The 110933-nt window shown below is 49.5% G+C and overlaps 1 protein-coding gene, 1 long non-coding RNA gene and 1 pseudogene across 10 annotated transcripts; 1 reads left to right on the top strand and 2 right to left on the bottom strand.

Annotated features, from left to right (window-relative positions):
- Positions 1 to 10673: 10673 nt before the first annotated feature.
- On the bottom strand, positions 10674 to 67744 carry PAX8 (paired box 8). 9 transcript variants are annotated; one of them, XM_025994376.2, is made up of 12 exons: positions 67648 to 67744; positions 67204 to 67311; positions 36209 to 36374; positions 34022 to 34219; positions 32555 to 32643; positions 32123 to 32248; positions 31684 to 31859; positions 27067 to 27190; positions 26411 to 26620; positions 19652 to 19753; positions 13343 to 13429; positions 10674 to 11871 (listed from the first exon to the last, which is right to left on the bottom strand). In XM_025994376.2, the coding sequence occupies exons 2-12, from the start codon at positions 67226 to 67228 to the stop codon at positions 11795 to 11797; spliced, it is 1380 nt and encodes a 459-aa protein (XP_025850161.2). In that variant the 5' UTR covers positions 67229 to 67311; positions 67648 to 67744; the 3' UTR covers positions 10674 to 11794. The 9 variants fall into 9 exon arrangements, with proteins under 9 accessions (XP_025850161.2, XP_072623228.1, XP_025850163.1 ...); XM_072767127.1 differs by having other exon boundaries at positions 13343 to 13455; positions 34022 to 34222; positions 67648 to 67733; XM_025994378.2 differs by having other exon boundaries at positions 34022 to 34222; positions 67648 to 67733.
- Positions 26617 to 30762, top strand: LOC140599997 (uncharacterized). Its single transcript, XR_012003136.1, has 2 exons — positions 26617 to 27079; positions 27493 to 30762. It is a non-coding gene; the product is annotated as an uncharacterized lncRNA (long non-coding RNA).
- A 13550-nt stretch (positions 67745 to 81294) lies between the features above and the next one.
- LOC112916911 (small nucleolar RNA SNORA72) lies at positions 81295 to 81400 on the bottom strand (annotated as a pseudogene).
- Between the last annotated feature and the right edge of the window lie 29533 nt (positions 81401 to 110933).

Genomic DNA, 110933 nt, shown 5'->3' with positions numbered 1-110933 from the left:
CATCTTCATCATCCGATAGATGGAAGGAGAAAGGGTATCCAGAACCATATGGGGGCAGCCTAGAGTTCCCCAAAGTATTTTCCCCAAAGTATTATCCCCACAAAAGTGAAAACTGAGTGAGCTCCCCGTCCCAGTCCTGAGGCATAGGGCAGTGCCAACCCTCAGGCCTGTGTCTGACCTGTGTCGACCCTTCCTTCCTTTCCCACCTGGGAGGTGGGTTGGTGATCTCTTTGCTGACAGTGGGGTGGGCACAGGTTCTTGGTAATGGGCTCAGGCTCTGCAAGGCTGGCTGAAGTTTGTCTTTGGCTCCTCCTTTCCCCTCTAGGGAAGCTCAGTCTCCAGGGCCCTGGGCCTGCCGTGGCCCAGGTGACACCCCAGATGTAACCTCTTCCTGGTCCCCCAGAATCTCTGTTTTGTGTGGCTTTCTGCTGATAACGTTCATTTGTGGGTCATTCATCAGGCACCAGAAAAGAATAAAAGGCCACTGAGGCCCAAGGCCTGGGTCTTTTTCTTTGAGGGTCTGAGTCAGATGGCGACAACAGGTGGGCTACGTTAGAAGCTGGGCTGCAGGATTGCTGTGGCAGTGGGCAAGGGAACACGGTGGTATGGCTGTGGTGGGGTCTGGTCACTCAGGCCCTCACCTGCAGCCCAAGAGTGTGCTTTATCAGCAGAAGAGGCACAGGCTCATGGCCTGGGAGTCTTGCTTTAGGAAAATGATGTGACTTGAGTGAATAAGGCCAATAGGTAGGGTCAGAATATGGCCTGCAGACACTACACCACCTGTGCAACTTTTCTGTAAGTCTAAAATAAAAGATGAAAATGGAGGAGAAAAATAAATGGCCTGGAGACTTAGGACAACCTGGCAATCCCCCACCGGACCCTCCTCCCTCCCTTGCCCCCTATGCCCACGTGCATGCCCATGCCGGCACATACTCCAAGGTACTTATGGCTCTCCATAATGGCTCCTCCCACCGCCCCTCTGCTAACTTTTCTGGATGTCTGCGCCCCCTTGCCGTCCAACTGTGGCTCACACCTTTACCCGTCCCTTTCTCTTCCCTTCTCTAGAAGAAGTGCTCACTGTATATCTGGGACTGACCACACACTGTCCCTACTTCTCCTGCCTGCCATGACCTCTCTCCCTCAGGGGTCCCATCCAGGTCTTTGGGCCTACTTTCTACCACCTTCCTTATCCCACCTTGCAAACAAATTCCAGTATACCACCCTTGGGAGGAAAAAGAAAAAGAAAAGCCTGAGTTTTACTCTTTGCTGCCTATAGCTGGGACCCACAGATGTGTGGTCTTTGCCAGCTGTTTCTCTCCCTCGCCCGGCTCCCATTCACACCTGGCTCCCACTCACACCTTGCAAACTGGCTTCTGCTCTACCCTTCCCAGAAACGGGGACACACCAAAAGGGCCACTGATGATGCTTAATCATCAAATCCAATGTCTTCTCAGCCTTCGTGCCCCTCACCTCTCAGGGACCTTTGACTCAGGAACCTGTCTGACCCTGCACAAGGCCCAGCGTGATCTGGGCTCACTAGCCAGGGCCTGGAATTGGACTGTCTAGGATCAAGTCCCAGAATGTTCTCTCTTCTAGCTGTCTGACCACAGGCCAGCTCCCAAGCCCCTTGTACTCTGATTTGCTTCTTTATCAAATGGGAATAATAACACTATTTTCTTCACAAAGTCCTGGTGAGGAATAAGTAAAATGACCCAGAACAATGCCTGGCACTGAAGGAAAGGCTCTCAAGTTAGCTGTTAGTCTGTAGCCTTGTGGGCCTCACCACATGCACCTGCCCGTCCTTGGGGGCTGCTGTTTGGGTTCTGCTTTTCTAAATTCAAGGCCTTGGATTTCCCTCTGCCTGGAATTTGCAAGTTACAAATCTTAACTCAAATGGGCTTTACTAAAAAAAAAAAAAAAAAAAAAGGACATTTGATCACTCCCATAATGGGACAGTCTATATCCAGGTCAGATGAGGCTTGAGCTAGGACTCTCAACTAAGCCTTGCCCCCATTTCCCTCTGTTCCTCTGGGCTCTGTCCCCCCAGGAGGCAGGAGCAGCCCTCATGGTACCAAGAGGGCCCCAGCAGCTACCAAATATCGCTCTTCGTGGTGCTGGTCCAGCACATAGAGACTATCTCTTCTTGGAAAGTTCAAACTCATGTCTAGGAATACAGTCTCTTGGAGCTGACCACTTTGAACCGTGTGCCCATCTCTGAGCTATCACTAGAGTCAGGGGCCTAGGGAAATCAGAGTCCATCTGCTGAGATGAGGGTGGCAGGTGGGGATAGTATCACCCAAAGGATGGGGACTGGGACCAGCTGCTGAGAAACTCTGAGTACCACTGGTACCTAAAAGGAGAGGAAACCAGCTGTCTCCGGATGCCATCTCCTCCAGGAAGCTTTCCTTGAGCCCAGCTCCATGTGAGAAGTCTATGACTTCCCACATCCCTCACTTCCCTGGCTCTCCCCTCGCTCCCCTTCCCTCTTCCTTCTGTCTCTGCTCCCAGTAGAACATCTTCCCATCTCCCAGCTTCCCAAAGGTAGGAGCAGGGCAAATTGGTTTCCATGGCTCAGGGTGCAACACCTGCAGTCCAAAAGTGTAACTCTCGAAACTATGTCCCCCACCCGCACCCCGCACCCCTGGCTTCCAGCTTCCGTGTTCTCCAGGTCCTTCTATGTTCTGTTTCTATCTTTCCTCCGCCTGTGCCTCCAACCCCGGAACTCAGCCTTCCTCTAATGTGCAGCGTTCCGAGGCCTGCAGGAGAGCCGCTGGGAAAGCCTCCCGATGGAGGCTGGAGGCTGTGATCTTCTGCTCTGAGATCTTCAGCTCTGATCTCTGCTCTGGATTTCAGACCCGGAGGTCTAACTGGACAGGACTCGGCCTCCGTGATCTTCCCGGAAAGGGTCAGTTTCCATAGGGAAGTTACTTATTACCCATGAGACTGGATTCAGTAGCGTCCCCTAAGCCTGTCCCCTTCTGACTCCCGTTTTCCATTAATGATTCTGTGACAGTTGATTTGAGAGGCAACACACCAGCATTATGAGGATATTTGAGCCAAATGGGCCTCTCACCTTTGGTGTCAGGTGGAAGCTTCTGGCTTTCTGACATCTTTGTCTTTGTCTGCTGTGATGTGGACAGGGTCTGGAGGAGGTACGTGGCTGGAAACGCAGGGACTCTCATCCAGCGAACGAGGTCAGGTAAGCGCCTGTAAAAGCCCTTCCACTTGGCCACCACCACGAGGCTCGAGGTTTGGGCCGATTTACAGCTCAACTGCGGCTGCTCGGGACCCCTCACTGGATTTTCTGTGGTCCTGATGCTTTATTTCCTATTTATATTTGACTAATTTATCGAATGCGTTTCCTGTGAGCTGTCTCAAATCCTCTCTGGAACAAGGTGGGGAATACATTAATATTTAAAATAAAATAAACAAAATGTCAATGTGTGTGTGCCCGTCTTAGGTTGGAAATTCCTTAAGGGCAGGGACCGTGTCTGTTTATATAGCACCTGGCACAGTGTCAAATTGAAGCTTAACAAATGAATTTTGATGAAGAGGAAGAAAGAAGCTGCCTGCAGGAAGATACGGAGAGATTTAGACTTCACCCTCCAGCTACCCCTCAGCCAAAGCCCCTTCTGCAAGGGGTGCCCTTCCACACGCAGTTCCTGACCATGCGGGTTCCCTTCTGTCATCCCTGCCCTGTCCACACTCCTAGTGACCAACCCTGTCTTCACCCAGACCCTGCTGTCTGGCAGATGTTCGCCTTCTCACACAAGCACAGCCCCAAACACACCTCACTCAGCGCTTCACCCCGAAACACTCAGCTCCACCTCCCCCTTTCACCCACTGCCCCAGCCCCCCAGGCCCAGCCAAGGCTGGGCAGCAGCACGGCCGGGGCCAGGAAACACCACTGGCTGAGTGGTTGGAGTCCCTGTCCCCACTCGTGCTTTGGCCCCGTGGGGGCCTCCAGCCAGGCGGGGACCTGGCAGAGGGAGGGAGAGGATAAGCTGCTTCAAAACTCCAGATGCAGCAGTTAAAAAGAGGACAGAGGCAATGATCCTTCAAATTGCCACATCTGTATAATCTGCCTTTTATTTTCTGCTTCATGAAGTTTTATTTCCTATTATTTATTCACCTCCCCGCCCTCCCCTCCCCCGCCTCCGCTCCTCCTTAGCAGGCGACATGCTCAGATGGGCCTTGAGCCTTGGCCTGGGTCTCAGCCCACCCCCACCCCAGCCCCACCCCCACCCTGGGCTGGCTGCTGAGAAAAGGCACCTGCTCCCCCTTCTAGGACAGCACCCCTCCCATCATGGTGCTGCAGCCCCTCCGGACCCCTCTCTCCACCCTCCTTAAGTGGGGAGTAGAGATCAGGGAGGTGAGGCCCCTGATCCCCCAAGACTGCGATCACTGTCACCACCACTTAGCAGGAGCTTACAGGAAAGAAGAACCCAAAGACCTAGAACCCGCAGCCAGCTGGAGTCTCTGTCCCTGTGTGCCCTCTGCCCACTCTCCTGTGTCTCCTTTCCCAGCGTCAACACCTCTTCCTTCTCCCTTCCCTTCTGTTCCACCAGGCTGTGGTCAGAGATGGGGCGGGGGAGGGGGGGAAGCCTGCTGAGCTGGGGAGGGGTGAGTATTGAGATGGGACAAAGGGGGACCAGCCAAGCCTGCACAGGGAGCCGCAGCTGCCAAGCCAAGCTCCTCTAGGCCCTGAGCCCCCTCTTCCTCTTCCCCTTCCCGAAAGGTCGCTAACATTTTCTGTGTGCCTCACCGAGAGCACCCTACTCCCGCCTGGGAACGAAAGCACAGGAAGCCCTTTTCTGGAAAGACACATCTGGGCCTTTTAGGCTCCAGGGGGGTTTAGGGTTTGCAGTTGGTGTTCCTAGCTCTGCTGCTTGGAGAAGACAGGGATGCCTGCCCAAGAAAGGCCTGGAAGGAGGAAGAAGGATTTTGAGAATAGGATCTGAAACCTGAAAGCACTTTAGATCTCTCTCATGGCCTTCAGCACTTTCCCACCTTGTGCCCTAGTGACTTTCGGGAAAGTCTTATTTCTAAGTCCGAAAGATGTGGGGTGGAGGTGGTGGGTGATGGAATTCAATAGGATTTCTCTTGCTCTTGGCTAAGTGTTTGTCTTCGAGCCTGGCACATAGTAGGTGGTTCTCGAGAGACTCCCAGGTTAACCTATGGAGGAATGCCAGGGCTCAGCAGACTTTTCCGCCCCCACTTTTTTAACTGTGGCTCCTCAGCCTTGCTTTGGTTTCTGGCCCAGTCCTGGAATCATTTAGAAGCCCAGCTTAGCTCCCCTGGCCAAGATGGGGCTCCAGTGCCCTGGGTGAGTGGGGCACCAGAAGCCACCCCACCCCACCCCAACAGAGACCTGATTCCAAATATGGAACTATGGTGTTTTGTACAGTGTTTCATGGAAAATTACCTGGGGAATTTGGGAGAAAGAGGCTTCATACCTGAACCAGTCAGATGAGGCTGGGAATGCCTTTCACTGACCCAGGCAACTACTGAATCACAACGTTAGGGCTGCATCTCATGGCCCAGGAGCATTCTACAAGTGAGGAAGCTGAGGTCCCCTGGGGTCTCCAAAGGGGAGGCTACAGAGCAGGGTCAGAGGCCCGTACCCCAGCTCTCTCTGGGCTCCTTAGCTACATCCCTGGCCCCTCTCTCTGAGGAAGGGGTGGGAGAAACAAAGGTGATGACTGGGGGCCTCCTTGTGATAACAAGAACTAGCAGGTTCTGGTACCCCCCAAATTCGGTCTCTGGAATGGCAAGCAGAGCAGCCCCTTTTCCCTGGCTCCTCCAGCCAGCTTCCCCAGTCTTGAGCCTTTCTTTTCTTTTTTCTTTTCTTTTCTTTCCTTTTCTTTTCTTTTCTTTTCTTTTTTTTCTTTTCTTTCTTTTCTTTTCTTTTCTTTTCTTTTCTTTTCTTTTCTTTCTTTTCTTTTCTTTTCTTTCTTTCTTTTTTCTTTTCTTTTCTTTTTTTCCCCTTCCTTCTTTCTTAAGCATTTCTGTTTCTCTTCCCTTCTTCCTTTGGTGGGGAAATGAGTTTCCATTCAGACCAAGCTCACCCCTTTCTGGACCATGTGTGTCCTGTTGCAGTGAAGTCCCCTGGGGGTGGGGGTGGGGGGACTGTAGCTAAACAGATCCCACCCAAGGAAGCTTCTGGCCACACTCCCTGGGTTGTGGCCCCAGGGTGCTCTCATCTCCCGGGGGGTGGGGACACACACATACCTGGTGGGAGAACCAACGTGGCTGGGGGCCGGGGGCCTTTCAGAATGGCAGGGGCAGCCCTGAAAAGGAGGTGATGGTGGTGGGAAGATGACAGTGGTTTGAATGGCCGGCCACACTCGGGGCAAAGTGGGGGCTGTAAGTTAAGCTTGCAACCAACGCCCCTTCCCCAAAGCAAACAAACAAAAACCAACCAAACAAAAAGATTTATTTGCAAATGAACGGGGCGGGGTGGGGGGTGGGGGTGGGGGCGCGGGTGGCTCCCGGAGCGCGGCAGGCTGCACGCCCCTGTGCTGCGCGTGACGGTCCGTATGCAGTGGGCTCGGCTCCCTGGCGTGGGGGAGGGTGGAGGAGGGAGTGGGGGTCTCGGCGGGAGGGGGTGGGGTGGGGGGGCGGGTGTTGGCTTCATGCTGGTACTGGTTTGATTTATCCCTAATGAGTTCTCAGCACATGGCTGCTCCCGGCTCACTCCAGGGGCCAGCGCGGCCTCCCGCGGGCCCCAGCCCGCCCCGACTCCACAACAGCCGCGCTCGCTCAGAAAAGAGCCAATTTCCACACTGCACAGTCCGCTTCACTCAAGGGGAAATCACATTTCCCTGCGAGAGCCGCAGGCAGCGCTTCACTCCACAGCCTGGCCAGCTGCCACCAGGCGCAGCTGCGGGGGAGCTGGGCCCGGCCTCCCTTCTCCCCTCGCCGGAGCCCCTGCTTCCCTGCTGCCCGGCCCGGTGCCGCCCCACATCCCTGGGCAGCCTCTCCGCGGCCCCTCTGCTGCTGCTTCTCCTCCGAGCAGGAGAAAGGGTGCCTGCCGGCGGCCGAGGATGCTGGCCAGGAGGGGACTCGCCTTGCCTGCGTCCCTGGGTCCCTTAGACGGCCGGGCAGCTGGTTCTGTCCCCAGGGTCCGGGACATGCGGCAGTGGGGCTGCAGGGGGGTGGTGCACAGGTATATGGGCCTTTGGGAGACAGGGCCTCTGTTCCGATGTCCCCCGAGTGCCCCAAAGAGCAAGAGGAACAGAAGAGGAATGGAAGAAGGTCATGAAAAGAACAAGGAGCCAAAAGATGAGGCGATGGAGAGAGGAGGAAAGCATTCTGGCATTGGTGGAGCAGGACGCAGGGCCACCTCTCACATTTCCATAACTTTGCAGACACCAAAGGGGTAGGGGTGGGGGGTGAGCAAAGGAATGATTGCTTTGGACCCCACGGAGGAGGGACAGGACAGAGGCTAAGAGATGGCAAGTGTCAGGACAAAGAGGTGAGAGAGGTGGGGGGACACGGGGTTCTCCACCAGAATCACAGCCACCCTGGGGCACCCTGGTCACCCAGCTTGCTCACTCCCTGTGGAACGTGACAGTAAGCCTGAGCGCCAGCAGAGAACAATCAGATCCCTTACAGGTGGAAATGCTTTGTGACCCTAAAGGTAGGAGGACAGCTGCCAAGGGATGGCCTGAGGAGAAACTCAGGCCCAGGGACAGAGGGGGAGCAGGATCAACCTGGCCCTGCAAGCCTTCTCCACCTGTAGCCTGACTTCCATCTGGGAGTGCGTGGCCATGCCCTAGACCGTCTCGGACCTTCTGTTCCTCCCTACACAGTCAAAGCTGCCTGAGGTCTCTGCGGAGGCCTGGCCACACCCAGGTATCCAGGCCTTAGATTAGGATGCAGAGCTGGCCTTGGATTAGGGGTGGGGCTGTGGTCCCTGCTCCTCTGAATGACCTTGAGAAAGTCAAGTGATCTTTTGTTCTCAGTTTCTCCAAGTGCAAAATGGGGCCGATGTTCAGAATCACCGACAAAAATTGATGTGAATGAGCTTTATAACTAGAAACTAAGTCCATGTGAAGGTTAGTACATCTTCTGAGGATGAGGGAAGAAGGGGGGGCAGTAAAGCAAGGAGTGAAGGAGCCCCAATCCCCACTGGCCTCCCTCTGTACCTGAAGCTCATTCCCACTGACAAGGGGCATGGAAGTCTCTGGGCCTTTCCTTTGCTCCCACCCCAAAGGAAAAGGACATCAGGAATTGCCTAATGAGGACCGAGGTGTGTACACACCTGAAAAGGTGTGTGCATTTGAGGAAGGAAGCAGGCAGATGGGGAGGGCAAGCAGAAGGGCCACCCTAGTAAGCACCTCAACTTCCCTGGTCTCCTATTTCTATCTATAGACTGTGGCTGCTAACTCCTCTTGTCTGTGCTTGTCGCCAGGGTGGAGTGTGTGCCCCCACAGAACATACACTCACTTTAGTAACAGCTCACAGCAAGAATATTGGAGAAGGTAGGGGGTGGGGAGGTTGGAACCAGCCCAGGGTTGACCTTGGAGACAGGACTCCCTGCTTTCCCCATCTCCACCCCTGCAGGCTGTGCAGTAGGGGCCAGGTGGTCACAACAGCTCTGGCCCACCTTAGAAAGATGGATTCTACTCCACCTTGTGGCCCCCGTGGTTTGAGTCACCTACAGGGGCTGCCTGGCCGGCTCAGACTCTGTGAGCTACCGGGACCCTAGGCTGGCCTGGCCCAGCTAGGAGGGGTGGGAGATGGAGGACGGGGGTCACTGAAGGGGATGGGTGAAGATGCTGGAGCAGGAGCAGGGATTGCTGCCTGGAAAGCTGAGGAGGCCTCCCCACACAGGCTGTGATGGGGATTACTCCAGTGGCTCTGCAGGGTGGGTGAGGCTGGGCCCTCTATGCCTTGGGATGCACAGGCCTGTGCATGCCTCGTCCCAAATTCTCCTCCCCACATGCTCTGCTCCCACAAGCCTTCACAGAGACTTTGCCACAAGGTAAACCAACCACCTGTCACGCAGCTCCCCACAGGTGCCTCCCACATTCCAGAACATCTCCCTACTCTCCTCATAGCCCTTTGCTGCGCCCTGCCTATGCCTCCCCAACTGCTCTCAACAGCGCCCCCGATGCTGGGGCACTTCAAATCATTGTTTTTCCCCAACGCATAGAGGACTGTATTTTCCGAACCCCAAAGGTGGACCATGGTTTGACCGTGGATTGAATGTCTGGATAGGCACCGGCCAGGACACACTGCCCTCGGCCCACACCACATACCAACACCTACTTTAAGCAGAGTGCCCTGGGATGCTCACTCCACCTCAGAGAAAGGAAGGGGAGTCTTGAACCATGGTTACCCTGGGCAAAAGCACAGCTCCCGTGGAGAAGGCCTGCCAAGGGCACCAAGTGTTCCCAGGGAGGGTTTTCACTGCAAATGAAAAATCGCTCTGCAGGTTCCCTGGGGCACCATGCCTCTCAAAGTGATCTTGGATGGTTGGGGGGGGTGCAGTTATTGTTGCTCCCAAACCAGTTTGGGGGCTATCTTAGGGCATTGGGGACTGAGAGTTTGGATGACAAGGAGTTTCAGATACGATGGGATTCAGTCCTGCTCCCATGCTTGTAGCTGGAAGGAAGTGCTATTACTGGAAAATGAGGCTCATCTTAGATCCCCTCGGAAGAGAAGAGACAGGTTTTCTCTGTGGGACGGTCTCATGGCTCTACTCTTGTGCCATGGTCAGTGAGCATCCCTGGCCTCTCTTTAGGGAGGACCAGGGGTGGGGTAAAAGCCCTATCTCTCCTCCTCAGCCCTCCCTAGTCACCAGGGAATGCCCGGTGGGTGAGGAGTCCTCTCTTCATCTGACTCCATCTCAGTCATCTGCCCTACTGTTAGCATTCACCTGGGCGCCCTGCTCCAGAGCCCCTCCCCTTGTTCCCACTGCACCCCACGCAGGGCGGGGGGAGGGGGGGTGCCAACAGGCCAAGTGCCCTGATGGGGGCAGAGCCCTTGTGGCCACCATTTTATGTGACCCCTGTTCTCCAGAATTTCTTACACAGGGATCATCTGAAGTCCCTGCAGGTTTCCTCGGCCCTTCCTGGCCTCTTGCTCAGTCTTTCCAAGAGGACTTGATTGAATCCAGCACTTCCCCCACCTTGGGCAAGTTATTTCATTCTGTCTGAGCCTCAGTTTCCTCAAATGTAAAATGGGGCTAATCCCACCTTAATTTCTGTGAGGCCCTTCACACTGAGCCTAGCACACAGTAGAGCCCAGGAAGTGTCTCCTCCCCTCTCCCTCTCACAGCACAGGGGACGTGGGAGCTGGTATGTGGGCTCCAGAGTATAGTGTTCCCAGAACCTTCACCAATCCTCCCCGCTGATTCTCTGGCTTCCTGTGAATAACAAGAGCAACTACTTGTGGGGAGTCTCTGATTGGCCCAGCACCGTGCCATGTGCTCATTTTATCCTCGCATTCATTCACAGTGGAAATCAAAGCTTAGGATAAGTGGCTGCCCGGCTATTAACAGAGGAAGAGAGAGGATGCTAAGTCAGGGCTCCTGGGCAGCTCACGGCCCTTCAACTCTCCACCCCCCAAAGTAAGCTCATTTTGGTTAGCCACTGGGCTCTGAGGTTCTCTGGAGAAAGCCCAGACCCAGGGTGCTTCCTTCCCCAGCTGACTGCAAAGCCTGAGACGAAGAGTAATGGTTTATTGAGTTATGTGGTAATGGTGGGTTGTCTTTAAAAAAAAGGAAGAAGCATCAAGGAGAGAAGCCCAACATGGCAGGGAGACAATTCACTGAGAGGCCAAAGTCTGGGGGTGGAAAGAGGGAAGCTTGACCCAAACAGAGCTTCATTTACAGTATTTACAGTCAGGCTTTGGGGGCAAGGGCTGCGGGGGGCCGGAGAGGGCACCTCCATGCTGGCTTCAGGGGGGTTGCCACAGGGACTCTTCGGTTGCTGTGGGCTGGGGCTGCAGGCCGCATACCTGGCTTGGCAGGGGCTGTCGAGGGAGGGAAGTGGGTCCCCAGCAATACTGCCTTGCTCTGCCCGGGGGCAGGGCTGGAGCTCACTCCCCAGGAGCCGCAGGGGCCCTTGGGAATGTCTGTCAAGCTGTCGTCAGTTGGTCTGGCTGCGAAGGAATGATCCATAGGAGGAGAACCTGGGGTGTGCTCACACATTCTCAGCAGCAGGCAAAAGGAAGGCCCGATGACCACCAGGTGGAGCTTCTGGCTTCCACTCCACCCAGCCCTTAGCCCTGGCCAAGACAGAGGTGCAGAAGAGCCAAGCAAGCTGGGTGGAGAGGTGGACAGCAGGAGTCTCAGCTGTAGGGCAGCCGGATGGGACTCTCCGTGGGGCTGTGAGGGACAGCCCTGGCTCCCGGCTGCGGTGTGTGGGCTGGACAGGCGTGCTCACAGCCCGCGCCTGCAAGAGCGAGTTGATGGTAGAGCCATGGGTGCCTCTGTGTGGCCTGAAGCCCATCAGGCGCCCAAGTGTCATCCCTCGCAAGCTCCTCGGCTGTTCCCTCTTCTCTCCATATTTCTCCTCCAATTTTGTATTTTTTGGAATGGGACAGTTCTCTCTCCCTGGGACTCCTGCCCCTCATTAAGGAGTTTTAGAGGACAGTTTGGCCTTCTCCAAAGTCATCCCGTCTTTCATGGTTCATTAAATCAACCACACAGGGAGTGAGCCGCAATGCTGGACTTGTGGTTATTTTTCATGTAATAAATAAAGATTCCTTTGTGTGACTCTCTGGGGCCTGTCCCAGGCCAAGTCCTCCTGTTGCTCAGTTGCTCCCACTGTCCCCATAGCAACTACAGATGGTCAAAGGCCGTGGCGGTGGTGGGTGGCGCACTTGGCCTTGATGTGGAACTGTAATAATATGGGGAACCTGGACATGTTAAAAAAAAAAAATAACAACAACACTGCTGGTCAGAAGGGGAAATTGCACCATAGCCTCTCCTGCATCTGCTAACCTTGAAGACAACACAAGTTAATCATCTACCCCTCTGGCCTATCTGATCATCAAAGATTAACTCCTCTCTGGCCCTATTTCCTCCTTCTCTGGCCTCACCTTTGGGTTTCTGGCCAGAATGAGAACTGTGGCTTCTTGCCCCTCCTCCCATGACTGCTTTGACCTTCAACACCCTCGTTTCAGGGAGAGGGCAATTGAGAGCAGTTGCATCTGGAACCTTGGAGAACCAAGCACACTGGGGGGTCCCTGTGGCCTTCCCCAACCTTACCCAAATAGTGTGAGGTCAGAAAATTTTCCTTTTAGGGCCAAGGATTAGAATCCTGACTAGTCACGGAGGATGTGTATTTGAGGGCCTCCATGGGGAAGGCTCTGCCCACCTGAAGGATGGGCAGCCCAGGAAGGCTTGGCAGGGAGGTGCCCTGCCACCTGGCCCAGCTCAGCCCCCTTCATTCCTTTCTGGCGCAACTGAACAGAAAAGTGGCTTGGAGTTGAACCCATCTGGCAAACAGAGCCCAGGTTAGCCACTCTCCCAGTCATTTCTGGAATGCCAAGAGGTAATGGCAGGAGAGGGGAGGTGGGTCCTAGGAAATGGATGGTCCTACCTGGCCTGTGATGGCACCCATGGGTGGGCCACACTTGCTCCATTGCTTCTCTTGGGCTCAGATTTGCTCCGAGACCCTCAAGGGAGACTCTAGTGGAATTCCTCAAGTTCCCCATTTATGGGGCTTGGTTTCCTAAAAAAGCGTCTCTTCCCAGCCTATGGCCCCAGGGCAAGAGAGGAGTGAAGAGTAGCCCAGAGCTTACTCTCTGGATCTCCCTCCCAAAGGGTGCCCATTCACATCTCAAGCCAAATATCAGACACATAAACAAAAGATCCCAGTGGAAAGGTTTCCGCGTGGAATAATGAGTGCTGGGGCACCACTTAGATGGTTAATGTGTGCGACAGGCTGGCCCTGTTTGCCAACAGCACGCTCCCAGGCAGGAGGGCAGTTGGTGCTCCTGCAGGGCGCCCCCTCTTCAGTGTCCCTGCTGCTGGACTATGAGCCCCTGAAAGCAAGAAGTCCACTCTGAGACATTTCTTGAGTTCACCCTTGCCCTCCCAAGGCCTGAGCCCCAAATCTTACGAAAAACAGATTTCAGAGACCTGGCCTCAGGCAGTAAGAGGGAGAATGATGCAGAGAAGTCTCCTGCTTATGTGCTCTCCCTCCAAACAGCCGGGTCCTCTGCCTTCCCTCCACCTGCTTGGACTGCCAAGAACACCTGTCTCCCCAGGCCCTCCATTTAACCTGGGCATCCTGGCTGCCTTTGAGGCAGACTTTCGGCCCCGCCTTGTCCCCCAACCTTGCCCCACGCAGCAGAGGGCCTGGGTGACCCCAGGGGGACTTACTCAGCAAGCTGGAGTTGGGGAAACGCCAGGCCTCGCCGTAGGAGGAGTAGGGGGTGTGGCCGTAGGCATTGCCAGAGTATTCGCTTCCTGTTGGAGGCACACAGGTGAGAGGCCTGTGAGGTGGACACACCAATGTAGGCTTTGGGGTCTGGGACGAGGGTCTGCAGGGCTGGGCACTGGGCCCGGGGACAGCATGAGCTCAGAGGCCTCTCAATCCACTCTTCGGGGGCCCTTAAGTCTGCATCAGTTTGGACAGGGCCCTTTATCGCCAGGTATCAGAGTCACTGCCCTGACAAGCTCAGACCTCCCAGCTACCCCAGGAAGGAGGGAATACTATAATGCCCATCTTCCAGGTAAAGAAGCTAAGGCTTGGAGATCTGAAGAAGCTCACACAGCAGAAGGGTTTGGTGGTGTTTGGAAACTGTGCTGTGACTCCTAGCACCCAGGTTCTAGCCACCTTTTCTGCTGCCTGGACTTCCAGCAGAAGGCTGTTCCAGAAGGGGCTGAAGGGAGTGAGAGAGGTCAGAAACAGCAGGAGGAGGAATTAGCATTTATAGACTTTTTAGCCTCCCTAGGTCTGAGTTTGTTAGGGATGGGTGTGTGTGGGGCAGTGGCAGTGAGGGGAGGGGTGCAGGGGATTAGGGGAAGGAGCAGAGGGAAGAGCCCTGCAGGGCCCCGACCTCTGTGTCCTGGGACTTGTTCTGAGGACGCCCCACTCCCATGCCATTTGCACTTGAAGCAAACTCAGTGCATGAATTTAAACAAAGTAAATCAGATCACCAGGAGTCACAGAAGTCACTTGGCTCCCAATAGCAGATGAGATTTTGAAAGGTAGTCCGGACATTGGGTGAGAAATCAGATCACCTCTGTGAGTGAGTTTTTGGCTTTACCAAAGGAATGATTTTCCAAAGCAATCATGTAAGGATTCCCTTAACAGCAACAAAGCCAAGCAGACCAGTCCATTACCATTGGTACTTGGTAGGGAGCTTAAAGTCTGCAAAACGCTTTCCCACACACTAGGCTCCCTTATCCTCGAGCATCATATGAAGCACCCATTAATACCACCAATTTCTAGAAGATGAGTGCGGCAGGATTAAGCAGTTTCCCTCAAATCACAGCCTTGGTGAATGGCAGAGTAGAACTTGACCTTAGGGCTCTTAACTCTGGATTCCAGATAATCCCTTTATGTGTTTCTGAGCCAATTACCTCTCCAAAGCCAGGTTCCTGCCAACCCTGCCATCCCTTGAACGTCGGCATTGCCTTTCAAAACCTCGTTGCTATTGGGAGGTGAGTGCCTTCTGTGGCTCCTGGTCTCTTTCAGACTCTGGAAAGGAAGCTTGAAAACTGCCTGGCTCTCAAGCTGGCCTGCCTGAAGTCAAATCCCTGCTCCCTACTTCCTAGCTGTGTAACCTTGGACAAGTTGCCTTGATTTCCTTATCTGTAAAATGGGGGGAAATTATTGTCCCCATCTCATGGGGTTTATTGAGGATGAAATTAAAGAATATACATTAAATGGCTAGCCCCACACTTGGTATATGAAAAGCACTCCAAAAATGCTAGCTTTTGTTATTTTCCCAATAAGTGGGTGCTAGAATAAAGCTCAACAGAGGATCACAAATGAAGAAACTGCTCCCTAGAGAGGGAAAGACATTTGTCCCAGGTCCATGTTCAATTAGAGCTAGAACCATGGTCCCTAGCTCCTACTCCAGGGCTCTTTCTTGTATCCAACAATGCTAACTGTTCTCCACTTACGACTGGTGTACCTCAGAACTGCCTGGTGTCAGTGCACCCTAGGAAGAAGCCGATTCTATTTGGGCTCCACGGCCAGGGCCCCATGCCTTTCCCTCCACCTGGTGCCAAACACTGCTGGCTCCAAAGGAATAGAGGTAGAAAATACAAAGGGCTTCCTCTCTCATTTTCTCACTTATTCATGCCTTCACTCACTCACACACTTACTCACTTATTGAACACACATTCACCAAGTACCTATGTGCTTCAGGCACCCAGAAGGTGGCATAGGGCTTCGGGCTCAGGAGGCAGCACACACCTGGGTGCAGCATCTTCCCACCGCCAGATCTGTCAACCAGCCTACAGCCATGGTGGATGAAAAGTCCCTGCACCCACAAAAGCCCAACCCATCCTCTTTGCTCTGCATCCCACCCCACCCCACTCACCTCTCCAAGGACTTGGCCCCTACAATCTATCCCTTCCATTTTTCTGCTTCATTGATTTCTCCCTTCCTAATTTACCACTTTCTCTAGCTGGCAAACATGCTCTGCCATCTTCTGTTTTAAAAATTGTCTCCCTGCCCCACATCCAGCTCCCTGAAGCTTTCTGTGCTTCCTGATGTCTGCCCTCACTTCCTCATTCCTGTCTCATCGGGCCAGTGATGATCCTCTGAAATCCCACAAATTCCACCCTGATCATTCCAAGGGTCACTTCTAGGCCTGCACCCCGCCCCCCCCCCCCCCCCCCGCGCCCCAAACCTCCTTGCTGACTGTGATTCAGGTCATTGCTCCCTCTACGCCTTTGGGTTTCATGATGCCACTGCTATCAGATCCACTGTCCTCTCCCACTCACTCTCCTTGGTGGTTTCTTCTCTGCTCAAGCTCTAAATGCTGAAGGCTTGGTTTGTGAGCCCTCTGTGATTTTCCATCCACATTCTCTTTCTAGTGATCTTGTCTAATTCCTTGGCATTAAATAACAGCTCAGTGTAATGGCTGAAATTTATGCCCTGGCCAGAATTCTTTCCTGACTTCAGATATATATCATGTGCCTACTGACTTATTAAACTGGGTATCTGGAGGTGTCTCAATTCTATTATGGCCCAATAGAATTCTTGATTTCCACCTGCCACACATTCTGCATCTTCCTCTCCAGGTCTCCCACATATATACTTGCCACCACCACCAGTCATGCATTTTCCCAAGCCCCAAGCTTAGGAGTCATCCTTGTACCCTCTATTTTGGAACCCCTATGGCCAATTCACCAGTAAGTGTTGTTGGCTGTACCACTAAATAATCCTCCGTGTCTCTTTTCTCTTCCCTCACTGCTACCTCCCCAGCTCAAGCCACCGTCATGTCTTGAATGAACTATTGAAATTGTCCCTCCTCTAATTGGTCTCTATGCTTCTACTTTTGACTATCTACAATGTGTTTTCCCAGCTGCCTGGGTAATCTTAAAATTTGACCAAGCCACTTCCCAGATCCTCTCACTTTATAGTGTTTTCCCCATTCACTTGTTGTTCTTGGATATACTCACCCCCTTTTTATGTGTGACCATGCTAAACTAGTTCCTGCCTTGGGGCCTTTGCACTTGCTGTTCTTTTGGGCTGGGGATGGTTTGCTCCAGTTTATCACTTGGCTGACCACTTTGAACACCTTCTCAGAGAGGTTTCTCCTGTTCATCCAATCTAAAGTAGTTATCTCCTCTCCCTGTGGCTCTTTATGACATCATTCTATTTTATTGTCTTCATGGCACTTATCATTATCTGAAATTATCTTGTTTATTCATTCATTGACTTGTTTACTGTACTTTTTTCCCCCACTGTTAGGTTGTAAGCTCCATGAATAGAGGGACCTGCCTTGTTCACCCCAGCATCCTATACCATAGTACTCAACCAGTTTTTACTAGGTGAAAAAGAGGTGAATGTATGGAAGGATGTAAGAATGGTTGAAAGATTGGGTAAGGATGGAGGATGGGAAGATGGGTAGGTGAAGGAATGGATGTGTGGAAGCATATATGGATAGAGAGATAGATGAATGGATGGATAGATGGTTAGATGGGTGAGTGGATGAGTGGATGGAAGCATGGATGGATCAATGAAAGGATGGATCTAAGGAAGGACGGATAGATGGATGGATAGAAGGAACAATGGATGGGAAGAAAGAAGAATGGAAAGATGGATGATGGAAGGATGGAAAAAATGGGTAAGAAGATTCACAGATAGATGGAAAAATGTGTATAAAGATGCATGGATGGAAAGCTGGGTAGATGGATGGATGGATCCATCTATCTAGAGTTGCCAGTTCAGCCCTAGAGCTGGTGTGAGGGTCATCAACTCTGTTAATGGGGCAGGAGCAACAACCACCACTATGAGAAGGCAAAACAGAAGATGAGTGGATACGAGAAGTCTGTCCTGGTCCTGTTCTTGTGTTGCTTTCTTATAGCTTGTGTTGTTATTTCTAGTATTGCGGGAAGCAGTGTGGTATAGTAGAAAAAGCCCCAGATTTGAATTCAAAAAGACCTGTGTTAATGAACAGCTCAGCCACGTAGTATAGTTCATTAAGACCCTCAACACACTAAGCTTGTTTCCTTATCTTTATTAAACTAGAATAATACCAGCCTCCTAGTCTTATGTGAGGATTAAACAAGAAAGTTATATCTATGAATGACCAGGCACACAGAAGTACATAATAAATGATCTTTGCCTTCCTTCCACTAATGACTGAGGAATGTCATTAGCATGCCTTGTTTTAAGCCTGTATTCTGAACCTGGCACACAGTAGGTGCTCAGTGAAGGTTTATTAATTGTAATGGAAGGAATCGCCCGCCATTCAGTTCACTGGGAGATTGTGGCTACTGGTAAGGGATGGACGAATAATATTTTATGAAAAAAAACAGTTCCTTAAGAATTCATTTGTACCATGGAGTTCCTAGGAACCAGATGATGCATTTAAATAGTATTGCATTTTCTGAAAACTAATTTACACATAACTTAGTGGAGAGCCCATGCCCTGTATAAGGCAAGGTCCACCCCTTTTGCAATTCACTGGTAGTTGATGCTACACTTGTGCTATTTTTTTTTCCACAACACTCACTCAGGATGAGATCTTTCTGGAAACACCTGGGGGCCTTTGATGAGAGGCCCAAACCTTCTAGCTACCTCACAGGTCAAACTTCAGGCCCCAGGACCCCCTTGCCCTGGGCCTGGCCCCAGGGAATGATTCATAATTAAGAGAAAAGCCCAGTGCTTTATGTTTTCTCCTCCTCCTCTAAGCAGGCGGCAGGGGAAGGTGGAGAGGTTGGAAGGGGGATGGGGGGAGCCGACTGGAGCCTGGGATTTTGATTGAGAGGCCCCATTATCCACACTCTTAAAAAAATAACCGAATCTTTTCCTTTTTTATCTTGACCAATCTCATTTCACGCTCCAGAAGAGGAAAGGAGGGAGGGAGGGAGTCCAGGGCCAGGAGGGAGAGAGGAGTCAGTATTCTGTATTTTCAACGCTGCATTAAGCACATCGCCACGGTAACCAGGCAGCAACAAGTGCCAGCTCAGCAGGTTCCCAGGGAGTGCAGAGACCTCCTTCCCTCCCTCTTCTCCCTCCCCTCCCTCTACCCAGGAGAGCCCAGCCCACCTGCAGCACAGGAAACCCAGAGTGGGTGGCTGGCAAAGAATAACCTCTGTCAGGGAGGGAGGGAAGCAGGCCTGGGTGAATGTGCTAAGTCTCTGGGGTCAGAGCCATGGAGGCTGACCCACGGTTGGCATGGGGGTCACAGATGCCCTGATTTAGAGCCTGTTCTAGAAGCTCCAGGTCCTGGGCCTCTAGAGGCAGTAGAAATGACTCGATTCTGCTCTATCCACCCTTGGGTCCTTCCCATGTGGTTCCTAAAAAAGACATTCTCCTTGTCCTCCTCAGTTGCCTAGAGCTTGACACTCTGGGTCACTGTTAGGTGATGATCATGCTGGTAGACAAGGAACCCAAAGGACTGGCAGGCAGGAATCCAAGACAATCCAAATGATGATGGAGAAATCCTCCCAGCTTATCTCCCTGTAGAACCTTTGGAGTATCCAGAACTTGGGTCTCACCCATGCAGGGCTTAGTTCGGGGTGTAATGGAAGGTATATTTCAATCATCTTCAACATCATCATCACCAACACCATTCATACTCAGATTTTACAGAAAGGGCATACAGATTCATCAGAGTGAAATAACTGGGAGACCGTGGGTTGCTCAAGTGCCAGGCTGGTGTTTAGCTCATACTGTTCTGCGGACCCCTAGAGCGCTATCCATCAAGGCTCACTGAGTCAGTGGAAGAAATGGCAGAGCTTAGATCTGAACATTGGTCTGTCTCAGGTCTGCCCATTTCATCATGAGGAATCTGGGAGCATGTGGGAAGAAGGAGGCTGAGTGGGGGAGAGTTAAGAAGCTAGGACCACAGCAAAATCCTGGCTCCAGGCATATACAAGATGTGCTCTTTGGGAAATCGATGCATGGGACACACTCTACCTCTCTGTCCCCTCTTGCTTCACCTTTGGCCAACACTTCCTATTTGTAGCACTCCCCTCCTGCCCAACCCGTCCCCTTACCTGCCACCATGCCTGCGATGGCAGAAGAGGCATAGCTGCCCTGTCCACTGGTGGGGATGTGGGGTGGGTATCCGGGCAGTGTGGGTCCCACCATCTCTCTCCCTGGAAAAACACAGCAAGGAGCCATTAGTTAGGCCATCGTGGGTTCTTGCACTTCTTGTCTTGCTTCCCTGAGGCTCAGCAAATCTTTCCTCATGCCATGGCCACTCTCTCCAAAGCCATTCTCCAGAACCCACTTCCCGCTCCTCCGTCCTCTGAGTTCAAGCTTCTGCCTGTGTCTGGCCTTCCAGAGGACACAGGCTCCACCACACAGGGAGCACTGCCTATTGCAGTCCTGTATTGTGGCCCGTCCTCCAATGATTTTATTTGCATGAATCTTAATTCACCCATAAAAATGTCATGGTATTGGAGGAAGACTGGGGGCTTGGTCTTCTGGGTCTTTGTTATCCCCTGGTGTCCAGCACAGCAGTGGGTGCAGCTGGCCTAAGTAATCCATTAGAGGCTACTGGGCTCAGACCTTATGCTCTTCCAGCCCCAGCTCTGAGGATCAAGAACAAGGCCCTACAAGGGATGGCCCAGGTGTGGCCTTTTGGTCACCATCCTTAACTACTCTTCTTGGACCTGTGGCAGACATTGCTAATCAATCACTGTACTCTTTTCCAGTGGACCAGAGAGGGCATTGGTCTCTTCAACCTGGCCTTCCAGGTGGATACAACCTATCAGAGCTGTAAAGGACACAAAACCTATTGGCTATTCCTGACCTAGAAAGGAGATGTGGGCTGAGAGATATTTAGTGTTTATACATGAACATGAACCACATATCTGCCAAGTCCATTCCTGAAAGGGGAAAAAAACATTTTCAGCCAAACAGGCACCCATCTCTCTCTATCATTTGTGGGTAATGCCCTTGCCTTGGTGGCAGCGAGGCAGCTCTGTAGAGACCTGATTTCCCTGGCTCCACCTCTTCCTTACACCTGGAAGTCGAGCCTTCCCATTTTGGAGGCTCCATCTGACTAGGTGAGTTTCTTCCAGAGCCGAGATATCCTGCAGGCCCAGATCAGACTCTCCCTCACCCAAAGATCTTTGGCAATACATCCTGGTTTGCCCACACCTGTCCAGGTTATGACCACTGTCCCAGCATATTTATTAATAATGTCCATTTCACTCTCAAATGCCCCAGTGTGAATGATGAATTATTTTGTCATCGCAGCTCTTGGTGATACTTAAGGGCTTTCTCAGCTTCAGCACCACTGAATTGGGGCCAGATAACTCTTTGTGTGGGGCCATTCTATGCACTGCAGGATGCTCAGCAGCATCCGTGGTATCTACTCACTAGATGTCAGTAGCAGTTCCCACATCCCAGTGTGACAATCGTAAATATCTTCAAATATTGCCTTATGTTCCCTGGGTGTAAAATCACCCTGAGTTGAGAATCTCTCTGTTCAATTATTATGACCATTTTACCCAAATGCCTCTGCTTCTTCCATGCTGAGGGCTATTTTTCTCCTAGGGCTTACATGGACTCCCTGTAAGCCTCTCAACCAACTTGCCAAGGTCATCCCCTCTACATTACTGCTTGTCCAACTTTTCTCCCTGAGGTCCCCCCAGGGTCCTACATGCTTTGAACTCTTCAGGGGGTAGCCAGGAATATTAAGTGGGAAGGTATATCCCGTGGAACCTTATGAGTTGTCAATACCAGAGTGACAAACTCTTACCTCTTACCCTGAAGACAATTTGTGCATTCAGTAAAGATTTATTAGTAAGTATAATGTCCTAGGCACTTTTTCTGAGTACTGGGGATACAGCAGTGAGTAAGAATGCTAAGTTAGCAAGACCAGCCATTAAATCAAGATGGGGCATGAGCTGGGATGAGCATGTGGAGCCAAGCCTAGGGATTAACAAACAAGACCACGCCTTCTGGTCTTCTGCTCTTTCTCTGGATGGAAGGGTCTAGGAAGCAGAGGACCTCAGTCCTTATCCTGCTTCTATAGCTAATTTTCCAAATGCCCTTCAACCAGCTACCTATGTGCCCAAGCTTGTTTCTTCATGTGCAAAATGTGAGAAAAACAGTAAGAGTAGCCTTGTGCACTTTATTACTACTGCTATGGTGTTATCAGCATAATTCAGAGCCAGGGTTTCATGTTACAGGTGGGCACTGAGTGGTGCAATGGACAAATTCCATAAATTGTGACATGTCATGGGAACCATTATAGAATAAGTCCTATTTGAAATGAGCCATCAGTGATCATTATTTAAAACTATGTGAGTGTTTTCATAAAAATGAATATCACCTCCTAATTTGTTTGACTTCTAGTACGAAGGGCAGCTATGGTTGGTGTTGGACCAAAGAGGGTGAAATCTACTGGAATTTTACAGGTGGGTTCAGTTCAATTGACCCAAAGTCCTGAACAAATGAGGGATTGGAAACCCAGGTGAGGCAAGGAAATTTTAGTATATTTAGAAGTAGGAAAATATGCAGGATCTATACCAAGATAAAATCTGGTCTTTCTTTGAAGAAGACTGCAGTACTATCAGCTATCAGACTCAGCCCCCTCGGCCCTCCGATGAAGCACTTGGCCAGGTACTGGAGCCTATGAGAGCAGGGGGGACAAGAAGCCTGTGAGAGCAGTAGGGATACAGAGGATAGACAGGTACATGCATAGAAGAGTGATGGAAGAAGGTGATGGCTAATTCAAGCTCGATGCCTTCTCTCTTTCCTCTTCCTGCTTCCTCCTCTGAGAGAGAGATAGAGACAGCACTTGCAGGCACAATGTGTTGAGCGGGATTCTGAGGCTGCATCTGTGTCTACCATGACTGGGGCTGGAGTTGAGGAGGTAAGTCTTGACTCTCAGGCCACCTCTTTGCTGGTACTGGCCTAGGTGCTCTCCAGGGCTCCCTTGGCCCTGGAGCCCTGTGGTCTCACACTCTCCTTTCTCTAGCCCTTCTCCAACCCTGTCCATCAACTGACCCTACTGCCTCTTGATCTTTGTGGCTCCATGGGCAGAGCACTAGGGCACATGCTCCCCTGAAGCCACAAATTAATGAAGTCACAGTTGCCCTGTGGGACCCCATCCCATGAAACTAGCCCTTAGACTGCTCTTAGATAAAAATTCATCAACCTCACTTACTTAAATTCTGAGATTTTAATCTTCATCTCTCCTTGGTCACCAAATTTTCTCCCAGTGGGGCAGAGGTTTCTGAATCAAATGCTGGAGGAGACCCCAAAAGTGTCCATGAAACTTGGCCCTCCTGGAAAGCCTAGGAGGACTTTCTATAGGATGGCTCTCACCCAGCATGTGGTACCTTAAACTCTCCTATCAATCCTTCAAAACTTTGTTTCAGTTCCTTAAATACATGGTTTCTTCCAAAAAGCTGAGAACCTCACAACCTTCTCAGAAATGAAGCCACAGAAGCCATGAGGTAGATGCACTCCAAAATGGCCTGTGACTTTTAATTGACTTACTTATTTTTAAGGCTCTTCATCACTAGTTTCTTTGATTTGTAACTCCTGTGTACTCAAATATACTTCCAACATGGCCCTGTTTTTCAGAAGGTGATGTAGACACAGGTCCATGTTGGCTGGCTGTGAAGTGGGGTTCTATAAGAAAACACTAGCACCCCAGAAATATTGGTAAATGTTCTAAATATTGGTGGCATTCCTTGGAAGAATTCAGAGGGTAGAGGTGATTTCAGACAATTTTATTTGCCCACTTTGATGTCTGCCCTCTATGTGACCCTTTTCAATTCCTTATCTTGTTCTGATAGCAAAGAAAATTTATAGCAATCCAGAAATCTCTTTGGCAGGACTAAATATAATTTCTCACAAAAGAATGGAGGCGGGTAATGGACTGTTTGATGATAAAACCAAACTCAGAGCTTTCTGATCAGCTGAGCTGGAATCAGCCCTGAAACATCCAGGGCAGGGACAACCTCGATATCACTCTTACAAGTGTGTGGGGACCCAGGCTGGGGCATTTGAAGGGAAATGGCAGGAATATTAGGGGCAATCCTATTGTTTCCCAAACTCTGATGCTTCTTCTTTTTCTGAGTTGGGAGAAGCTGAGACTCAGAAGGACAGTCACTCTGGAAATTGTGCTAACAAAGCCACTGGGTGAGGAATAGAAGTGACACCAGGAGGAGACCATGAAGCAGCAGGGAGGGTCCTTAGGAAGCCACTCAGAGGAGGAGAGCCAGGAGGGCTCTGGGAGGTGAGGGCCAAGCTGAATCTGGAATGAAAACTCACCTGGCCTGCCTATTCCTCTTGTCTGCAGCCCTCCCTCAGAATAATTTAGTCTTGGTTACCTTCTCTTTAAGTTCACCTTTTCCTCCCTTGGATCGGTTTCTAGCCCCTCAGACTCTTGAGATCCTTCCTCCTAATCCTCCTTCTCTCTGGATGTCCTCCCAGCCTGCTCACCATGGCTCAGCCATGTGGTAGGTATTTAGGTCCCTTCTTGACCATAGGCTGCAGGTGGACAGTCTTCAGGGGGCTCCAGTTCAACACCCTGGGCTCTGCATGGACACCAGCCATCATGTACTTGGTGCCCGAGGCACAGAGCTGGCCTTCCTCTGAACTGCAGTCCTGTCTTGCTTCCTGCTCTTGGCAACCTGCCTGGACCCAGTCTCTCTAAGCCTGGGCACCTCTTGCTTTTCTCAGAGCACCTGCCTTTGGTGCCACATCTTTAGTTCTTGAGCTGGGCCTTGCAGTTCACCATTGGCTTTCACAGGGATCACACCCTGTCCCCCAGCATGTGTTGCCAGCTTCTTTACCCCATGCAGTAGATGACCTTCCAGTCCGGCAGTTGGTCTGAAGAGTAGGCATGCCTACTAAACTAAGAACTGACAGAGGTTGGAAGTAGCATCTTGGTTTGATTGCATATTGATGGGGAGTGCTTGAAGCCCTAACAGGGTGACAGAGAAGAGAGAAAGTATGGGGGCTTTGGAGTAGGGACTTTGCTCTGGGCTGTTCCAAATATCCAAGACCACTTCCTACTGCTATCTGCCCTTCCCTCTCCACTCAAGTGGGCCTGCCAAGTCTCTGGGCAACTCACATAGTAACTGAAGTCCTGCTCCCCATTGTCACATGATTTTCCCACACCTTAGCCCTTGCCTGCCTTATTGCAGCCCTCCTGGTCGGGGCCTGCCATTCACACAAAGCAGGCAGCCTCACCCAGTGATTGGGCCTCTCCACCCCACAGTGGATGTGAGTCTCTTTACTCCCTGGCTCTCCTCTCACCCTCCCTATCCCATTTTCTCTAGCTGACATCATTCCACTCAGCTCACAGATTTTTCTCCTTTAATCACGTTGGTCAAAACAAATGACCCATCTCCACTGACTTCACCCGCTTTTGAAATTTTGAACTCTGAGTCAACATTTGCTTCCTTGTTCCATACCCCAAAACACCGCCTCTCTGCCCACACACTGGACTTCCCTTGTTAACCCTTTAACTCTGTGCCCACTCCTTCCAAGAGGACTTCCCACATTAAATGTGGGGATGCACAGAGAAAATAATCCCAGGTGCCTGCCAGACAGGATATGTAGAGTCAGTTATGAGACAGTCTGTGAACTTAAATTCAAGATGACCTTGTAGTCCCTCTGGGCAGGTAGAGGTCTTATTCTTCTGGTTTGGTGGTTTTCAAGTCCAAGGGCTTTCAGGGGGCATAGTCCCTACTTCAAACAGAGTAGCTCTTCATTTGTCTGGTTTGGATACCTGGCTTCTATAAAAGCTATCATTTCAAGAGAGCGTTCTGAGTGAGGCCCAGTAAGTTGAAAACCACTGGTCCAGAGGGCTGGCTCACGTTTGGCTTCCTCCATGTGTTCTAGTTCAATGCCTTGGGCCCACATCTAAAATAGTCCCATCTCTGTGGAAGCCCATCAGATATCTGAAGACTATCATAGGTCTCTGCTCCCTTTTTTCTCTCCATCTCAGGCCTTCTGCCCAAGCCAGATGTCTACCTGGACTCTTCCGGCTGCTGCCCAGGCCCTGGCTGGATGGGCTCATGTCATTCTGCTAGGGAGGTCTGAGCCCTAGCGGGTGCACACAGGCTGAGCCCTCGACTCTGCCAGATGCCACATGCCTATTCAGGAACCGTGACCAGGCCCTTCTCCTTCTTGGGCCTGTTCCCATCAGTATAAGGAGAGATTTGCTCTAGATACCCTTAAGGTGCTTCCAGCTTTAAACGTTTTGAGGCCAATGAGGTTCCTGATGGGAGGTTCTCCTGTTCTCCCATCTCTCAAGCTGGTGAGTTACTCTGCTTCAGTGTTCTCCAAGGGAGACCCTGTTAAGCTGGGTACAAGGAGAGCTACACTATGGGCATCCAATGGGGACCGACCCTCTGTTTTCTTTACAAATTCCATCCAGAAATTGGCTACAAAAGCCAATGACTTTTTCCCTCCAAAGTTCTTTTTTGTTTCTCATCCAGACCAAGGGTTCACTGCTCTATACTGCCTGGCTCCTGGCCTTAAGGTCTCTCCTCGTCCGTGGGTCTTTGGGGCGAGGTTCTAGAAATCGGCCAGGCACCCCACTTCCTGGCATCCCCAGAGTGCCTGCCCACCCCCATGGCCGACCCCGCTGGGGCAGGGGAGCACCACATCTCGGCTTGTGCAAAAGTTGCAGGAAGATTTAGGGAAGAGAGTGACGGTGGACTGGGCCGAGGGCCGGAGAGGGGGCTGGACCCCAAAGCAGGGGATAGTGGCCGGCCCTGAGGACCCCCCTCCCTCCCCCCGCGAGAGCTGCACGGCCCGGGACCTCCCTGTCGTACCTGAGAGGAGGGCCTGGCCCGTGAACTGCCCGTACACGGAGGCAGCATGGGGAAAGGCATTGAAGGGCGGGACCGAGGCACCGGCTGGGACCCCGGCGCCGCCGACTTGCTGCAGATCCAAAAAGGCGGAGCTAGATAAAGAGGAAGGGGTGGAGCTAGAACTGGACACCTCGGGGGTTTCCTGCTTTATGGCGAAGGGTGAATGAGGATCTGCCGGAGGGAGGGAGACAACAAGGAGAGAGGGGTGTGAGATGATGGGGTGGGCACATGCACGAACCCAGCCATGAGATGTGGGGGGGTGCGGGCGGGGCGCTGGGGCAGGCGGCTCCTCTCTGCGCTGGGGGCGGCGGGAGGGTGCGCGTGTGCCTCGGGAGAGTGAGCGGGAGCGAGCAGCTCCGCCTCCCTGCTGTGCCTCGGCGACCGGCGGGGGCCGGTGCGCCCCCTCCCCCCCGCGGCGGTGGGCGGGGGAGCGAGGAGGCCGGAGCAGGGCCTGGGCTGCAGGCAGGACCTGGGGATCCACCTGGAGGCCCCGGGGCGGCACAGCCCACCTCTCCGCAGGCCCCGGGCCCTAGCCCCCCTCAGGGCCGGCCACACTCCGCCTTCCAGCCTTTCGGTGCAGCCGGGGCGCATGGCCCAGGACATTCCAGGCATCGTACCTGCCACCACGGGGTAGGTCTGGTGAGTCGAGAGGTTGCGCCCCAGGGGTGTATTGGAAGGGGTCAGGGTGGCCTTGCCGTCGTCCAGGGCGGCGCTGTTGAGCAGGGGCAGCGGGTAGAGGCCCTGCGGAACAAAGACATGTCAGCGCACCCAGGCCCCTGGCAGTAGGCCTCGCGTGGCCGCGGAGACCCAGTCTCCCGAAACGCTCGCCCTTCCTCGCTGTGCCCTTCCGTGCGCTCTCTCTCAACTCCACTTAGCCTCTTTAATAGGTTCTTAAGATTCTTATTCTCCGACTCCACTCACAGCCCTACTGTTCCTAATCCCTGGCTCATAGCTCCCCCTCCTGCAGCCCTAGAATTCAGAGTCCCCTGGTGGCCTGTGGGCTTGGCTGGACTGCGCTCTCCTTCCCCCTTGTCTCCTTGTAGGTCTGGACCTACAGAGAATGGGATGCAGGGCTGGAGCAGTCCGCCTGTGGCCTGGTTCAGAGGTCTTCGCTGGATCCGCTAGGTTATTCCTCTTTAGATAGGAAACACAGCCTCAGGGAGACCAAGAAACTTGTCACCTATCCATAGGGGGCAGAGCCAGGACGGAAACCTAGGGGGTCTGGCTCACAAGTCCATACTCCCAAATGGTGCACTAAACTGGATGACATCATGACCGTATCCATTTGCAAAAAGTACACATTAGAGCTTTGCTGATGTTATCCTGTCCACTGACCCCAAGGGCCCTGTGACGCGGGCAAGTAGGCAAGCAATATTGTGTCTGTTTTATATGTAGAGAGCCTGAAGCCCGGAGAGTCAAGTGTCCCAGCTAAGTATGAAACAGATACTAAACTGAGGGCGTTGGATCCTGCCCCAGGTGCTCTTTCCTTCAGTAAAGTGGCAGGCATGACACCCCACCAGAACAGGTGGCTGTCTTCTTTCTCTCCTCTATATCCAGTAAATATAAATTCACAGGTTCACCTGGAAGATGATACTTTGTTTTTGTTTTTGTTTTTGTTTTAAACTTTATCAAGTACCTGTGGGGTTTTCTTTCTCCCTAGTGCAGTGATGGGTAAGTGTGCACTACCCCTCACCTGACTCACGTGACTCCTTCCCTTAGGACAAGACAGCACACACAAGCACACACCTGTCCCCTATACATGGGTCACACACGTCACAGACACACTCCGTGAAGCCATGTGCAATGGTAAAATCAAGGAATGCTCTGGTTACATAACAGCTCCACTAATAGCAGTCTCTTCCAACGATTTCCACGGAGCTGGGTTCTCCAAGGGGCTGGCACTTTCTGGTTGTATACCGGGCACTTTTGGAAGCTGCAGGCAATTCTAGAGGCCACCAGAGCACCATTATTGTTTAGCCGCAATTACTGACTAAATGGTGCTCTGGTTCCACGCTTTCAGAGGGGGCCTGCTTTGAGGCAGGGTGGAGTTGCTTAGAGCCCAGCTTAATGAAATTGAACAAAATACCTAATTTCTGGAGAGTGTAAGAAAAGTTTAAAATGCCTTATGGGTGTGTTGATTTAATAACAAATAACAAATTCCTACTCAAAATCCTACAGCTTTCCCAAATCCAGACAATTCAGTGGGGAAAAAAAAAATCCCCAATTTCCCCCGAAACCCCCAGTCATCCCAGTCATGACTGGATTTATTTCTGGGGTTGAATTTGAACTGGAGTGCAGAGTGGCTTTGGTACTTGGGCCAATTTCAGCCCTCCATCTACAGTGACCAGCCAAGTAGCTGTGGTCGCTGTGGCCTCTTTGAGCTGTGACTTTCTCACCTCTATGGCAGAGAATGGAATTTGTGTCCCTAGGCTGATGTAAGAGTTAAATGAGATTTCGTATATCTACATTAAACGCTTTGCAGGGAATGCCCAATACATTGCTCTAATGGGAGTTAGTATTTCCAAATTCTGGGGATCCCTGGGTGGCTCAGCGGTTTGGCGCCTGCCTTTGGCCCAGGGCGCGATCCTGGAGTCCCGGCATGGAGCCTGCTTCTCCCTCTGCCTGTGTCTCTGCCTCTCTCTCTCTCTCTCTCTCTCTCTGTCTATCATAAATAAATGAATAAATCTTTAAAAAAAAAAAAAAAGTATTTCCAAATTCTGTGAAGAGTCGTAAGCTACAAAATTCTTGGTCTCTGTCATAATATGCACATTCTGCTGATCTGCTTCTTGTTGCACTTGTAGAATACAGGACAAAGAGCTGCTCCTAACTGTCCTGGTAGTGAAATAGCAACCAGAAGTGAGGCCACATGGTGTTTCTGTTGAATACTTTCTCCCTTATTGATCTTACAGGAAAAATAGCTGTGCCTTCCCTGCCTCCTGAGGTCGGGTATGAGGACCTGTGCTTCTCTTTCTCTTTCTCTCTCTCTCTCTCTCTCTCTCTCTCTCTCTCTCTCTCTCGGATCCCCAGGCCTGAGGGCCTTCCTATGTCTAGGTGAGGGCGCACAGAGTATCCTTCGACAGCACAGTCCGAGTCACCAAGGGCAGGGAAGGCAGGAGCTTGGACACAAGGAGCCCTTGGCACAGGCTGCATGCTCTCTGCCCCTCACTACCTGGCCAGGTGAATGGATGAGCGAGTAGAAGATGGGCTGAGGGAGGGAATGAATCATGGATGGATACTGCTGATTGGTTTCCTTATCCATAGGATGAGCTATTCCATGGTTTGGAGCTGTTCCATGGTTTTCAAACTCTTTCTCCAGCTGACAGAAGCAGCGAGTCTAACGGAGTGCGCAAGCAGACCAGTCTGAATGAAACCAGGTCGGCAGACCTGAGCTCCACAACCATTTGCTCCCCCCAGGCTCTGTCTACCCTTCTCGGACTTGGGTTATCGGCGCACAAATGGAAAGACTAGACTCCATGGTCCCTGAGGTCCCTGTGGCTCTAAGACTCCCCAATACCGTGATTCCCCACGTGCATGTGCCAGCTTGGGGCTGGTCTCAGGGTCTTCCTGTAATCAAGCAGGGCCCTTTGGGAGCTCAGCAGTGGAGCTAGGAAATGGCTCTGTGAGCCAGAGGGTGCCAGGGTGTCAGCAGCAGGGTTTCTGTGGGACGGCTGCTCCTGGTGCAAGGGCTGGGCTGTGTAGCTCCTTGCCACAGAGCAGGCTTCCCGTGAGCCCCCCGGCTTCTGCTCCACTTCCCTCAGAAAGCCATGTGCCGACTCCCGGTTGAACACCCAGGCCCTCTCCCCAGGTCTGCTGACGGCCAGCTTTCTCTGCACCCCCTCGTGGTTGCCACAGCCCAGGCTGATAAAATCGCTGACGCAGATTGCCTGCCCAGCTGCGGTGCTGGCATAGGCCCAGCAGCCCAGACGGTCACTGGCAATGGTTCAGCTGGTTATTGGCATCGTCCACATTGTCCTGCTCAGACTTTAAAGGCGTAAGGCTTGCCTCACTCCTGGACCAAATGACAGCATGAGTGAAGTGGGGTGAGCACACCCACCCTAAGGGAATTCCTTAGCTGGTTGATCCAGGGGGTAGGGGTTGGGGGTTGGGGGTTGGGGGTTGGGGTGGAAGCCGTTGCTACTGTGGAGAAATACAAATGGATGGATGGTCCTGGAAGTTCTGTCAGAGTCGTGGAGTCTTTGTTGGGCTCGGGGAGACCAAGGACATCTCTGCTAGCTGTTTCCAGAAGCTGACCTACTGTAAACCATTTCACCTGTCATGATCCCTGGAAATAAAAGTTCCCCTGTAACTTGCAATTTATTGTTCTGGATTTCTAGCTCACTCACCAAGACACCTTTACTGAGTATCTGTTCTAAGAGGGGCACAATGTTAGGTGCCATAGATTAAAAAAAAAAAAGAAAGAAAGAAAGAAAGAAGAAAGAAAGAAAGAAAGAAAGAAAGAAAGAAAGAAAGAAAGAAAAAGAAAGAAAGAAGCTTCGAAATGCTGCCCTTTCTTGTGAAACCCATGGTCTACACCTCTGTCCACTGGACAATTCAGTACATAGGAGAAGTTGCTGGAGTGACCTGTTGGATGGGCAGAAGCACAGACAAGACAGAGATGAAGCATTGGCTGAGGGGCAGGGCATGACTCATGGGTAAGTGATGCTTGAGCTGAGTCATAATGGCCAAGCAGTACTTTTCCAGGCAGAAAGGTAGAAGGAAAGGCACTCTGTAGCGGGCATGCAGTGTGTCAGTGCACAGAGGTGTGAACAAGAATGACATGCCTGGGAGCATGAGTAATGCAGTAATGCACTTGTAGGGTGTACAGGTGTGAGTGGCCAGAGGTAGGCTGGAGGTGCTGGTTGAGGTCATGGTGTGAGGCTTTGAGCTGCTGCTTTAGAGCTGTGGGACCTCCCCTTGTGGTCTGGGAGAGCCACTGAGGACAGAGGGAGGGTACCACCTGGTTGTGTTGCTCTTTCCAAAAGGGTGGAGCTCAGAGGCTAAGGGTGAGGGGAAGGCAGGAGGGCTGTGGGGAGAAGGAGAAGGATGCCAGCATCTGGTAAAGTCAAATCTGTGTTGGGCTTGGAGCTGCAGGAAGCATGTGACCCTAAGCCCATGGGCACTGGCCACTTTGGTGGCAAGACCGCAGGCTGACTAGGAGACCAGGAGTCTTTCAGAGACTGTGCTGTGTTGCAGTCCCTACCTGCTGCTGCTCGGCTGCTCACCTGGCTGCTTACCTGCTCGCCTTTGGTGTGGCTGGGGGAGGCATAGGCCTCTGGGTAGTGCTGCCGCTCGAATGGGCACTCGAGTGGCTCAAGGTGGTGTTGGCTGAAGGCGTCCGTGCGAAGGTGCTTGCGAGGCCCGCTGCTGCTGCTCTGGGAGTCGATGCTGAGCCGGCAGCTGTCCTGGTCACCTGGCATCCCCAGGCAGGGAGAGAGCTTTCAGGGGACCCATCTACCCATGCCCCAGGCCAGAGTGGAGAGGCAGACTCAGGCTGCAGAGGGACGGGGAGGACCTGGCTCCAGGCCGTGGGACTGTGGCCAGTTAGGGACAGGCCATGTGCTGTAGGCGGGAACCCGCCGGCACCTGCAAAGTCTGGGGCCACCAATCCCCTTGGAGCCTGAACCGACTGCCCTCCTGCACCCCCAACCTGCCCTCTTGTTCCCCAACACTCACTGTCATCCATCTTCCTCTTGCTGTCGCTGCCAGGCTGAGCAATCCCCAGGAGCCCGTTGATGGAGTAGGTGGATCCCAGGGAGTCTGACTGGGGTGACTCTGGGGGCGTGACAGCTGAACTGGGGACTGCAGTGGGATGAGAGGGAGAGGGTCAGTGCAGGGTGGGGTGTGATCCCCCCTCAGGGTCCCTGCTGCCACGACGGAGGAGTCAGGAGGCCCGCTGGCGGGAGGGGTGCTTGGAGACATGGCTGCCTAAGTGAGGCCACCCCTAAATACGTCAGGGCACCTTCCTTGGGACCCAGTGAGGCTCTGTCCCTGTGCAAGGGCTCAGTCCACACAGGTGGGTGTATCTCTGTGGGCCTGCATGTGACTATGTTTCTACAGATGGGTATGTGTGTGCAAGATTGAGTGTGCCCACGTGTCGGCACTCACTCAGCGTGTGTCCTGGGCTCAGGGACTTGGTGGCCACACAGCTGTCCATGGGGAGGTTGAACGGTTGCTGTACTTTGGTCCGGATGATTCTGTAAGAAGACAAAGAAGCTATTAGAGAGAAGAGGAGGAAGCTGGACTCACACTGGCCCAATCCTGTGCCTTTTTGGAGAGTGCACTTGGTTATCTTAGAGGCACCTCCAGCACAACTTGTCTATAGTTGGACTCCTGACCGGACCACACCTGGTCCTTCCCAGTGGTCCTGTTTCACAATCAGCTCCACTGGTCACTCAAGGCGGAACTGCAGGAGGGGCTTCACACCTGCCTCCCTCTCTCCTCTGTCAAACCCATCATGAGGTTCTGTGAGTTTGACATTGTAAGCCTCTCCAGCATTGATCCCTCTCGGCATGTCACTGTCAGTCACTTAGGGCAGGCCTCCAGGAGCTCTCTCCCACCAGGATCCCTCACTGGCCCACCCCTATCTGCTCTCAACCCTTTCTAATCTGTGCTCCTGATTATAGCCTGAGTAGACTTTTTGCAATGCCTCCTGCAGCCTCCTGCTTAAAGTCTGCCAACTTTCCTATGGGTCACAGGTAAGAATATGTGACATGGCCATCAGCCTCTATAGGGCAGTCTTTGCTGACATTTCCACTTCAGCTACCTCATGTCCCCCTGCCCCCAACCAACCTTCTATCTGCTGGCTTTCTTTCAGCTTCCTGTCTAGGATCTGTGAGCCACAGGGCCTTTGCATATGGTGTCTCAGAGCCCCTTTTTTTGGCTCCCCTTTTCACCTAGTTAACTTGTATTCATTGTTTCTTACTCCAGGACATCTTTTCATTCCTTCCTAAACCAAGCACCGGATGCTAGTTCACATACCTCAGGTTCCTCTCCTTGGGAGGACTGAGAGCTACATTTTAACAATTGTGTGGGGGGGCACTTGATTAGTACCTGATTAGGGTCTGTCTTCTCACTAAACTATAAGCTCCACAAGGACAAGGATTGTGGGTTCCCAGGGCCTAGCACATAATGAGTGAATTATGTATATATGAATATATGAATGAATGAGTGAGTAAATGATTGATTGAGGCTGTGAGTGAATAATTGAATAACCGAACAATTGAGTGAATGCTTGAATGAGGGCCAGGTTAGGGGTCGTGTGGCCCAGGAAAGGATCATTCCAGGATTCTTTTGTTGAATGAAAGAGGATATAGTGTGCGAGGTAGGAAACTACCAAAGTAGGGCCTGGGGTGGGGTGGGGTGGGGTGGGAATGTCACAGAGCAGTGGGAAGGTGTGGTACCTGCCCCGTGGCACCTGGGGTGCCTCCTGCTTAATTCTTCAGCAAGAGGTCCCTTCCTAGGCTCTGTTTCCACCCAAGCCAGGCCCTTCTTCCGGTCTCAGTCATGGTTCCCCCAAAGCCAGTTACCCTGTTCTCTCCCCTCCTCCTGCCCCAGCTGCTGTGTCCCTCTTACCTGTTGATAGAGCTGACACTGGGCACAGTGTCGTTGTCACAGACACCCTCAGCCAGGAGCCGGTCTCGGATCTCCCAGGCAAACATGGTAGGGTTCTGCCGTTTGTAGTCTCCAATCTTCTCCACCACTTTGGGGGTGGCCACCTTAGGCTTAGAGCCCCCTATCACTCCAGGCCGGATGCTTCCAGTCTCGTAGTACCTACTCCAATAGAGAACCCCAAAGAATTACCCAATAAGCAGGTGGGATCTTTGAGCAGGGACTTAGCCAGAGACTCCTGTTCCTCTCTGAGGCTTCGGGGGGGGGGGTGTAAAATGCACCCCCAGGGCTGGCTTTAAACACTTGATGTTCCTAGCACTGTCTGTTTCCCTTGCATGAGTAGGTTTATGCTGCTGCCAAACCAGAACCCTCTGCTAAAGACCTTACCCTGGACACCTAGCTTCTCTCTTTTTCCCTCCAGCCAGTCTCCTGTATCTGAGCTCCTGCAAGAGCCACCTACGAAGCACAAAAGATTTCCCTTCTTAGAAAGGAGGTTTTGATGCACAGGCTCTGTATATACATACAGGTTCATGGCGGCAGGTTTCTCTACCCAGCTTTCCTGCATTAAAGCTTGACTTACCATTCTTGGCTATCCTGGTTTTACCCCTCCCCAGGAAGCCAGCTTGGATCATTGGGCCCTCTGCCCTGTTTCACTGGTTCACCTTTGCTCCCTTACCTTCCTCCCCTCTGGCTGGCCACTAATTTTCTACCAGATTACATGATTCAGGTTGAAGCTGTTTCTCCTGGACTCTGGAATGGCAGCCTGGCCTGGATCCCTGGCCACATCCAGCCCCTTAGGCCATGCCCACTCTCCCAGGCTGTCCACTTTCCCTTTCCCCTGAGCCCTCAACTACCTCCTTTGGTAGATCCATGACTTATGGTAGGATGGCTTTCCCCTCTTTGTTATGGAAACTCTCTGGTCTCTTCTACCATAGAATGAAATCTGGTTCTTTAAAACTCTGCTTGTTAGTCACAGCCATCCCGGGCTCATCTCTGGGACATTACAGCCCATCTTGGGAACCTTGCTCCTGACCCGAGCCAGGGAGCACGCTTTCCCCTGGCAACCTCAGTCAGAAATCTGGGGTTCTCCACAGTTCAACCACAGTTCAGGTCCTTTTGCCTCTTTAAACCAGAACTCCTGTTGAATCTACCTGTGAGTTGGGTGAGGGAGACAGGTACATTTAAGCCAATGCAAAGCCCAAGTGCCACAGTACAGGGGCATTTGGGGAGTGGCTGTCCAGACTATGCTATGTCAGTCTAGAAGCAGGCTTTACTGCTCCTGGTCCCTCCTGAACCTTTGGGTCAGTGGTCCCCAACTCTGGCTACAGAAAATTAGAATCATTTGATGGAGCCTTAACACTATACAAACACTTAGGCCCATTCTCCTAAAGTTCTGCTTTAATGGATGTGGGCTAAGGCTTAGACACAATTTCTTTTTAAATTTTTATTTCTTTTATTTTTTTCAATTTCTTTTTTTTTTTTTTTAATTAAGTTTCCCTAGGTGACTCTTAATGTGCAGCCAAGGCTATGAACCATTGGTCTGGAGTTAATGTTCATAAATGTTACTTGGTCATCTCATAAGGATCACAGCACCCAGGCCTGGCTCCCTGAGTGGATGCTATGATTTATATGTAGGCCTGAACCAGGCCTTAAGGATCTGCATCTCATCAAGGAACCCTGGTGCTTCTGTTGCAGGTGGTCTGGGAGTTAACAGTTTGAGAAGCATACTCAGATATCCCTCATGCAGGGGGTTAGACCGCAGGAGCCACCTCTGATCATGTGTCCGCTCCCTAGCAGCTTCATTTCCTTTGGTCTCAACCCGGGTTGTTGGGGGTAATTTGGGGAAGATTCTCCTGTTTTAGGAGTAGAGAAGCCCATAAAAATGAGAGATGGGGCAAAAGAGAAAAGTGGGAGGGAGAAATGAAAGGAAGGAGAAATAGATAAAGAAAGAAGCAAGAGCAGGAAAACAAAAGAACAGGGGGCGGGGAGGCCCAAAAACACCTCCACACTCTGTTCAGATCCCAGTCCTTGGGCCAAAGCTTCACAATCAAGAATGGACCAAGTTCCCTGCGGGAAAAGGCATGGCCAAGAGCTGGGCTGCCCAACACAAGGCCTGCAGGGAAGGTGGCATGTGGTGAATTTCGTGCTTACCTGCCAAGGATCTTGCTGACACAGCCATGGCTGACTCGGAGCTGGCGGGAGATGTCACAGGGCCTCACGCCCTGGTGGGCCAGGTCCACGATGCGTTGACGTACCACTTCAGGCAGAGGTCTGCCGTTCACAAAGGCCCCTCCCAACTGGTTCAGCCCTCCATGGCCTGAGAAGACAGGAGGCCCAGGAACAGCTGTCAGGGCCAGGCAGGGCAGGTGGGTGGGAATTAGCCCATGAGTGTGGGTGCTGTGTGCGCGAGTGACCGGGTGCACGTGAGCTTTCCCCATCGTGCCCCCTGGTGCTCCCGATGCACCGTCTCCTATTTCCCATTGCAGAGGGAAGCTAGCTCCCATTGGGGAGGGTGGTGTATGATGCCAGAGGGGCAGATTGCCAGACTGCGGTCTCCTCTCAGACCCTCAGCCCTTCACTCTGAATAACCACTTCCTACCTTCTTTCCTGCTTCTGAAAAGTATATAAAGAATTAGAGATGCAGGGTCTTCCTACTCTGATGCTGAGCTGTGTGATGTTGGAGAAAGTACCCTGTCCTCTCTGGCTCTCCTTTCCTCATCTATAAAATGAGGGCAAAGTCTAAATCAGTGGTTTTTAAGTTGGTCTTTGTCTTTCTTCTTTTTAACACAGAGTCAGATTTTTATAAGCACAAGTGCATTGAGAAACATAAACGAGCAAAAGCAGAGCTTCTCGGGGTGAGCTGGGGCAGAGTGGGGCTAGGCCTTGTTTGTGGCCTAGAGGGATGCTGAGGGATCCTGAGATCCTGAGGGTTCCTGAGATCCTAAGGGATCTCCAAGTTTTCTCCTCTCTCTAACAGGCCAGAGCCCTAAAAGGGATGGCAGAGATATCCCTGGTACACGTTCCCAGGGGTTCCAGGGATATGACATGTTGGGCTGCAGGCAGTTGTGCAGAACATGGATGCACCGTGGATACATGTGCATGTTTCCTCAGCTGCCTTTCTGACTTGCCCTCTGCCCTCTGGCCCCAGCCTGTATTTCGTTCTGAACACATCTACCTAGCCAAACACATACATATTAAGCGCCTACCATGTGCCAGGTACTGTAGCAGGCCCTGCAGATACCCAGATGAATAAGGCAGATGTGATCTCTGTTCTTGCAGTTTTCAATGGCCAGTCACCAGACCACATGGCCACTGTTGGGCCCAGGGCTAAGCAGGGGGTTATGGGAACCACTGGAGGGGACCAAGCCCAGGCTTAGGGGACTCTAGAAGGGTTCCTGAAGAAGTCTAAGCTTTGACTGAAGATAAGTGAAGGAGAGAAGGGGGAAAACTCTTCCAGGCAGTGGGAACAGCACCTACAAAGGCTTAGAAGCAAGAAGGTGGGGATCCCTGGGTGGCGCAGCAGTTTAGCGCCTGCCTTTGGCCCAGGGCACGATCCTGGAGCCCCGGGATCGAATCCCACGTCGGGCTCCCGGTGCATGGAGCCTGCTTCTCCCTCTGCCTGTGTCTCTGCCTCTCTCTCTCTCTGTGACTATCATAAATAAATAAATTTAAAAAAAAATTAAAAAAAAAAAAAAAAGAAGCAAGAAGGTGCTTGTCTGTCAGATTTACCAACATTCTCAACTCTTGAAAATCCTGAGGCCCAGGCTGGGCTCATTCTAGGGCTGAGATCTCCCTTTTGCTGATGAAGAGACTGGGGTGTGGAGAGTGCTTTCTATGACTGCTGTGACTCAGCCTGTATGAGGAGCGGCCAGGCTCTAGCCAAGGGTGAAAGCTTTCAGCAGTGCTTCTTGGCTCAAGCCCTGTTCTCCAGCACCAGCCCTGGAAGCTTGTGCTGCAGATGCCATGATCTGAGCATGAAGGACCTCTCTCCATCCCAGGGCCTGATGTGGTGATCTGGCTGGGATGGTAGAACTCCAGGGGTGGGAGTCAGGGGGAGCACGCATGCGAGGAGGAAGAGCCAGTGCCAAGCCTTCTGTGTGAGCCCGTTAAGGACTATTTATGGCCAAGGGTGGGAAGTGCCTCTGCTGGGCACATAGTGCCCATTACCACCCACTGACTTAGCACATTCAGAACTGCCTTGCAATGTCTCCTCAGGGGCCCAAGCTGGCTTCAGCAGAACAGTCAATTTCTCTTAAAAGAAAAAGAGAGGCTATAAGTCTTTGGCCTGGGCACTAAGTCAGGAGGAACAAGCCTGCTGGCCAAATACCCCAGCAGGAGGGACACAGTGATCCATTTCCCTGATGGAGGCAATTGGGTGAGCTTGCACGCAACTTCCACTGTCCCACACTAGGCAGCTTGTCCCAGCAAGTGCTTTTCCACCAGACCTGGGAAGACATCCCAGATGGCCCACTCCTAAGCCCCTTCTGCTTGCTTCTCATGGCCACAGTCTGTCCTTGGAGAATGGCTTAGCCCTCACTCCATCCTTCTGGTCTTTTGGCTCTTTGGGTCCAAACACTGAACACAAGGGGGCGCCAGAGAGCCACCCGAAAGCAGACAAGACCTTGAGACAGTCCTGGTTTGTCCCCATTTTCCAGAACTTTAGGCTGCCACGTCATCCACCAAGGCTCAGGTGTTTGTGGTAGGACCTCTATATCTGGAAGCAAAGTTTCCTACAGGTGGAGTTCTTCACCTTTAGAAAGGTAGCAGTTTTGAAAAAACCAAGTGCCATTTTTGGGGTGACCTGAGTTGGGTATTGTGCCTTAAAAAAATCAACCTGTCTCTCTATTGAAGGAAGCTGTGTGGGCATTGTCCTAAATCTTCCTGAAGGGCTGATCAGGATCCTTAAAGACCCAAGCCCTCAGGAACCCTCCTGACATCTCATTCATTAGATCATCCAGCATCAGTGTGAAGGGAAAGGTGTACTCATATCTCTGGCCCTTAAACTATAAATTCTCTGGTGCTTTATTTTATTTTACTGGCTTCCGAATAACTTTATGTTGCTGTACAAAGAATATTGGCCAGATTCCTGCATTGACTCTCTGCCTGTTTTAATTTTATCATTTGAGAAAGTGTCCCCCCCTCCCCGACCTTTACTGTTCGCATCCACTGAATGGAACTTCTTATTCTGCTCCTGACCTACAAACTGCTATAAGAAGATGAGTAAATGAGGATGTGGGAGTGTTTGGTTTGCTGAAAGTTTTGATTTAGTGGAAAAAATTCTAATTTTAATATTTACATAGTTGAATTATGACCCCAAGCTTGGCCCGAGGATGGGAGCAGTGGTTCTCAAACTTGAGCATGCATCAGAATCACTTGGGAGGCTTGTTAAAACACAGGCTGATGAGCCCAATGCCCTGAGTTTCTGAATCAGCAGGTCTGGGATGGAACCAAGAATTTGCCTAAGAAGTTCCCAGATGGTGCTGATGCTGCTCGTCTGGGGCCACACATTGCAAACCACTGGTTTAGGCTGGGCGATGGCTGGTAAAGAAAATTAAGAGAGGAACTAAATACTCACACACCTCCCACCTCAGCCCTACCAGCTCCTAAAGAATAATAATTTGTACTGTTTGTATATCACAGTTTCATTTCTTTTTATCTCAATATTTATGTATGAAGTGCCTACCATGAATCAGATGCAAAACACTGAGGAAGCCATCTTGAGGGACAAGAACTGGCCCTCAAGGGAACTTAAAATCTTTGGGGGATGCAATCACAGACACTGGGAATCCCCACGCTAAGGGACAAGTTTCTTGGGAAAGATAAGTTCAGGGGCTGGGGGAGGCCACATAAGTGGTCAGATGGAGCTTGCAGGGAGAGATGACTAGGAGGTAACCAGGTGAAGAAGCTTCCACAGGGAAATAAATCTATGCACAATGTCTTGGTGCTCTCAAGACATTGGAGGACATCTACTGTGATGTAGGACAGGCAGGTAGCAGTGTCTGGCAAGAGCCTGTGGGCTGAACATGGAGATGGCCCCTATGGTTTGAGGTTTTGAGCTAAGTCTGTGTAATGGAAGGACTTTTGTCCCTTCCTGTGTCCGGTGTGGGGGAGTGGACTCCTTTGGGTGAGTCACCACCAAATGCCCAAAGGTGGGTGCAGCCTTCCTTCCTGCCCCGGGAAGGGCTGGGCCGCCCACTGTGCTGACCACCTTTCCTTGCAACTACAGACCGGGTGGGCTTTGAGGCCGGAAGCCAGGAATGAGTGGGAGCCCCTGGTTGGGCTGGGGGGCGGGGAAGGTGTGAACCAGGAAGAGGCTTGAAGCTTCCTAAGCAAAGGCTCTTTGCATGGTCTAGAGCATTGTGGGTGGGGAGGGGTGGGTGTGGAAGAGGAAGGCAAGCCTGCCTGGCTAGACACAAGCAGGTTGTGAGTGTGAAGGCCCTCAGACAAGGGGATGCCAACTTTCCCAGGGCCAGAAAGGACTAGTCTACAGTGAGGGGTCTGGAGCCCTGCAAAGCCCCAGCTGAAGCCTGCTGTCCAGAAATGTATACTATGGAGAAGTGACCATATAGGGAGGCCTTAGGGTTTCTTTTGGTCATTTCTTCACCCCTTAGAGAGCTCTGAGGAGCAGCAACAGTAGAAGGAAAAGAAAGAGGCTCATCGCGCAAAACTCTCGGTCACAGGTACCAATCCCAAGCCCTTGAGGCACATGGAGAATTTTCCTGGGCACCCATCGCTCTCTGTACAAGTCTTCATCGTGGCACTGATTACACTGATCAGTCTCTCTATCTGTTTAGATTCCTTTAGGGATTCTCCTCAAGGGCAAGGTCCCTGTCTTTGTCTACCTGGCAGGGTCACAAAAGGCTAATGAATCCTTCTGTAAATACATGCGACAGAGAAATGCCTTCCAAATGTGAGGGCTGTTGTGCGGCTATTGTGATGGTTATTGCGCAGACTCCCCACTGTGGGATCCCTAAGTGGCAGACTCAATACTTTCCTCTTTCTGTCTCATTTCTCAGGCCACTGCCCAGTCCTAGAGTGACTATGTGTGTGTTCTGGGAAGATTTCCACTTAACTACCTGGGGGCTTTTCTTTAGCTCCAAAGCATGTCAAGGTGGGAGTTTGAGCCTTGGCAGGACTATAAAGGGAGGGCCAGTGGCTGCCTTGAGATGCCCTTTCTATCACGCCTACTCCCCTTCCACAAAGGAATGGCTTTATCCATGGGAACCAGGCTCTGACATCCTTAGCCTAGTCGCTGCTCGCAGGCCTGTGATCTGCCACTACAACCTCCCAGCTGCTCCCCTTGGCCCAGTGCCCTTCTGGAAAAAAGGCCAGGGCTTCTGCCTCACACTACTAGAAGTTTCCAGGACCATGGACACCTAGGTGCCAACCTCTGGTTCCATTTTTCACCCCAAGTCTGCACACTGGATCATGCCAGCACCCATGGTTATGGGTTACCTAGGCACACAGGCCCTGCTCTAGCAAAAAGGGGCAGGCACACTGAGAGGCAGAATTCCACATCTGGCTTCAGCCCCGACCTAGGCGTGGCCTTCTTACCATGCCTTCCACTTCCCCTCCCAAGGCTAACTGACTGGAGCCAAGAGACAGCGGCCGGCTAAAGCTGTTGCTTATACTTCTCGTTCATGTCGCAATGACCCCTCACTTTCCACCTGGTCTGGAACACTACTCCATAAATTATCCTCATATTTCTTTTATGTTATTTACCTCTTCCTACTAGGTCTTTCCCCTGGACCTCTGAGCACAATGAAATTCAACTATGCTGCTTCCCTAGCCCCTCCCAAACTCCCCCCAGTATTCTCCCCTTGACTAAGAACTTTTTTCTTACTATTGTTTTCGACCAGATTTCTCAAGAAGCAGCCATACTTGCTGTTCCTATTTCTTTCATTTCCTTCCTTGCTGTTCATTGGTTACTTCCCCATGTGCCTCCAGCTAAGCGAGTGCCCAAACACTTGGCACTGGATAGACAGGGAGTGGTGCAGAAACCTCCTTGGAGAGGTTTCTGTGACAGCGCTGTCCCCTGGCTCCTCATACTTTCAGACCTGCTTTTGTTTCTCTTTCCTGGGGTTTTCTTCCTGCATTTGTTCTATTATATGTATACATTTTTTAAGGCTTTTCTTAAATGCCAGGACTGCACCCACCCTACACAGTCATCCTTGTTGATCACACTCTCATTGTTTGACCTATTACCTATGCATGGATGGCACCGTGAGCATCCCAGGATCCCCAGTCTAGAGCTTCTCCCCTACTTTTATACTTAGTTTCCTATTGGAAATCTGTTGGGTGATAAGGAGGCTTCTCTCTGGTGTTGTCTTGATTGAGAATGACACCAGCCACCAAGAAAGCAGAGAGCCTGCCCCACACTTCACCTCATCCCACCTTCCACCATACTGCCCTGCAGCCTCGTAGGCTCTCTGCGTGACCTCAGAGCTAGCATGTTGTTCTCCTTTGGGCTTTTGCATATGCGGTTCCCACTGCCTGAACTCTTGTCTTTCTTCCCTTCTTATCTAGCTAACTCCTATGCATCCTGTATAGTTTAGAACAAAGTTACTTCGTCCAGATGGCTTTACTTTATCCTACAGAGAAGGTTAGGGCCTATGTTTAGACATTCTCAACCAACAGCCTTTACCTTCCCTGCATGGCCTTCACTCGAATTTTAATTTTACATTAATTTGCATGATTATATACAAGAGTAGTGACTGTCTTTTCTCACTAGATTGAAAGCTTCATGGGGGCACGACCATGTCTGTTTTGTTCATTATCAAATTGTATTAGGTATTCAATTAATATATGCCACATGAACCAACTAATGGCCTTTAGCTTCTTCCATTCTCCCCATATGGAGGGCTCACCAAATCATGACATTTTTGTCTTCTAAATATTTACCTAAGCAGTACCTTCTTAGCCATCCCCAGCATTCATACGTCCATGTATTCCTATACCCATTCAATGTATATTTGCTGAGCACCTACCATATGGCAAGCACTTTACTGGAATTGATCATATAGAATTGATGCCTGACTTTATGGAGCTTCCAATATAGAAATAGGTAGATATTTACAAAGCAAACATACAAATAGTGTATAATTATTGTTTGGGTGATGCTAAGGACACAGTAGGGTACAGTATTAAAGAATAATTGGGGGGGAGAGGGTGAGAGATAGAATTAGTTCCAGGTGCCCCAAGAAAATCTCCCCAAGTGATGTATCATCTAGAACAAAGGTGAGTAGGGGTTAACCAGTCACCTGGACTCACTGGTCCCTGCACTCAACATGCACACATGACTTTTGCTGGGGAGCACCACATCTAAAACCTGAGTCTGCGTGCATCCCTCCCGTACTGAAGAAGCCTGCTGGGTATAGCACCATCTCCTGCATGGTGAGGTCTGAGTTACTAAACCTGGAAGGACAAGGTCCACATGGTCTGAGCCTAGCTTACCTCTCCAGCCTCGATCCCTACCTGTCTGAGCCCTATTTCCGATGACCCAGCCAACATGGAATTGTTGGCTGCTCTTTCACAGCATTGGAATCCTCCCCTGTGTCCTTGTCTGTGCTGTTTTCCATGCCTGGAGGGGCTTTTCTTAACTGGCTCCCGATTGATCTGCCTACCTTGAGTCACTTCAGGAAGCTTCCTCCTACAGCAAGTCTTCCCTGCCTTTCTTCCCTGCTGTCTCTGGTCTTTTCTTTTAAACATACTGGGGCACAGTCTCTAGCACTACACATCACTAAGAATGTGTCTATTTATGCTGGCTGTGTCCTGCTGCATAGACTGTGTGCCCCTTGAGGGATGACTTTTTTTTTTAAATCCCTAAAGCCCTAATATCTAGTATAATGCTTGGTGCACCATAGGCACTCAATAAATGCTGGTTAATTATTGGAAGAAAAGAAGGAAGGAACAAAGGAAAGAGAGGGGAAGAAGGAAGGAAGGAAGGAGGGAGGGAGGGAGGGAGGGATAGAGGGAGAGAGGGAGGAAGGAAAGTCAAGAGGCCTAAAACAAGCTTAGTGAAGCCTGCACAATCTTCGCACTAAGCAGAACTGTGTCTTCCAAAGTCACATTCTCTCAGACATGAGCTATTTTAGAAGGAGGCCCAGCTACCACAATCCAGGAAAAGAGAAATTTGCCCTCCTGCAGGAGCCATGGGATGAATGCCAGGGGCCTTCCTTTACATTCAGGCTTTGGTGTCGTTGTGAAATGAGTGAGCACTTGTCATGGTTTACTTATGGCCTGTTTGATTCTGCAGGAGCCCTCTGGGAGAGCAGAGCCACTGTCACCAAGGCAGGTCTGCAGATTCCTGGGTGAGAGGGCTATTCCTTCCTTCTAACCTTAGCCCCAGAGGATCTGCAGAGAAAGACGAGGGGTGACTCATGCAGATCGACCCCCACAGGGTTTATGGCTCCAGTGGGAGACTTCAGTGTGTATTGAGGGAAAAAGCCATAAAGAGATAGCTTGAACTAGGGATAAGCATGGTGTTGTGTCAAAAGCTACCCCTCCAGGATCCCTGGGTGGCTCAGTGGTTGGGCGTCTGCCTTTGGCTCAGGGGGTGATCCTGGATTCCCGGGATCGAGTCCCACATCGGGCTTCTTGCATGGAGCCTGCTTCTCCTCCCTCTGCCTCTCTTTCTGTGTCTCTCATGAATAAATAAATAAAATCTTTTAAAAAAAAAAGCTACCCCTCCTGGGACTTGGACACCCCAGAGTCAGAGGCTCCCTTGAGGAGAAGTGTCTGACTCGGAGCTGTTGGGCAGGGCTGCCCTTTTGTGTCTAACAGGATCCAGCTGGTCAAAAAGAAACTGGTTTCCCAGGTCTCACTGCCAAGAAGCTCCGCATTGTGCTCTGTGTTCAAGGCCAAGGGCATGACCAAGCCAATCCTGGAATCCTGTTTCCTCAGACCTCCTCTGACATTAAGTAGCATGTCAGTCAGAGTCCAGTCAGAAATCAGAAGCCTGTTCTAGGTACTTCAGCAAGGCACTTCAATACAGGAAATTACTTCTCTGGGTGCTGGAGGATTTTAAGAGCACCAAGAGGCCATGAGGTACCCCTGAGGGGGAAGCAAAGGGAAGAGGTCTGCTCCTGTCTGATCATTGTCTTGCTCTGGTAAGGTTCTGGAATGCCCTAAGGGGCAGGAAATAATCCCAGCTCTGTCTTCCCCACTCCTGGAGCCCCCGTCTAGATAGTTATTGATTCCTGGGCTTGTTCTTGTTGATTTATTTTCCTGGTCTGTAGGGCTCCACTCCTCCTGCGAGATCTCCATGCACTTTAACGCACCCCAAGAGATCTCCAGGTTGAGGCCATGAGGATGAGCTCCAGCTCCTGACTTCTCTCAACTTGAAGTTTTGGCAAATCTGAGGGTCCCCAGAGGCCCCTGGAACAATAGGATGAAAAGTTTGGCTCCCTAAAGCTCTGCCCTAGTCAGGCCCAGAGGGTGGGAGGGTTTAGCACTATTCTTTCCTCCTCAACAGGGAGAGAGAGAGCTGGGAGGCGCAGAGGGAGGGAGACAAAGGGTGGATAAAGAGGTTTCCCCTGGATTAGTCCCTAGCTGGGAAAGAACCAAATCTGGCAGGGATCTTGCCCATGTTGGACTTAAAGAAGAGGAAAGAGGGAGAGAAGCAAAGGAGCAAGCAATCCTATTTCCAGGGTTCTGCCTCCTGCCCCCACGAGCCAATGCTTAGGGATACCCCGAGCACCAGCGTGGTGGGAGGTACTGACTCCTGAGTCACACTGGACATTCTAAATGCATCTTTTGGTTCATCCTCATGACAGCCCTCTGAGGCAGGTAGCGACCTCAACCCCATTTTACAGAAGCGGAGATGAGGAGCCAAGGCTGTGTGGACCGTCCCCAGGCTGCATCATCACAAAGGGGCAGAGGTCTCCAGTGCTCCAGGTGCGGTCTGGCCCATCCTCCCCTGGGCAGCGCGCCCCTGGCCCCCGCGGCGCCGTGGCTCGGGGACCATCAGCCCCTTTCCCAAGAGCCTTCATGTCTCCGCGGCACCTACCAAACCCACCTCGGGGTCTTCCCCAGGTTCTCATTTTGTTGAGGCCTCATCTTGCCTTTTCTGTGGTTTTCTTCAGTTAGAGGACTCCCTGATTTCGGTTCTCATTCACCCTCTTGCCTGCTAGTTCATTGTCCTGCACTCTGTTCCCCTCTGTCCCCCCTAGTCTGTCCCGCTCCGGCTTTCACTGCCCTCTGTCCCTTCCCATTGCCTTCCTAGCCTCCAAGTCCAGCCCTTGCTGACGGCCCCTGTGCCTCCCGTTCTAGGTCCTCCCAGCCCCTTCCCTGCACCAGTCCCTGGGTCCTGTCCAAGGCGGCAGAGCCTGCCCCCCGGGCGGGGGGGCACCTCTCTCTTACCCCTTCACCCCCAGCCTTCCCTCCTCTCTGCCTCTGCACACACACGCCTTTGGCCGGCCCCCTCCGCGCATCATCTTTATTGCCTGCTTGACTGCTCAGGTTCTTTATCCCATCTTCCCCTCAAAGGCATTCGCAGCTCGGCTGTTATTCTTGTATTAGCATTGAACCCATTAAAGCTAATTTGTTTGCCCTAATCTCCATTTATTTTTCCCTAGTTGATATTAGATTTCCCTTTCTATTGCTCCAGCATGATTTTCTCTTTGTCTTCCTAATGGTCTACCCCCCTCTCTCTTCCTCTATTAATCTGGTTGGCTTCACCGTGTGTTTCAAGGCCTTTTTCCGCCTCCCCCAGCCCTTAGATTAACCCTGTCACCTCCCTCCCAGGAAGGGCCCCAATGCGTGGATTTCTAGGGATGGAGCTGCTGGAAATGGACCTCTAAGCTTCCCAAGGAAAGTCCCACTGGAGAGGAGGCCCTGCCCTGGCCTAAAGCCAGTCTGGATGCCTGGGGGTACCCAGAGGCTGGTGAGCTGGGGGAAGGAGGAGAACCTGGGATCCTCTGAGCCCTGAAGGGTTCCCTGGCTTGGTTCCCCTCTGTCTCAAAGATTTCTGGAGGTCTCTACAAGCTTTCTCAGATCTATAAATTCTATCTGTAGGCCAAACAGTTGGATGGGCCACTTTCTCCCTGCAATTAAGGGTGGGCACTATGTCTCCTCCTTCCTTGTTTCTCTGACTGAAGACACACTCCTTCCTCATCCTGAAGAGGTGAAGCCTCCTCTCTAAGGACATGGCTTTGGAGTGGCTAATCTGCACCTCACACTCTGGCCTTCATGTTGCCCAAACTAGTAGCCTCCATGGACCAGCTCTCAGGGAACTTTACTACCCCCTACCCTCTTACCTCCCCTACTGTCCCTGTCCATGGCCTGCCATCTCATTATTAAGGCCTTTCTCAGGGTCAGTGCTTTTTCCTGGTCCCTAGATGCCTAGCTCCTTGAGGGCAAGTGTAGTGTCCTATCTGGCCATCTAAGCTTGCCTTGCAGGGGGATAGCCATGCTTCTGCCTGGCTGTGTGCTAGACTCACCTGAGGACTTTGGAAACTTTCTATCTCCAGTTGCCTCAACCAGACTCTTGACCTGGTGTCTCCAAATCTGTTTTTTTTTTTTAAATTCCTCTGGTGATTGCCCAGAGTATATATTCACTCAGTAGATGGTCAAATACTTATTGAAAGCATGAATTACTTGATTAAACATAAACTTCCGGTCAGAGGCTACAGTGGATCTTTCCAGGGCTGGCTGGAGGTTTACTGGAGGTTATGCTTCTCAGCAACTTCCCACTGAGCTTAGACACCTCCAGACTCCTGATGGTGCACACCGGGGACTGTGGCAGCAGGGGCCAGGGCCTCTCTCTCTGGGGGGAGAGAGGTGCATGAGGCGGCAATGCCAGCACCCCCTGGATGCGTACTTAGAAGCCCAGCAACACAAATCACTGCACCTTCCATCACCCTCCCTGGGGTCAGAGGCCTATGGATATTAATGCCGTTTTAAAAAATATGGATCTATATTAAAGCCATTTTCAGTTCGTTAGATTTCAATTCAACGAGTATCCCCTCTATGTCCAATAATATTCCAGGCTGGGTGTGTGTGGGGAGATGGTTTCCGAGTAGAAGACACAGTTCTTGCCCTTGAGAAACTTACAAGTTAATAATCCCTGACAACACATTATAGAACCTTAAAATTTTAAAATCCATTCACACACACTATCTCCTTCAATTCTTTCGAGAAGCCTGTGGAATACCTATCGTGGGGGGAGGGTGTGCACGCACTCGTGTGTGTGTGTGTGTGTGTGTGTGTGTGTGTGTGTGTGTGTGTGTGTGTTTTGGGGAATGAGGGTGAGTCATCAATAATTCATGTCTGATGACATAGATATGTTGTAGAACATTCTGCTAGGTTCTATAGCTCAACGTTATAATGTTATAAATGTGGGTTTTGTGGACATTGAGTTAAAAATCACCCAGAGATGAGGAGGGGCAGGGGTGGGAAGGTAACCAGAAGGGCCCCTGGAGGGGAAGCAGGGCAGAAGAGGGAGGGGAGAGGGCAGGGAACAGCACTGGACAAGTCGACAAGTCGGGTACTTGCAGTGACTGAGAGGCTAGAAGCATGAGGGCATCCTGAAGATCAGTGAAATCATGTGAAGAAGAGAAGAGGGAAATCTTGCCTCATCTAGAGGGTTGAACTCAATGGCCTCTGAAATCCTCTCTGACTGGGATTCTGTGCTGCTGAGATCCTAACTAAGATAAGAGGTGCCTGACTAGGTGCGGGGTGGCTGCAAATGATGAGCTTTGGCTTGAACTTGAAGCAGTTAGAAAGGTTGTGTGTCTGGGTGCATGTGTGTGTACGTGTCCATGTGTGTGTACATGTCTGTGTGTGTGAGGTGGAGAGCCCTCAGGGCTGGGGTGGGAGGGGGAAGGAAGAAGGCCTGGCCCTCCTGAGGAGCGAAACAGGTAGGAACAAATGAAGAGGAACCGCTTTCTTGAGCCTGACGCACCGAGCAAAATCTGTGACAAAATTGCGTGTCTGTGGTTTCCACACCTGACGACAGCTGGTTCCCCAGAACCTGGCACCGTAGCAAAGTGGATTACACACTCTAAAAGTCACACTCACTGCTGCGTAAGGAACCAGCAAGGGACAGATGGGGATAGGCTCAGACTGCAGGTTATGGTTTCAGGGGAAGGAACAGGGGCGCTGAGACCCGGGTTCCAGCCACTCCGAGACCTTGCCTATTTGTGCCTCAGTTTCCTCATCTGGTCTGAAAGGAGCCGATGATGTTTAGTGTCCTCCCAGTCCAATGGCTAAAACTCCAGGACTGCCCCTGGGCCTGGGAACAGAAGCCAGAAATCCCCAGAAGAGGGTGCAGAGAGAGCTCTGTGGGGGGACCCTGGGCACCTTTTCCATACAGAAAACTACCAGGGTTTGGCCCTGAGGCCACCTGCAGGAAGGTGAGGGAAAGTGGCACACAATGGGGCCCCTGGGCTATCACGTAACCTGCATGATGGTACAATGAGACCCTCTAGCTAACTGACTATGGAAGTGGCCATGCACAGTATCTCATTTCGAACCAGAGTTGTGGGCCCTTCTAGAGTGTCCTTGGCCAGGAAGGGGAGGCGACCTGCCTAATGTCACAGACTCACTTCATGGCATACCCAAGACTCACAGTTTCTGACCTACGTCCCCATTCATTCCACATTCCAGGAAGCCCTTGGGGACCTGAGCGCCATCTTGGCTGGGGCCATCTTAGCACACAGAGGAGGAAGAAAGTTGTGGGTATTGGGTAAAATGTGTTCTGAGCCAGGCACACCCTGAGAAGATTTCTGCTCCTCTCACCAGCTTGTTTGCTTGCCATTTTTATTTGCTTACGTGGTGAACCCAGACCCAAGGCTCTGTTCTGTGGGTTCTGGCCTTGGGAAGTAGAGTTCCTTCCTCTGTGGGAACACTGAGATGGGCACAAGAAGAAAGGCTCTGGAGAACCCATATTGGTTTCTCCTCCTCTTCCGTCAGTCCCAACAAAGTCTGACCCACACCACCCACCTGCAACACTCAGGTTGTTACACATTGAACTGTGTCCCCTCAAAACTCATATTTTGAAGTCCTAACCCACAGTACCTCAGAATGCAACCTTATTTGGAAATAGGGTCTTTGTAAATGATCAAGATGAAGTCATTAGAGTGAGCCCTAATCCAACATGACTGTGTCCTTAAGAAAAGGGGAATTTAGACATACAAGGATGACTTAGGGAGAATGCCGTGCAAACATTGGAGTTGTGTGGCCCCAAGCCAGGGCACACCAGAGATGGCCAGCAAACCACCGGAAGCTGGGGGAGGGGACTGGGAAACAGATTCCCCCTTAGACCTCTCAGAAGGAGCAACCCTGCCAACATCTTGACCTCAGACTTCAAGCCTCCAGAGCCGTGAGAAGATAACTCTATTATTTCAGTGTCCCAGTTTGTGGTGTTTTGTTATGTCAGCCCCAACAAAGCCAATTCACAGATCAGCTGGGTGCTAGCTCTGAACTGGATCTGGCAGGCTTAGGGAGGCCCCTTTGGGCTACTCTCCTGGGATATTTGGCTGCCCCTCCAAGTAACTTTCCAGTCCAAGGCAGGCTTAGTCAGGCAGAGAGCACTTTCCAACATCTGATCTTGCCTATGTGCACCTGCCTTTCTTGACATTGCTGTCTTTCCTACAGCGTCACCATCCTGGTCTCCATTCCTGATCCTTCTATCACATAGCAAATTCTTCTTTAATACAAGAATGTCAACACAGCAGCATAACAAAGCCCCCATGTAGGTGTTAATCACTCTTGCCCAGTCAGGCTGGGTTCCCCTCAAGTCAGCCAGGACTTCCAGGCTTCTCCTCCTTTCAAGAACCTTCTGGATTCAGTCTAAAAGTTGGTTATGGACTCCCTTAACATTTGCAGAGCCCTTTAAAAGTGCTGGCAAGTAAGTGATTGTTAAACTTAATTAAGTTCAACAAATAGCAATTGGGCCTTGGTTGTACCAGGGACAGGTTTTCACAACTCTGTGAGAAAGGTGGAGCTCACATGTTGATCCTGTTTTCTGGATGAAGACGCCAACTATGTACTAGCCAGTTAAGACCAGACCTGAGACTACATGTGAGTCTGACCCACTCTTGCCCACAGCCAGATGGGAAATCTCTGAGAGGCGGGGCTGTTGTATAGGAAGAAGGGCTGTTCCTCAGCAGGCTGGCATGAGGTTCTCCACCTGTGAGAGACCTCTGGCTGGGCCATAACGGGCTGGCTCTAGATCTGTGTTTCTCAAATGCTGATCCACAGCAGAATCACTGGGCACTTGTGATGGGTACAGACTCCAGGGCCCTACATCTATTCACAGAGCCCTGGAAGCTTCTGATGCTAGAGCAAAAATTATACTTGAGAAGCACTTGCATAAAGCAATTTTAAAAATGGTTATTTCATCTAGCAAATATTTATTAAGCATCTAGCATATATCTACTATGTGCCAGATAAGTTTGGGGAATTCAATTCCCAACCTCTAGAATCTTGTAAGCATTGGTTCTCACAGATGGCCCTGAATCTGGCCATCTGCCTTGCCCAACTGATGCCCAGTGTCCACGAGGAAGGACCCCAGTTTGGTCAGTCTTGCCCAGGCCTGCTAGTGTTTGCTACTCCCAGTGGTCCCTGCCACCCAACTTTAACACCCCACATCTGGGCCTGGGCCAGCGAGGTACCTCAGGACCAGGGAGGTGTCCCCGTGGGACAGCTTAGGCCACAGTGGCTGCATCCTGTTTCCCAGAAAGGCTACAATTCCTTGTCTCTTCAGTCCCCTAGCACCCCCTTAGTATAAAGAAAAGCAAATAGTGATTATAGCAATAGCATGTGAAAGGACCAAGGGTGCTTCATGTTGGAAAAACTTTAATCACAAAGCTCAAATGCATAAGTTAGGTCAACTAGCAAAACAATAAAACATGCTATTGGAGAATAATGTCAAAATTACCATCATGGGCATTTGTGGAACTCTCATTGGATATAAGATTTTATGTCCAAGTGCTGGAGATGTAGAGAGAACCAAGAGTTCTTGCTCCTGCCTAGCTCAGAGGTTAGTGCCATGGGGAGTTAGACATGGTCTCTAAAGCTGAGGGGAGCAGACAGGGCCTGGTTAGGGAGGCAGAGCTTTGTCAAAGGGTGGGAGTAGGGATGCTGTTCCAGGCAGCTGCCATTGCACGGGCAAAGGTACAGAGGTGGGACTGTACATGGTATGTTTTGGAAACAGAGACTAGTTGGCTGGAACATGGGTTTGCATGTGGAAGTAGGGGGAAATAGCGTCAGGGGGGTGGGATAGAATGTTCTCGAATTACATGCCAGAGGTTTGCCCACAAATGCCTGTTAATGATTGGATTAAAAGGAAGTACAAGCGGGACTCTAAGATTATTTTGGAAAATCACCAGGCTAAGATTCTCTGGAACAGAGCTGGGAAAGGAGAGAAATCAGAACATTTTGATAATGTGAATCATCTAGCCATCACAGATTATTGCCAAGCTGTTCCCCATCATAAAAATAACACAAAGCTTGAAGAGGATAAAGTAGGTATGTGGCTCTAGCAAGAGAGCTAAAAGGAATATGAGCATCAATGACAAGGGAGGTGTGAAGTCAAGCCAGGTAAGGATGGAAGTTTTCATGCACAGTGAGTAAAACACTCCTAAACTGTACATCGAGTGCACTTGACCCAGGCTTCCTGATGGCAGAGCTGGTATCGACCCCTTAGCCTGGCCTCTCTGGTCAAAGCTCCCTGTAGTTTGTCTGAATCCCATCAGACATTCCATTACTGTACTCTTTGGCCAGAGCTGACTTTGGTCCCTGGAGCCTGCACACACACCTGGGACTCCACATCTCTGTTCCCTATGGTCCCTCCAAGAGTCCCACATGGTGGGAATCCTGTCCCTGCCTTAGGGTAGGCTCCCACCCCTGCCTTGATCATAGCAATGCACTCTCTCTCCCCTCTCCTGCTAGCTCAGCATTTTGTGCCTGTCTGGACTGAGCCTTTCCTTTCTCTCTTCGCTTGTGGCTAAAAGTCCAATTTGTTTCCATTCTCTCTAGAATGTCAGCATGAAGGCAGAGGACTCCTGAGTTCTGCAACCCCAAAGTCTAGCTCCGTACCTGCCCTACTAAAGGGTTCTGTAGATGTTTACTTATTAAACTGAACATTAGAGTACAAATGTTCTTTGAAACAATCTGGAGTTAGAGCTCAACACTTACATGGTCAGGGGATGTGTGATTGGGTGAGAGGGCGAGAGTATGTCATAGGACCCTGGAGTAAGCATGGGGTGTGCTGTGGTGGGGGACTGGTGCAGTGTGCCATCAGAGACCTGCGCAGGGCACTGCCAGGCAAGTTCAGGCATACAGGAAGTCAGAGGCAGAGAGTAGGGGGGGCCTCATATGCTTCTTAGGAGCTGGAGTAAAACTTCAGGTGATCCAAGCACATGGGCCAGTCAGGGCACCCACGTAGGAGACAAATAGGCCAGAAGATCTGTCTCAGGAGAGTAGAGGGCTGGGAATAGAACCATCTCTAGAGAGTGGACCAAGTGGTGTGTGCACCTGAGGAGAAAATAAAAGATGATTTCTATGACGGGTAGCGTGGACTAATCCCCAATGTGATGGTATTTGGAGGGGGAGCCTTTGGGAGGTGATTAGAGTTAGATGAGGTCATGAGGGTGTGCCCTCATGACGGGAACAGTGCTTATAATTAGAGACTACAATAATGCTTATTCTTTTAAGAAGAGAGTCCAGATCTCTCTCTCCCCAGGAACATGCACTGAGGAAGGCCACATGAGGACACAGCATGAAGGCCCTGTCTGCAAGCCAAGAAGAGCACCCTCAGACTTGACCATGGTGGTACTCTGATCTCAGACACAGCCTCCAGAATAGTGAGAAATATATGTCTATTGTTTAACCTACCCAGTGTATGGCATTGTGTATTTTTTTCTAAAGATTTCATTTATTTATTTGAGAGGGTTGAGGGGAGGAGAGAGGGACAAGCAGACTCCACAATGAGTGCATAGCCCCACACGAGGCTTGATCCCACAACCTGGAGGTCCTGACCTGAGCCAAAATCAAGAGTTGGAGGCTTAACCAACTGAGCCACCTAAGCACCCCTGGCATTATTTTAATAACCTGAACCTACTAAGACGGGTGACTGGGATAGAAAGTGTAGAGTTGATGGGATCTTCTGAGGAAATCTCAAGGAGAGGCGTCATGGCCCTAAGTATGCTCCAGAGCAGCTAGAGTAAGGCAGGGGGGCAGCTTGTACAAGCAGTGTGGGTGAGTATCCTTACTCTGCCACAATCACTGGGTCCCTTAAATGACCCCCCACACACACACTATATACAATGTGCCTGGAAAACAGGGGGCTTTTTGAGAAAGTAAAGGTGAGAGAGGTGGGGGCCCAGGAACAGAACTCTTTCCTTGATGGTGGCAACGCAAATTCTCTGTGATGAAAATGCTCAGATGCTCTCTGCTTTTGATGCAGGCATGCACATCTCCACAGTTCACAGAACTACGGTGCTATACCCAGAAGGTGGACATCAGGCAACTCCAATCAGCCTCACATCCACACTAGCTATTCTGACATTTGTCAGGAGAAAGGGCCCCTGGAAGGCCACACAGACTTCCACCAAGAATGTGACCAAACAGCAGCTCCACATAATGAAAAGTAGCATGTGCTGCTCAATCAATTCAAGATCTAAGGGATATGCGAAGTAGTGGCCATTAAATAGAAAAAAAATTACATCTTGAGCTTGAAGGTGGTTTGTCCAAAAATGCACTTTCTCCTGCCACTATTGCTCAGTTTCACGATATGAGTGAGCATCTCTGCTTGTTCTGCAGGGAAACATTGTTTGAGAATCACTGATTTATGAAGGTTATACAAATATTTGTTGACAAAATGTACAAAGTATTCATGATGACACCGTATTATTTGTAATAATCAGTTCATGCAGGTGCTGCAGCAAGCCTTGCACATCCAGGAGATTTCGGTGCACACTCACATAGCCCTTGCATGGCTTAGTGCGCAGGGGCATGTGTGTTCATAAGGCTGCAGGGTGAGGACTGAGGGGCTCAGGGGGCAGAGCGGCGGGGGATTTCTGAGCAGGGGCGAACAATGAGACAGGATATTCTCAAGGTCTGAGCGGAAGGAGCCCACCAGTGACAGCCCTCCGCTGCCTGCATTCAGCGCTGCCATCCTCAAGGAACCTGCTGCTGTTGCCCACCTGCTTGGTCACTCTGTCTTCATCTGGGAAGAGCCACCATGAACTCCAGAGACAGAGCATTGATAGTGGCTCTGACACCGGCCTAACGAGAGGCCTATGTGAATAACTGTCTTTTGGTCTCATTGCAAACCAAGGTCTCTGCAGGGCCCCCGATACCACCTCAGTCCTATAATTTAAGTGGGGCCCTGGGGAGGAGGGCATGGCTGGACACTGGAGTCCCTCTGCTCAGACCTCAAACCATAGGTTGCAACAATGAGGAGACCACAAGTCAGTGACCTCATGCTTTTATTGATCAGAGTTGACCCACAACAGAGTAGATTCCCTGGATGCCTGGGACCTCACTTCCTCTACCATGTCTATTACTGATGCTTCTCAGCAATGTGGACTCCATCGGAACTCAGCAACTGCACCTGTGTTTTCCTGGCTGGATCTCTTGGACTCTCTGAGAGCAGGGGCTTCATTGGCCCTCCTTTTTTTTTTAATCATTCACAAACCTAGGACAGTGTTTCGCACACACATGTACTTTGTAAAGGCTTCTTCCTAGTGTTTATACTTGTGACAGAGTAAGTATTGTGCATATATGTGTGAGCATACTTCATCCGCATGTATATGAGTGTGCTTATAACCCGCTATGTGCACATGTACATCACATATAGGGGACTATATGTCCAGCCAGGGCCCCAGGGTACAAAATTCAAGGAGGCACTCATTCTCAGGGCCAGCTTTGCCCCTGCATTAGCCTGAGAGTGAGCGTGTCCTTAAATTTGGCCCTCAGGTTGCCTTTGCGTCTCACCCACCCTCATCCGAACCCCCACCTTGGGTGTATGTGTGTGTGTGTGTGTGTGTGTGTGTGTGTGTGTATGTGGCTCTATAGTCTCTGTGTATGGGAGCATCTGTGTGGTGTATGTGTTCATATATGTGCCTGTGTGTCCATTTGTGTGTCCGTGTGTGTTGATGCCTCTCCCTGGGCTTCAGCTGTCCCTGTCAGCAGCTGTGAGAGGCCCTTCTTCTCAGTTCCCTGGGCCATGGCCAGCACTCTCTAGACTGGAGTCTGGACTCACTCTACCCCAGGACACTCTGAAGGCTGCTCCAGTATCACACAGAGAGCCCGGGTTGTAAGTGCAGAGCCTCAGCTGTGCCACTAAGCCCGCGGGGTCCAGAGCAAGGCATGCCTCTGTGAGTCTCAGTTTCCTGGTCAGGAAAATGTGGCAATGGGGTTTCACCTGGGAACCCCTTCTCTCCTTGACCAACTCTGGGTCCAGGTAGATATTTGGTGTAACAAAACCCTAGGGAGCTCCAGGGCTGGGTGAGATCCACCTCTTCGCAGGTGTTCAGGTAGCCCACTCTAAAGGGGAAGAGCCACAGAGAGAAACATCTCTTTACAAAGCATCCCTTTACAAAGACTGCAAAACATGCCTTAAAAATAAAGTGCTAGCAGGCGCTGGGCATTGGTGAGGAGGGAAAGCTTTAAGGGAGGTGGCATCTGAGCCGGGCTGGTGGAAGATAGCTGGATAGGGGAGCCCCCGACTAATCCTGAGATCAGTCAGTTCTCACAGGAGCCTGCTGAGGCAGGAACCATGAGTCTACTTTTCTGCAGGTGTAAATGGTTAAATGGGGACTCAAACCCCCCACACCAGCCCCTTTGGCCTTTCTTTTTTTCCTCCAGCAAAGGGAAGGATAGGCTCTCTGGTCTCAAGATGGGCACCATCTACAAGGGGTGGATTGGTGAACACACACAAAATTGTCTGCAGACAATAGAAGGCTGTGCACAATTGTGTCCGTGCTGCGGTACAGACAGTGACTTCCAGGGAGGTGGGGACAGAGAGCAGTGTGGGCAGGGGCACGATGCGCTCCTGGCCTCAGATCTCTTGGGGAGATGGATACCTTCCAGCCAACAGGATCCAGCCAGCCAGGAACACAAATGTGAGAAAGCAATCAGGACAGCAACCGTGTCACTGCCAGCAGGATTCTTGAGAGCAGGTCTCACCTACCAAAGGGTCAGCTTGGGGATCTTCCTGGTGTGGAGCACTGTCATATCACCACAGAATGTGGTGACTGGAAGGACCTGCTCCTTGTCACACTGTCAAGGAGATGGGGGAGCCTAGAAGGGAAAATCCTATAAGGTCTGCACATCTCTGAAAGTGTGGGGGATATTCATCAGAGGTATCCAGCAACCATTTGGATTTAGCAGATGTGGGCAAGTCTCCACAGCCTTTGCACCTACAGATGGGCAACATTTTACCATGAACCAGATAGCCATCCAACTCCAGAGTCTCAGTGTAGACCCCCACGGAGCTGGGGGAGCCTACACAGACTCCATGCTGCCTCTCTGGAACAAGTGCTCCAGGGACCAACTAGACTCAAGAAAGCCAGATGAGCTTTATCTGTTGTCAGCAATAACGTGATTGGGTGGGGTGGCTATTGGTGATAAGTGACCTTTGGTGTTCCCACCATTGGGGTTGTTAGTTCAGGCCTTGGCCTGCCACCGAACTGTTTGGTCTGATTTTTTCCCCTTCTGGTGCTATGGGTCTGTCCCCTTGACAGGGAATCACAAGACTCCAGCTGCCCTCCCCAAGGAGGTGCCACTCACCCCTGTCATTTACTTTGACCACCGGGGCAGCGAATGCCACCATTCCTGGCATGGTGTCCTGCACATCGTGGGTGGCCCCCACTAGGGTTTGTTACATTGAATCAAGCCCCGGACCCTCAAGTGTCAGCTGGCTCCTAGCTTGACTCCAGTATCTCTCCTGCCCTAACACTCTCCATCCCATCTTCATTCCTCCCCCTGTTCCCACCTCTAAGTCACAGACAGATGCCCAAGGACCTGCCAAGAGGTTGCCCCATGCCTGCCACCTCCATTTTGACAGGACCCAAGAACAATCCAACGTTAGCAGGGAAGACCAAAACAGCTGGAGTCAGTGATTTGGTGCTCAGATAATTTTAAATGTCAACCAGGGTTTGCCATCATGACAAAACTGGATTATTATTATACGAAGTAGGAAAATATAAGATGGGAGTGGGGTGGAGGGAGAAAGAGAGAATAGTGAATTAAAAAAAATAAACATATAGTTCTGTGTCAATTAAGAACAGGTACCGAGATGTGTCTTCATGTGGTCCTCTCTTACTACACCACAGCATTGCTGCACATACACTTTCGCTCACGCAACCTCTAAGACCCTAAATTTTACTAAAGTCCTAGAATATTCTGGATTCCAACATAAAGTCCATGGATAGTCCATTCTAGTGTTCCCCCTATGACTGGGTTTTCTGGGAAAATGAGGTAAGGAATCATTTTCCAGAACAGGCTGCGATAGCAGCTGATAATGGCCACAGGGGTCTGAGCCAGCACTTCCCACGTATCCTTTCATTTAATCCAACACCCCTGGGTAGTAGGTTTATTATTTTGTCCACTTGGAATACTTAAAAGATCTGTCCTAAATTTTAACTGGAACAAAGTTTTGATGCTGGGTTTCAAGCTACTTGTGGAGAGTTCCACAGGAAATGCTAAGACAATGCAATGTTTGGGTGTCTCCCCTGGAGAATTTTCACAGACTCTCTTCCCTGGTGACCAGTATATGGAGCAGGAAAAAAAATTCTTGAGTAGCTGCTGTGTGCCAGGTAGGGATACTGGTCAAATTTTTAGTACTTTCTAGAAGCTCTGCAACATCTTCACATTTTATACACACGAAGAATCCAAGCCCAGAGAGACAACTGACCTACCTAAGGTCACACAGGGACAAAACAGCAAGGTCCAGACAGGCAAAGCCTCCAAGGCATAGCCCCTCCTGCTGCCTGTAGAGATGGGCAGGCTCCCAGATGGCCCCAGCTTCAGTGACTTCCAAATCCCTTGCCCTCCTGATGCCTCCTGGCCCCGGAGTTTATTCTAGGAATAATAGTTCTGCTGTCCTAGAGAAGCTGAGAGATAAAAAAAAAAAAAAAAAAAAAAAAAAAAAAGCAACACACACAGAGGACCCTGGGTGTGCAAACATGCAGTTCACATGATGACAGCAGATTAAGCTGTTTCTTAGATGCGTCACCCAACCAGCTCCCCGGCCTCTCTGCTGTGCTGGTCTGACAGCGACAATATGTCCCAGTGGACTAATTAGCACTAACTACTCAGGTCACTCCAAGGCCACTTAGGAGAACAAGTGCAAAAGAAAAACTGATGAGCATTGTGGCTGAAAACAGGAGAAGAAAGACAAGGGTTAAAAGAAGGGAGAGAAAAAAATATTTGTTTCTTTTCTTTCTCAGTCTTTCTGCTTAAACCATAGATTTTTTTTATTTATTTGAGAAATGCAAACAGCTCCAGGAACTGGGCAGCTTCTCTCACAGGAAAAAGGGCAACATTCAAATGACCAGCTAATGTTACAAGATGAACCACAGAGGAGGCTCTGAAGGAGCAATTTGGTTTTGAACCCCTGAGTGAGAGATACCTCGAGGAAGCAGCAGAGGGAACAAACCCAAGCTCGAGGAAATGAGAACCAGCTCCTCAAGTCCTCAGGACTGGCTGCTGGTGGACCCGACACCTGCGATGTCCCCTGACTTCGTGGGTGAGACTTCGCAGTGACTTTGAAACTTCCATCACACCCACTAACTCATTAGTCTCTGAAGTGGACCCAGGTAGGCAGGCCAAGTATGGTTTGCAGATGCCAAGGGACTAAGTTCCTTGCTGGCCTATGATAAATGGAGGTGCCAGAGGATAGCTCCCTCGCTCCCTTTTTTTGGTGCAGGTGGAAACATGGCAGCCTTGGGGGCATGCATTAAAAAAAAAAGCCTCTCTCTCTGCCTTTCTTAGGGGCTGATCATCTTTCTCCTCACAGGGACCTCCAGGAGGGACATCCTGAGAGGAACCACTTCTCCCATTGTGCAGATGAGAAGATGTAGAGCCGTACTGAAAAGGATCTATTCTAATGAGTGGAGAGTTAGGGACCCTGGCGAGGAGAAAAAGCTGAAAGACTGAAGGCCCTGCCTGTTGCTGTCACTATTGTTATTCGTACAGACCTTATGTCCTCTCACGAAGGGTTCTGGCCTGACTTCCCAGTGGAGTCACAGGTGTGAACCACCCAATGGGTGGTTCACAACAGGGAGTTTGGATGATTTGGATGTCAGGAAGGTGGGCAGGAAACAGGAGCATTAGAGTCCGCTCAGCCTCTCTTAGCATCAGTTCCCTCCTCTTCTGCAAAAATGTCAAACACAATATGTGCCTGGTGGAGTCTTGGGAATTAAATTAGAGGATGGTATGCCCTCTCCAGTGGAACACCATACCAAGAGGAGCCCTCGGAGATACTAACACAGCTTTCATTTACCGAGGGCTCACTAAGTGCCAGGGTGTGCTGAGCTCTTTGTGTGTGACTTCTCTTTCTTTGACTATAAAAGTGGCATTGGCAGAGCTGGAGCGGCCGTAGGGCTGACTGTGCTGAGCCTTGAAGCAAGATGCAAGACTTGGCATCTTATGTGGCATTCAGGACTAGGGAGGGATTGTGAGGAATGAACACAGAAACAGAACCCACGTATCCTTGGGGGAACTCCTGAACTTCCTTCCCCTTGATCTTGGACATGCCTCAGTAGGGAGATGCTGGTTTCTGCCCAGCCCCACCCCAGTCCGGGAAAAGCCTAGTAACTCAGTGACATGAATTGTGGGTTTAAAATAGAAAACTTGGGCAGCCCGGGTGGCTCAGTGGTTTAGTGTCACCTTCAGCCCAGTGTGTGATCCTGGAGACTGGGGATCGAGTCCCATGGCAGGCTCCCTGCATGGAGCCTGCTTCTCCCTCTGCCTGTGTCTCTGCCTCTCTCTCTCTCTCTCTCTCTCTCTCTGTGTGTGTGTCTTTCATGAATAAATAAATAAAATCTTTAAAAAAATAAAATAAAATAGAAAACTTCCTGGGAAGAATTTTCTGGGTCCTGGCCCTTGTAAGAGACATTTGTTCATCATGTTCCCCACCTGGCCAAGGGAGAGATCTAGAGGGGCTTTCAAAAAACTCAAACAGGCTTGTCAACCCTAACTGTAGACCTAAGGAAATAGTTACAACCCTCAAAGATCTACTTTAAAGTGCCATGACCACAGATAAATAAGGAGGAGCAGAGGCCTCTGCTCACCTATCCAGAGATTCTCTGGAATCCAGAGATTCCATTACTGATCACAGACTGAATGAGCTGGGATCGGCCTGGCAGAGTGGAGCTTTCAGGAACCAGGAGACCCCTGGATGGCTGATCTCTACTGCTGCCTCAAAGAGCAACATCTAGAACCTCTGCAGGTGCCAGTGCGGTCACTGCACACACTTCCTAGGCAACATGTCTTCTAGCTCCTTCTCCAAAAGAATGCAGGGTACAAAGTGTTCCAGTCTGAACCCAGAAAAGAATCACCCCCCAAAAAAACTCTGAGTATGGGTGTGCATTCTCCTCTTTTTATGGAATGTTTTACATTCTCAAGTTCTATCTCTGAAGGGAGTGGGGGCCGGTGGGGGCCAGTGACTCAGCTGGTCCCCAAGTTTCAGCTAAAACAAAAACCAACTGCAGTCTTGAATAAGGGTGCATTCTCCTGTTCTCTCCTTTGAAAAGTCATCTTTTTTTTTTTTTCCTTAAACGAAATTTGCTTTTATCTTTTGGCTCCTTGTGTACCCAGAACCACAGAGCTCAAAGCTTTCTCAGTGCAACTGAGAACTCTTGGACTGATAAATAGAGCAGCTTTAAAATGCTTAGAACTGAAGACAGACCAACTGTGGAGAGAGAAAGTAAACACATCCATGCACCAGTCAACCCTAGCAAGCTCCTCGCTGAGATTACAAACTGCAGTTCCTGCCTGAGCTGGCAAGGATGCTGGGGCGGGCTGCTGTGTGTGTGGGGGTGTGCAGAGCCACAAAGCAGGGTCCTCTGCCTCAGTTAGTTGTGCCCCAGAGGAGATGGGTCACCTGGGAGTCTGCTCAGGACCAGGTTTGGATGTTTCTAAGCATAACAGACCCTGCTGATGCGTTTCCCACTGGTTTCACACTTGGAATTGTCCCAAGGGAAGAGGGGACCAGCTTCATTCTGATGTAAAGGCTCTCATCTTCCTCACTCCACATTCTTTGTGTGCTGGTGAATTTCACCAGCGAGAAAATTAGGACTTTTCAGAAAACTGAATATGATCACTACATCATTTGATAGGGATATTTGAAGAACTTTTCCTATGAAGAATCAATACTTTAAATATTCCCCTCGCCTGGAAACACACACACACACACACACACACACACACACACACAAATTGTTTTTATGAGAACCAATTAATAAATGCTAATTCATTCAGGCATATCTCGACTAAATTACTGTTTCATTTAATTGCGGGGGAATTTTCCATTACTAAACTCTCCCTTGCTGATTTTTTTTGCATTATTTATATATTTTTTTCAGTTTCACTAATAGTGAGATTGGTATGTGATATTATCTGCTGTTTGTACGTCTTAAATTTCTTTTTTCATTTAAAATGTTTCCTCATTCTTGCAGCTCCACGTAATCTGGAAGAAACATCATTAAAAGCAGACAAGATTTTATACATAAATGAAAAAGGCACTGCCTGAAATTAACCTGGCAGGAGCGCATCTTGTCTGATGGTGCTGCTCTCATTTCAGGCGTGCATGAGTGTGTGCAAGTATGTGTCTCCACTTTGGGTGTGCATGGCAACGTTTTCCTGTCAATGAGTCACCAGTTTATCTGCGGAAAGATTGCGGGTATACCGCTAGGAATGAAGACCACAGGGGTTTTAATAATAAATAAAAATAACGCTCAAATCTCTTTGTAAACCCCCAGAACACAATGCGTATTTTCTTGCTTCCTTTTTATGGATACCAAATCAAGACTTTGATATCTAGACACCCAAGAGCCAGACTAGCTGGCTCCTGAAAATCCTGCCTCTTTTCATGCATAGAAAAGTGGGGGAGTTTCCAGTGGTGTTTAGGGGTTACTTAGGGACTGTGGTAGAGATCCGTGTTCAAAAGGATGTGTTTTGAAGTAGAATTCACATTTTCTTATATTGAATGACAAAGGTCCTGTGCACCTGGCTACCTTCGCTTCTGAAATAAGTTCTTTCATTTTTATTCTCTACAGCCACCTTCTCCCTCTCACTTCTCTCCCTCCCCCATTGCCTCCTGTCAGGGTCTTTCTTTTTCTCTTTTTTCTGTCCCTTCTTTCTCTTTCACAGTAACATATTCCGAGGATGTGAATGATTAAACTGTTTACTCCGAGGTTTAAGTACGAAAAGGCATGTCACCGAAGTAAAGTTTCACCTTCATACCCAACTCTATCAATAATTACAGAACAGGGATGATGATTAGTAAATCTTTCTTACAATTAGCTCTTGCGAAAATGATGCCATTTATTCTGAGCATTCTGAGTTCTACTGATTTCACTTTTCACAAAAATTAATCACAAAGCATAGTAACCTCCAAAATGAAGTCAGCCTATAAAGGGATTGTGAGGAAGCCAGAAAAATATATACCCAGTGAACATGTACCCCATTAAAATTAGAGCTTTGAAGCCATGAAGAGAAAGTTTTGACATATTATTATATTAGTGGATGATCTCCTTTGAATAAAAATATCACAATAATTAAAATTTCATGAGACTAATTTTTTTTTGTTTTGTTTTGTTTTCCTTCACTTCCTTTGTCCTCTTCAGCAAAATTAAGGCAGAGTCTTTTTGGGTACAGACTGATAAAATTAATTAACTTCTTTTCCACCCCAAAAATGTCCCAAATAAATGCTTCCAATAGACATCAAAAAAGTGTCAATTAGAAATAATTACTTCTTATCAATCAGTGGAGCAATTAAAGTGACAAAGCTTAAAAAGATACTTATCTTAAAACTAATTCACAAGGTAGCTAAATTATCTCCTAATTAACTTGCATTGAGGAGGGTGGGAGGATGGACCATCTTGAAACAAAGATGAATTGAGGAACCCCAATACCTCTTTATGCTCCTTGAGACTGTTTCCCATCCGGAGACCTTGTTTGCAACCCAGGCAAGAAACCTGGGGAAAAAAACCCAGATCCTTCCCCAATGCATTTGGTTCCCTTTCCTCCTTTCTAAAACCAAGATGAGGGAATAGGGCTTTGCATATCCGATCTAGCAAGAGGCCCGTGCATCCTTGATCTTAAGTTTTATTTTACCACTTGAATAACCTATTTTCAGCAGCTGGGGAAGAGGGCTGCTGCAAGTTATTGCACATAACTTTTAATGACAACCTGCTTGCTTTTACTAAACTCTCTTCCTCGTTGATGACGGTATTTTCATTATAACAATTATGTGGCATTTATCTTTAAACATTAAAAAAAAAAAGGTTTTGCTTTAGAGGACCTTTGTTCCCTGATGCTACAAAATTCCCAGTAGATTTTACAGAACGTTCAGCCCATTGCTGACCAGCGCAATCAGAATAACTGCCTATGCACTCTCCACAGCCCTTCCGGAATAAAGGTTGTAGGAAAAAAAAAAATTAAGACCTCATTTCAAAGCAAGATCAGCCGAGAGTAAGCTGAGGATGAGCTGCAGCCAACCCAGTGGGCAGAGGCTGCACAGGAAACTTTGCTCAGGCTTCTCTGGTTTTTGGAAACCCTGTGCTCAGCCTCGGTTCCGCGAAAAGCCCCGGGGCAACCTGCGCCCCGGCATTCTGCTTCAGAGAAAACTTAAATAGAAGCTTTCCAGGCAAAGCCAAACTCAGGAATGGAAGTGCCTGGGGAAAAGAGGGAAGCTGCTAAACCTGAGAAATGAGCTTATAAAAATAGGAGGAGTCAGTTTATGAATTTATCTTTAAACATAGGCAATAGGTGTTAAGTAAACTGGTTAGCAAGACGGAGGTCTCCGGCTCAGGTTTTCATGACAATTTAGAAAAGAAATGGGATAGCCTTGAAACGTTTGAGCTGTGTTTTAGGCAGTTTTCTTCTGTTTTATTAGCATTAAATTAAACGAAAGGAGAAAGGCTCATTTTTCCCTCCTTGCAGCTTTATTTCTTTTTATTTGTTTGGGGTGGGGGGGAAGGTTTAGAAGTAGCCCCTCTGCCTTCCTTAAACGGAAAATACCTCTGCCTTGGCCCTGCCAGGGAGTGGATGGCTCTCTTCCCCCAACCCAAGGACCATTCGCATCTGAACCAGTAGGAAATCGGCCTCTCATCTTCTGGGCCTGTTGCTGATTGAAAATAAAGTAAAAATAAATGGTGCCCTCCCACCCCCACCCCCCCTTTTCCTTCTTTTATCCCCATTTAATCTAGCGAGTGCTTCTAGAATGAAAATAAGTAGCGAAAACAAAATCAAGCCAGCCCAAGGGACCGTGACCTCGTCTTATTTCTAGCAGCAACAGAGGGAGAGGTAAAATCGAGGTCCCAGGGCACCCACTCCTACCATCGCCTGAAAGGTCAGGGGAAGGTCGGGCTGCGGGCGAGGGGAGACGGAGTGGGGAACCGAGCGGAAGCGGCTGGACCAGGCTGGCTTAGGATAGGGCAGTAAGCGCTGAGCGCTCGGCCTCGGAGACCGTCCTGATCCCGAGGCAAGGGCGACGTCCCGTATTGTCCCCGGGTTTGGTTAATGACCGAGGGGCTAAAATCTGGTCTCGGCCTCAGAAAGTGGTCAAGGAGCGCGGCGGGGCGAGGGGTGCCAGCCAGGTCCGCTCGGTTCGGGGCTCGCGACCCCGCCGCTGCCGGGGAGGGCCGCGAGGTCTCTACCGCCGCGAGGTCTCTACCGCCGCGAGGTCTCTACTGCGCGCCCGGAGAGGCGGCCGGGACGCGGCCGGGACGGCTGGGGCCGCGCTCTCCTCGGGGAACTGCGGGTGGGGAGGCAGCGGACTGCGGACTCCGTCTCCCACTCGAGAGCAAACCAGAATGACCAACCTTCCGGCGCCTCGCGGGGTTCCCCGCACCCCTAGTTGCGGAGCCGCGGCCCCGGGACCCGAGGCTGCGCGGCCGAGCTCGGATTCGTGGCGCTCTCGGCTAAATAGAGATCTCAGCCGCGCGCCGCGCCCGATCCGACCCTGCTTATTATAACAAATGTCCCGTTTGCCGAGCGGGACTTCATATTCGCCGAGAATTCATCTGAAATATTGATTTCCTCTCACTTCGCCGGCCCAAATCGATAGCGCTGCGCCCTGGCCCCATAAATCGCCTTCCCCGCGGCCGGCCCGGCTCCATCCATCACCGCGGGCCGGGCCGCGCCTCTGCCCTCTGTCCACACTCGCTGCGCGCCCAGGCGGCCGTGCCCACCGCGCCCACCGCGCCCACCCGCCCCGACCCCGGGGCTGCGTCTCCTTAACACCTTTCTCCCCAACCCCCAGCCCGGCCTGGGCCGGGAGGCGGGGGAGAGCAGGCGCCTCGGCCGGGACCCCGAAGCGCTCTGGAAGGCCCTGGGCCGGGGCGCCGCTGGGGAGGGGGTTCGGCCCCGCGGGCAGCTCGGTGCTCGCAGGCCGGACGCCCCGCGCGCGGCTCCCCGCCTGCCCCCGGCTCGGCAAGGAGCAGTCCGAGAGCAGCCGACCGAGTGCACTCAGAGGCCCCCAGGCCCCGGGCCGCGAGGTTCTTTCCCGCTGGCTTGAGGGGTGCGTGGGGCTCACGGTCCCGCCGGGCCAAGAGGGTCAGCCGGGGGCAAGAGCTGCGCGCACCCTGGCACAAGGGCTTAGAGGTCGGGGGCGGCCCAGGGCCCGAGAGGCGCAGGGTGTCCGCTCTCGGGGGCCGTGCGAGACAGGGGTGGGGCGCGAGGGACACCCCTCTGACCCGCACGGAGAGCTCCTCACCGCTCCGTGTGGTCCGCAGAAACCGAGGCCTGGGGAGGGCGGCCCGCCGGGCCGGGCGAGGGGGACCTCGGGGCCTGGGAACGGCGAGATGGCCGCAGCGGAGAGCTAGGCCAGCGGCGCCCCCAGCTGCGTCCCCGCGCAGGAGGGTCCCACGAGCCCGGAGCGTGAGCTCCCCAGCCCCACCGACCCGGGCGCACGCACGGACGCACGGCGACGCGGGGGCTCCGGGGTCCCGGCAACGCCGCGTCCTTACCGGATCTGATGGAGTTGTGCGGCATCGCCGGGGAGTCGCTCGCAGCCCGCCGAGGGCTCAGGGCTTCCTCGCGCAGGTCCCCGCCGCGCCCGCCGCCACGCCGCTGCCCTGCACAGACCCAGGGGAAGGGGCATGAGATTCGATGTCCCCTGTCCTATGCCTTCTCCCCAGGCCCTATCCCTTAGGCTCTCATCACGCGGCAGGAGTCGGAGGATTTTTAGGCGAAGGGTGGCCCGCTCGGCCCGGCTTAACACACGTTTGCCCGGAGGATCCGGGATTGGGTGTCCTCTGAGGAAGCCCCAAACTCCAGAGCGGGTGTTTTTGCCCCAGCCTCATCCAGTTTAACTTAGGAAGGGAAAAGCTCCCAGGCTTCCTGGGCCCCTCTCCCTTCCCGAATCACCTCTGTCCCCCAGTCTGCTTTCCGCCAACCCCTGGGCAGCCTACCTGGCCGGCAGGCCACAGGCCCTCACTGCCTGGGTCCGCCCGCCCGCCGAGGGTGCCCTGGGCCCTGCTGTCTCTCCTCGTTCTGAAGTTTGTTCCCATCCACCCGGCATCGCCGACCGGTTTTATCCCGCCAGGGCCCTGAGAGATGGGTCTGGAGAGACTCGCAGGCCTCGGATTGGCTGGCTGGGTGCAGGGGGGTGCGGGAAGGGGAGGATTTTGCAAGGGGGACATGGCTGAGTGGACTCAGGAGTTAGAAACATTCGCTGGAGCTTCTGTTTCCAGCGGAGAGAGGAGAGGGAGGCAGCTGAGCCCTACCTCAGCAGGCCTGGAAATATTGGAGGAGTGGGAGATGGAGACCTCAGAGCCGGAGCATGAGGGTCTCAGGTTCTTCCTGGGGTCACTGACCACCAGAAGTCAGAGACACAGTTTCTCTGTGACATCCTGCATCCCTTCTCTCACCTCTGCTCTGCTCTGTGGAAGCAGCCTTTCCTTTTGTAGGAGGAAACTTTGGTTTTTAAGCCTGTTTCTTAAGGTACAAAGAAGCCTGCCAATAGGACTGGAGACAGCAAGGTCCCATCTTCTCACCCCTTGTGTGGACTTCTTCCAGACAGAACCCCAAACAGCCCTAGAACTCATTGCCTTTATATCACTCAGACAGGAGCCATACCTTCACCTTCATTAGGTTGGTGAACATGGTCCTATAACCTATTCTACAGGGCTTCTCCTCTTCCCAAACACATGCAGCCACCAGCCAGCCCTCTTTCTTGCTCCTTGAAGATTTTGAACTTGGGAGAACAGCTCAGAGGGCGGGCAGTGAGGCTCTAAGATTTCACTTCAACATGGAAGGGTGTCAGCCAGCCAGCAACAGGACTGAGCTGACCTCTGGCCAGCTCTGGTCTGTGAGAATCAGGACCCTTGGGAGCTGGGGGCCTGCGTGTGGATAAGAAGGGGTGTCTTGGATGGGAATGAGCTGACTCCTCTTTGGTCACAGGTTTTCTCTTCTGTCCGGGAGGCTGGGTCCAGGGAAGATGGTGCGTGCAAACAAATGTGCTGGAGCACCTATAGGCTGGGGCCGTGGGCAGGGCCTGGACTCCATCGTCTCAGACCAGATGGCCAGATTCAGGAGCACAAGCCTCTGGCCTGGAGGGGTACAGAGGCCAGAGATGCTGGAGTGAGAGGGGAGTGAAGGAGCAGAAAGGAGTTATTCAGGGGGATGTGCATGTTCCTGTACACGTGTGTGCCCACGTGTGTAAAAAAAACACACTTTTTCTTAATGAAAAAGAAAATTTTCTCTTTCAGGTTAATCCACTTCTTCCTCCCACCCAGACTTTCTCGATTTAGTAGAGATTAATCATTTTGTGAAAAGAAAAAGAGGAGAGTATGCATGTCCCCTAAGTGGATTCTCCACATTCGTAATAATGGCTTTAAACAAAAACAATAAGGGCTTTACTGTGTTAAAAGTTTCTCCAAAATTGGTGTTTAAAATTGCTCTGTGGTTTCCAAATGTCCAGATACTGTACTTCTCTAGTAAGACCCTCCTGGGGAGAGAAGATCAAGGGTGTTGGGATGGAAGTGGACCTCAGTGCAGGTCCCACGGCCACTACCATGGGCCAGTTGGCTGCTCTGGTGCCCAGCCTGCCTCTGTAGGGGAGCTGTAGGGCAGCAGAGGGGAAGGCAGAGACTGTCCACTCAGGCTCCCTCCTACCAAGGAGGCAGTGCCCAGCTGAGCCGGACAAGCCCTTACCCAAACAGTTCTGCAAACCTCAGAAGGTCTTCCCAAGCCAAGGGGCTGATAGGTACCAATCACCATGGAAACTCATGCATGTATTCTTGCCTGCACTTTTCTCCCACTTGACAAAACAAATCTGCTCCCTTTCCTTTTTTTGGCAAAAGTTCTCAAAGGACAAAAATAGCGACTTATCAAAACATCCCTGTCTCATTTGTGAGCTCATTTAAAAAATTCAGTTAAATATGAAAACTAAAGGTACAAAAGGCCCATTCACAGACCATCAGAGCACCCCTTCCCTGGACTGCAGGTGACTGGAGATGGCCAAGAGGAGACTCAGCAGAGAGGTTCTAGAGCTAGCAAGCAGTGAGAATACAGTGAACCCTACTGAAGAGATAAACTCAGGCTTCATGATGCTTTCTAATTACAATCAGAAATCAGGCCTGGGTCCCTTTCTACTTCCTATCTGCCTGCCACTAAGGTCAAGAAAATGGTTATTAATCAGCACCCCAACTCAATCTCTTTGGCATCACTCTCCTCCTCTGCAAAATCAAGAGGTTGAAACATATATATATTTCAATATTTATGTTGAATATATTAAAATATATTTATGTCTATTTAAATAAAATATATATATTAAAAATCCATATCCATGATCATTGTAATTATACATAAAAATCTTAAGCCTTCCTTTAATGTTACTTAACATTTCAAAATAAATTTGGCATCATGACTGAGAGACTATCAGATCAATGGTACATTAAGAACACACTTTTTAAAACCAATACCTCCTTCTCCAGCTTTTTCTTAGATTTGATGCCCATAAGGTTTTCATGCTGAGGTTATCAACTGGCAACCTGTGATTTAAACCCAGTTAAAATTTTTTTAACTCAGTGTTTTTTCCAAGAAAATGTAATTAATTGCCATCACGAAATTAGAGAAGAAAGAGTAACTCTGGCTTGCCTTTAAAAATTGGACAGATCTGGCCACAGATCTGAGTGTTTCTTTGTAGAAATAAATGTTCTTTCAGGTTTAACATTCAAAGAGTTTGAAATACATGCCAGGTATAGCTGCCTCACTCCCATGAGTATTCTGTGATTTTTTTTTTATTCTAAGTTGGTCTGCTGAGCCTTCAAAAGATGTTCTTTCTTTCTAGGATTCAGCCGACATCGGCAGAGTTGATGGTAGGGTTTGCCAGGGATGAGACTAAGGGCATTCTCTATATGTGGGATTTTCAGTGCTAAAACCAAGCTGCCCTAGGCACACCAGAAGGAGTTAGCCTTCCTAGCTGACAGAACTGGGAAGGAGGGTGGTTTGGAGTTCTTATAAGCAGCTCAGAGTTTACACTGACTCCTGGGGTGGCTGTTTAATTGCACAAGTGGAATCCTGTCACCTTCGGGCTCAGGCTCTTTGGCCCCTTGAACTCGGCCTGTGGGCTTTACTTCTTAATTCCAGGACACGGAGGGAATCTGGGACCCCCTCTCCCACTTTGACAAGAAGTCTCAAAAGTTCCTCTGTGCAGACCACCCAGAGGCCAGCCTTGGGGGAAGATCCTCACCCCCAGAAGGTTCCTTGCTTACCTGCCAGGCTGCCAGGCCCCCTTTTCCCTACATGGGAGACAATTCTGGAACTAAAGAGCATTTCTTGGAAAGAAACCAGTAGCTCTCTGCTAAGCGTTAGAAGGTAAACTTTCCAGCCCTGACTGTGTGAAACGGGACCATCCCCTCTCTCTGAGCCTCACTTGCTTATTCAGTGGGTTGTGGTTGCAGGTGGAGAGTGAGGAGGGTAAGGCCTCATAGATTTGTTGGGAGGATGAACAGAATTATGAACGTGGAAGCCCTTTGGAAACCACAGCTGTGCACAAAAGTTAATTATTGTTAGGCAACAAAGGCAGGGCAATACTTTAAAGAAGGGCAGAATTATAACTCCTCTAAAATTTTGCTGGAGACATCCGTTCCTTTAATCCCCTCCCAAAAGCACCGTGAGTTTTTCAAACAGCCACGTGAACCAGAATGATGGAGAGGTGAACTGGGAGGGACAGGAAAGGGCCGGTGAGCCCAGAGTGCTGTGGGTGTGGGGTGGCTGTTGTGGGGGCTGGGTGTCTGCGAGGGGAGCAGTGGAGGGTTTGACCCACAAAAAGGGGAGCAGTGCCAATGGCAGAAGGGGAGGGCTAGCTCCAGGGCAGAGCTTCCAGCCTCCTCAACATCCCTCCCTTCGGAGGGGGCAAAGGTGTGGAGGGCACCTGCAGGTCGCAGTCCCCTCTCCCCCCTCACAGACTTGCCCGTGGTGGTGCTGTGGCCACATGGGATCTTTACCAAGTCCCCACACCTCAGGAAATGGCTGACAGCCTGCCCTGAGGCCTCCTGGTGGCCCTGCCTGAGAATCAATCATTAATGAGCCCCTGCTCCGTCCCTCCCCCTCAGGCTGTCTAAACACAGAAATAGAAATACAGGTCCTGGCAGGTGAGAGGAAAGGCACGGAGGTGGTGTGGAAGGCAGTTTGGAAAAAGCCACCAACGGCAGCCAGCATTAGTCCCAATGGTTTGGGGCTGGAGAAGTGTCCTGGCACGTGTCTCTCAAGCTCTTTGCCTACTCCACAGTCCTTTGGTGGCTGCAACAGGGCTGTCTGGAGGACACCTGAGTAACAAAGAGATTCACTGGGAAAGCAGAGGGGAAGGTGACAGAAGGAAATGATGGGAACGATGTATATGGGGATAACACGTCAACTTTTTCTAGTTTTAATAGTTTTAATAGTTTTTAAAAATGTTACAAATAATTAGCATGGCCCTTTGGTAACCCATTTTATAGATGAGAATACCGAGCCCCAGAGAAGGTAAGTAGCATGTCCATGGTTACGCAGCGGGTAGCTGGTACTCGATGACCAAATAAACACTAGTGATCCAGGCCCTGCGTTGTGTTAGAAATGCTGCTTACCTCATCCTACTTCCTCTCACTCCCCAGCACCTATCTACCTACCCTCTAGTCAGGAAGGAAGGTGCTGGAACCCAAGGAGTGGCCAGAGTGAGATCAGAAAACTTTCCTGCCACAGGACAGGAGCCCAGCTCACTCAGCAGGAATGCCCTCCCTCCCATTGGCCGGGCCCCTGGTCCAGCCCAGAGCAGCAGGAGTCAGGGCACAAGAATCTTCTCAGGGCACTGGAGTGGGCTGCCTTCCTGACACCTGTTTTTGGGGAGGTGCCAAGGAAAAAACCCAGGCCCGGAGCTCTTCATCAGACTCCAGGCTGGCTTTGTTCTCTGTGGCCTTGGAATGCGAGAGGTCCCTGCTGTTCACACAGACCACAGAACAAGGCAGGGTTTCCCCTAACCCTTGGCAGTGCCCGGGGCCCTGATGAAAGGACTGAGAGATCTTGGTAGTTGGGGAGCAGGGTGGAGGGGAGAGGTTGAGGGATAGAGAAGATTCTGGAGACCTCATTTGCCTTGCCTTTTGCCCCCAGCCTTCACTGCCTGGCCCCTGCAAAGCTTCCTGCCTTCTGAGCAGAGCAATCCTGGGTGCTTTGCCACTCTTTGGGCCTTGGCAGGACTCAAGATCCCCTGCCTTCCCTGCGTTTGGGGAAGTAGCCCTGAGGGTTTACAACTTTGGACTCCAATTTGTATCTGTGCTCCAGTGCCCCAGCAATAGGTCCATCCTTGCTGTTCTATGGCCCCCATATGAGGGTGGCCTTGAGGGATTACTAAGCATGGTGCTTCTTTCTAATGACAACTACTGCTACTGTTATTTACAGGTATCATTAAATGTTAGGGGCTACTAAGTATCTTATGCACACCCAGTGAGGCCAAATTTTGAGGCAGCTGGGGCATAGAGGTTGCTCTCTAGGTCATCCCATTGCTGAGCAGTAGAGCCAGGATCTGAATGGAGGCTCATCTAAAACCTGAGCCAACATTCTCTCCACCACCCTATGTGGTGTTTCAAGGGAATGGACAGCTATGTAGCTTCAAAAATGCTGTAGGAATAAACTAGAAAATGAGTCTCTCTTGTCCGTTTCAGGGGCCACCAGTGGCCCACTGGCAAGAAGCTTGACCCCTAGTCATGAGGCAGAGGATTCCTTGGCCCTCAGAGAGGCCAGGCCAATGAAAGAATAAAAAAACAAAGCAAAGGCTGGGGTCACGATACCTTCCACCTCTCTGTCACAGAATTCCCACACGTTTCGAGAAGCACAGACACAGAACTCATTTGTGGCAAGAATGAGTAAATCATCCACCTATACATTTTTCTTTTTCTTTTTCCCCTCCAGCTCTCTTGAGGTATAATTCACAAATAAAGTAAGAGGATATTTCAGGTGTACATCGTGGTGAATGCCTGTGTACACTGTGAAAGGGTCCCCACTATCTAGTTAATGAACACATCCTTCACCTCACATGTTTCTCTCTCTCTCTTGCTCTCTCTGTCTCTCTTTTCTTGGTGAGAACATGTACTATCAAATGTTCATAGTGTATTCTCTCAGCAAGTGTTAACAATGATTGTCACAATGCTTTACATTAGACCCTCAGACCTTGAGCCTATACATTTTTCTAAATGTTGTTTTACATTCTTTTTATCCTTTTAGGTATATCATCTTTATGTGAGGTAGCATTTCCTTTTATTTGTCCTAGTTCTCCTTTGAACCGCATAGAGTATGCTGTGGTCGTGCTGATTTGTATTTACTTCTCTCCCATTCTCTGTCATGTTACAGATATTCATCCTATCTGCTCTGAAACTTCATTTTTCCAGGTAGATTCACTTCCTTTAGGCTCATGCCAGCAGAGAGAGCCCAGAGTCCTGGGGAAGGATCTTTTCCCACTTGGATCCTGACACTGCCCACAATGCAGAAACAATACAGGAGTTGTGACTGTAGGGCTGGGAATCTAGCAGCCAAAGTTGGAATCCTGGCACATTCCTGTATGGGCTGTGTGACTTTGTGCCAATCACCCAATCAAACTTCTCCAAGCCAGAGTTTCTGAGTCTGAGAAGTGAGACCATTAATGGTACTTCTCTTTTATTACATTGCAGCGATTAGGTCAGACAAAGTGCTTGGAACCCAGTGGATGCTCAGTAAATGTTAGTGTCTGACAGTAAAACTAGCCACAGTAAAGGTGATAGAGACCATCGTTCATAGACCTTGGGGTGGTGTCACCAACACCATAACTCAACACCAGAAGACACTGGAGTTTCCAAAGGGGGTCATGGAGTCAGGGGACTGGGCAGAAGGAGGATTGAACATTCTAGGTCTTAGACAACTGGTCCCCAGATGTATGTAAGCAGTTTCCTATCCACCATTATCTGTGAATGTGTACTCACCCGGCATCCTGGCCTCTATCCTCTGAGTGCCCAAGACCACACTCATGGATTAGAACTCGCTCCCCTTTCTGAAGAGCCTGCCAAGTTCTTCAGCCCGAGAACTGTCCTCCCAGAGAGTGAGTGTTCCCAGGGCCTCTAGAGGGTGGAGTTCAGAATAGAAGACACCATGCTCGGGAGGGCAGGCATGTGGCTTCCAGAGCCCTGACTTTTCAGGCTCAGCTTTGTGGTGGGCCATGTCTGACCTAACTGCCACTTTCTAATTCATTGAAAAGCCAGAGTCTTCCCTAGTTTCTTTCTTTCTTTCTTTCTTTCTTTCTTTCTTTCTTTCTTTCTTTCTTTCTTTCTTTCCTTCTTTCTTTCTTCTTATTTCTTTCTTTCTTTTTCTTTCTTTCTTTCTTTCTTTCTTTCTTTCTTTCTTTCTTTCTTTCTTTCTTTCTTTCTTTCTTCTTTCTTTAGAGCTTATATGCATAATATATCATAAATAATTCAACAGTAATGACAAGTGGCTCCCTTCCTCCTGCCCTTAGCCTGAGGTAACCCTGTTACCCATTTGGTATTTATCCTTCCAGAACTTTGCTATTCATACTTTATGTCTGTTAAGGTGGAAATTATGACCTTTGTTTTAGGAATGTGTGTTTCAGCATACATAGTAGCACACTGTATGTAAATCTTGCTCTGCAAGTTGCTTTTATTCACTTAGCAATATCTTGAACGTTTCTACATGTCAGGACATAGCTCTACCTTGTTCTTTTGAACTTCTCAAGCATACTCCAAAATATGGATATGATGCAGTCTAAGTAACTGTCCTCCTTACCATGTATTTTTATCTTCTACTTTTTCTCTTATCAAAATTGGTCTGCAACAAATTCTTTGTGCACATGTGTGAATATTTTCCTGGTGAGATGAGAGAAGAGAAATAGAATCGTGGGGGCACAGGGTGAGCACCTTTAAAGTAGGCAGGGCTAATTGGCTTCCCAACAGTCTAGTCTGGCTTCTCTCATCATTACTATTTTTTTTTAAAGATTACTTAATTATTCATGAGAGACACACAGAGAGAGGCAGAGACATAGGCAGAGAGAGAAGCAGGCTCCTTGTGAAGAGCCTGATGCAGAACTCAATCCTGGGACCTTGGGATCATGACCTGAGCCAAAGACAGATCTCAACCACTGAGCCACCCAGGTGCCCCACTCTCTCTTCATTAATCTTGAATATCCCTTTAAAGATTGAAGTTAAGCAGGCCAGGCAGAGTAAGAAGGGAGATACCTGTGAGGTTTCCTAATTCAGGGTCATTGTCACCCTCTAGGCAGTGACCAAGGTACAGAAGTCAGTGTGGGCATCCTGACTGGAGAATGCTCTTCATCCTGAGAACATTCTTGACTCCTCAGAACTAATCGGGGATTAAAGAGAGGGTGCACCACAACCCTCTGGCATCCCAAGGCCACCTTCACAGATCAAACTGGATGACTGAGTTATGGTCTCTTCTTCAGGATTTAAGAAAGAGCTGGCCCCTCATGCTTGAGACTCAGTCTCTTCATTCCAGAGCCTGAGGAGTTGTGAGCTCAAGCTCAAAGAGACCTGCATTTATGACACAGCCCAGCCCTGAGCTGTGTGATCTTGGGAAAGTCACTCACTTACTCTGATTATAAGGTCCCTCATACTTAGTAAAAAAAAAAAAAAGTATACCATGTTCTCCTCCTACCAGTAGGGTACTGTGAAAGTGGTTTGTAAACTCTTCAGAAATGGAGAAATGTGAAGGATGATGAATTTGAAGCAATTGTGTGGAATATAATGCCAGGGTTACCTCTCCAGAAGAACCTTTCTCTTTCCCTCCCTCTCTCTCTCCTTCCCTCCATTTCCATGAATTTAGTTGCATAGTTACTTATTGGGCATCTACTAAGTGTTGAGCACTCTGCTAGGACTTGGGAATACAGTGGTAACCAAAACAAGAATCATATCCTTGTGGAACAAATAGGCAGGTTCTTTCAGGGAGATGTGCTACATGCCATGATGGCGCTGGAGTGGGGAGTAGGAGGTGTGAGGAGCATGGAGCAGGGCACATCACAGAGTCTTAACTGTTCAGAAGAGACCTCTAATTAGACAGTGGAAGAAAGAGGTGCATTCATCCAGGCAAAGAGAGGAATGTGAGGAAGTGGACGTTGAATATTCTGGTATGAGCAGGAAAAAAAAATCCACAATGTAAAGGTCCAAAGGGCCAGGGGGCACCAGGCACATTTAGGGAACTGAGCTCACTGTAGTGGGAAGTAAAGTGCAGTTAGAGAGAGAGAGAGAGAGAGAGAGAGAGAGAGAGAGAGAGAAAGTATGAAGCTGTAGAGCTCAGCTCAGGCTGAGACATGAGACTGAGAATGTGAGCAGAGTTCGATCACCAATGTCCTTGTAGGCATGTTAAGGAATTTAGACTTTATTCTAAAAAACAAAGGGAAATGTCTGAAGGGATTATAGTAGCAGAAAAGGAATGGCCAGACTTACATTTTACAAAGTTCTTCTTCGCTGTGATGTGGACAATGGGTTGGAGGAGGCCACGTGGCAGGCTGGAAGAGGCTATGTTACCCTGATTCCCTGAAGAGTGATGGGAACATTGAGGCTGGAGAGACACAATGTTGGGGTTGGGGTGGTGGAAATATTGTCCTGCTCAGCTCTTGGCTTTCAATTTCATCCTTGATCTGGGGATAATAGACTGCAGCTCTATGAAGTCCAGATTGAATGTAAATGCTAGTCATGTCCTATCTTCCTATGTCCTCTGGAGGGCTCAGGGCATGGGTCTACCCAAAATTGTGACCACTGGCTCTTGTCACTTCAAAACCTCCCAATGGCCAAGGAGAAGTTTCTGTCTGATGACAGATCAGACAAGAGAGGATGGATTTGGGTCCAGGACCCAGACTATCATAGACTGGCTGATGGATGGAATAGAGAGGAGGCATGTGCCTCAAGCTGCCTGTGGTTTTGAATTTCAAACCTCATTCCAACCTGGGTACCAATAGCAGCCCTGTGGCTGAATGATAGACAAATGCTGAATGGGATGAAAGAGGGAGTGGATAGGTATACAAGGGGTGTCTGCCTCTATACAGGGTAGTAAAAAACAAGCACTGGCTGACAGTCAGAAAGTTAGGATGCCAGGCTTGGGACTGAGGCAGTAGGACCTTGGGGAGGTCATTCAGCTTCTTGGGCCTTCGTGTCCCCATCTCCATAAAGAAGAATGGGGAGCTGGAACGTATACTGGCTCCCAAGAGTGTATAGGAGTATTTCCTAGAGTTGGGCCATGAGCAAAAAACACTCCCTATTCCCTACACTCAAGTTTTTTTGTTTTCAATACAACGTGCTTAAGGATATTTTCCTTTTTAATCTCATTGGGTGGGCTCTTGGGAACTACTGTGTGTGAAAGCACTTTGAAAATGCTTAAGTTGTAATAGTACTGTAGCCCAATATCTCTCTTTATAGTGAATAAATGCTGTCATATCCATGATTTCATTTAATAGGTTTGTCAATACGTATGTACATCTATTACTATGTATTGCTATGTGTATCTGTTATATAATACTGTAGAATTACTAATATATCTAATATATTTATAATACATATCACTACATGTAATTATTCTGTCTATATTTTATATATATATATATATATATATATATATATATATATATATATATATAATATGCTGGCATGAGATCCTGATATGTTCCAGTGCATATTCAGTGGGTCCCTCACTCACTCAGAGAAAATGACAAAACTCCCAAATCCTCTTCCATCAGCATATGCTACCCTGTCATTTCCCTCATATGTCTCATTTCTTTTCCCCCTCTTTTATTCTCCTCCAGCCACTGGTCTCCTGGCCTTCCTCAGATATGCCAGGCTTGCTCTCACTTGGTTAGCCTGATGCTTGCCTCATCTCTAAGTCTTGGCCCAAATCACAATCTCAGTGAACTTTTTCTAATCCCCCTTGTTGTAACCCTCTCCTTGACTCTTTATCCTTCTTCTTCTGCTTTATTTCTCTCTGCTATTAACATATTATATTTATCATCTATTTGTTTGTCACCTATCTCCCCCACCACCACCACCAGCAACTGGTAAGTGGCATAAGGGCAGGGAGTGCGCATCAATTTTAGTCACTTTTGTGTCCTCCGTGCCTAGAATAGTGCCTGGTACATAGGAGGGGCTCAGTAAACATTTGTACTTGCGTGAGTGTTTGATGGAATGAATGGTAGCAACAAGGTTAACACAATGACTTTATTGTGACCAAGTGGTGCTAGGCACTGGACACACAGCAGTTAACAAGACAAACACCAGGCCAAAGTCTCAGCTGTGCCTGCCCCTCATTGGTTCTTGGCAGCTGGTGGTAGAAGCAGAAATTCAGTGGCCCTTAACTTTTTACCTGGGAATGCTTGCCTACCTGCTCCCTCTTTGTTCCAGGCATTTGAGGATGCTCTGAGTAGAATCTAGGTGAAAACTGGACTCAGGCCCTGGCCAGAGTCAACAAAAAGTGTGCAGGGAGTAGCCTCCCCCAGATCCCAAGGGCAGTGGGAGACAGCCAGACCAATCTCCTCCTCTTTGGCATTCAGCCCTGCCACCAAGGGCTCCAAATCTCTGGGCAAAGGTCATAGCACCTGCTGCCCAGAGGACATGTGACCAGAGTGCTGCTGACTTGGAACAAGCCACACAATCAGGTCATTGTGCTAAACATGCAGGTCCTCTTGCCAAGACACACCTCATTCCATCACTGCCAGACCTTTCTGGGGCCCTGATTTATAGGGGCCCCAAATTGGAGAGGGTATTGTCTCAGAGATCTTAGGGGAGGAGAGGTCTCTTCTGGGACACTCATTTGCTCTGCTCCAGAGTCAGGAATAAGTAGATAAGTGAGAAGCAAGCACCAAGCCCATCCTGGCTTTAGGTCCCATGAGAAGTGGCAGACACTGACAGTATCATTACTGTTTGACTCTTGGTGACACTTTATGCTTTAACCATTGTCTCCCAACATTTGCTTTGGGTGGTGAAGACTGCTGATTACTAACTAACTTTGATATTTTAGAAACCCAAAGGTTTTCCTCCTGTCATGACTGGGTCCAGAGATTCCCATGAAGCCCATTCCCGGAAGGAGATCTTCCTTTACAGAACCAGAAGGTCACTGGATAAGAATTTAGGTCTACTGAACTCTGGGAGAACCTGCCAGATGAAGAGCATGGTGGGGTGGGTTTCTGGAAAGCCAGACCAAGCTGTTAGAGAGTCAATCCCAGATTTTCTACTTTTATGCTGAATGGCTTGGGGCATTACACCCAAACTCTCAGAGACTTAGTTGCCTCATTTATAAAATGGGGAGGATGATGCTTGTCATATATGATTGTAGATGATCTTAAACAATGAGGTCTGTAAAATATTGGACTGCCCCACAAGAATGCATTTGTTAATGTCCCTGGAGTAGTGAGGAGTCAGACAGGGCTTTGCATTCTCTGGACACTCAGGCGAAGCTTACTGGTGGGTTTCACTTCACAGGCCATTCAGTGACTGTAAGAGAGTCCACCATGCTTGAGTTGTTTATTTTTTTCCTTATAGGTGACCCTAAGGGAGATGGCATGATGTGGTAGCTTTCAGCTGGGTTGACATAGCAACCTTGGTTTTAACAGGCAGGAGAATAAGAAATTTGCTTGTTAACACTGCAAGATTCTTGAGCACTTGGTATGTAGAGAGTAAAACAGAGGTGAATTTGCACTTGATCTTAGCCAAAAGTCTGAGAAGTGATAAGAGGTTAATCAGAGTCAGGGAGCTTGAGGTGAACGAAGACCATTTTGGGTCCCAGGTACTCGTTATGGGTTCAGAGTTTCCAGTTCTGCTTTGTTCAAGTTCTTAGTACACCTTTCCACAAAGAAAGAGGGAAAGACAGTAAACAGTTCTCATCCTTTGCCATGTTACCTTGCAGGAAAGATACTGGTCTATAGGCTGGGGTCCAGGCACCTAAGATCTAAGATGCCCTTGCCCATAACCCTGGCTCTGCAGGCCCAGCGGATGATTTTTGTGTTCCAAGTTTTATCTCTCCAGGATCATCCTCCAAGGTAACACCCCCCTTCCCTACCCCCACCCACTGACATATAAAGGAAGGTCTGGGGAAGGGAGGAGGAGCATTACAATTATTAGAGGTTAGTTATTGTTATTGTTGTTGTTGTTTTGGCATGTGTTTGTTCATTCTCCCACATCATTTGTTGAATGGACTCTCTTTTTCCTCCATTGAACAGTTATTGCACTTCTGTCAAAAATCCACTGGACATATTTGTATGACTCTATTTCTAATCTCCTAAGACCCATCAATCTATGTATCTCTCCATCTGCCAATACTCTACTATCTTCATTGCTGTGGCTTTATAGTAATTTTTAAAATTTAGTAGTGTGAATCCTAAAAACGTTTTTTACCCAGGATTATTTTGACTATTCAAGTTTTCTTTGCCTTCCCACATAAATCCTTTTAGTTTTACAATTCATTTAAAGCAAGTGGCAATCATCAAACTGGCAATGGTTATTCTGAAGTTGTTACACTAGCTGTGTTGTCATTTCTCAGGGTTGATCAGATAACCTAGGGTCAGACATTCCCCACATAAGATGAATCATGAATCAGAATGGACTTATCACCAGCATTAATAAAGCCAGAGTTAGAAACAGAACTGGGTCTGGGGACACATGCATGGTCTTAATATAGTAAATGTTTAGCCTGGGAGGAGCATTACAATAACTGAGCATCTACTTTGTAAGCACCAGCTGCAGATGCTGTCCAAGGTCCTGACTGTATGCTCTTATTCCTAAAGAAAAGGGCCCTGAGATCTTGAATCTTGGAGCTGGATTGTCTTGGTGGCTCTGCTTTACCACTTACTGAAGGGCCTTAACAAGTGGCTTAGCCCCTTGTGGCCTCAGCTGTCCCCCCTGTGAAACTGGGATGATAAGAACACCTACATTTTGAGGGTTGTTGTAGATTAAATGAGATAAGTCAAGCACGTGACACAGGGCTTGCTAAGTGCTTTGACGCTTGTAGGGGTGGTGATGATAATAAAATAGTGTGGGCTCTGAAAGGCATCCCCAGATGTTATCCTTGGCCTCAGTGCTACCTGGAATTTCCAGCTACTCAGCAGAGAGGTCCTGACGCTGGCAGTTCTGGGAGTCCAACTCTATTTCTCACTTGCCTGGGGCAATTTATTTCCTCCAGATAATTTCTATTCTGGAGTCTGAGAGTTGGGTCCCGCGGTGCTGCCCTAGCGGCACAATGTCAGAACTATTCCAAAGGACGGAAAGGCCCCTCTTCTCCTCCAAGTGTCCTCCTCTGCGTGGGGAGGAGGGGGGGCCCGGAGAAGGGGCCGCCAAGAGGGCGAGCCCTGCGTGGGCCGACACCCTTGCTCCCCGTGGCCGACTTGCTCTAGTTCCCTCCTCCCACCGGCTGGGTCTCCAGGTGCCTTCCTTTAATTAAAAGTCTTTAGCCTTCCGCGACACTGGCCCTCATTTGCATGGCATCCTTCCTTTTATGCAGCTTCGGTATCAGAGCGAGCCAGGAGGTTAACGGAGCGTCCTCGCACCGCGCCCCGGGACAGCCGGCTGAGCCGAGCGCTGGTCCCCGCCGCGGCCCCCCGGGACTCCGCACGCCGCGGGGCGGGTTGCTGCCGGGTTTCCAGCCGCTCTGCGGCCCCGCCTGGCTCGCCGGGCTCAACGCGGGCGGTAGCAGAGGGGCCCGCGCGGGCGTGGCCCAGGCTCCCCGCCTCCGTGCGTTTACAGCGCGCGTCCCCTGCGGCCCTCGCAGCCTGGGCGGGGACCTCTGCGTGCCTGCAGCCGCGGGAGCTGGTCTCCGCGCACCGGGATCAAAGAGGAAGGCGGGTGTTCTCCAAACACCTGTGTTTGCCTGACACTGGATGGAGCTCCTGGGGGGTATTGCTGGGCAAGTCACTACTCCCGCCCCAGGACCCAAGAGCTGATCAGAAGAAAACTGTGTTGGAGATTAGGCAAAGAACTGTGATATTAAGGTAGAAGGTGGCCAAACACTGCTAGAAGGCTTCACCTCAAGGGGCACTGGAGTTCAGAGGAAAGCAGAAAGTGAACTGCAGTTCATGCCAGGACCTTACTTATTGGGAGGAGGGGGAGGAGAATGAGGAGCAGGAGGAGAAGTAGGAGGAAAAGGAGGGGAAAGAGAAGGAGGAATGGGGGAGAGGAGGAGATTCTGATGCTTAGAAAAATCGGGCAAATTCACCAAGGGCATATAGATGATTTAAGCCTAATCATCATTTAGTCCAGCCCACCTCCTAGGCCCATCTTATTCCGCTCAGAAGGCAAGGAAGCATCCACCCTGGAGTGACCAGACTCCTTCCCTTCCAGGTGCTCATGCTGGAGTGGGGAAGATTGACTCAGACCTGGAGACTCCAGGTCAGGGATTTACTTCTGAGCCCACAGTGGGCTCCACTTTATGGTTCTGGTTTCCTCGGCAGACATAGAATTTTCTGTATAGCCTCCCCTAGTCTGTTCAGTGTCCCACCCACTGGAGTCCCTCCATCACCAGCAGCCCCAATGTCTCAAGGCTCAGGAAACAAGAGCAGTCGACCCTTTTTACGTGACAGGCACAATTTTTACAGATAAGGAAGAGGAGGGGCAGTGAGGGCTGCTCTGTCTTTTTAATTTAATTTAATTTAATTTAATTTTATTTTATTTTATTTATGTATTCATGAGAGACACACAGAGAGAGAGGCAGAGACATAGACAGAGGGAGAAGCAGGCTCCCCAAAGGGAGCCGGATATGGGACTTGATCCCTGGACTCCAGATCATGCCCAAAGCCTAAGGCAGATGCCCAACCGCGGAGCCACCCAGGCATCCCCACTCTTGTATTTGCCTACTTTTTTGCTCCTTTTGTCAGATTGATTCCGAAGACCTCCCTTCCCCCAAATTCTGTGAACTCATTTAACTCTTCCTTCCCACAAATCACTTTTTCCCTTTTCATTTCCTTGGACTAGGTGACAGATACCATGGGGTCCTGGAGTTATTGTGACTTTCTCCATGCAGAGTGTCTGATACCAACTAGGCAACGAATAATGGATGAATGAATGAATGGGCTCTGATTCAGAATCAGAATCTGATTCAGCCTTTCACAAGTTAAAGACAGAGGAGGAAAGGGACATGGACCAACATGGGAAAGGGTTAGAGCCCCTCATTCACTGGCTTGTTTCCCCACCATCCCAAAGTCATCCTGAATGTAGACACCAGGCTGTTGTGCCATAAGACCCTCCAACAATACTCCAGAAGAAGGCAGGCAGCCTTCCTGCTCACTTTATTATGTAAAGCCCCTGGAACTGGGAGTCTGAAGGCCTCCTTTGCCTCCTGGAGCAGCCCAGACCAGCAGACAGTCCGCTGACATTACTTCAGGCCTAGGAGAGGGCAGAGTGAGCTCAGGACTTATTCTAGAGGTATATTTTCAAGGCATTTCAGGAGCACATTCCCCTTCCCTGCTAGCTGGTGGAGCTGTAGTATAGAAATATTCCATTAGCATTTTCTTAGCCATGGACCCCACAGATGGGTGAGCTCTCCCTTCTCCCTTGCCATGGGTGCTTGGGCAAGTTGAGGGAGGTGGGAAGATTGCTGTCAGTGATGGCATCAACAAACAGCTCCAGAACACGTTTCAAAAGCATCACCTCCTATCATCCTCACCAGCAACTACTGATGTTTGTGTTGATCTGCTTCATGGATGAGCAAAGGGAGGCTCTGATGGGTTCAATCACATATTTGGGGTTACCTAACTCCTGAGTATTGAGGCCAGGATGTGCGCCCAGACCCTCTCATTCCAGAGACTTCTGAGAGCAGTTAGGAAAGGCCATCTAGAAGGCAAATGGGGCCTGGAAAGGACCCTTGACTCTCCAGGCTTGCCCAGGAAAGTGGAATCTTTTTGAATAGGGCACTTGAAAGAACATCCTTCTTGAAATGGCCTCTAGTAGGTCTCTCCTCTGATTCAGACACTGTGACTATAAAGATGTATTAAAACACAGACATTTTTGTTGAGAACAGTGTGACAATATGACTTCTAGGGCCCAACAGACAGTAGCAAGCATGGGGCCATTCGATTAGCTTGCTGTCACCCAGAAAGCAGAGAGCATGACCCTCAGGGGATGGATCAGGCACAAAGTGAAGGAGCTGTGGGAGGATTGGAGATGAGGAGGGGAGGAAGACAAGGGTCTGAGCAGTGAGGCCCCTGAGTGAAAGTGTTAAAAGAGGGGGTGCTGAGGGCTGGAAAAAAAGACCTTCATGAGGCAAGATCCTGAGACCACTTGTTCCCTCCGTGTCCTCACTGCCTTGCACAACTCTTGATACATGTAGGTTCTCAATAAATACTGAATGTAGTAAGTATTAAATGACTGTGCCAGGAAGAAATCCTTGAGGGAGAACATCTGGGAGCAGGAGAGGAGCCCGGCAGGCAGATCTTGTGCAGGTGAATTCTATTTTCAGACTGGCTCTTTGTGAAAGAGGGAGTGTGTGTGTGAGGGGGTGCATACAAGTCAACATGCTGGAAACCCTCGTTTTCTCATAGTGCCTTCTTGGTAGCAGAAAAAGAGAGACATTTCCTAAAAGGTTTTAAAAAGTTTAGTTGATTTTAATGGTGAATATGCAGTTAGGCTTGGCCTGGGAGTGGGCCAATTCTGTGGGATTAGGTGAGGGTGCTGGCTTGGTAGAATGCAGACAGTTCTTCACTGATGAGGTGAAAGGAAAGGTCTGGGTAGGTCAAGAGGCACAAGGAATGTTCATCCCTCAGGAGGGAGGCTTGTCTCCACCTAGTGCAGACATAACAGCAGCATCAGCAGTACCGATGGTCTTCCTGGATGACATATTCATTGAAACTCTTTAGTTGCAAGGAAAAGCAACCAATTTGGATCAATTAGAATATTTTCACTGCTAAAGCAAAAAGTAGAATTTCTTCTCCTTTTCCCTCGTCCCCCCCCTTTCCTCTTCTCCTTTCTTCCTCCTCTCCCTTCCTCCTCCTCTCCCTCATCCCCCTTATTTCCTCCCTCCCTCCTCCTCTCCCCTCCCCACCTTCTTCTTCCTTCTAAATTGAGTTCTTTGGGCTTTAAACCTGCCTCTAGCCCTAACGTGGGGATTTGGTGAATTAACACATGAATTCATCCTTGGCATTTTAGATGCAACTGTGTTCAGATCTCTAGAGGGCATTCTACCAGCCACTGGTATGGAAATAACTGGGATGCTCTTCTGAGTCTAGTAGATGCTTTATTCTGTTTTGGCTAGACATTCCAGCTGAGACAGGGGTTATCCTGGGGAAGAGGTCACGTGGCCTTTCCTAGAGACAAGTCAGGAAACATGGTGGAGGCAGTGGGCAGCCCTTGAGGTTGGTGAGACTCACTTTTCAGAGTCAAAGAGAAAGAGAGAGAAGGCTCTTCAGTCTTGGTCCCTGCATTTCATGTCTGTGAGTGCATGTACAGGAGTGTTCTTTCCATTCCCTATCTTAGAAGTCTTCAAAGAACTAGAGGTCAGGACTAGCACTGATCAAAGTTCACAAGTTTTTTGTTTGTTTGTTTCATTCCTAGCTCCTATTTCTTTTTGGGGAGTGGGATGGGGATGCTGAGCAGGCTGGGGAAAGGAGAGAGGCAGCAAACATGATGAGTTCCTGAGGACTAAGGCAAAGGAAAAAACAAATCCACTAGAAGCTGGTCTGGGTCTGTAAAGGTCTGAGCACTTAAAATGTCCTGGGGTTCTCAGCCAATGTCCTTGGTGGTTTCTTTCTATTGGCTAAACTCTGCCTGTAAATCAGGTAGGTGCCACCAGGTGGAGAAGTGTCTAGATTACAACCTTATGACTCTTCCCATGAGTGTGGGTAACTGAGAAGATAGAGGGTTTAACCATCATGCTTAAAGATGTTGCTAAATGCATACACACACACACACACACACACACACACACACACACACACATATCCAAGATACTAATTATTGAGAAAGGACTCCTTTATTAGCAAGTATAGAGATTTATGAAAGTTACTTATCACTAATCCTCTCCAGGACTCTGTTGTTTTTTCTTGCAAAGTGATTTCTAAGTCCCCTCTAAAGTTCTAGAAGTCCATAATATAACATTTTAACAAATATTTACAAAAAAGGTTTATTCTACTTTGATGTTTCCTGGCTCCTTAGGGCTGTGAGGTCTCAGCCCCATTTCCCATCTCTTTCCTTCTTTCTTTTAAAGATTTATTTATTTATTTGAGAGAGAGAGAGCAGAGGGAGGGGCAGAGGGAGAGGAAGAAAATCCTCAAGTCGACCTCATGCTGAGCACAGAGCCTGACATGGGGCTCAAACCCTGAGATCACAAACCTGAGCTGAAACCAAGTCATATACTAAACCAACTGAACCACCCAGGCACCCCTTCATCTCTTCCTTTCTTATGGATTGGTTGAGCTCTGTTTCTTTTAACATCAACAACCATTTAACATCAATTTTCTCAACTTCTTTCCTCTCTATTTAAAAGATGTCTCTATCTCTCCACTCATCCATTCTCCCCTTTTCTCTGGTGTATTAGACACAAACTTTGTGTACTTTCTTAGATTCTTTCAACTGTCTCTTTTCTCTTTCTTGTTTGGAACCCATTCCATCCTTCTTTTTTTTTTAATTTTTATTTATTTATGATAGTCACACAGAGAGAGAGAGAGAGGCAGAGACACAGGCAGAGGGAGAAGCAGGCTCCATGCACCGGGAGCCTGACGTGGGATTCGATCCCGGGTCTCCAGGATCGCGCCCTGGGCCAAAGGCAGGCGCCAAACCGCTGCGCCACCCAGGGATCCCCCATTCCATCCTTCTACTTCAAGACTTGATCATGCTGTGAGATTTGACATGTTGGTTGACAAATATTGAAGAGCTATTACAGATATTTAGAGGCATTTGCTTGCTGTTGGGTAAGTCTTGATTGGTGGGAAATGAGACACTGGAGGAGGATGGTCACAGAAATTCCCTATCTCCTTTCAGTGGATACTTCACTGAAGGTATGATTTTCTTCTTGCATCTCTTGCAACCAGCATGCCAAGTGAACGTGTCACATGAATGAGGTGCTGTGTGTTCCTGGATTGTTATAAAGTTTCCACTAGCACAGTCCCATTTTAGCACAGTGCCTCACACCTTCTCCTGCCTTGCTTCTATCTTTCCTTAATCCTCACTGTCCTGGGGGCTTGCACCTCTCTGCCAGGTAAAGTGTCAACACTTCAATCCTTCCCATAAGCTCTGCTTTCTATAGGATTGAGGCTGAGATAATTGACCTTAGAAGACAATGTCCCCTGCCTTTTAAGGACAATTCTCTCACTTGGGTTTTCATTTCAGTCTCTTTCTGCCTCCTCTGTGCTTCATTAACCATTCTTCAATTACATTTTTGAGATATAATCAACATAGAAATTTTTCCATTGTTTTGAGTTTTCCATTTCTTCCTCTTTGTGGATTCCTTTCTCGTAGTCTATGAACACACTCAAGTATTTTTATGAAAAATAAACATTTCCTTTACTAAAAGTGTTAAGTTGCATATCTTGATGAAAAGATTTCTTATGAAGTTATATGTAACTGCCTTTATTCCTTTTCTAGGGCTGCCATAACAATGTAGCACAAATTGGGTGGCTTAAGGCAATAGAAATGTACTTTCTAATGGTCCTGGAGGCCAAAAGTCTGAAATCAAAATGTTGGCAGGTCTATGCTTCCTCTGAAGCCTGGAGAGGAGGATCCTGCTTTGCCCCTTTTGCACTCTGGTTGCTCCAGGTGATTGCTGGCTTGTGGCAATGTCACTCCAATGTCTGCCTTTATCTGCATGGGGCTGGGGCCTTCTGTGCGTCTATGTCTTCATAGGGCATTCTCCTTTGTCTTGTAATCAATCATATTGGATTAAAGGCCCATCTTAATGACCTCAACCTAATCATATCTGCAAATATCCTATTTCCAAATAAGGGCACATTCATTGGTGCCAGGGATTAGGACTTCAATATCTCTTTTGGGGGGACACAATTGAACCCATAACAATTAGCCTAAAGGTTCTTACTGCCAAAGCATTCTTTGGCTTCTTGTAATCAGGTTCTTTTCCATACCTTGCCATTTGTAAACATCACCAATGCCAAATTCAATGGCTTTTGTTTTTTCTTTTTTTAAGATTTTATTTACTTGAGAGAAAGAGAGAGAGAATGAGAGAGGGAGAGTGAGAGAGACCATGAGCAGGGGGGAGGGGCAGAGGGAGAGGGAGAAGTAGGCTCCCCACACTGAGCAGGAAGCCCTACATGGGACTCAATCCCACTGTCCTGGGATCATGACCTGAGCTGAAGGCAGACGTTTTACTGACTGAGCCACCCAGGTGCCCCATTCAATGGCTTTTCTCAGTCCCTATCCTTGTGACTGCCTTGCTGTATTTGTCATGGTTACCTTTTGCCTCCATCCTAAAGCCCCCTGCTAACTTGATTTCCAGGTTGTTGTGCACATCTGTGGCTCCTTCTGTCCTCCATATTGTGGAAATGCCTTCTTCTATGGCTTTTCCTTCTCGCCCCATCTCCAATTCAAGATGTATTTTAGTGTTGGGGCCTTGGTCATATTCTCATCTTTCAACACACTCTCTCCTCTGGCCTACTCCCAACCTTCACGCTTCAGTGCTCTCTTCGAAGTAGATAACAAATATATCTCTCTGGTCCAACTGTCTCCAGAGCTCAGGGCGAGTACTGCTGCTTGGAAATCACTGAAGGGCCGCAAAGATAATATATCCCAAGCACAACAGATTGTCTTTACACACACACACACACACACACACACACACACACACACACACACACCCTGATCAAAGAAACAACTTGTTTCTCTTCTTGGCTTTCTTATTGCTAGTAACACCCCACCCCCCTGCCCACTCTTTGTTTTTCAGGTATCTGTGTCAGTCTTTGTGAAATTGTTCTGAGACTTCCAGAAATACTGTGGCACTTTGAATGTGGACAGACTCCCTCAAGAATGGGTGGAAACAGTTCAGTGAGATGTGCCTTATTGCTATTATTGTGAACTCAGCTTTAGACACATGCTGTTGAGACCTGGGGGACTCAGGCTTATACCTGATTCTGTGGGCTAAGATGCCCATGGCAATAAGAACAAAAGTATATGTAACAGCCAACTTGAGAATATAGATAACTCTGGGCCTGGTTTCAGACCCAATGAGGCCAGGGACACCCCCTCAGTCGTATGCTGTTGGATTTGGAACATATGACTTCCACATTAATTCTATGTTTTTTTCAGAGTCTCTGGTGGAGAGTCTCACACATAGCTAGCTTCCCATAAATGTGGTTGAATGATGGAATTTGCTTGGGTGCTTATCTCAGCCGTAAGACCCAATAGACTTGCACTCATAGATCTGTAAATAAGCAGCTCATGCTGCTTCTCTGCAACTCAGCTCCCCATAACCTTCCTTCCCAGTATAGCCAGATAGCATAATAATGTCCATGTTTAAGATTCAGGGCTGGAGTGGACTGTAAAGATGTACCTGCTCCAATCCTTTGATTCTGTTGAGACACTGAGGGGCTTCCCCAGGGCCCCCTGTGCAGTCCCCTTACATGCTGTCTGCATTATTTTCTTTCTCCAGTTCACCTGCTTAAGTGTGTTGGGTGGGGGTGCAGTCCCATTGCACATTTTCATCCTGTGACATCCACCCATAGCACCTTGGAAATGCTGCCTAGCAGCATCTTGGTCTAATGTAGGGATATTGTCCTAAGGTGGATCATTGGGGCCTGGAGGGCTCAGCAGAGAGAGGAGAGAAAAGAAGGAGTGTTGAGAGATTGTCGTATATCAGGGAACATCACCTCTTGTGTTCATATGTAGCTGAGTGTATGTTCTGTTCTCAATCTGTTGGGACCTTATAGCCTCTTTCAGTAAAGGAAGCCTTGGTGGCTAACCAAAGATGGGTAACAGTCATACATTTAACACCTCTTTATATAGGGGGCCTGTTACTATGCCTTGTTTTAATATAGTGGTTTATACACAGCAGGACAGAACAGGAATGCAGGGTTTATTTTATTTTATATTTAATTTAACTTATTCATAAGTGTGTGTTGGGGGCGTGAGGATGGGGTGGGTGCCCCACATGACCTGAGGTCCAGGCTTCACACAGGAAACTGACAGCTGCAGAAGATGCCATAAGATCTGGGAAGACCTTTGGAACCTAGGGTCTGTGTTCACAGAACCCTTGAAAAGGTTCCAGGCTGCTGGTGGGTTCCAGGCAAGCAGGAGGAAGCCTGTAAGCCTTGCAGAGGCCTGGGGATCCCCATCTCCCTGACATTCAGGTCTCCCATGTTACATGATGTCTTCTCTGCCTCGGTGTCCTCTTCTCTGACCCTTGATACCACTGCATAGCAATTTCACATTGGGCAACTGTCACATTGGCTCTGGGGTAGGGGGATTTCTAGCATAGAGCAGGAGGGAATGGAGGCTTAGTGAGGCGTCATCCACACAAAGTCCCAGTAGGATGGTGGTGGCAGCAGAGCCAGAATAAACACTAGGCTCCCCGAGTCCAGGTCCTCCCTGTGGCTGCCTTGCCATTCCCCTTAGCCTGCTACCTGTCTCCCCATCTCAGAGAGCAGTGCCCAGCGGCTTCTTGGGCTCTCCATTTCCTCTAGCTCTGTGCTGGAGATACAGTAAGCAATGAGTTTGCTCCATGCCAGGCACCTGCTGGGCTCCAACTCATTGATTTTCTCAATAGTCATATGAGGTAGGTACTGATTTCTTCATGATGCAATGAAGGAGCCTGAACTCAGCGAGATTGGAAGGTGTCCTCAAGTCACCCAGATACTTACTGGCTGCTGGAGGAGCAGAGGAGGGCCGCCCCAAGCACTGTGCACCCTCCACCTGCCACCCTCCACAGAGCACCTCAGGCTGAGCTCTCCATGCCAGCCCTTGCGCCCCACCCGGCTCACCTGGGCAGGCGAGTGGAGACTGCACGGCTGGCGAGTGATACATGGCAAGCGTCGCCTCTTGCCTGACAGGCAGAAGATAAACAGCTCCCCGTTAAATCTCACTTAATGCTGATATTTATAAATTTATTCAGCTTGTGTTTACTGAATCGAGAGAATGCCTAATAACATAACGTGCTTCATCTCACATGTTCCTACTAATGAGAATGCAAGTATTGCTTAATTTTTTTTTTAACATTTCATTTGCTTTCTACCACCCTCCCCCCCCCTCCAGCCCCCGCCTCCTCTTGTTGTTGTTGGTTCAGACTTTAAGCTGTTGCCAAACTCTGGAAAGTTCGGGCTTCTTGGATGTTAGTGAGGAGAAGGGTGATGCGGGCCTAGGTCTGTAGTTGGAGCTAGCCCCGTCCCCACATGCAGTTCACCCCCCATCATCGGTGCCCACAGAGTCAGGGTGGCAAAAACAGGGAACCTGCTGAGGGAAAATCAGCCTGCTGTATTTCAGGGTGCTACATGCTCTGGGGCAGAGTTGGCAAGTGCTTTGAAGTTTCAGGGTAGGGAATTTAGGGCAGGGAGTGGGGGAATAGAGTCCTGGACTTGAGAGAGACCAGGAGGGTGGCCAGAATGACTGGAATGTAGACACTGTCTGTGGGGCTGTGGTGCAATTGTGTGTGAATGTGTGAGTGTGTGTAAGGATGTGTGTGAGCGTGTGGATCTGTATGTATCCATATGAGCTTGTGTAAGAGAGTGGGAGAGAGGGAGACTCCATTTTCCCTGTGGTTTGATCTATTCACTATGAGTTTGTTGAGATGAAGGCCTTTCTCTGGCTGTTTATGGAACTAAGGTGAGCTGTGAGGGCTGCTGTAGGCAGCTGTGGGGGTGCTGGGCAGGCAGGCTGCACCGGGCCAGGGAAGGTGCCAAGAGCAGGGCAGGGGAGGTGACAGATCAGCCAAGCTCAGGAGGGTGCTCTGAAATGCATTCTGGCAGAGGGCCGAGCAGGGAGAGCTGGGCTGGGCTGGGCTGGGCTGGGCTGCTTTGGGGAGGAGGGGGTGGGAGAGAGGAGTAGGGTGGCAAGGTGCCAGGCCTGGGTGGCCTGGTAGACGGGGAGTTGAAAGGGGGAGGACACCATGGAAAAGTCTGGAATCAGGGTTGGGTGTGCTGAGAGCTAGAGCTGGGGAGGAGGAGGGTGGAGACATGCTGCCCTGGGGGGACGGGGCGGGGTGGGGGGTGGGGACAGGACTGGGATGAGTGATGGCAGGTGCACAGGGACAGGGAGAGGGAGATGAGTCTGCTTCAGGGGAACAGGAGCAAGATCTGGGATGAGGAAGTGAGGAAAGGAGAAGGGTGCAGGCCTGCCTGGACCTGCTCCCTGCCGTTCCTCCCGGGTGGCTGCTGTCTATTCTCTCCCAGCCCCGCATGAAATCCTCACACCGTCCACACATGCTACTTGCTCGTGTAGAGTTTTCCTTCTCTTTTGCTCTTCTAAGCAATCATCCCTACCATTTCTAGTTTGAAAAAATGTATAACGTTAAATATAAAAGTTGAGTGGAATAATTCATATGTTCCTGTCCAGATACCCTACACATCCAAGCTCCTACATAGCTGTAGATACTTCTCTTATGATTCAGATAGTGCCACCCTCCCCCCCCATCCCTGTGCATTGGCTGGAGGAGAGGCTGTAAAGAAGGAGACAGGGTGCTCTGGCCCTGACCCCGTGACCTTGGATGAGCTATGGGCCTCTTTGAGCCTCATGATTGGAAGCCCCGGGCCTTCTGGTCTTATTCTGGGTGGCAAATTCTGGTCTGGCCACCATCTTCTGCAGGTTAGCAGAGCAGGAGGTGGGCCTGGCACGGCCTGTGGCAGCTCCTGGAGAGTATTTTTGGCTTTTTTCTCACTTGAAAGGCAGGACAAGGCTGTCTTTTCTGAGGCCTGGCTTCTTAGGGGGTCTCTTACCTTTGGGCATTACCCAGGAAGCTGGGACCAACATGGGAACCCATGGAACCTAGAGTGAGGATGAAAGCTCTAGCTAAGTGCCAAAAATCATTTCTCCAAGGGCAAGGGTAGATGAGGTGCCGAGTTCCAGTTCTGCCCATCCCCGGGGTCGTGTCCTATACAGAATCCTCTCCCTGTCTGTGTGTCAGTTTCCCCATCCATTTAAAAGTAGGTTGTCATCAGATGAACAAGAAAACTTTTCCAGCTCTAGCCAAGGCCTAATTCCACAGCCATCTGCCCCAGCAGCCCTAAACCACGGTGTCCTGGCCTCTACCTCCCAGACCTGTGGGCTTCCCTGAGCAGTGCTGGGGAGGGGCAGCTCTCCTTGCCAGGCCCAGCACATCCTGGTCCATCTAGTGTGCTTCCCTGAGAGTTGGGGGACAGGCAGGTGGCATGGACATCAGAGGCCTTGCGTAGCAGACATCTATGTTCGGAGTGAGTGGAGATGCCCCAGGCCCAGCCAGAACCACTTCCTTCTGCTTCCAGTCCCCCAGATTCGATCCTTTCCCCATGCAGCCTTTGTATGTCTACACTCATACCTCTGAGGCTCCTCTAAGGATGCTCAGCCATCCCATGCTCCTCTCTGCTCTGCAGCAACAGCAGGAACTTCCTCTTGAACCCCCCACCCCCAATGCCTCCCTCTGGGCTCAGCTCTGTTTGGGGTTCCTTCAGGAGGATGGGGAGGGGGACAGAGGCTCATCCCTCTCTTTTGTGCTGCCTCTCCCTCCCACTTCCGCTCCCCTCGCTGCTCCGGGTGACCTTTCACCCCTCCCTTGGATGTCCCTCAAAGGCAGCTCCTGTGGTTAATAACTTCTGCTGGCAGCCCCACACAAAGCCAGGGCCGGAAACCATTGTCCCCGGGACAATGGCCGAGCAGCCCAATAATGAGGCGGCCACAGTGTTGTCTGACATCCTACGTTGCCCTGGCAAAGGAGGAGGGGCAGTGGGGTTCGCCATGCCCTCGCCTCCTGGAGTTGAATTATTTCCCTCGCGCATGGTGGTTCCTCTTTCTGAGGAGACACCAGGCACCTGTACCCTCCAAACCGCCGCATTTTCCTAAGATTGCACGCTGGGTACATGTCACCCAGAGACACCCATCCCCACCAATACCACCACTGCTCTGGCTCCTTTTTCTGCTCCCAGGTCCAGAGTCAGAGCACCACACAGTTTAGCACTTGATTGGTTCTGGCAAATGAATCAGAGAGGGAAGATCTTAGCCTGCTGCCTGATGGGGAGCATGTGGTACTCTGAAAACAGTGTGTGCTCTGGAGCCAGCAGGTGTGGGTTCAAAGTTTCCCTCCTCTCTTCCTAGCTGTGTGACCTTTGGGAAACTGTTTAACCTCTCTGAATCTCTGCTTATTCATTTGTAAAAGGAGGGGTGGGATGGGAGCCCAGAGGAGAGCCCTCCAAAGTCACCTGAGAGGTGAGAATCTGTGACCTCCAGCTGTTGCCACATCCTTGCTACTCTTGTGGGGAGATTTGAACACTGCCCCCACCTCCCCTGCTGTGGGAGTAGCCCTGCCTCAGTTATAACTGGACTTCGTTTTATCCAGGCCCTGTCTTGTGACCCAAACCAGAGTGTAAATTACTCAGGGACACAATGTGTCACGTGCTGTTCCTTTACCTCTCCCCCTCGGGCCTCTGCACAGTGCTGGGCACTCAGAGGAGGTCCCAGTGAAACCACAAGAGTTGATTGCTGATATTTGCAAAAGGCTCTCAAGTGACTGTCAGCTCTGCTGCCCACTAGAATTACCTGGATAGGAACGCCTGGGTGGCTCAGCGGTTTAACAACTGCCTTCGGCCCAGGGCATGATCCTGGAGTCCTGGGATCGAGTCTCGCATTGGGCTCCCTGCCTGGAGCCTGCTTCTCCCTCTGCCTGTGTCTCTGCTTCTCCTTTTCTCTCTGTGTCTCTCGTGAATATGTAAATAAAATCTTAAAAAAAAAAAAAAAGAATTAACTGGATAGTTTTACAGAATGTCCAGGAATTTTGATTTAATTAGGATGGTCTATGGCATTGTGTGTGTGCGCTTGTGTGCATGACAGGTAGGAGGATTAACATACAGGTACAGAAACACTGATTTGTGTCTTCAGAGAACATGTCATCTCACATTTATGACAGCACAGTCCTTCTCTAGGGGGAGAAAAGGTCTATGTTGTAAGACATTCTGGGATGCAGTATTCTTTACTATGGCTTTACAGTAAGCAAAAATGGTTTAGAGCTAGGGATAGTTTTCTTTTTAAATCAACTTTATTGAGATGTAATTTGAATATACTAAAATGCACCCACTGGAAGGGTATACAGTCCACAAGTTTTGATAAACACGCACAGCTATATTACCACTGCCCCCATCAAGATACAGAATAATCTATCATCCCAGAAAGGTTCTTTGCAGATCTGAGATTTCAAAAGCTTCCCAGGTGATTTTGTGGCACCACAGAGTCTGAGATGAGCGTCTGGCCTCCAAGGTTCTCAGACCTGCAAACCCTGGTTTTGAAGCTTCTGGCCTCATGAAAATCATTTCCCATGTCCTCAGATTTTTCTCTTTTTTAGCTCAGCCCAAACCCTGAATCCCAGGCAAGAAGCCCAAGTGTGATGACATCTCCCTTCCCTCTCCCTCTGGGTATTGTCTGTCCCTTCCTGCCCACTCCCACCTGCCCTGTACCCACCTGTGTCACTCTCCTGGGCTAGGCCTCCTTTTCTGCCTGCTTCTGAATGATTTGCCCATTCTCAGCAACACCTACCTTTCCCGGTCCACTCTCTTCCTTAACTTACTGAGCAAGTATTTATGGAGTAATAGCACTGGGCCAGGCTGATCATGTCCTTGAGGAGGAAGATAAACCAGAAGCTATGATTAGGTTAGGGAAGAAGGCAATTGAATAACAGAATTATTCAACTCAGCTGGGAGAGACCTTAGTGATCCCCCCCCCCCTCCCCGTATTTCATGGATAATGTTTGGGGAAGTCGGCACGAATTCCAGTTAGGGAGGGATAAGTAGAGTAGACTTGGCGGGAGAGGAGGGATTTGAGAAGGACTCTGGAGTTGGTGTTGCAGGGGATGTGAGAAGTCAAAGAAGGGCACCCGGACTGAGAGAGGAAGGAGACACTGATGGAAACTGGGCCCCGATTCTCAAAGGATGGGGAGGAGATCCTGTGGAGTCAGCTGCCCAGACAGCTGGCATAACCTCAAGCTGCCAGGATAGTCATCACTGCTGGGACTTGGGAGGTGACAGTTCGGTTTCCCTCTATCCAGGTCCCTTCTGAGCACTGGGTATGTGTTTTCACTTCCCCCAGCACACACGAGGTGTGTGCCTGGGGTGGCCTGAGGATTAGGTCCTGTAAACCCTGGGATCTGGAAATGTTTGGTCTGGCGGCGGGGAGGGGGGCACATTTTAAACATTAGCAAGACTATAAACACCAATGTCAATAGTAATGTGGAATTTAGAGAGAGGTAGGATTCAGTTCACCCTTTGGGTGAGCTCGGTTCTAACACTCATCCCCCAAGATAGACTGTGCCACCTAAAGAGGAAGGGATTTTCAGCTCCTGAACATGGACAGCTGAGAATGGACGGGAACGAAGATGTCAGACTTCTAAGCTTCCCTGTCCCCTCCCTGAGAGCCCACCAGGGGAAGCCAATCATCCTGGTGGCCTGGAGTCCCTCTTTGTGTCCAAGATACAGCGCCCCCCCTCCCGCCCCCCAGTGATTCCCCCGTAGTTACTGGCTGAAACATGTTTCTTTCTTTCCAGGGTAGGAGGAGCCATTTACCTCCCGGTATATAGCCACTCTAGAATTTAATATTTACAGGCAAGAATGCAGATGGCAGCATAGGTTTAAGAAAGAGGAGGGCAGCGGGGTTCCACCAGGCTGCATCTGAGGGAACTTTAGGTATCTAAAAAAAAATAGACCTGGAATTTAAATAAAAGGTCAGGGCTGCACGTGTAGAAATGAGGGTTAAAATAATGGAGCAAGGCTTGTCTAGGAATATCATGAGGCTCCAGGTTGCTATGGATTGGATGTCTTGTAGGGTTCAGGGGAGGATAAAATGTGAGTGGAATTTGGCCGTGACCAGCCCTGGGAGTGGGTTCAACCGGGCCCCAGCAGCTGTGTGTCCTTGGGCATACTGTTGGTTGTTTCCCCTTCTGCATGACGGTGAGATTGTCATCCAAATATTTAAGCTTTCTTCCAGCTTAGATGCACTAGAATTCAGCAGTTTCAGGATTTAAGTCAACTTCCCGTTCAGCAGTGGAAATCAGAGCCCAGCTTCAAGTGTATGGTGGAGCCAGTGTCCAGTAGAGGCAGCCATGGTTACATTGGGACAGTCTAGAGGGAGAGGGGCAGAGGTGGATGATAAAGATGATTTGAAGTGGGAAAGAAAAAAATGGATGTCCTCAGTTCCTTCAGTCAAGCATTGCAGAAGCTTGCTTGCCAGCCAACTGTCTGCCAATCAGTCTTGGAACATCCCCGCAGGACCTCACAGGGGTTGCCTGGTCCATGTTCCACAAAGCAGGAACAACTGCTGGTTAATTATGCAGATGGGAGGTGAGGAGCACAGCTGTCTTGGGAGAGAACTCATAAGAAGCTGTAACTTCTGCAGTCAGCTCCTGGCCAAATGTAGGGGACAGGCCACAGGTCCCTATGGGATGGCTCCACAGGGTCTGTCCTGCCTGACCCTTGCTCTCTGCTGGGAGGGAAGCGCTCACTCCCTTGGCTGGCTCCATTGAACCGGGAAGGAAGTGGCAGACAGTGTGGGCTCCAGAGCTTCAGTACTCTGCTCACACTGTATGGCTCATCTCTCCAGCTGAGATCTGCACTCTGGGGTAAAGATCCCAGACCTCAGAAGGAATGCAGTCTTAGGAGACCATGAACAGCGGGAGAGCCCTTCTGATCACTAGACCTGAAGGATGCAAGGATGCAGCCATCAAGATGGAAAAGCCAGGATGCCAAATACCCCTCTCTCTCCTGGATCCCAAGATAATCTTTCCCACTGATCCACACTGGCCTCAGAATATGTCTTAACACAGCACTCTCATCAACGGAGTGGCCACATTTGATGAACCCTTGACCTTCTCTAGACTAAGCTTAATTCCAACACTAGAAAATGCCTTTGGTTGACTTATAGGACGTCCTTCCTGTGGCAACTGCACAGAATACTCTGCTGGTGGACCAATACACTCTGCAGGGTGGCCAATACAAAAAAACCTGATGGCCCCACTGTTAACAATACCCACAACAAAGTAAAGCCACAAATCGCTCCTTAGCAATTGATTGCAAAAAGTTACTCATTATCACTTTTCTATTTGATTTCCTAAAAGAGCAATTCAAAATCACATAGGCATTCATACAATTTTGGTTGACACTCAAGTAAATCGCACGTAGCAGGTACTTATCAAGCACTTTTGAGGGAATGGATGCATGAATGAATGACAAATGAATGAAATGAAAGTTCTAGTTTTTGTTCACATCATCAATATTCTGTATTGTTTCCTGAAAAGTTTAGCTTCCCTTTGTAAATCTTTGTCAAGGGGAAGCCATCTCTCCATAGGCTGCAGTATGCTGGTGCTGAGCTTTTGCCAGAGAAACATTTCCCAGCTCTGCAAGTCACTCACCCTCTTTTTCTGGGAAACACGTGGGCCTCAGAGAGGGGTTTTGCAAGAAGGGTGCGCCATCCTCCCCCCCACCCCACCCCTTGAAGTAAGAGTACAGCTGCTCCACCTTCCTGTTGTCCCACATACTCTGGGCAAAATGTGTTGGTCATTAACTTTGTAAACTGATTTTCTGAACAACTGTGGGTTATTTAGCTTTGGTGTCTATTCACACAACTCTTTCCTGGTACGTTTCCTTTCCTTTGTGTTTGCTTTGACTTATTGTAAGATCAGGGTGCAGCTCCTGAGATGTTCTGCAGGGCAAAACAATCGGGTGTGTTGTGAGGTGTGATGTAAATGAATCACCAGCTGGCACAAGGGAGCCACCTGCATTGGTGCACACTCCGATCGCCAGGTGAGGGTTTGGCATCCAGTAAGTAGCATTCATACATCTACCCAGAGAGCCACTAGCATCGGCTCATTGTTGCTTCCAGGGACTCTGGATGACCCTGGGTTTGCTGGCAGTCTTCTCCCTTACTTTCCTGCCATTCCTGGCTCCTGACTTGGACAGTGAGGACATCATCCCCCCAGGATGGAAGGGTAGGGGAGATAGGCTGGTAGTCATGACGGTGGGTGGAGCACAAAGGACACTTTCTCTAGAAAGCACTAGATATCATAGAATCTACATGCTTGAGATGGAAGTGGTGCTATGGAGCACCTAGTCCAACATCCTCACTTCAAAAAAGAGAAAGCCGAGCCCAGAGAGGGAAGGGGCATGTGACTTTGATAGAGTTCATTTTGGGGATGCCTGGGTGGTTCAGTGGTTGAGCATCTGCCTTCGGCTCAGGGTGTGATCCCAGAGTTCCAGGATTGAGTCCCTCATCAGGCTCCCCTCAGGGAGCCTGCTTCTCCTTCTGCCTGTGTCTCTGTCTCTCTCTGTGTCTCTCGTGAATAAATAAATAAAATCTTCTTTAAAAAATAGAGCTCACTTTTGAGAAAACCAGGACTGCAATCCAGATCTCCTGACATCCAGTCTCCTGTGTGTCCCCATGTCCCATGTTGCCCTAGGAAAGCCAGTGAAGGCCAGCTGGAGGTCTGAGAGCATCACAGACTCTTCTGAACCCTTGAAGTCTCAAGGTAGGTTGGACAAATTGTGAAGAGGACGAATTGGCCTTGGGTTTCTGGGCCTTTTTATCATCCTGTTTTTAAGGCTCTGTGTTCTGACTGAACTGGAAAGTTTTGTGTACTCAAAATAGTTTAAATGTATTTATCATGCTATTTAATTCTCAAAACAATATTTGTGGGCAGAGCTATTACTTTAAATTTACAGATGAAAAATATCCAGGCCCAAAGATGGTGAGCAACTTGTCAAAGTCACACCAGTAGTAGGTGGCTGGGCAGGTGCAGGCACTTGGGCCCTTGCCCTTCTCTTTCGGGCCGACGGCTAGGCCCTCGTGCACTGTCAGTTACATGAGACCTCTACAGATGGCTAGGGACGACTTCTCAGTGGGGGAAGGGAAGAAGGGCTATAATCTGTTTTAAACCTGAGATCTGATCTTATTCGGGCTTTTCACGGCCTCAAGTGGACATTCTACTTCTTTCTGGGAGTTTTGGAGCTCAAGGACTGATGGGAGGGTGGGGTTTCATCTTATGTATTAAAAATAATAGAGTTTTATTGTTACACTAACTTGGGTTTGAGGCCAGTCCTGTCACTTAAAAGCTATGTGACCTGGGGCAAGTTACTTCATCTCTGAGCCTCTATTTCTTCACATAGAGATGAGTGTGCGGGAAGTTTATTGTGCAGCGCTTCTGGGCTCAGCATCTGTGGAAGAATGGGAAGGAAGCAGGATCCGGCAGAGGGAGAAGCTGAACTGTGTTGTAGTGTCCGCAGAGCTCTGAAGTTGAGATAGCCCTGCAGAGCTGTCCTGGGTTGGGATGCGAAGGCCAGTCCTTTAAAGCTCCAGACTGACCACTCCCTAGATGTGGGGCTTGACCTTGGGTGAGTTGGTTCTTTTCACCCAAGTGCTGTTGCAGAGAGGTCTGACAGCTGGCAGCTGAGTCCTTCAGTCTTGAAGGGGGACCAGTGCAACATGGGACAGAAACCACCACAGTCCTTTGTAGCATTTTCTAGCAGTAAGTGAAATGACTGGAATGCATACACAGTGCCAGAACTAGAACAGAGAAAGTGCCCAGCTGAGTCAGGTCCTTCCTCCCCCACTTCTTATCCCACCTCTTCTTGCTCTTGGTTAAGAAACCTTTCAGGTAAATCTACAGGGAGCAGAATTCACAGACCCCCATGGAGAGCTCTGAGAACATCCCTGGAGAACCTGCTTCCATTCTGGCCAAGTGGTTGCAGGGCCTGTGTGTGTGTGTGTGGGTGTGTGCATGTGGGTGCCCGGGATCTCTGCCAAATAACCGGGAGCTCCCCAGGATAGGAACCATGGCTAATATTCCATTCTCACTTCCCAAATGGTTCCTTTGCTTAGCGTTGTAGGTCACAATGGATATTTGTCATTCATTTGCTTCAAAACATGCCATAAAAGTATACATATTTAAGATAATGAAATTAATATGTATGGTATCATAACCAACCACAATTAGTATAAGCTCCAATGCAACCACACATACGTAAGAACTGTGCAAACTGGGGAGCTTATTGGAGTCCTCATCAACGGGCTCTGAAAGCCCTCAGACAACTGTGAAGCATGAACCACATGGAGAGATAATTATAGCATGTGGAGGGGGACTGAGGTTGACACAGTAATAGTCACGGCCACCCTGTGCCAGCCATGATATGCTTGATTTTCTTTAATCCTGAGATCTCCAGTGGTGGGTGCTGTTCCTATCAACCTTACATAGACTGGAACCTGTGGTTCAGAGTGGGCAAGCCACAAATTAAGCTGACCCAGCTTCTAAGTGTCAGAGCTGGACCCTCCATCCAGGAGTCTGCCTCTGGCCAGCACTTCCTTCAATGCCCCGTTCTTCAGGCAGAGGTTCCCTTTTGGGGTTGGGGGTGGGGAAGAAGATGGATCTGAGCATCCTGTGGAAAAAGGAAAAGCAGGATTGCAAAAAATAAAAATAGCTTACCAGCCCATAGAGGGACTCTAGGGGATGGCGACCCTCTCCTAAAGTGGGGGTGTGGGATTGGGGGGCAGACGAGAAGTGTCAGATTCAATCTTCAGTCTCAGATAAGTTTAGGAGCTAAAATGAGTTTGTGAAGAAGGTCGTGGATCTTCTTCCCCAGAGACCCCTACAAATAGGCCACAGCAGCCATCAGTGGCAATAATCAGTGGTTCACTGCTCATCAGAAACCAGGGTGGGCTCAGAAAACATGGCCAGGGTCAGCCCTGCTGTCCCACTTCTGGAAGGCCTGCTTTGCCAGACACGGGCTTAGGAAGGCTGGGGGTAGCTGGTTATTTAGGCATCTTACGCTCCTTTATACCTCTCAGGAAACTTTAACAAAGGAATCTCTCCAGTGCATTTAAGACTGGACTTGGGTCATTTACATAACATCTCAGAGTCCTACCTACTGTATTAAGGCATGTGTGTGCCTGCATACTCAGAAAGGGCTGCTCCTTTTCTGGAAGGGGCTGTGGGGTATGTATTCTTTGGTGTCCCGGTTGTCCTGAAATCTGTGACAAAGGTATATGTCTATTATGACTGAATAGGTACATGCCACCAGAGCTCTTTCCAGTCCATCCTAATTCTTCCACCTGGAGAGGCCAGCTCTTTACTCTTACTTTTTCCTGACTTCTGGCTCCAGGTCCACTTCTGCTCCTTGGTTATAGTCTGTTACCCCTCCCACTGGACCCTAGTACCTAGGGCTCACCTTGGTTTTCCCTCTGTATGTTTGCCATATTTGCCACTTGGGGTTTGCTCACTCCAGACTCTGTGTACAATATGCCCTCAGAGAAGGAATTCAGACATGCACACCTCAGCCCCTAGACTAGGACAGATGGAAGTACAGGGGCTTAGAAGGAAGAAGCCTGCCAGCCATGCTTGGACCTCAGATACTTCACCTGCCATTCATTCAGCTTGACTCTCTTTATTCTCAAAGCAGCAACAGTCATTTCTACCTTTTTAAAAAATTTAAGTTCAATTAGTCAACATATAGTACATCATTAGTTTCGGATGGAGAGTTCAATAATTCATCAGTTGGGTATAACACCCGGTGCTCATGACATCACGTGTCCTCCTTAATGTCCATCACCCAGTTACCCCATTCCCCCCCCATTTCCCCTCCAGCAACCCTGAGTTTGTTTCCTATAGTTAAGAGTCTCTCATGGTTTGTTTTCCTCTCTGGTTACTATACATTCAGTTTTCCCTCCCTTCCCCTGTGATCCTCTGTGCTGTTTCTTATATTCCACATATGAGTGAAACATATGATAATTGTCTTTCTCTGATTGATTTATTTCACCCAGCATAATACCCTCCAGTTCCATCCATGTCGATGTAAATGGTGAGACTTCATCCTTTCAGATGGCTGAGTAATATTCCATTCCATATGCATATCCCACATCTTCTTTATCCATTCATTTGTCAGTGGACATCTGGGCTCTTTCCATTGTTTGACTATTGCGGACATTGCTGCTATCAACATTGGGCTGCAGGTGCCCCTTCATATCACTACATTTGTATCTTTGGGGTAAATACCTAGTAGTATAATTGCTGGTTCATAAGGTAGCTCTATTTTTAACTTCTTAAAGAATCTCCATGCTGTTTTCCAGAGTCCTGCACCAGCTTGCATTCCCACCAAGAGTGTAAGAGGGTTCCCTTTCTCCACATCCTTGTCAACATTTGTTGCTTCCTGACTTGTTAATTTTTGCCATTCTGACTGGTGTGAGGTGGTATCTCATCGTGATTTTGTCTGTATTTCCCTGATGCCGAGTGATGTTGAGCATTTTTTCATGTGTCTGTTGGCCATGTGTATGTCTTCTTTGGAGAAATGTCTGTTCATGTCTTCTGCCCATTTCTTGACTGGATTATTCGGTTTTTGGGTGTTAAGTTTGATAAGGTCTTTATAGATCTGGGATACTAGCCCTTTGTCTGATATGCCATTTGTAAATATCTTCTCCTATTCTGTAGGCTGCCTTTTGGTTTTGTTGACTGTTATCTTTGCTGTGCAGAAGCTTTTTATCTTGATGAAGTCCCAATAGTTCACTGTGTTACTGCACTGTTTGCCAAGGCTGTGGCTCAAGCTTTGGAGATGCTCAGTGGAAGATGGCTGCTATAGTCTCATTGCACTGTGATTTTTATGAAGTTACAACTGTAGGCTCCCTTGAGAGCTGGATGATAAGGAGAGATGGTGGGACGGGGAAAGCCAGCTCTCCCAGAGACAGGCAGACGCAGGACCCAGGGATAGGGCTGGAGACAAGTTCTGGGACAGATCACTGCTGTGGCAGGCTTTGCATAAACCTCATTTGTCATGGAGCACTGGGGCCTTGCTCTTGGGAGCTCACTCCAGGTAGAATGTTTGGGAGCTCCATTTAGACCCCAGGCGAAAGACCTAACTAACATTATCAGTACCCTTTTAAAATTTGAGTCGTCTTACTTCCAATGAATCTCCTCCATGATTATCAGTTGCTTCCAACTTCTTGGAAGGGAGGATGAAAGTTGCAAAGGAGCCCTGCAGTTAGAACCTTTTGCATAGAAATAATCTATAAATCCTTAGAATTCCCATATCAGTACTTCACAGTATAGCTAAGATTCTGCACAAGTACAGTGAAATGAACCATCATATCATATTGCTGCTGGTAGTAATTAAACAGTGCACCTAACAGTTGAATATACTGTATTTGCATTTTCCCTGAATGTTTATCTCTTGAAGAAACAGAATCAAATGAGGGAAGCTGAAGATGCAGACTTTTGTGGGGACTTTGGAGAAGGATATGAGAATGTTCAAGGACTTTTGAGGTTGGAGGCACCGTTTCTTTATGACATCTAATTCCACTCTCCTTCTCATTGATGCAGACGAATCACTTGAGCACTGCTCTTGCATTTATCAGTCATGATTAAGGTCAATTTTTGGCTCACAAATAAAATGACTACAGGGAGAAGGGAGTAAGAGAGGGACATATGATAAAGGAGAGAAGCAGATGTAAGAGGGAGGAAGGGAAGCACACAGATTTCTTTAAAGACAGAACAATAGTTGATTCCATAAATAAAACAATGATCTGAGTCAGGTATTAAGGGATACCCTTGGTGGGTAGATCAGTGGTGGGTGGTGGGTGGTGGGCAGCTAGAAGAGAGAACGAAATACTTGTGAGGTCAGGTTTTTAAAATTTGAGATTATATCTTCCTAAAGATAAGAGTTATGTGTTGGAGGAAGGCACAGTGATGGAGGGAGTAAGATATTTTTCTTTTAATATCACTATTATTAGTAGTAGGTGGGCGTCATCCCCATCAGTTGATTGATTAATTTTATTCCTTGACCCAATACATATTAATTGAGCTCTCACTATGTCCTAGTTCTGGGGTACAGTGATGAGTATAAACAGAGAGTCTCTCCTCTCAGGAGCTTATAGTTCAGGGGAAGAAATACACATGAGTAAAATTATCACATGAATGCATGCAAATCCACATCAGTGATAAATGTGGTGAAACATGGTCTATAATGGAAAGATCTGACCCGGTGATTTCTGCAGTGAGACTTCTTAAGGAAATGATGCTTGAACCAAGATCCAAAGGACGACAGGAGCCAAGTGGGCTGAGAATTAAGAAAAAGTGAGTGGGCTGAGAGGGTAGCAGGTGCAGAGGCCCAGAGGCAGGAGGGAGCCTGGTGGGGCTGAGGCTCCCCAGAAGGTCAGTGCTGCTGGAATGAGGTTGAGAGAGACCAGAGGGAGGGAGGGGCTTGGGAGGTGGGCCTCGTTCAGGACTTACAAATGAGTAAACTGAGGCTCAGAGAGGGTAAGTGGTTTGAATGGGATCACACAACTCTAAAGAACCAGTCCTCCCAGCCTGGGAAGCCAGTGGCCCATTAATGTTTTTCATGTATCAGGTAGTTTGTTCAGTGTGAGTACTTGGGGAAGACCATCTTATTATCACTCATTAAACCATTAACAATATTATGTATTGCTAATCAACCATCTAGAATACACATATCACACTGTTACAATGTCTTACATTAATATGAACATTAATTACATATGTGCATCATATCCAGTTATGACCTTGCCTAACTTCCAAGCATATGTTTCTGGTATCTTTCTGGTTAATGACACTACAATAGCGAAAATAGGAAGTCCTCTCTTAAATCGAAAGCACACCTACAACAGCTTGGGCAGATTAGCACAGTGCAAACACCTGCAATGCTTTGTAGAGTTGTATGTTTGCATCACTCTACACAACAGACATGTTCTAGAAAACTCATCCCTAAGTTGAAGCTGGGCAACTCAGACCTATATAGATAACCTGAAGAGTTCCTTCTTCCAGAACTAAGCTTGATGCATATGTATAATGGATTTTCTTAAAGCAGAGCCTACCTGCAATGTTTGAGGGCTGACTTTCGAACATCGCAACAAGGCTTTGCTGCCTTCATGTGACAAGATAGTAGATGTATAGATTGTAGACCTACATGCATACATTTTCTTTCCTTAACCTGGTGGCTAAGGAACCACCATATAGGGTCCCTCTCTAATGTTATATATAAATGGAGTGACTTTGGCTTTCTGTACCAGGCTGGAAGGCTTCTTGGCAGAGATGACACAAGATGATGGAAGCTGGATGGCTGACCTTCAGGATGTCCTCCTGTACAGCCACGTGCATCATCCATAATGAACTTCCCTTTCCCTGGCAGGATGTGCCTTATGCTAAAAGTAACCTCTTACTACAGGCTTCAGCATCCTGCATTTGGTTCCTGAGCTGCCTGCTCTCACCTGTGCTGCTTCTGGACCCCTACCTTCATGACATTCAAACTCCTTGTCTGTCCCCTGTGGTTTCTGTCTGGGCCCTTTGGCTCATCTCTCAAATGCTTCTCATAGCTTTCAACCTCCACTTTCCTCTCACTACCATTTTGTCTCTCCTCTCAGACAAAGTGAAATCATTGATGATTTACAATGTAACTATCTTATCCTTTTTAGAGGAAGGAGGGTCAGGGTAGACATGGACAGGCGGCTAAATTGGGTGAAGGTCTCTATGATGGAGAAAGAGTTTTGGAGGCCCGCAGATCTGGATTTGAATCCTGGCTCCACCAATTACCTGTATACAACCATAGCAAGTTAATTTCAACTCTGAGCCTCAGTTTCCTTAACTAAAAAATGGAAAATTCTGATCTCATAGGGTTGTAGTGAGAGTATACTACACAATCATCTAGCATATAGGAGGTGGTCACAAGAATGCTCATTTTATTGTGAACATGGTGGCACACAATAGGAAAATCTTGAGGGTGAGCCTAAGAGATCAGAAGATTTCTGTCAAGTCCAAAGGGCAAGTGGAGAGACAGTCAGTCCCCAGCTGCAAGAAGTAAGCAGATACTAAGCAGATGAGGCTGCTTAAGGAAGGGTGGGAGGCAGTTGTCAGATGAGGCTGGAAGGCAGGCTCAGACCCCAATCACTGACCACAGGCTACCTGGGCCCTGGTGGTGATGGGTGTGGTCTTTTAAGCATGCAGGAATAGAGAAACAGGAAAATGCTCCTCTGAGCAGGCCCTCTGGCTTCCTCTTCTAGTACCAACCCATGTCCCAGAAAGCTCCCTCCCCTCCATCTGATTGGCCTGTGTTCTTGCAGCCCTGAGATTGTTTTAAATCTCACTCCATTTCTCCATTAGCTGTTCTTATTTCAGCCAAAATAACTTTGAGTCTATGTCACTTTGACTAATAGGAATCTAGGGGTCACCAGTCAGCTCTTTACATTTCTAAGGCTGAGCATCCACATGGCATAGTAGCATTGGTCTCAGCAGGTCCCAGGTTTCGTGCTATAAAACTGTGATGGTTTTATTGACCAATTAACATAGGTTAATGATGATTGTTTTTATGAAAGTTGGCGGGTCACCCTCTGGACAGCAGGTTGAGCAATGTCATCTGAGTCTTAATCATAGATCATAAAATGTTAGAGCTGGAAGGGTCTCAGAAGTCATGTAGTCCAGCCTTCTCATTTAACAAAGGAAGGAGCTAAGACCTGGAGAGGTTAAACTCTGGATTTAAAGGCCAGCAGAATAGAGACATGGAAACACCACGAAGGGCAGGCATTTCTTCTAGGTGATTCGATAAAGAGGCTCTGATCTCTTTCCTACAACCGTGGAATTTAGGCCTTCCAAATGCTAGGTGCAAGATGATGCTGGGATTGGATTTGTAAGGTCAATACATGAAGATATTTTAACAGCTAGATGACCTCTCAGATTTTGATGAACTCTTGACATTCTAGGGCATTATTTGGTAAGGAACGCATGGCCCTGTACATACAATAATTTTACCTGTTTTCTTACATTCTTTCTCTCATAAAGGAGCTTCTTAACAGGGCTGTGGGTTTAGCGCCGTCTTCAGGCGTGATCCTGGAGACCCGGGATCAAGTCCCACATCAGGTTCCTTGCATGGAGCCTGCTTCTCTCTCTGCCTGTGTCTCTGCCTCTCTCTCTCTCTCTCTCTCTCTCTGTGTCTCTCATGAATAAATAAAATATTTAAAAAAAAGAAAAGAAAAACAGGGCTGTGCTACTCATCCCTGTTTATCCCATAGCCTTGCTTATAGTAAGTGCTCAGTAAAAGATCTGCTGAATGAGTGAATGGGTGAAAATGTCTTCAAAGTTTGGGACAGGGCAGCCCAGGTAGCTCAGTGGCTTAGCACCACCTTCAGCCCAGGGTGTGATCCTGGAGACCCTGGATCAAGTCCCACGTCGGGCTCCCTGCATGGAGCCTACTTCTCCCTCTGCCTGTGTCTGTCCCCCCCGCCCCCCCGCCCCTCTCTCTCTGTCTCTCTTGAATAAATAAATAAAATCTTTAAAAAGTTTGGGACAAAGAATAGGGTCTTGATATAGAGGGCAGAGTGAATTTTAGAGCAGAATAGACTCTCACATGGTTGGCAACCCTTGAGAAAAGACCAGAAGCATATGGAGTGGGAGAGGAGGAATTAGTCTTGAATTGAAATAACGAGAGCTGCAGCCTACAATTTTTCTGAAAAAAAAAAAAAAAAGAGAGAGAGAGAGAAAAGAAAATATTTTCAAATCCCACTGAAGCTTTTTGGCTCAAGAAGAGAGTCTATTAAGCTCAAAAATGGAACATAAGGCCACCTTGACAGGGAAAATGTTTCAGGGATGGGGGTAAGGTGAGTGAAATAAGTGGTCCAAGGCCATGTTGCCAGCTTGAGGCAGCTCTGGCACTAGAATCCAAGACCTTTCCTGGTCTCAGCTGACCTCTGCATTCTGTGCAAATTCCTACTCTGCTAGGGAGAACCAATTTGGGAACCTGAGGTTCCCCACTTCTCAGAGAAAGCAAGAGAAATGTGGGGAATACATTTCCGTCTGGTTCACCACAGCAGTCTCCATTTCTCCTCCCCCCTGCTCCAGGATTAAAGCCCCGGATGTTCCAGCCATCACCACATGCCCGCCATCTGGAGACTGTTTTCACCTGGAAGCTCCACTTGCATCTCAGCCAGAGGACCCTGGCTGCGGGCACTCCTCCTCTGCTTCCACGACCTCCTGTTCCTAAAGGGAGTGATGGTGCTGATGAATTTCTTTTATCTTACTGGATCCAGCTCAAGGTTGTTGATCTGAGCAATCTTAATCATCCAAATGAGTTTGCAGCTGTTACTTCTCATCGGAAACACATACTCAGTGCGATGCATAAAGTGTTGGCTTCCACTCAGGGTGCTGAGAAGACTGGGGCCCTATCCCCAGGGCGACAATAGGAAATTAAATCTGCTCCCTAGGCCCCTTTGTCAGCACTTGGGAAGGAGATGAGACACATATAGAGATGCTGAAGAGCCTCCTAAGTTTGTTTATGGAGTGTTTCCACCTGAGAGCATTTCCCTTCCCCCCTCCTTTTCTCCACCCTTTCCTTCCTCTTTCCTCTCTCCCCCACTTTCCCTCCCTCCCCTCTTCTTCCTTTCTCTTGTTCCCTCCTCCTTTCTTTCCTTCAACAATCATTAATTGAACACCTACTAAGTACCAGGTATGAAGCCAGGTGTGGTGGGAGGGATGTTGTGGAGGAAGGAATACAAAAGTTGGTAGACCCTAGGCTCTCTTTGGGAAGAATTTACACAACTACAGACAGGAAGCAAAGCTGCGTGCAGATGTAAAGATCCAAAGCTCCCATACAGAACCCACAAAGTGTCATAAGGTGGATCCACGCAAACTGGTGTGGTTCCTTAGGAGAATGAATTCAGACACATTTGGAGATCATAGTAGCTTTGCTTTGGGGCATGGCATTTAAGCTAATCCTCCAAGTGGGTGTGTTAAAGGTGAGTAGAATTGAAGAGGATTTCTCCCTGCGTTCTCCACATCTGGAAATGGTCTTTTCCTTCTCTGATGTCCACAGGGCTTTATCTTCTCCGTCTAATGGTACCTGTGAAGCTCCAGAGTCAGCTCTGTGGGCGCCTTCTTCTCCTCAACAAGGCTGACCTGGCTGCCCCTCCCACTGGGGGCTTCCTGGGTTCGATTTCCCTGAGGATCCCAGGGAACTGGGGTCTCTGCTTCCAGGGGTTTAAAATGCAATCAGACGGCGATGTGGACTTCTATATTCAGGAAAGAGACAAGATAGTATATTTTTAAAACCGATTTTAAAACGTTAGCCATATATATTATATCAACAGAGAGAGAAGCCCAATTTTAAAAGGTAGAT

Source organism: Vulpes vulpes, chromosome 8, assembly GCF_048418805.1.
Source record: "Vulpes vulpes isolate BD-2025 chromosome 8, VulVul3, whole genome shotgun sequence".
In the NCBI taxonomy this organism is placed as follows: domain Eukaryota; kingdom Metazoa; phylum Chordata; class Mammalia; order Carnivora; family Canidae; genus Vulpes; species Vulpes vulpes.
The sequence above is the reverse complement of the archived record's forward strand: the minus strand, read 5'-3'. Positions and strand labels throughout refer to the sequence as shown.

Bases quoted from the DNA above. Each gene is read 5' to 3' on its own strand.
- PAX8 (XM_025994378.2), bottom strand. From the start codon at position 67,228: ATGCCGCACAACTCCATCAGATCCG. The intron at 34,223-36,208 runs GTAAGCACGAAA...TCTCTATTGGAG, and splicing joins GTCAGCAAGATCCTTGGCAG to TAGGTACTACGAGACTGGAA. The intron at 31,860-32,122 runs GTGAGTGTTGGG...TGGGGATGCCAG, and splicing joins CAAGAGGAAGATGGATGACA to GTGACCAGGACAGCTGCCGG.